Raw genomic sequence first — 110,827 nt, 5'->3', positions numbered from 1 at the left:
AGGCCTTGCTGGTTTCCTCCCTGTCTACTATACCTTGTTTGTATTATACTGTAGTTATCTATGGTGGTAACTTCCTTCCCGGAGCCAGCTGGTCCTCTATCTAAAACATTTTAAGCAGTTTGGGGGAAGGTCAAAGTTTCCTCCTGATCCTTCTGTTCTTAAAAATAATCAGCTTAGGGGATTCCTGGGTGCCTCAGCAGTTTGGCTCCGCCTTCAGCCCAGGGCTTGATCCTGGAGTCCAGGGATAGTTCCGCTTCAGGCTCCCTGCATGGAGCCTGCTTCTCTCTCTGCCTGTGTCTCTGCCTCTCTCTCTCTCTCTCTCTCTCTCTCTCTGCTCTGTGTGTGTGTGTCTCATGAATAAATAAGTAAAATCTAAAAAAAAAAAAAAAACCTTAAAAAAAATAATCAGCTTAATCATCCACATGTCAAAGAGACACATTTTGAAGTGGCAAATTTTGCTTCCCTACGTGCCAGTCTAGTGAACCATCTGGGCTCCATCATTTATTTGCTGCTGGACCATTGCTGCTTAGATCCCTATACCTCGATTCCTTCATCTATAAAAGGGGCTAAGACTATTATTATTATTATTATTCCTAAGACTTATGGTTGGAGATAATATATGTAAAGTCCCTTGAGGAGAGCTTGTCACATAGTGAGCACTTGATAATTATCATCTACTATTTAATAATGATAATAATGACAATAATAATAATAATAGACTCAAAGATTGCTACTTCATATCCAGCTATTCCAAAGAACCAGAAAGGGGAGCCTGGGTGGCTCAGTCAGTTAAGTGGCTGCCTTCAGCTCAGGTCATGATCCCAGCATTCTGGGACAGAGCCCCACATTTGGCTCTCTGCTTAATGGGGAGTCTGCTTCTCCCCCTTTCTCTGCCCCTTCCTCCCCTGCTCATGCACACACTCTCTCTCAAATAATAAATAAATAAAATCTTTAAAAAAATAATAGAATACCAGACATTGGAGATGTGAATAGAAATGACATTGATGTGATTTATTAAAAATTCTATTGTAGGGTACCAGGCTGGCTCAGTCAGAAGAGCATGTGATATTGATCTCAAGGTTGTGAGTTCAAGCCCCACTTTGGGTGTAGAGATTACCTAAAAATAAAATATTTTTAAAAAAATTCTATTATTGTAAGCACATTTAACTTGAGATCTACCCTCCTAACAGATTTTTTAAAAAGATTTTATTTATTTATTTGAGAGAGAGAGAGTGGGCATGAGCAGGGAAGAGGGAGAAGCAGGGATCCTGATGAGGGGCTCGATTCCAGGACCCCAGATCATGACCTGAGCTGAAGGCAGACACTTAACCAACTGAGCCCCCAAGGTGCCCTTCCTAACAGATTTTTAAGTGTACTTTACAGTATTTTATCTATAGGCACAGTGTTGCATAGCAGACCTCTGGAATTTGTTCACCTCAAATAATTTAAACTTTACACCTATTATTGAGTCCTCATCTCCCTTCCTTCTAGCCTCTGGAAACCACCATTCTACTTTCTACTCTCTGTTTCTATGAGTTTGACTATTTTAAAAACCTCATGTAAGTGGTATCATGCAATATTTGTCCCTTAGTGACTGGCTTATTTAGCATAATGTTTTCAAGGTTTATCCATTGTGTCACATATTACAAGATGTCTTTCTTTTTAAAGGTGGAATAATATTTAATCATATGGATATACCACATTTTCTTTATCCATTTATTTATTTTGAGTATTTAGGTTATTTCCACATCTGGGCTATTGTGAATAGTAACATGGAAATGCTAAAATCTCTTTAAGGTCCTGATTTTAATTCTTTGGGTAAATATCCAGAGTGGGATTGACTGGATCAAATGGTGATTCTATTTTTAATTTTTTAAAGAAACTCCTTGCTCTTTTCCATAGCAGATGCACCATTTTGCATTCCCATCAACAATGTACAAGGGGTCCAATTTCTCAATATCCCCAATAACATTTGCTATATTTTCTACTTTTTTTTTCTTATAATCACCTTCCTAATAGGTATAAGATTATATCTCATTGTGATTTTGACTTGCTTTGATGATTAGTGACATTGAGCATCTTTTCATACACCTGTGGGTCATTTTTGGAGAAATGTCTATTCAGGGCTTTAGCCCATTTAAAATTGGCTTATTTGGGATTGTTTTTTGTTTTGGGTTTTTGTTGTTGTTGTTGTTGTTACTGAGTGGTACGAGTTCCTTTAATATTTTGGAAATTAACCCCTTCTCTGATGTATGGTTTGCAAATATTTTCTCCCATTCTGTAGGTTGCCTTTTTACTCAGTCATTGTTTTCCTTGCTGTGTAGAAACTTTTTAGTCTGATATAGTCGTATTTGTCTATATTTGCTTTTGTTGCCCATGCTTTTGGGGTTGTCATATCCAAAAAATCATTGTTAACACCAATGTTGTAAAGATTTTCCCTATGTTTTCTCTTGGGAGTTTTACAGTTTCAGATCTTATGTTTTAAGTTTTACCTATTTTGAGTTGATTTCTGTATATGGTGTAATATATGGATCCAATTTCTGATATGGATTTCTGCATCACTAAATTGGTTCTTTTTCTTTGTCATTCAGTTTATGCAGTCCCCTTGACTTCAACCATACAATCACTTTTTTTTTCCTTTTAAAATTCCTTCTCTTCTTGTAAGATTCATCTTTGTCCATTTCTCTATGCTTTGCTTCCCACACTCCTCACTACCCCAGATATGCATTGGTTCTGGTGCTGTCCTGCACCCCCCTGCAGCCAGCACTGAGTCAACAGGAAAAATTTTACATGTAATACTCTGAGATTCAACCCTCAGGTTATAATTCCCCTGCTCTTAGTCACTCATATCCTTTGGTTCAGAGAAATGCTGAGTCTAGAGTCTAGTGCCTTCTAATTGATGACCTAAATAATATCCCCAATTTTTAAATATAAAGTTTATTTTAGTAACAATCATGAGTCATTACAGAAGCTAATGAACTTGGGATCCATTAAATCATCCAAGCATATAAAGCCTGTTTTCCAAGGCTCCTTTTTCTTAGTTCAAGACCACAAGAATTGGAACATGATGGAACTTGATTTCTCAGCCCACATTTGCCTTATGTCTAGATAATTATGAGTTATAAATCAAGTTAACAAATTGTTAAGTGATACACATTCTATTCTCCTATCTTGAATCTTAACAAATATACAGAGAGAAAGCTGGCCCCCAGCCCTGGGCAAGTCCCCTTCCCTTTCACCCGAGTCCTGTCCCTCACCTAAGGGGCTTTGCATCCCCCTATGTGGACTCCCCCATTCAAGCTCCAGCCACACATCCCCACTCCCTTCAACAGCAGTACATTGGGCATTTGTTGGGCAAGCACACTCTGTCTTTTGAAGATGGACCCAGGGAAGGGGCCCCACAGGCTCAGGGCCATTTGGACAGGGGCCTGACTACCCAGAGTGTGGTCTAAAAGAGAAGGGGCAAGCTCCAGGTAGGAAGGAAGACCAGAGAGCTACCTCCTAACCCACAGGGTCCAGGCAGGGGTCTTCTTGCCCAAGTCAACTGCTCAACCCAACACTGTGTCACATCATCTCAGCCCACTTCTCATTTAAGGCTCAGCCACTGTGGACAGTTCCATGGAAGCACAGACCTTCCCTATGCTTCTAGCACACACTTGAGCTACTTCAAGCTCCAGCTCACCTTTCTGCCCCACACCATCTCCAACATTGTAGGAGTTAGTCTACGCATAAACAGAGATGAGATATATCACTGAGTTACAGAGGAAGCTTCAACTTCTACAGGACAGGAGCAGGTAGGCAAGTGCTCAGGCCTCCCATTTCTTCAGGTAGACAAATCTAGACAGCTTTCCTTGAGCCTCTTTTGAGATCCTGATAGAAACAAGCCCACTGCTCACAGTACCCGCCTCAAAACACACCCTTATCTTGGCTTTTCCTCCTTTCTTGCCTCACTCACCCTGCTGTCTCACTCTAGCTTCCTGGAGTCACTTCCCAAATAAATTCCCCACACTTAAGTCCATGCCTCAGGCTCTGCTTTTGGGTACTTAACAGAATAAAGAGACACATCTAAGAAATAAAAGAACCAGCCTCTTCCAAGTACAACCACATGATCAACCCAGGCTCACTGGAATCCTTCATCAACAATCATTTAAGAACTTGTCTAAAGGTAAAAAGTATCCTCCAACACATTTCTATCATAACCTAATCTCCTTTCAAAGACTTTTTTGTTGTTGGTTTTTTTCCTTTGAGGAGTGGTCCCTTTGGTCTTTCCTCTACTTGAATGTCTAATGTCCTTTTATAAAGCCTCGCTCCCACGGCTAAATTTTTCTCAAATTGACAATCGCCTGTTGGGAGGCGGGATGGAGGCAGCTGCTTATGGAAAATGAATAAGGAAGGGAAGTAGACCAGAAGCAAAAAACTGTTAGTAGTGTTGATATCAAAGATTACAACGAACAAGATAAAGTGCAAATAACCCTTTTATACAGGATTGCATATGCCAGAATTTTCTGGACAGTCCCCACTTCAAATTTTTGACATGAGATTCATAAACACATTCCTCTGGTCTGACTGTTATCTAGATTTAAGCATCAGAAAATAGGGTCACAGATCATTCACAGCCATGACCAGGCCAGGGGCTGCTTTCTGTTGCCTGGATGCCTTGTCTAGCGCCAGGGCCTTAGGACTGGCTTCCTACAGAGGGCACAGTACCCAGTTCCTGGAAGCCCCTGGAAAGGAGCTTTTTGACAAGACCAACAAACACCACTTCTTAAGGAGCCTATTCTTGTACTAAGCCCAGCTTACTACTGGCCTCTGGAGCCATCTTGTTCTGCACCAGCTTTTACTACCAGGCTCTGAGTAGAGACCATAGTGCCCAGACATTGGCCCCTGTGGGAGGGAGCTACTCATGGCCTAAAGGTGAAGTTGGCCATCTACTATTTACCTCTCCAATTTAAAAACTAAAAATGGTGTGGATGGCAGACAGAGGATTAACCAGGTAAACCATCAGTCTTAGAGCTGAAACGAATAACCCCTCTCTTACCAGGTGAGACTCTGCCATAGGATTACAGCCTAAAGTAATATATTGGGCTTGCCTACAGTTTTGGTAAAATTAATTCTAAAACCTTAAATGGTTGCGTATTGCCACCATTTGCTATTTAATAATGTTTTTAAGGGGTTATTTTGGACTTTAAACTGATGTGGAGGGATCTTGTTAGTGTAAACTGATTGATTTCATTATCTGTGCTGACCCCCAGTGGTGGAGGTAAGAAGGGACACCCAAGGCGTGAGCATTGGCGTTAGTGCATCCAGGAAACAGACGTTTACAGACCTAAGAGACAGTAACCAATCCTTATAATCAATGTGCAATAACCTTGTAGATTTGTTCTTTCCCTTCAGAAATGAGAACATCATCTCTGTAGTTGTGAGTAAAGACTTTTATGTACAAGTACTGAAAAATCAAAATTTTGACCTCCAGATACAAGGCCATAGAAAAATGTTCTAAAAATTCCAGGTGTTCTAAAAATTTCAGCAAACATTACTGAAATGAACCATGGGTCAGACATTTGTCTAGGCCCTTGGAATAGAAAGACCAATAAAACAGGGACTTTAGCTAGAGGAACTCATAGTTCTTTCCTCATAATGAACAACCAACAAATCATTATATTCAGTGTGACATGCTCTGTTATAGCAATAAATTTGCTTTTTCCAATAAAATTATTAAGAGCATCAAACATCAGAGATATTACATCAGAGATAGAAAAAAATAACCTGGCAACTATAGGATTGTCGGAATAAACCAATAGAAAGGGCATACTTTTAAAATATGCCAAATTACAAATTAAATAGAAAATGGTTGGTAATGAAGCAAACAGCAAAAATTTTAGCAAGCAGTATTATTAAAAGAAAATGAATGCAGTGACCTGAGCTTTGGATGTCTTTGTCACGCAAAATGGAAAGTGGAAAACAGGCAATATGCATTTATCTGAATATATTAACACATTTCAGTAAAAAGTAGGCTGAAATACATTCATCCTTAGATGAACAAAAGGAATAATGTTTTAGATTTGAGCAACCTTAGCTGAAAGGATAGAAGGAATTTCAAGCTATTTTCAAAGAAAGTAACAAACTAAATTGGGACAAAATTTAGGATTAATTTAATTTAATTAGAATTTAATTACATTTAATTAGTAGTCTGGGGGTAAATGTTACCTAAATAATGACAACCAAGGAATGACAGACATGTTCTAAAATATCAAAAACTAACAGGCTCTTGGTTTGGACAAATATCACCCAGGAAGGACCAAAATGGAAATTTCTACTTTTTAAGAAAATGTTAGGCTTTTAGGTAAAATGACTGAATGCAGTAGATCACAGGCTCTACCTCCCTCCATACCTAATGGATATAAACTACCCAAAGAGGAACAGCAGAGTTCCTCTAGAGTAACTAAACACGGTATAATGTTAGGCTATAACCTTCAGAAGGAGATTCTGGTTAATGAAAGAGAAAGAAAACTTTGGCAAGGCTCTGCCAGATGTCAGACCCACCCTCATCCACAAAATGAGTTTACGGGCCATTGGGCAGTGCAGGTGCAGAGTCCAGGACCACAAAACCACAAGGATCTCCAAGAATGTTTGCCATTGTCTCAAAATGAAAATAAAATTAAAATAATAAATAAAAAAATAAAATAAAATAAAATAAAATAAATAAAAATCTCAATGCTGTTGGACAGCCACGTGTAGAATGAAACTAGACCACTCTCTTGCACCATACACAAAGATAAACTCAAAATGGATGAAAGATCTAAATGTGAGACAAGATTCCATCAAAATCCTAGAGGAGAACTCAGGCAACACCCTTTTTGAACTTGGCCACAGTAACTTCTTGCAAGATACACCCACGAAAGCAAAAGAAACAAAAGCAAAAATGAACTATTGGGACTTCATCAAGATAAGAAGCTTTTACACAGCAAAGGATACAGTCAACAAAACTCAAAGACAACCTACAGAATGGGAGAAGATATTTGCAAATAACATATCAGATAAAGGGCTAGTTTCCAAAATCTATAAAGAACTTATTAAACTCAACAGCAAAGAAACAAACAATCCAATCATGAAATGGGCAAAAGACATGAAGAGAAATCTCACAGAGGAAGACATAGACATGGCCAACATGCACATGAGAAAATGCTCTGCATCACTTGCCATCAGGGAAATACAGATCAAAACCACAATGAGATACCACCTCACACCAGTGAGAATGGGGAAAATTAACAAGGCAGGAAACAACAAATGTTGGAGAGGATGTGGAGAAAAGGGAACCCTCTTACACTGTTGGTGGGAATGTGAACTGGTGCAGCCACTCTGGAAAACTGTGTGGAGGTTCCTCAAAGAATTAAAAATAGACCTGCCCTACGACCCAGCAATTGCACTGTTAGGGATTTACCCCAAAGATTCAGATGCAATGAAACGCCGGGACACCTGCACCCCTATGTTTCTAGCAGCCATGTCCACAATAGCCAAACTGTGGAGGGAGCCTCGGTGTCCATCGAAGGATGAATGGATAAAGATGTGGTTTATGTATACAATGGAATATTACTCAGCCATTAGAAACGACAAATACCCACCATTTGCTTCAACGTGGTTGGAACTGGAGGGTATTATGCTGAGTGAAGTAAGTCAATCGGAGAAGGACAAACAGTGTATGTTCTCATTCATTTGGGGAATGTGAATAATAGTGAAAGGGAATATAAGGGAAGGGAGAAGAAATGTGTGAGAAATATCAGAAAGGGAGACAGAACATAAAGACTTTTAACTCTGGGAAATGAACTAGGGCTGGTGGAGGGGGAGGAGGGCGTGGGGTGGGGGTGAATGGGTGACGGGCACTGAGGGGGACACTTGACGGGATGAGCACTGGGTGTTATTCTGTATGTTGGTAAATTGAACACCAATAAAAATTAATAAAAAAAAAAGAAAAGAAAATTAAAATAAAATAAAATAAATAAAAATCTCAATGCTGTTATTTTAAAATTTTTAAAAAATATTTTATAGGAAAATTTTTACTGTGAAATATGTGATCTGATATGTTTGCTATGATAAAGAACAGGAGTATCTCCAAAAATGAGGGTTCAGAACCCACCATAATTTCTAAATGGCCCTGCTAATATGCCCCATACTGAAGAGAAAGGGACTGAGGGAATGCCTTTATCTTAAAGGCCAGGACTGATTTCACGTTTACTTCAGTTATCTATTTTTCTGTTAAATTCAAGAAAATATAACTACTGAAATTAAAAAAAAAAACCAAACTGGCTAGATAGCCTCAACAGTAGAGTGGAAATGACCAAAGATAAAAGCAGGGCACTTAAAAGCAGTGAATAGAAATTACTCAACCTGAACAACAGAAAATAGATTGGAAAAAAAAGGAATAGGGCCTCAGGGTCCTGAGGAACAATAATAAAAGTTATTTTTGTTTCATCGAAGTCCTAGAATGAAAAGAAGAAAGAATGGGGAGCTAGAAAAACTTATGAAGAAATAATGACTGAAAACTTATTGACTTATTTCACTCAGCATAATGGAACCCTCCAGTTCCATCCACATCAATGTAAATGGTCGATATTTGTCCTTTCTGATGACTAATATTGCATTGTATCTATAGACCACATCTTCTTTATCCATTTATCTGTCGAAGGACATCTCGGTGCCTTCCACAGTTTGGCTATTGTGGACATTGCTGCTATGAACATTGGGGTGCACGTGTCCTGTCGTTTCACTACATCTGTATCTTTGAGGTAAATACCCAGTACTGCAGTTGCTGGGTCATAGGGTGGCTCTATTTTTAACTTCTTGAGGAACCTTTACATTGTTTTCCAGGTTGGCTGTACCAGTTTGCATTCCCACCAAAAGTGCAAGAGGATTCCCCTTTCTCTGCATCCTCTCCAACATTTGTTGTTTCCTGTCTTTTTAGTTTTAGCCAGCAAAATAGATTTTAAAATAAGAAAAGAAAACATAATTCAACTACACGCTGTGCATAAGAAACTCACTTCAAACATAACAACATATGTAGGTTGAAAGTTAAAGGATGAAAGAAGATACAACATTCTAATATTGACACCAGATAACAGATAAAGTGGACTTCAGAGAAAAAATTAAAAGAAATAAAGAAGCATATTATATAATTATGTTTTAAAATCCACCAAGAAAACATAGAGATATTAACAGTGTGTGTACCAAGCAATTTGGTGTGTACCAAAGTGCTTTAAAATTCAAATAAAGGCAAATATAAAATTTGTACTCAAAATTAGCATTATAATGATCCCATTTATTTAGAATTATTTTAGTCTATCCACCCTTCCATCACTCATCTTTCTATCTTCCTATTTTTCTGTATATGTTCCCAGAGAGGTGGGTGGTATAATATTTCCTATATTTAATGATGGCTATTTCTAGGGTAGGGGGTTGAGAATGGTTTTTTACCATCTTCTTTGTCTTTTGCCATATTAGTCTGCTGTATTTTTTTTAAGATGAACAGTCTTAAAAGCAGTAAAATCACAAAAAGAAATAGCTACATTAAAGTAAAATAATGTAGAAATTAATGAGTTGAGTGTTTGAACTTTTTATTGGCATTTCTAATTAGATTTAAATTAGATTTTGGAACACTATCTCACAGAAAGCAGATGTGCTCAACTTATGTTTACCGTGCATTTGCTTGTGGTTCAGTTTAAGCAACTTGCTTTGTAAAGGGACATGAACGGTACCAGATTTAAGTATACATAAATGCTTATTTATTGGTTTAATTAAAATGAGATAAAGTCAACTCTTCATTTGAATAACATAGAGCATCCTGATCTGTGTTCTGGGGCACCATGTGTTCTAGGTATATGAAGATGACTGATGCTTTCAGCCATCAGGAAGACTTGGTGGGGCCTGGGGCCCTGGAGTCCCTGAGCCATTCACCTCAGGCCACAAACACTGATGTCCATTTACCCCTGTCTGCTCTAAGAATATTATTTTCTGTGCATACTGTGTTGAAAAAAAAAGGAGCTGAAGGATTTATTACTCTTATGCATAAGTCACATTGGCAAACAAAGGTGAAATTTCTCCTAGATTAACTAAGAAACTTCACTAATATTGATGCCAATATGCATATTACTAAACTGATCAACTGATTTTTAAGTAAGACAATGAGCTAGAATTGCAGAATTATAGTGGTTATAGGTTCTGTTTCACAGAATGTAGCAATAACCTTTTAAGTCTAGGTATGTTAAGAGACTCTATAGTTAAGCAGAAATTAATACAAGATTAATTAATACTACTGTGAATGCTTTCAATGTACCAATTTATCAAATCTAACTAGATGATTCAGGAGAGTTCCTGCTTTTCTGCAATACAAAGAGAAGAGAGAATATTTTATTCTATTTTTATATTCCTCAGATTATTAATGTTCTCGAGCAGCATTCTCAAGGCTAAGTACACTAGTTTCAAGCAGCACCAAGAAAAAGTAGCCTTGAGAAGATTAGATTTTAAAATAGAAAAAATTAAAAGAGCCAAGAACATTTCAGACACTATTAAAGAAGAAAGGGGAAATTTACCCTGCCAAATATCAGAACTTCTATGAAGCCACATCACTTAAGGGAGCATGGTATTGCCATAGAGATAAGCCAATTGACCAATGAAACTCTCATAAAGCAAAATAGATAGTCTTCAAACAGACTTCCACCTATTTGATCTTTGATATGTGATATAGGTAGCATGGCAGGTCAGCAGGGAAAGGAGGGACTTTTTCAATAAATAGGACTAGAAAAAAATGGTTACTGATATAGGTAAAAAGAAAATTATATTTTTATCTTTATCTACAAAAATTAATTCCAGATGGATCAAGGACTTAAATGTCAGAAGCAAAACTTTAAAATGTTTAGTAGAAAATATGGGAGAATGAGATACAAAAAGACATTTAACCATAAAAGGAGAATGGAATTTTTTATTGTAGTAAAATTAAGAACTTCTTTCATCAAAAAGCAAACAGACTATAAATTGGAAGAAGATATTTGCGATACATAAAACTTACAAAAAGGTTAATATCATATCAATGCAGTATAAGGAGCTTCTATCAATTAATAAAAAATGATAACCCAGTAGAAAATTGGCAAAAGACATTAACAGGGATTTCACAGAAGAGGAAACATATGGTTGATAAACATATAAAATTTTGCCCAACCTCAGTAATCAGGAAAATGAACACGACATTTTGCATCTATTCTATTGGCAACTATTAAGCAGACAATACCAAATTTGGAGAGATTGTGGACCAAGAGATTACCTGTTTATAATTTGGTGAGAGTTTAAATTAGAACCACTGCTTTGGAAAATAATTTGGATTATCTCATGAAGTTGAGCATTCTCTTATTTTATGGCAGAGTAATCCCTCTACGATAAGCCACAAAGACACTGTTGCCCATGTGCATCAGAAGACATTAATAATAATAACAATAATAATAATACCCAGTGCCATTCATAATAGCAAAAATCCAGAAATAAATCCAAATGTTCATTGATGGGAGAATGGGTAAAGTAGCAGGATAATGGATAAATAAGTTAGACACTTAAAAACAATGTTATTTATTCAATCATATGTATGTGAGAAAATATTTTTTTAAGCAACAGAATCATAAACATAAATTCGGGATAGTGGTTACCCTTGGACTAGAGGTTATAAAGCAGAGAAGAAACAGGGAAAGAGTAGTCACCTATAGATGTGAGGGTCAGAATTCTAATTCTTAAGTTGTGTGGTGGGGTGTCAGGTGATCATTGTATTATTCAAGTACATTCAAATATATTTATATAGAGGCCCAAGCACAGTCCAGGATGAACTATGAACCAACATGTCCTAAACCAAGAATTATGATTAATGTGTTTTGTGTACTTGAAATCATTTTAAAAAGAAAAGTAAAACAACAGAATCTTTTTTTTTAAACAACAGAATCTTAAATGGAATGTAGGACTTCTTGTCATTTTCTTATTCTACAGATCTCTTTGTTGCCTCTTTAGCAATGTTTTTTTACATTTAACTTTTTAAAAAGATTTTTACCTATTCATTTGACAGAGAGAAAGAGAGAGCAAACACAAGCAGGGGGAGCAACAGAGGGAGAGAGAGAAGCAGGGTCTCTGCCGAGCAGGGAGCCCAACATGGGGTCCAACCCCCGGACCCTGGGATCCTGACCCAAGCTGAAGGCAGACACTCAACCACCCACCCAATCAGGCGCCCCAAATTTAATTTTTTGTAAAATATCTTACATTTGGTTCTTCAGATTTCTTTTCCAAGTCTACTCTTAAATACATAGTGTTTGCTCTCTATTAGTTTCCAGGTGAGAAAGTTCAGAATACATTCTTTTCAGGGTTCAGCTTCTGCACTATGTTGTAAGTATTAATGTTTCATGTAAAGTATTATTTCCTTTCTAATTTTAACTGTCACCTAGAAACAAGGTGGCATTATACTCTACCAGTGTTTGGGCTGATTTTTAATGTAGTCTAGGATAGGATAAAATGCTGGCTTCTAACAACACAGATTCATCAATAGCCTATCACATTAATCTGTTAGTTGCTAGCTATCTTTGTATTTTTCCACTGAATTGGAAAAGAAAGTACAAACTTTGTGAAGTTTGCCTAGTTGTGCAACCCATAACATTTAGGGAGCTTGTTTTGTTTTTGTTTTTTAAACTTTTGCTGTCTGTCACACTTTGTATCTCATGTGAAAGACACTCTTCCTATAGGGATTTTCCCTTAGTGCCTTGTGGCACACAAGAGCAGACCCACCATTTAGAAGCATTTAAGTAGCTTGTGTATTAATATGACAAAGAAACAAAATGTAAGTGTATCTTTTAGCTCCTGAACACAAAACCACAGTGACAGTAAACTAGGTCAAGGCATGGTAACAGAGAGAGTTAGTCTTGGTCTTTGAGAGTGAACCCCCCTTACCTCCTAGTCATGACTCATTGACCTAACCAGAAAGTTCAGATGGACCAATGCTGCAAAATAGCAAACATCATGGTGTGTGATCACCGTCGTGTGCTGCTGATACTTGCAATGGGCACTAGACCTATCTTCTTGTTGACAACAGGTAGGTAGAAAAATGCCTCCTTGGAGATTTTCTTCAGTCTTTCCAATCGTTTGGGATGGACTTAGTGTTCAGGAAGATTGTCAAACAACAAAGGAACACAGCTTGGAATTTATTTCTTGGCAGGCATGGGTTAAAGTAGTGGGTCCGTCATTTGTCCTTGTAGCCTCAGGCCATCCTTGGGACACATCATGGTGCCACTATTGATTTGGTACATGGTAGAGAGTAGTTTGCTCATCCTTGTGTCTAGGGAGAAAAAGAGACATTTGTAGTATAAATTTATAAAATTAGGGGGACTGACATTTGCTTGTTGTGGGAGATAGGGGTTTAAGACATAAGAACTTAGTACTTGACAGCCATATTAGCTAGTGGCGCTCCATAAAACCCCTTCCAGTGAGGTTTAAGCAATGTGAAAAATGATGTATCCAAACGTGAAAATATTGTTATTTCATGATCATCTGGGTCAATTGGTAGAGCCTCTCCTACTTGTGAATGAAATATTGCATCTCATATGTATTGTTATAATCTAACATAGCGCCATTTAACTAATAATGTCAATGTTCTGTCAGAAGTGCTGAGAAGACCCAAAGTCCTACAAATTAATATTTCATATGGGGAGAATGCTAGTCTTTGATAAGCTGTAGATTTCATGTTCATATGGCCAGGGCCATTTTTAACATATATTATGGCATATCTTTTCAATATGCAGTTTTGAGATTTTTATTGTTCCTGTTGGATCTGGATCTAGATGATGTGAGTAGTGGAGATGCTGTTGGTGTTATAAAGCTTTATGAACTGTTTACAACATCCTGTAAAATGCCCACTTGCTCTTAATGGACAAGGCATTTCAGGCATTGGAATAAGGTCTTTTATAACATTTGCTGACAGATATTTGTATATGAGTTGCTTCTGTCCATCCTGGAAATATGCAAACACTAAAGCATACATTTATAAGGATAGCATTTTATTTGAATAGATTATCTGAATAATTATAAATGTCTGTCAAGGAAAAGGATGAGTTGCCTTCTTTGTCTTAGAGTTCCTCATACTGTGGGCCTAAAAAATGGGGCAGTTCTTATAGTACTATTGAGCTAAACTGGCAAAATTATGGAGCATGTAACTCACATCTAATTATTCCTAGAATTCCTTCTTTGTTCATGTGTGCCAGGCCATGAGTTGAATTAGTGGGGAGTAGAAAGAAATACTTTGACAATACCAAGTGGCCATCTAGGAAGTGCCAAAGATGGTTTGGTTACAAAGTCACCCTGACAGTGTGCTAAGTATCTCCTCCCTTGAATTTAGGGTTGTCAGAGAAGACTAGTTATGTTTTGTAAACTAACGGTCCAGCCAGAGATTGAGGAATAGCATTTTGGATTAGAGATCTGGCAATATAATAGTCACGTAAGACAGTGATAGAAGGACCATTTGGATATCTTAGCTCCTCCAGAAGTGATGCACCTAAATGGTATCATAACCACCACTAGCCATAATTACCCCAAGCATAGCTGGCACCATTGCAAATGTTAACAGTTTTTTGGGTTTTGTGTTTTCTAAGTGGTTGTTGTTATTGTTTTTAGAAGAAAAAGTACCCACTTAAGGAAGAGCATCAGGTTCTGCTGCTTGGGGGTGCCTCTGTTGGCCAGGTAAAGGTGGGGCCTTGGCTGTTTCTATAGGGTTTGGCTTGAGTAAAGTAATTATCTAAAAATTTTCTGTCTTGCTAGGCATCTGCTTTCCTGGTCCTTTGGCTAGAATGAGCAAGCTTCTTTGGAGGCTTTTTTCTTTTTTTGGTGTGCACCTCTTGGTGTTTATGGGTAGCTAATTTTTTCACTGTTTGATCTATGATATATGAGACAAAAGCAAAACCCAGGGAATTCACTGTCACATCATTCCCTGAGTTCTGAGCTTGCTCCCCAGACTTCCTTTTCCTGTCCACTTTCAAAGTCTTACATTTGCTTGATAATGTCCAGGCTTTTTGGCGACACCTATTAGGAGGAGTAGGGAGAAATGTTTCTACTCCATCTTGGTCCCTGTAGTGTTTTTGTATCAATGACATAGGAATTCCACTGGAATTAAGAAACATAGCATGAATTTCAGATGCAGACATGCAGAGTGATCTAATCTAGATCAGAGCTTTCTTCAGTGGAAACCCTGGGCCTGGATCATTGTTTAAAAATCAACTTTATGTGGTTTAATATTCATACAATAATGAATGTTTTACATACAATTGGATGCACTCATTTTAAGACTACAGTTTGGTGAATTTTGACAAATATATATACACCTGTGTAGCCATCACCACCATTAAGATGTATTCTCATTACTCCCCAAATTGCCCTAATAGAACCGTAATCCCTGCCTAGAGCAAGTATTGAGATGATTTCTCTCAATACAGTTTAAGTTCTGCCTGCTATAATCCTTTATTTAAATGGAATCTGGGCAGCCCGGGTGGCTCAGCAGTTTAGCATCACCTTCAGCCCAGGGCATGATCCTGGAGACCCGGGATCGAGTCCCACATCGGGCTCCCTGCATGGAGCCTGCTTCTCCCTTTGCCTGTGTCTCTGCCTCTCTCTCTCTCTCTCTCTTGTCTCATGAATAAATAAAATATTTTAAAAAAATAAATGGAATCATAGGGGCACCTGGGTGGCTCAGGCAGTTAAATATCTGACTTTTGATTTCTGCTCAGGTAATGATCTCAGGGTTATAAGATCGAGCCCCACAGCATGCTCTTGTTCTGTGTGGGGCCTACTTAGGATTCTCTCTCTGCCCTTCCCCTCTTTTCCCTCTCTAAAAAAATGTATATGTATATATATTAATTTTTAAAATGGAATCATAAATAGGTACTCTTTTGTCTAGCTTCTTTTACTCATCAAGATTCTTTTAAGATTTATCCATGTTGTGTATACTGGTATTTGTTTCTTTTTATTGATAATGACTATTCCATGGTACCTCGTACACTCCTCCTCAACTTGGGTATCCATTCACCTCTTGATGGACGTTTGTACTTTCCATTATAGGTCATTATAAATGAAGGTGCTGTGAGCATTCATGTGCAAGTCTTTTGGTAGACAAAAGTTTCCATCCCTCTTGAGTAAACATCTGGGAGTGGAATAAGTGGCTCACACAGTAAACATACAGTAATTTAACTTTACAAGAAACTGTCAAACTGATTTCACAAGTGGCTGTCCAATTTTGTGTTAGCAGCAGTACGTGAGAATTTTGATTACTTCACTTCCTTAGGCTAGGCTCAGCCTGTGGCATTTCTTACTAAAATTAGCCCATGCTCCCACCATTCCAGCTCTTTATTTAAATTCCCTTGCACTGAAGGGTTGAGTCAGGTCAGACTCTGGGGTCTTCCCTCACATATACACACACCTGAACCACTCTCCCCATCTGACTTTTGAATTCTGGATTTTGGTTCTTTCTCAAGCTAATCCCACTATTTGTCAGCATAGGAGTTCCTTCTTGAAGGGAAAACTAACACTGCCTGGTGTCATTAAGAAGCCTAGCCTGAAAGAGATGTAAAAAAAAAAAAATTAAAAATCATTTGGAGGGTCTAGGGTAGTGGAGACCAGTAGATCAGTCAGCTATTGGTAATCTAGTAGGAAGTAATGAACACGATAATTTTGTAGCTGTTTTAATCCTAATAGACCTTGGAAGATTTGTAAGTCACCTACTTTCAAAATGTGGTTTGCCTCATGGAACCTGATAATACAGTATTGTTTTTTTTTCATTGAAAATGAGAAAAAAAGGCTTTATGCGTAAGAAATATTCCCCCAATTAATTCCATTAATTCAATTTCAATTAATTCAGAAATAATTTTTACCAATCTCCTTTTCTTTACAGTAATAACCACGCAGGAAATTAAATTTTATTTGGACAATCCCTCAACCCACTCAACACGGGTATTTTTTTCAATTCTCTAATTGTCACCTACTCATTAGACAACCTGCAAGGATCCTACCTGGTGGATACTTCTCTCCTCTGACAGGCAGCACAAACCAGTCTGTAGACGTTTTGATCAGGACATCACTGCAAGAGGCCCAGAGCAGGGAGCCAGATGAGTTTGGTCTTATTTGGGCCTTAGTTTCCCCATATTTAGTTTACGAGTATTTCTAAAATTAGATCTCAGGCCACAGGACTGTATTCCTCGGGATGCCCGTTATAACCTTAAGATGTCTGCAGGAGAAACAGAATGGAAAGTAAGAGATGCTTCCCCCAGGGCAAAACGTTTCCTTGAAGGACAATATTCTTCTAGGGGCTGGTATCTGAACTGTCCGCCCTGATTCTGTAGACTGTCAGCAAGGAGAAAAATCACCTTGTGAATTTAAGTGAATCTGCCGCGGAGTCCCTGGAGTGTCCACCAGGTGTTACTGTAAGGCTGAGCCCTGAGTCCTCCCTTGGAGCGGGGTACAACTAATCAGGCATTGCTAGAAGATTCTCCTATGTTCTCCCAGTTTCTGCCCCCTGGTGTCCATGCCCCCTATGATGCTCTCTGCTTGAGTGTGCATGAGATCTGGGATATAATGGGATTTCATCCTGTGATTGGGATGGGTTACCTGGCAAAATGAAGGGATTCTGCAGATGTAGCTGAGGCCTCTAAACAGTTGACTTTGGATTAATCAAAAGGGAGATTATTCTGGGTGAGAGTGACCTGAGCAGGTACACATCTCGAAAGTGGATCTGGGCCTTCTCCGAAGGGAAGAGATGTTTGAAGTGAGAGAGATCCTCCTGCTGGCCTTGAAGAAGGAAAGAGCATGTTCAAAACTGCCTGTGGAAGGAGCCACGTGGCAAGGACCAGGGTTGCTTGTGGTTTCTGGTCAATGGCTAGCAGGAAAACAGAGTTTCCGTACAAGGAACTGAGTTCCACTGATCACTTTGACGAGCTTGGAAATGGTTTCTTTGCTAGTCAGACACTCAGACAAGGACATGGCCCAGCTGGTATGTTGACTTCAGCCTGGTAGGACCCCGAAAAGAGAACTAGCTAAACTGTGCCTGGACTCCAGACCATAGGAACCATGAAAGAATAAATGAGTGCTGTTTAAAGATGCTAAGCTTGTAGTAAGGGGATCTGCAGCAGCAGAAAATAGATATAGAGCAGGCACCAGAGAGCACTAATCCTCCCCCAGCTTTGTGCCCCTAGATTTCACAGCATTAGCAAAGGGCGCTGGACATAACAGGGCAGAGAGTCCAACCTGGTATGGAAACCATGGAGGATCCTTTCGATGGAAGTACATGAGCCCTGACATAGGACAGAACTGATTGTCTATGCAGTCCTCAGCTGTGTGCTTCACAACCACTGTGCAAGGATGATATTTTTTGTTAGAATCCTTTTGTTTTATTTTTAAAAGAATCCTTTTATGAATAAGAATGCCCAAAGTCCTTTAATTGATGAGCACAGGTATCAGGATTCCTAACCAGATCTTGATGACTCCAAAGTCAGTGAGCTTTCCATTTTACAGGGTTGCTTCCTATTCCTTATTTCATCTCATCAAAAACTCCGTTTTTGAGCTCCTGAGGCCCACATTTTCACTCACCTCGCAAGTGCCCAACTGTGGCATGCTCATGCAGTTTTACTCCTTGCCTGAAGCAACTCCTTCTAGCCCAAACTTTCCTCATGGGTCCTCTCACTCATATATGTTTGCTGCTACTCACACACACCTGTCACGGACAGATGCTCCTGGCTTAGATCCCCCAGTGATACCAGCTGCTTTCTGGATCTTATGGTAACAGGTGAGAGAAGAATAGAGCTAGAGGGAAAATCAGGGAGAAAAGTAAAAAGAAGAAAACTATGAATAAGCATCTGCCAATTTTCAGCCCAAGCTGGCTCCCCAACTCTTTAGCACTCCACCTCCATCCTGGGACTTGTTCACCCTTCTTCAGTCTGGCTTCTTTAAATGATGCCATAAAGTATAGTTCTTGGCCATCTTGAGGGCAGGTTCTGGAAAATGAGTCTCTGCCATTTGTTCAGACTGCTTTTTAAGGATCTGAGATCATCTGTTCTGCTCTTTCCTGCAGCCATTCCCAAGGAAGGGCCCAGTCCTTGCTAAGCTTCTGTCAGCCTGACCGACTCTCCTTACATATGCTGCTTCAGGATCTGAAAAGGCCAAAGCTCTAAGAAGCAGGGATAAGGTGTTTTCACAATCTGTTTTACAGATGGATGCTCTCTGCTAGATTCTAGTGCATGCTTTGCCTTGTGTTCTTGATGTGTCTTTTGGAGAAGTAAGTAGTAGAAAGAGCAAAGAATTGAGAGTCAAAAAAAATACCTAGTTCATGTTCAGGCGCCACCATCACACGCTGTGTGACCTTAGGCAAGCTGTTCAACCTCTGAGCTTTCATTTCCTCAGTTACAAATTAGGGTAATGACACCCACCTCATAAGATTCGTATGAGAATTACAGGAGGTGATGTTTGTAATGAGTCTGGCGTGGAGAAACTGCATAACAGAGCTAACTACTACTATAAGCACATGTGGCAAAATGATGTTAGGAAACATTAACTGATGCATTCCCATCATCTACATCCCCACTTGCTCTTATTCTTTTATGCTCCCTATTCCCACACTGTCCATTTGGCTGTTAGACGTGGGATCTTTGCAGCCTCAAGGAGAATTGTCACAGCAGAAGAAAGAGGGCATTATATTCTCAAGTTCTGACATCCAACAGCTGAACCTGACACAGAGTGAGATGGCTGATCTACTTCTTCCCTCCTTTGCCCCCTGCCACTAGGTCAAAGTCCTCCAAGCTGGAAAAGGGAGGAGATCTAGGGAGGAGGGTGCCAAAGTGATTCACTGGTGTGGGTTCCTGCCCATTTCCTGCTTGGAACCCTGAGAGAGAAGCTCCCACAGTAACCACCACCCACCCCATCAGAGTAGCTATTGGAAAAGCAGTCTCACCGGCATCATGCTTGTCCCAACAGCACTCAGGAAACACCTAACTAAGCTTCTTCTGCGGTCTGAGGTGCGGTTGACTTTGATGGGTGCAAAACATGCCATCCCAAAATAGGCCTCTTTGGCATAGGGTTATTTTGAGTTACTGCAGACACAGGAGAGGCTCTGAAAATGGAATGGAAGTTACTCTTTTGCAGGAGACATTTGCATTTATTAAGGAAACCTCCATATGTACAGAGGTCTCCCTCTGCATACAAGAAAAGAAGGATGACTCTTAATCATAAGAGACTTATCGGTGGAGGAGGCACAGACTTTAATCTCTATAACAGTCCAACTCTTGTTTACCTTTGTTTTTCCTGATAACCTCCCCCATAACCAGCCTATCTCACTTTCTTTTGTCGTTAGCTGAAGATGGTATTTAAGCCATCTCAGGGAGTTATTACCCACTTTTCCCTGGGTATCTTCCATTTAGACATGAGATATATGTGTTAGTAAACTTCTGGCTTTCTTTCTCTTGTAAATCTGACTTTTATTACAGAAGTCTCAGCCAAGAACTCAGAAGGTTAGAGGGAAAATGATCTTTCTTCCCTTACAGGGGCCTCAGGGATTCGAGGACATAGAGTAATAGCTGAGTAAACCATAAAAGCAGAAGTTCAGTGGGAATGCAGATATCTGGTTGGATGCCAGAGAACGGAAGTGATGAGGACCACCAAGTAGGACCCACTGGGCACCTGCAACAGTGGAGGACTAGATACCTCCCACCCTTCAACCTCTTCCTACCTCAGTGGCATGATGTTTCACAAACTCCCAGGCAAGGAGAGAGCCCTAAGTTGGCTGAGTTAACTTTGAACAGATCTAGTTTTCCCTAAACTGATGAGCTTTCCACTACCAAGTAGAATCGAGGTTGAAGTAACTTGATTTATTAAGAGTACTAAAGTTAATTTGTATACCCACAAAATGGAGGCTGTCCCAATGAACTGAATCTCCAAGCAAGTGTGTACATATGTTGGCACACACACACACACATACACACATCATCATCATCATAGCATCCCTCCCTGCTCTGCTCACCTCTAGGAGTGATCTCTTCTTTTGCCAAGGGCCCTGCCACCCTATACTTTCTCAGTATTCCTATACTTGGGGTTAAAGATGGTTTAAGGCAAACTCACATGTTTATTGCAGCTTTTTTTTTTTTTTAAGATTTTTTTTATTTGAGAGAGAGAAAGAGAGAGGGAAGATGAGGGAGAGAAAATCTGAGGTAGACTCTGCCTAAGTGCAGAGCCCCAGACAGGGCTCCATCCCAAAACCTTGAGACCATGACCTGAGCCAAAACCAAGAGTCAGAGGCTCAACTGGCTGAGCCACCCAGGTGCCCCTGCAGCTTGGCTTTTTTAATGTACACAATTCTAGGTCAAAGTTATCTAAGAATTAGAAAGTAGAGCTTTCTCTCTCACCTCGGATATTTGCCTTTCTATCTAATCAGCTGCTAGTTTGAGCTGTAGGAGAAAGTCATTTTTAAGACTACTACCCATTTCCTGCATGAACCCTGAGAGAGAAGCTTCTACAGTACCCCACCCCCCATCAGAGTAGCTGTAGGAAAAGCAGCCTGACTGATACCCTGCTTGTCCCAACAGCACTCAGGAAATAGCTAAATAACCTTCCTCTGCGGTCTGAGGTGCAGTTGACTTTCAGGGGCTTAAAATTTGACCCACTCTCCTTACACGTGCTTTGAAAAAGATTATCAATACTATTTGTTCACTAGCAAATTTCCTCGGTTGAAGATCATACAGAGCATCCTGGTTGATGAGCAACCATGTGGTTCAGCTGAAGCTAATGTGACCGAAGAATTTATCAGGGTGGCAGTGACACCAGGATAATATGGAGAAAGCAGCAGTTGACTCAGCTTCTCCTTAAAGGTTATTTGGTTACTTTTGCTAGGATACATCTGTTGAAAGATAAACTGAGGCTTATTACATTTTTTTAAGAATTTATTTGAATAGAAACGGATTTGAATGAGGCAGCAGGAAACCAGAAGTGGTTAGGAGCCCCCTAGGGCGGGGAAAGATTTTCATAGAAAAGACACAGAAGCAAGGCAAGGAAAGGACTTGATTGGCTCTAGCTTGAGCAGTTGCCTTACTTGGAAAAGTTGGCTGTTTGTGTTTGATCCTCCTTAGGCTTGGATTTTTTGCCCTGAGGCATTGTAGGCTAAGGTTGGGTCGGCTTACATAGGCTGCCCAAGGCATTAGAGTCACCTCAGTCCAAATACTTAATCTTTTTTTTTTTTTTTATAAACGGGAATTGATTTTATTTCTGATACTGCCCAGATGATTTTTTTTATGATAGTCACAGAGAGAGAGAGAGAGAGAGAGAGAGAGAGAGAGGCAGAGACACAGGCAGAGGGAGAAGCAGGCTCCATGCACCGGAAGCCTGACGTGGGATTCGATCCCAGGTCTCCAGGATCGCGCCCTGGGCCAAAGGCAGGCACCAAACCGCTGCGCCACCCAGGGATCCCCAAATACTTAATCTTTTGATTATAACTGGAAAATATCCTGCCTGGCAAGAGCTGAGCTGGAGACAGGTATCAAGGTGATCAGTGAAGACAAGCCAAAGGGAAAGTAACAGTGGAGACTTTAAATGCTTACTGGGTTGGAGAAGCAAGAAGCCAACTGGGAAATGGCCTCATTCTCTACTGGAGAAGCAAGAGGCCAACTAGGGAATAGCCTCATCCCCTACAGGAGAAGAGGCCAATTGGGAAAGGGACTCATCCCCAGCTAGAATGGCGACAGCACAAACAGGAAGCTGCAGACAAAAGGCTCCTGCGGTCTGTGGAGGAGGTGGAAGAGATGTGGGGGAAGAGTAGAGTGAAAATACTAAGTCAGAGTGAAGGAGAGTGTTTTCAAGGTCCCCTTCCCTGCAAGCCTAGAAGGTGGTTTCTGCACCTAGAAGGTGCCTGAAAAAATGTCTCAACGATGGGCCCCCCAATAAGGAGGCCTCCAAATGGAGGTGCTAGGGCTAGGAATGCAGATATATGTAAAAGCATCGCCAGCAAGGAGGGCCTGAGGATCCCTCCAAAGACTCAGTGCGAAGTGTACAGACGCTGTGCACTGGCTTTGCATGAAGTGTGCTATGGGGAGGTCAATTTTCCCCCACGAGGTAGGGCAGGTAAAACCTCTGTAGTTGGCTAACATCAGGCCTGAGGGATCACATGTAGGGTTGTGATCTGGAGTCACACTCCTCACTCCTCACCTTGACTTTCTCATCCACAACCCAAGACCTAATTGGATGTCATTGGAAGGAGATTCATGATGCCACACAAGATGTCAAATGTGCATATTTTAGTAGGTCTTTTTGAACACCCATCTGCATTCTAAACCCTCATTTATTCATTTGCTATTTTTCCATATACTTTCTGAGAGTAGATATATAATAAATGTTTCCTGTATTACTTTGACCTTTATTACTATTTTCCTTTAAAAGCACAAAATGAAGACGGTCCTTCTGAGGCCCTGGTTTGTTAGCAATGAGGACAAATGGCCGGTTTCATTCACCATGTGAAATATAGTGAGAAATGAGCATTCCCTCCAGAACAAGTGTGCCACGTTTCCCACACGGGTGTTAAGAGTGGTCCCTAAAAAGCTGACCTATTCTGACTTAGCATAGGCTTGTCTCTCTGTGGTCTAGGGGAAGGAGGCTATACCACGAGCAAGCAGTTGACCTGCCCTAGGATCAGAGAGGAGCAACTCAAGTTTTTAAACCATTGACTCATCCAAGTTCCTTTTGCTTTCTTTTTTGACAGATAGAGATTAGGAGGCTAGTCAAAGGCTACCTGGGAGAAGGCAGGGACTAGACTTCACACATTCCAGAATTTTCTTTGACTCAGCTTGTCTTATTGACTTGAAAGGAAGGGAAATAGCCTCTTATCAGGTGCTCACTGTTTATTTCACCAACCTGACAAACTCCACAGGGGCACGAAATGTGTCTTTTATCTTTATCATCCTAGTCCCTAACACAGTGCCTGGCAAGGAAGTTATAAATACTCAATAAAAACTTTTTGAATAAAAACTTTAAGTTCCCCAGGGATGGTCTGCATATTCAGGACTGAACCTGCTTGTGGGGCAGCTGTTGTCATACACTACCTCTCTGAAAGTAGCTCAGCATGGTGGTTAAACAGACCTTAAAGCTAGACTCCTGGGTTCAAATCCTGACCCTGATCCTTACTTCATTGGGCCTTTGGTCAAGTTATTTCAGTTTCCTCCTTTGTGAATTGGGCTGTCTCATAAGGTGAATAAAAGCAGCACAGGGGTTAATATTTAAAACCACTTAGAATAGTGGGGGCATAAAGTTGAGAGCTATAGGTGTTGATAAGTAAATAAAGTACTTTTCCTAGTTATACGGACATTTCCAATGACAGCAAACTGATGGATGTTTAAATAGCCTACCATTCATGGTTCTATTGTGCTTTGTCAGACAACTTCTCTGTCATTGTATTTTTTTTTTTTTTTAGAGAGTGTATATACACATGCATGGGAGCAGGGTTGGTGAGGGGGGAGATGGGAGGGGAAGAGAGAGAGAGAGAATCACAAGCAGGCTCCATGTCCAGCACAGAGCTTGATATGGAGCTCCATCTCATAACCCTGAGATCATGACCTGAGTAGAAATCAGGTCAAACGTGCATATTTTAGTAGGTCTCAGATGGTAGATTCTAACCATCTGAGCCACTCAGGAGCCACTCTGTCATTATCTTTTAATAAATTCTCATGCCACTCCTCCTGGGAGGAAGATATTATTGCCCCCAGTTTAGAGAAGGACAGTGTGCAGTTCAGATTGGGGAAGATGCAGCTTGTTATTACCTCAACAGAACCTGACTACATGAAACCCAAAAGAAGAGGGGTAGATGTGGGAGGCAGAGTGGGGACGGGGAGTTCTGAACTGAAATGAACTGTGACTATGTTCTGTGAAAAATATTTCTTAGTCATAGCTTAGCTATAAGTTTCACATGCTGAAAAATGGGTGGCCAAACAACCATAATATCACCAGAGATAGGGAACATGTCAACTCAACATTTCCTGGAATTTTTTTTTAAGATTTTATTTATTTATTCATGAGACACACACACACACACACACACACACACACACACACACACACAGAAAGTCAGAGACACAGGCAGAGGGAGAAGCAGACTCCATGCAGGGAGCCTGATGTGGGACTCAATCCTGGGACTCCAGGATCATGCTTTGGGCTGAAGGCAGGCACTAAACCATTGAGCCACCCAGGGATTCCCCCATTTCCTGGAATGTATTGCTGCAATTTGAAATTATGTCTCTCTCCAACTAAGGTAGTTCCATCAATGCAGTGACTGGACATTTACATCAGGACTTCAACATAAAGTAGATGGCCTTATGGCTCACAGATAAACTTTTACAATAAGCTTCCATCAGTGATTTGAGTTTTAAATTTGTAAAGAGCATGAATATGATTGATGAGTATGATTTATTGTGGCTCTGAGTCTAGCCTTTCTTTTTATGTTCTCATTGGATAAACCAAACCAGTTTTGGTTCAACCATCTTAATCTTTCCATTCTGCTCTATGCTTGAGGGTAAATGAAAGGATGTATGATGGGATAGAGGAAGAACAGGAGTAAATCAGATTCTGATCTTGTATGCTTATATACTAGTATTAGAAATTCAAATGAAATATAAATAATATTTGACTGGTTTGAACATCAGAGAGATATATCTAGAAAGTTCATATTCAATTTCTCACATTAAAGATTTTGAAAAAATATTTTCAGAAGGCTAACAAGTTGATCAGTAGGGAGAAAGTACCAAACAAAAGTAAAATAGAAGAATGGAGTCTGTCCATTAAAAACAAATTTGTTATATTTAAGTCATTAAATTTTTATCAGTCTGGGTTGGGTCAAGGGAGTGTTGAATCAAACCACAGCTGATATGCACACGTCAGGCAAATCAGACTTTTTTTTTCCTCACTCCAAAGTCTCAAGTCCATAGCAGGGGACAGAGAGCTGTGAAGGGTGGAAAGGTGAGCAGGCGATGGGGAAGGCAGCGTGAGAATGTGCAGGTGCAGGAGATTTCAGTCCACAGACTACCTCTACTCCTTACCCCAGCAGCAGTCCAACTCATTCTTACAGATTTTTAAATTGTAGAAACTCTCAACAGGCACCACTTGCAAAGTTTATTTTTCAATCCTTTCCATCTGAATTTGCATTGGCAACATTGGTTCTGGAGGCAAATGTTCAGAATAGAGACAGAGCAGCGTTGGCTGGAAACAGGGAGCTACTATTTCTACATGGTATTCATTTTTTAAAAATATTTTATTTATTTGAGAGAGAGAGATAGTAAGAGAACACAAGCAGGGGAAGGAGGAGGGTGAGGGGCAGAGGGAGAGGCAGACTCCCCACTGAGCAGGGACCCTGACATGGGGCTCGATCCCAGGACCCTGAGATCATGACCTGAGCCAAAGGCAGACACTTAACCCACTGAGCCACCCAGGAGCCCTTCTACATGGTATTCTTGACTATATCATGTTCTGATTAAAAATTGGAAACAAACAACAACAAATACACACACACACACATACAGATACACACATACTATGGTTTTGAGCAGAATCAGGTTTTTAAAATTAAATATGGTAAAAACAGGGCACCTGGGTGGCTCAGTTGGTTGAGCATCTGCCTTTGGCTCAGGTCATGATCTTGGGGTCCTGGGATTGAGTCCTGCATCAAGCTCCCTGCTCAGTAGGAAATATGCTTCTCCCTCCCCCTCTGCCTGCCACTCCACCTACTTGCTTGTACTCTCTCTCTCTCTGTCAAATAAAAAAAAAAAACTTTATAAATAAATAAATAAAAAATAAAAAATAAAAAATAAAAATAAAAATAAATAAATAAATAAGGGAAAAGGTCTTGGAAAACTTGAAGGTCTAGAAATAAATGCTATAAAGAACAATAGGATCTGGAAATATTATAATATTATAAACTTACTTCTTTAGATGGTTGTTAGAATGAGATATGGATATGTTACAGAGTATTACATTTTATTTCCTCCCTGGCTTCACCATCTTCTAAGCCTTCAAACCCAGGTCACCTCTCCCCTCTCCCACCATGCCTTCTTCTGCTGTCCATCCACCTTTACCAGGTTGCTTCTGCTCTGGCCAGTTATTTTTAGCTAGTGAGAATGATCACTGCCTATGCTGCCCACAGGTACTGTGATGAGTTCTTTTTTTTTTTAAGATTTTATTTATTTATGAGAGAGAGAGAGAGAAAGAGAGAGAGAGAAGCAGAGAGACAGGCAGAGGGAGAAGCAGGCTCCATGAAGGGAGCCCAATGTGGGACTCGATCCCGGGTCTCCAGGATCATGCCCTGGGCTGAAGGTGACGCTAAACTGCTGAGCCACCCGGGCTGCCCAGATTCCACATAAAACAAAAAGCATAAGGAGCAGATCAGACAATGGACTCTTTCAGCTCAGACAAGCGCCTTAATAGCTTTTATACCAAGTATAAATTTAGCAAACACATTTTCTTGAAAGGGAGATGCTTGCCTTTTCTGAAGTTTCCTAAACATCTCAGTTCTTCGGGTCTTTTTTTTTTTTAATCTTTTTTTTTAAAATTTTTATTTATTTATTTATGACAGTCACAGAGAGAGAGAGAGAGAGGCAAAGACACAGGCAGAGGGAGAAGCAGGCTCTGTGCACCGGGAGCCCGACGTGGGATTCGATCCCGGGTCTCTAGGATCGCGCCCTGGGCCAAAGGCAGGCGCCAAACCGCTGCGCCACCCAGGGATCCCTTTTTTTTTAAATCTTAATTCCAAGATAATTAACATAGAGTGTTATGTTATATGTTACTCGGTGCTAATCATAAGTGTACTCATCCCATTCACTCATTTCCCCTACCCACCTCCCCGTTGGTAACTACCAGTTTGTTTTCTGTAATTCAGAGTTGGTTTTTTGGTTTGTCTTCTTCCCCCTTTGTTCATTTGTTTTTTCTTAAATTCCACATACGAGTGAAATCATATGGTATATGTTAGGTCTTTTCAAATCAGTGCAGTAGAAGGTAGAGATTCTGGGAATGAAAATTTTTTTGTGGACATTTGTTGGCCTGCTTACTATGTGATAATTAACTGTAATCATATTGTAAAGGATAAGGATGGAACAAGCAGAAAATCAATCAAGAAACTCATACTCTAGTTTGTTCCTTCAATGAAAAAAACCTGGTACTGAGAATTATCTATGGCTCAAGCTCCAATATGAAGTATGTTACGATTCCTCAACTAATACCTACCGAGGTTGAGGCAAGGAAGAAAGTCAAGTACACAAACTAAACAAAGTCCTGTAACATGGCTTTTGGAAATGTGTGGTACCCTCTCCACCCCTCCCCTATGTGCTGATCCTGTTCTCACCACTGACAACATGAACATTTGTGCGCTTCCACCTGCCCTTGATTTAATTTCATCTTTGAAGGCAGGAGTGAAAGGTGCAATAAAGAGGAGACATTGATGCCATAAATGGAGCTGGGAGGCCATTAAGGTGGGCCTTATGCACACTCCTCACAGGGGGGGAACCATGAACTCTTGATCTGGACCAAATATTCCAAGGACTCTGCACAACGCCTGCAATTTGCTATCATGATGAACTTTTGCTCAGTGATAGTCTTAGCAAGCGATTATGGTTAGCCAAGATTAGTTTGCTGCTGCCAACACCAATCAAAATTCTTTGCAAACAACGTATCCAAGCATTCCCTTTTGCCTTTAATAAATCTTGACTTCTGTTCATTAGTGGGCCAAAATTTGAGTTGTTACCCGAATCTGTGCTCCCAAATTGCAATTCTCAGACCCCAAATAAATGTGTTTGTGTTATTTCAGTATTGCTTCTTTTCTCAGATGACAACAGGTAATACACTGACATGCTTCCAAAGTCAAAATGATACAAAAGTGAACAAGTGTGAATCTCACTTCCATTCCTTTCCCCATCCATTTACATTGGTTTCACCTTTAAAAAAAAAAAAAAACCCTTCTGGTATTTCCTTATGCAAATACATATTATCTCCTTCCTCCCTTTTTACACAAAATACAGCCTATTACCTGTAGTGTTGTTTCATCCTTTTCTACTTAATCATATATGCTGAAGATCTTTACCCATCAGTTGTGGAGGCTCCTTCTCATTCTTCTACAGCAAATCAGGTTCCATTATGTGGATGTATTGTAGTGTATTTAACTGGTCTTCTTTATAGTTGTTATTTTTTTTTTAACCATTAAAAGCAACATTGTGATGAGTAATTATGCATATAATTTTGTACATGTACAGATGTATGGGTAGTTTGACTTTCAAGAAATCAGAATGCTACTTCAAAGAGTAATTTGCTAAGTATTGCCGGATTCTCCCTCATAGGGCATTATACCATTTTGCACTCCAACCACTGGGAGGACATATTTCCTCATTGTGTTGCTGAAAGAATGTGATCAAACTTCAGGACTTCTGTCAATCTGACAGAAGGACAGATGATACCTTAGTTCAATTTGCTTTTCTCTTATGATGATGGAGATTAAGCTCTTTACCTGAGTGTTACGGACATTTGGCCTTTCTTTTTCTGTAAACTATGTTCATGTCCTTTGGCCATTTTTCTACTGAATTGCTGTTTTTTCTTTTTTATATCTAAGACTTCTCTATATAGTAAGGAGATTAGAATGCACTGGTTTTCTCAGCCCATTATAGAACTGTAGCTTCAAAGAGTCTTAAAGTAATTCCTGCCATCCTCTATTCCTTGGAAACAAGAATCTCCTATTCCCAGTTCAGATCATTTAATTTAGCTTTCTGACTTAAAAAGTGTTCTATGTTCATTATAGAAACACTGGAAGGAATTTAAAACTGCACGTTTGTACTTTGTTATATTACTTCTCTAAGTACATGAAATAAGGGAATACTCCCCAGAGGTGGCCACCAGTGACATTAGTGGTTTGACATACATTTCCCCTGAGTTCTTCATCCCCCTCTATTAGCCCTATTTAAAATTTATGTGGTGGATAATGTTTTATCTCAGCAATATCCTTTATATTCTGTTACCATTCCGCAAAGCAAGGGAACAAACAAAAACATGGTCATATGCAGGGACCGTGATCTATGCAGACCTGGTATCCTTGCCAACATTACGGTCATCTGAATGGGGGCCCAGCACAGGGCCTAGGAAGAAGAGAGCTCTGCTCATCCTATTCAGTAACTTGCCACAATCTCAATGTATTTGATCACAGGATCCTGTTGCATCCTCTTTGGCCCTTCCAAATCAAGCTGTAGCTCTTGGTTAAAAATGTTTTGTAACAGAATATCAGAAACCAGAACAACAACAAAAACTTGAACACACCAGTAATTTGTAAGTTAAAACTTGCATTTTGAAATAAAAATTCATAACAAAAGTTTACAAAATTGTCACACAGGAGCACGTCTTAAGATACCATTACATGCTTCGTTTACTTAGAAAAAGTTCCACAGGTGAGACAGAGTGGTCATTTATAAATGTGAGTTTCCTTTGAGAAAAAGAGAGCTTATAGGAAATGTCAGACTGCAAAACCAGAGAGGCACTGGGATGGAGCACGGACTCAGGGCCTGCCCATTGGGGCTGTGCTACTGCTTCCTGGTGTGCCAAAGGAGCAGGGACACCAGCAATTTCCAAGGACCTGTGTGCCATGGGCCTTTCATTTCAGCGAACAGTACATCATTATAACAGTACCATTTCCTGTACCTTTGATTGTAAACTTCAACAGAAAATAACTTATCATGCTTAAAAATTGTACTACAAAATGTGCTGTGGTTGCTGTTGTGACTCTTAGCGTCTTTGGAGACCATCCATCTCAGAAGTTTCTGATTTGGTTTGCTTTCTTAGAGGTTCCTGACCTGGGGGACATCCTCCACACACACCAGTCCATACAAAAAAAAAAAAAAAAAAGAGAGAAAGAAAAAGCTAGCAGTGCTTTTTCTAAAGCTGGTCCAGGGCCCTGCCCTCATCACACAGGCTGTGCCTACAGTGTCTCTGCTCACGCTCAAACCATCTTCTAATTAGAGTGCCTGGTTGACTGATTTATTGCTTCTCCATGGCATTTCAGTGTTTATTATGTAAGTTGTATTTCAGTATGTTCCTGCAGAATTTCTTCAATTCACGCTGCTATCAGGTGATCAGCAGTTTGAGGTTCTTATACAATAGCTCTTCATGTATTTTGCTGGTATGTGAAGCTCAACAGATTGGCCCAGCCACAAACTACAGGAGATGGATGTTGGTGGATGAACTACATTTCAGCACCTTGTGATTCTAACTCTGCCTCCCTCCTTTAATGTTGCATTTAGCATCGTAAGAGTCTATGGGATTTGTTCACACTTCCTTTCTGGCAAATTAGTTTCTTTTTCAATATTAAACATGACTTTTTGCAACAAAGACATGCTTCAGCCAAACACCACAAAACCATGCGCTCAGACAAATGATCTAAAAATACAGTGACTTATGTCCCTATCCTGATTCTAAAAATCAAGGTAGGTCTTTTAGATTTTGATCATGCCCACGGAGCTGTGTCTATAGTTTGACAAAAACCAGGGTGCATACTTTCAAATAAGAACAGATCAAGATCACTGACATTCATAACTACAATGCTTAACTTTTTTTCCATAATTACTTAAAAATTCATAACACCATCACTAAAACTTGCTAATTATCAGGGCAGTTAATTTAGAAACATTTCCTCTCACAATGATTATACTATTATCCATTTCTATTTATTCCTAATTAAATTCAATTTCAGCTACCTGGTTCTGAGTGTGAGGTAGCCTCATAGTTCTATTGCTATGAAAGGAGCATGTTCCGAAGTAGCACTTCAAGTATTCAATTAGATTTAAATGAGAGGAAAATATAGGATCAGTTAAACCATTTCCTCACTTGGCATATGAACCAAAAAAAAACAAACCAACCTATCCATCTTCAGTGATAAAGATACAGTTCTTTTGTGAGCATAGACACAATACATGGAATCTGTTTCTTTCCATGAAAAGCAGAGTCAAGAGAAAAGGACTCAAATTCTGTTGCGACCTTTCGGTTAACCCGAGTAAGAATATGCATAAACTCAAGCTTGTGAGCGTATAGTTTCAGCATAGCACAAAGTGACTGGATGAACCATGATCCATCCTTTGAATTTCGCCAGGAATAGTAACCTGCAAGGCAAAATAAAGCCAAAATAGCATGAGTATCTGATTTTAATAGATTTAATAGAGTATCTGATTTTAATACACAATCATTAAGGTAAAAACAAACAAAACGTCCACCAGCATTACTAGCCATAAAAAGAAAATAACCACCACCTCTCATTTCAAGGGAGACGATGCTGGACGAGGGGAAAGTGTGTTGTGCATACACCTCTGCTTTAGGCAAGGAAAAAAGCTGTGGACTACCTTCCCTGCTGAAGGATGGTGAGCTCTCTTTTTCGGTTTCCCTTCTCCCAGGGAGGAAGGGAAACATGCAAAAGATCAGAGGCCAACGAATAAGAAGCACCACTGTTAAGTAGCATGGTGCTGTAGTCAGATCATGGTTTATTCAAGAAATATATCGCTTACATATGCACACACATTTGGGTGTCCTAAATTTGTCTACAAGGCATCTGAAAAATATGATAGAGACATCAAAAACTCCAAAAAGGGGAAAGCAATGTATTTATTCTACTATTTTTCAGATTAACTATCAGATTTATTGCCTCTAATTTAGAAGTACTTTACCTGGAAAAATGTCTTGAGGTTCAAAAGAAATCCTATTGAGCATATTTTAAAATGTAACACTGTTTAACCACACATTTATTTGTCCTCTATTTGCAAACTTTGTGAAACCCTGAGTCAGCTATATAATAAATAAATTGCAAGAGCAATCAATATTTATTGATCTGAGGACATAAAAACGTAGAATGACCTGGTTCTTTTCCCTCATGACACTTTGCCCTCCCACATGCTATTCAGGTTTATTTTTATTATTATTTCCTATCTTCCAAAGGATTCCTGGAAAATGTACTAATCTCCTATTCTAAGAAGTGGACAAGCTCTGCCAAATACCAGACATATGACAAGAAGGCACATATTGTACACCACATTACAAAATTACAATACATTATTCTATATTAACAATATAGTCTCCTATCTGGCATTAAGTTCCTGAATGACACAGTGGAAGTAAGCTTTCTTATAAATGCACATTTTACAGCCAGACAGTTGTTAAAGACAACTTCCTGATGCTTCTCTGTAGCTAAGGTAACGAAAATACGGATCAGTTAGCTGTTCATGAATATCAAAATCGTGATAGCCTTTGGAACATTGGTTTTGTGTTTAAAATCTCCATGTAATGTTCATTATTTGTAACTGTCTTACCAGGGGCTGTAGAGTAAGCATACAAGAAGTCCGCTTCGACTGGTATTTTCTGACAGGCCATGTCATCCTCAATTCCACTGTCAGTCTCAATACCACAGTCTAGTTCTGTACCTCGGCAGGCCTAGAGGTTAAAAGATAAGTGTTTAGGGGTATGTGGGTAGCTCAGTGGGATAAGCGTCTGACTCTTGATCTCAGCTTAGGCCTTGATCTCAGGGTCATGAGTTCAAGCCCCATGCTGGGCTCCACACTGGGCACGGAGCTTACTTAAAAAATATCAAGGCTGTGTAAAAATGGAGGTTAACTATGAAGAGTCTTTTTGATCCAAGTCTAACATGAACATTTATTCTATATCTAATGAGTGATAGTTTAAATGAATAAAAAAGTCACAGTAGTTCAGTAGCTTCAGTGGAAAAAATAAATCCATTGGTTAATCCACAAATGAGCAAATTAAACCCCAATTAATTCTCAGCAACCAAGTTGTTTAGTCATAGATTACCTGAATAATGAAAAGTTTGGGTTTTCCAGTCAGACTTCTACAGTAATCTCCTCGGAAGAAACCTGTTACTTTTCTCAGGTCAACAGGTCCATTTGTTCCAAAAATTATTCCTTCATCCCCATGGCTTAGAAGCACGCAAACAAAACTGCTTCTTTTGCTATGATCTTCTTTAGAGACTGGAAAAATGTTTACAAGTAAGGAAAATAAACAAACAAAACCAATACAACTTCAATTACCAATCTCCAATTAAACTGTACAGGAGTAAGGTGAAGAAACTTGAGGACAGAACTGAGACATCACTGCAACCCAAGTTGGGGCGGTCAATATACCTCAAAATCACTTTAGGAAATTAAAAAAAAAAAAAAAAAAAAAAAAGCAGCCCAGGTGGCTCAGTGGCTTAGCGCCACCTTCGGTCTTGGGTGTGGTCCTGGAGACCCGGGATCGAGTCCCATGTTGGGCTCCCTGCATGGAATGGAGCCTGCTTCTCCCTGTGTCTGTGCCTCTCTCTCTCTCTCTGTGTCTCTCATGAATAAATAAATAAAATAAAAAAAAAATCACTTTAGGGAGGTGACACGAATAACTTTTATTTTACGTATATAAAATGTAGAATTATGTAGAGTATGGTACCACAGTTCTTTATAATTACAGCTACACTGTAATATACAATTAGACAATGAAGGTAGGTCACTCTTTTAATTATTTCTTACCACTGTTCATTAATTCCAAAATTTCTTCGCATGTGAGATCATTTTTATTTCTGACTTCATATTTCAAATTTGTGAATGTTTCCCTGAGGTTTGCTGCATCTACATCTGTACCAGACCGAGGTGCCATTCCTTGAAAACAGAAAGGATTACTTATAATTGCACTAAAAAAAAGAGAGTAACTGCTCTGAAATAAACTATTCAGTGAGTCACACAATCCACAATAAATTATTCTTTTCAACTGCTAAGAAAATTTAATGATTCTGATCGTGGTAACACAAAGTCTCTTTAGTTTCTTAGATTATAAGACATTTCATAATATAAAAAAAAGACATTTCATAATATAAGCTATATCAGTGTTACAATCATAAGGATATCTTTAAAAAAAAGGATATCTTTCATGGCTGCTTAGATAGTGAAAAACACAGTTGAAATGCTTAATGAGAGAAGTCTGGTTAAATAAATTATGACTCATAATAAATTATGATGGAATACTGTATTACCATCAAAATTTCTGTAGACAAGGGGTGCTTGGGTAGCTCAGTCAGTTGAGCGTCCGACTCTTGGTTTTGGCTTGAGTCATGATCTTGGGATCGTGCGATCGAGCCCCACATTGAGCTCTACACTAGTCTCAGAGTATGCTTGGGATCCTCTCTCTCCCTCTCCTTCTGCCCCTCCCCCTGCTCACTCTCAAATAAATAAATAAATTTTAAAAATAAAAATTTCTGTAGACAAAATTCTGCCATGGGAAAAGGTCACTTATTAAACAAAACTTGTAATACAAGAGGATCCTGCTTTTGCTTAAGAAAAATGATATATATAACAATACACACATCTCACACACTCAGGGGAGCTGTATTTTTTTTTAATTTTAAGTTCCCAACAATTTAAAGATCCATTACTACTTTAACAATATTTTTTTCTCAGGAAAAAAACCCACAAACCACTGCCACATTAATACTGTTTACCAGACATCCTGCTATGAGTAATTTCCTTCAACCCTTCCAAACACCAAGGAGACAGTGTGACCAGTTACCTTTGTACAGATATGGGACAAGGAGTACAGTGAAGTTCAGGAACTTGCTGAAAGTAATAAAGCTAGCATTAGGCCTGTACTCTGGGGTCTTGCACTTAGTAGCCTCTATAGTAGCTTTCTCATTAAGTGTACAGATTGTACAATGCACTCAAATTTTAAAATGCTAAACAGTTAAGGAGTACACACCTTAGAACTGAGTCAATTATTTAAATGTATGAATAGAATAAAAGACTCAATGCCAATGCCTTCAAAATATTGTTGATAGAGCATCTCTGAGTAGTGTGACTATGAGTGGTTTTAAGTTTTTTTTCTTTTGCTAATCTGTCATTTCTGAATCTTTTATTATGACGATATGTAATTTTAATACAATTTAAAAAAGCCTATCAAAGTTTTGACTCTGGAGAGGCTGAGGATACTAGGCAGCTATGTGACAAGGTGAGTGAATTCCAGTCCTGGATTGTGAGCCATTTAATAGTAGAACAGAAAATACAAGACTGCCAGGAGATCACTGTGAGGACCTGACCTTCACTTTTCAAAACAGAAGATGAGCTCACTCTAATGCTAAAGCCAGACTCCTGGCTTAGGTAATTTGTTGTTATGGTTGTTAAACAATAGGTTCAACAATGTAAAAGTCTATAGGAAGTGGGCATTGTAACTAGCAATGTGATGTAGAGTATCTGATGGTTGGAGGTGGCATCTCAACTTAGAGCCAAAAGCAATACAAATGCTCCCATTCAGATTTAGACATCCATTTTTCCAATTGCTGTTTCCTCATAACTAATCTAATACCAAGTTCTGCTTATATTTCCAGTACAATCTGGGTTCTTCTGGCCATTTTCACCACCAGCCAGGTAGATGGCCTCCTAAATTGGACCTACTGCTTCTAAATTCTTTAATTAAAAGTTAAGTGTAAAGTGATTAATATGCCAATTCGAACAATTAACATAGCATCAATATAAAAATAAGAAATGGAGATACAGCCCAAATTTACCATATGGTAAATTAAGCAAATTAAGCAAATAGAATATTACATAATCACTAAAAGATCTCAAAATTATAGAGAGACATGAAAAATGGTTATATTACATTACGTAGAACAAGCAGGATATAGTACTGCTTGCATATTAGGAATGAAATTAAGCTTTGAAAGAAACTGGAAAGAAATCAAGTAATACATCAAGTTATTAATTAACTTTTGGGGACTGTAAGGGATTTTATTGTTTATATTCGCTAAAAAAAAAAAAAAAAAAAGTCTGAATCGTATTCTAGATTCGAGTCACACCCAGTATAGACTGAGAAGGAGATCTGGTGAACATAAGAGAGCAGTTTCAGTACATGTGGAAAGAAGTGATGACGGCAAGCTTAAAGTACAAGTTTTCAAAATTTAGAGGAGACAAAAATCAGATCAAAGCTTGAGAGGGAGCAGGGTAAAAGAAAGATCTCTTTAAGATGGGGTTCTATCATTTTTGTGGGGAGAAAGGAAGACGTCAATAGAGCAAATGAAGATACAACAAAGTGAAGTAGTGCAGGAGGTGACTTCAGAGCTCCGAGTGGGGACTGGGAGGTGGGGGTGGTCAGGCACACCAAGGCCAAGTCCCAGCTCTGCTACTAAATGATCTGTGTGACTCTCTGACAGAACTTTAACCTTTTCAGAGTTGTTGTTAAAATTAAATGAGATAATACCTACGAGGTGCCTTGCACAGTTCTTGGAAGAAAAAATACTAGTCATTGTTTGTTGTGATCCTTCTATTAGAATGAAAGAGGAAGCAGAAGCAGGAGGATAAACAAGGAAGGGTTACACAGAACTTGGGACAGGAGAGCCAACATACAGATGGGAGGCTAGCTTTTGGAAGAGGGAGAAATTCTGATGATGGGCAGGTCAAGAGTTTGTGATGTAGGGTGTGTGGGGTCCTGCTCTATCTTTACATCATGGCTGTTCTGCATTACCGTTTTCTAACCAAAAACACCAGTTCTATTTTTTTATATTATACCAAATACAAAGGGTACAATACTTGAAGAGGACTAAAAATCATGTTAGGATACATACCAGTACTTTTATGAAAGTTCTTATTATTAATTATTATACATAAACCCATTTCAGGATAATCCATTTTATAACTGTTGTCGAAGGACATTCCCGAGTCCATTGATTTGCTTCCATGTAAGATCTTTCTGTTTGGAAATCAAACAACAGGTTACAAAGGTAGAAATGACCAATGCTACTGTTCACATTAATACAACTTTTACAACACAGAAGAACAGTTCCTATCTGTTGAATGCATGTCAGGCTGTGTGCTACAGGCCTTTCCTGATTTTAATTTCATGATAAACCATTTCACAGATGGGGAAATGACTGCAGTGGGGCTCAGGAACATGCTGATGCTTATGCAGATGCTGTGTCAGAGCTAAGGCCTAGCATACCTGTGAGACTTCAGAGTTCACGCTTTTAATCTCCACATTTTAGGGTATTCCCCTAAATTTTTATAAAATTTCAAATATATTTCATAGTTTTAAATTTTTAAATTTCTTGTAACTTTGTGAGATATTTATCTTTCAAGGTAAGAGTAAAATCTTTTTTTTTTTTTTTTTTTTTTTGGTAAGAGTAAAATCTTAACAATTACCCTGAAATGATAGGAAACCGACAAAATGGAAATATGACCCAAAGCACAGTATTTATCACAATTCCTAAACTGTCCCTTAAACACTATGAGCTGAACAAATTAATAGTTAATACATAGAAACACTGCTGTAAATAATTGGAAATACTCATCTGAAGGTCGCTTACCTAAAAACCTCTGTTATCTAGACCAAGGTCAAAAAACTTTTTTTCAAAACAGCCAAACAGGGCAGCCCGGGTGGGTCAGCGGTTTAGCGCCAACTTTGGCCCAGGGCATGATCCTGGAGGCCCAGGATCGAGTCCCACGTCAGGCTCCCTGCATGGAGCCTGCTTCTCCCTCTGCCTGTGTCTTTGCCTCTCTCTCTCTCTCTCTCTCTCTGTGTCTCTTATGAATAAATAAATAAATAAAAATCTTAAAACAAAACAAAAAAACAAAAACAAAACAGCCAAACATTAGGTAGTTGAGGCTTGTGGGTCATACAATCTCTGTTGAAGGCAGCTACTCCATTCTGTTAGCGAAAGTAGCCCAGGACAACATGTAAATAAATTTGTGTGGCTATGTTCCAATAAAACTTGACCAAAGTAGACAGCAAGCCTGATCTAGCCCAAGGAACAGGAAAACCAGGTCTAGAAACAGCTAAACATCAGTATCTAAAGTCCACGTCCTCAAGCATTTAACCTGAAAGTATTTCACATTATATACAATTCTACAAACACTGTTGGAAGGAGATAAAATGGTAAATTAAAGCAGTCAAGGTCAGAAACAATTGTATTTAGCTAAAGGTGAAGATGCCCACATTTTACAGTTAAGAAAATTAACACTCAGAAAGCCGAGTGACTTACTGAAGATTATATAAATTAGGGATCCCAGAACTGTAATTCCCTAACACCTCCCACTGCCTCCTTAGGGCTTCTCTACCAGCAACAGGATAGCCACATGGGGAAGGTGCACACTGATGCAGAGCAGAGACTCAAAAAGTCAAGGGACATAAGGGTAACTTATCATAAGATAAAAACAGACTTAAATCTGTTTTGGGCTCCCATGTAATTTGCTATTAGATTATACTCTTGTGATATGAAAAGGTAGGAAAATGGACACATCACTTAAAAAGGTTTAAAAAAAAAACACCTAAATCCTCTAAAATGAGATTGTTTTTCAAAAGTTTAGTTTCTAGTAAATCTCCTTAGCTAAACAGACACAGCCAAATCTTTATTGGTAACCTGTTCCTCATTCTATAATTCTCTTGTTTACTATGAAGATCACTAAATAATTACTTATTTTTGTCCAAAATAATAATCCTGGGTCTCAGAAGAAACTTTCAGAGATCCCAAGTAGATAGTGACATGAATTACATTAAGGGTATCTGCATTTTATCTTTATCCTTTCTCTATCATCTGGTTATGGGAAGCATTAATAAGCAAAATACTGCAAAGAGGAAGAGAGAAAACCGAGGGTAGAAGCTCATCGAAAAACCAGGCAATTCTTCCCCAAGACTCAGAATTGGCACTTCATTTTAGTCATGAAAAAGAAACAGAAAGTCCAAAATCTCCAAACACAAAAGCTCCCATCCTGCAGATGGATTTAGGAAGGCACAGAAGCATCCAGACTTGCGAGTTCTTCCTCTCCTGTGGCATCCTTCTGTTTCCAGGTCGGCGATTCTGACTGTGGGTCAGGCACTGTACCTCATGTTTCCCTCCATCCTCCGCGCAGTTTTGTGAAAGTTTGACATTGAAGACAAATTCAGGAGGATAAGTTAACGTGTGCAAAGCCACGTGGCTGTTGAGGTAGGAAGTCAGCTGGTTCTCTCTGGCTTGAAAGCCCTTTCTGCTTCCCCACTCCTCAATGTCTGCTGTATTACATACACCTCTTTCTCTGATTATAAAGGACAGCATTAGAAATACTCACGTTTCTGCATTTTTAAAGGATTTTGCATCCACTGAGTTTTCAGTGTTCTCCATGGATACTTCTAACTGGAATATAGAGAAAAGACAGAAGTTAATCAATCCATCATCTTAAGACCCCTGCATTATATTAATTACTCTAACGATTATTTATATGGACATCTTCATATTAGCATTACCACTCCTCCCCCAGCTTCACCTCTATTGGTAAAAGTATCTATAAGTCAAACCTGAGAACAATAATCCTTTCTAAAAGTATGTGTGATAGGGTCCATTTCTTCCTCTCTCTCTTTTTAACGTGAGCGCTGAAGTTCATATATAGTGTACAGGTATGAAGCGTGCAGCTTGATCAATTTTTGATATATATGCGCTCCCACCAGATCAAGATACAGATTGCAACTTGTTTCCACTGCGACAGATCAGGTCATTCATTGACAGGAATTCAGCCTTCCAACTCAACACAGTTAAAACAGAACCGAGGAACTCCCTAGCACAACGGTCTACCTCACGTAGGCTGTTCTACAACGCTTTTGATTCCCAAGAGCTACAGCTCCAGGGAGTTCCAAAGCCTCCACATAACCTTTACTCTGAAACTGGGCTTGAGAATCCCAACTTCTCATGTAGGGGGGGTAGAATGGCCATGGAAAACTGGAAGCAGGAACTCCAGTTTGGTTTTCGTGCTTCCATCAGATGGTTCCAGGGGGCCTTACGCAGTGAGCAAGTCCTTACAATCCAAGCAGCCACCACTCATTGTGCGCTTCTACGGCTCGCACTTTTCCAAGACTCCTGAAAGTCAGGAAACCCTACTTCTGGTGATTAAGTGACTTTGTCCACAGTCACAGAGCTAAGTGACTCAGGCCCTCTCCTTCCCACTCTGTCCTGTTGCCTCTGCAGCAGTCAGCTCCTTACTACTTGTGTTCCGTTGTTCTCCCATGTCTTCTCTGGCCTTCCAGAAGTAAAGGTACTTCCCATGGCAATCTGCCTCCCTAAATAGAGAGAGAAAAACAAGACCAAAAATTCTTGACTTTCTTTAGCCTCCAGAAGCCTTGGCTAGCTCAGAAATTCGAATCCAAATACAACTTTAACCTAACTCATATGCTAGGATCAAAATTCTTAACAGAATACCCAAGCCCATCAATAAGACTCACCCAACCACAAAAGCCACACAAGACCGCACAAGTCCTAGCCTTCTGTCCCACTTTACACTGAAAAAATTGTGATAAAACATACATAAATCTACCATTTTAACTACTGTTAAGTGTACAATTCAGTGACATTAACTATAGTTACATTAGTACATGACCATCACCACCACCCATCTCGAGAACTTACTTTCTTCTTCCCAAACCAAAAATCCTTACCAAAGCCCACTGTTTTTAAGGCCTCCTAAAAGCAAAGGAAACCTCTTTTGTTCTCCAAAAGCTAAGTTCCTTCCTGCCTTCTCCCTAAATATTCCGTGAACCTATGGTGGAAAAAGATGGAGACAATAATATGGAGGAAAGGAAGCATCACCATTTCATCTCAACCATAGAGGAGAGCAGAGCAGTGTTTTACTTTCTCTCAAGCCAGACTTTGTTTTGTTTTCTAACAAAGACTCTGTTTTTCTACCATCTTGTTTCCTATAGGCTTCCTAGAAAACCAAGGGAGGATGGTGAACACTACTGGGATGAACCATCTTTTAGTCAGTAAGCAAATATTTAGTGAACACATGCTTTGTGCCTGATGCCATTGTAGGCACTAGGACAGAGTGGAAGACAAGACAAAGCTCTTACCTTTAAGAAACTTTCATCCTAGAAAGGAAGAATAATTACAGATTGGTAATAAGATTTCTGACACTAATTGGGACTATGAAGAAAAGAAAATAAGGTAAAGTAATGGAGAGACTGGGAATATGAGCTACTCTAGATAAGGTGGTTGGGGAAACCATCTTGTGGGTGCCATTTACATCGAGATCTAAACGACACAGAGGCTATCCTTGCCGGGAAGAACCAATAAGTACTAAGTCCCTGAAAAAATTTGGTGTATTCATGGTACAGAAAGAAGACCACTTTGACTAGTGCATGGTAAATGAAGGGAAGGCATAAAGAGAGATGAAGAAGCAAAGGTGAGATCACATAGGGCTCTCAGGAGCCAAGAGCAGCTTTGGTTTTATTCTGGTTGCAAGGAGACACCACTGGTGTGTCTTGAGCAGAGGGGGTGGCATGCTTTAAAAAGATCACCCTGGCTGCCAAGTGGAGAATCAACTGTAGAAGACAGGAAAAGAAGCACACAGGCCAACACGAAGCATTATAGAATAGTCCTAGAAAGAGATGACGGTGGCTAAGATTAGAGTTGAACACTGGATATAGGTAATTAAGAGTCTGAAACTCAGGGAGAGATCAGCACTGGAGATACATGGGGCACTCTGGTTTTTACAGGTCCAGCATAAGGACTAAGAGAGGTGACTGAGACAGGGGGAGCCACTGGTGGGCAGGGGAGGATCAGATGAATATGGTATACCAAAGCATATAGAAGTCTTTCAAGCAATGTTCCATGCTTTGAATATTGCTAAAAAAGGTCACGTCTGTTGAGGACAGACCACTGGCTTTGGCAAGATGGGCATGAGTATAGTGGGGATTATCAGGAAAAATCGTTCAAAAGCTGGAAATGGGCAAAAGAAATAATTGTATATAATTTTAGTGTGGTGCTGGGCTTGGTCTAGAGGAATCTTGAGGATTAGCTGATTTTATAGAGTGTCTTATTTTTTAAGCTTTTATTTAAATTCTAGTTAGTTAACGTATAGTGTAATATTGGTTTCGGGAGTAGAATTTAGTGACCAATCACTTACAACACCCACTGCTCATCACAAATGCCCTCCTTAACACCCATCACTCATTTAGCCCCATCCCACATCCACCTGCCCACCAGCAATCCTTCTGTTCTCTATAGTTAAGAGTTTCTTATGATTTGCCTCCTTTTCTCCTTTTGTTTCCTCCCTTCATGTTTTGTTTTTTAAATTTCCCAAAAGAGTGAAATCATATGGTATTTGCCTATCTGACTAATTTCACTTAGCATAATATGCTCTAGCTCCATCCATCGCTGTTGGAAATAGAGAGACTTCGTTTTGATGGCTGAGTGACATTCCATTGTATATATACCATATCTTATTCATTCATCAGTTGATGGACATTTGAGCTCTTTCCATAGTTTGGCTATTGTTGATAATACTGCTATAAATATCAGGATGCAGGTGCCCCACTGGAATCAGTATTTTTGTATCCTTTGCATAAATACCTAGTAGTGCAATTGCTGGGTCAGAGGGTAGCTCTATTTTCAACTTTTTGAGGAATTCCATACTGTTTTCCAGAGTGGCTGCACCAGTCTGCATTCCCACCAACAGCATAAAAGGGTTCCCCTTTCTCTACATCCTTGCCAACACCTGTTGTATACTGTGTTGTAATTTTAGTCATTCTACAGGTGTCAGGTCATATCTCATTTGGTTTTGATTTGTATTTCCCTGATGACTAATGTTAAGCATCTTTTCATGTGTCTGTTAGCCATCTGAATGTCTTCTTTGGAAGTTGAGTTTGATAAGATCTTTGTAGATTTTGGATACTAACCCCTTTCCTGACCTTGTAATGACTAGGTTATTTTACAACTCTGCAGGAAACTATGTCACAGAAAATGGATAGACATGCTAGTGATTCTTGTGTATAGCAACAAAAATGAATTTTGTCTTTTAATGATACAACTGATTTCCAACCTGCAGAAAAGATGACCCTTCCAAATTACATTTTATTGCCCTGTAGGATATTAACCGTACTGCTTCTACTAGCAAATTCATGTCATTATACCCAACCATCTATGTTTCCTCTTCAAATTCTTCTTTAACCTGGTCTTAATACCTCACTGGTTCTCTTATTAATTATGTGATGCATATTTATTTTACATTTATACAAGTCAGATTTTAGACTTTTCAAATATTATAGTTTAAAAGGATCAATGGTGGCTTGAGCCTTTTGAGCCCAGGTGGCTCAGCAGTTTAGGGCCGCCTTCAGCCCAGGGCCTGATCCTGGAGACCCGGGATCGAGTCCCACGTCAGGATCCCTGCATGGAGCCTGCTTCTCCCTCTGCCTGTGTCTCTGCTTCTCTCTCTCTCTCTCCCTCTCTGTGTCTCTCATGAATAAATAAATAAAATCTTTAAATATATAAAAAAAATAAAAGGATCAATGTTGCTGCAGTGGGTTGGGAAGAAAATGGGAGAACAAAAATGAATAAAGTTACACAAGTAAGTAAGCAGTTTTGTAGTGAAGGGAAAAGGAGAAATGGGATAGGAGCTGGAGAGAAATGAGGAGTTAGAGATATCTTGCTCTGTTTGGTTTTAAAGATGGGCCATAGAAGGCTTGCTTTTAAGCTGAGGGGAATGATCTGCAGAAAGTGAGAAATTAATAAGGCAAGAGGAGAGAAAGTTGAAGGGATGAGAGGTTTGCGAATCTAGCTCACATATGGAGAGGCGTTAGTCTCAGTTAAGAACAAATGAGGGTTCATCTCCTATAATGAGAAGGAGGATAAACTATTGGGGCAAAACATGTGAAGGATGGTGAATGGGATGGAAGGAGGATGAGGTACTTCTTCTAAGACTGCTCCTATTTTCTCTATATTTAAAAGATAAACTATGAGACAAGAATCCCCAAAAGTCTTAGACATACTTTTACATGTATTTACCCACGTATTGTAACCAAGTAATCCCAAAGACCAATCATGCACAATGCCAGCAGAGGTGTGGGAGAAAGGCATTCTCATACACTACTGGAAGGGACATAAATTGGTATTAATTCTTGAGAACATTTTGGTATGTCCTCCTATCCCTCAATAAAAGCTTACAAGCTTGATCTGGTAAAAATTACAGCCTTAAAAAACCACCCCAGAGGTTGGGAGAGAGGAGATAAGGGGAAAGGCAAGAATATTGAGAATTGAGAATAGTTAAGTTGTGGTAGATCCATATATTAATACTATAAACCAACTATAAAACTTTTTAAAGAACTTATCAACTATATAGAAAATGCTTCTATTAGAAGACTAAGTAAAAATAGGTTAAAAAATATAAAAATAATAAAATATTATTAAAAATAATATAAAATAATAATCTGGGCAGCCCTGGTGGCTCAGCGGTTTAGCGCTGCCTTCAGCCCAGGGCATGATCCTTGGAGTCCCAGGATCAAGTCCCACATCGGGCTCCTGCATGGAGCCTGCTCCTCCCTCTGCCTGTGTCTCTGACTCTCTCTCTCTCTCTCTCTCTCTCTCTCTCTGTCTGTCATGAATGAATAAAATCTTTAAAAAAAATAAAAATAATATAATCTAAATTAAACACAAGAAAAAGTCCCAAAGTAATCATCCAGAATCTTTACATATCAACCTATCTTTTAACAGTGGCTGTCTCTGGGTGATGGGATTACTGGCAACGTATTTACTCCTTAATATTTTCCTATATTTTCTCTGACATCTGTATTGTTTTTAAATTTAGAAAATAGCAACAAAGATTATCTTATAAAATAATACCTATCAACAATGGTAGACTGCATCAACCAGAATTGTGTTGGCCAATCTCAACTCTCAGCCCTGTTTCAAGAGTGACAAAAATAGGGAAATGCTACCACTAAAAAGTAGCAACCTTTCCTTGACTGTTCTGTACCATATTCTAGTCTCCCTCTTTTTCTTTCTCTTTCATACATAAGACAAACATATTAGGTACAAGAAAGCTCAAACATTCTTAAACCATAAATATAGAGACCAAATGCCCTAGACATGCCAATTCTAACTGGGCAGATTATAATGCAAAATAATCATCCATCCATGGCTGAAAAACAAGTGTGGTTAATTTAATGAATTGAGAGAAGTGTTACAGAGTGGCTAACAATTCTGAAAACATGCCTAGAGGCAAACACATAATAATTGATTTATTGTTATTATATACAATCCATAAGAAAATAATATTATCTATGTTTCAAGACTTCATGGCCAGCCTGTAGTAAATTTGGAATGAAAACAGAGTGAGAAAGAAGACCTAATAAAAATAGAAATTTCTTTTTTTTTTTTAAAGAGAAGTTTTTTTTTTTTAATTTTTATTTATGATAGTCACAGAGAGAGAGAGAGAGAGAGAGAGAGAGAGAGAGAGGCAGAGACACAGGCAGAGGGAGAAGCAGGCTCCATGCACCGGAAGCCCGATGTGGGATTCGATCCTGGGTTTCCAGGATCGCGCCCTGGGCCAAAGGCAGGCGCCAAACCTCTGCGCCACCCAGGGATCCCCAAAATAGAAATTTCTAAAGCTGAACCTGAAGCTCCTGCCAGTGTCCTTTCTGGCTCTAGGGTTTGCCTCACATTGATCCTGTGAATGGGTTTGCCAAATGTCGGATACACAGTATGTGTTCAGGACCCCCTAAATGCAGATAGGTTTCCACATATGATTGAGGCCTTTAAGATCTCCTGTCAAACACTTCTTTTGCCAACAGTGCAGTGATTCTTAGACTGAAATACTAGCTTCTAACAACCTTTTATCTCTTGCCAACAATAATGCTATCGGATGAAACTGTTTTATCCTTATAGAGAGTTTAAATTTAAATAGTCATCTGCTTTCCAGAGTTTTAAATATTTGGTTTTTGGCTCATATCAATGTTAAGAGTTCATCAAAATAAGAGAGGACTTTAAAGTCGTCACTTCCTTTTCATACATTTATTGAACTTTAACCAAATCATTTTTAAAAGTTAAAAAAAGTTTCATATACATCAGGCTTAATACAAGTAATTATAATTTAGCAGATCTGATATTAGGCATGAGATGAACAATTTTACTTCAGTAAGGTAGTTGGTGGCTAAAAGGCGAAAACAGGAGTTCTTTAGAATGGGATTTAAAACAGCGTCATACTATTTGATAAGGATTTCTCAGGAACACATACTATGTGTTTCATCGCTTTCATTATCGGTATCTGAACCATATATATTGCAACAGTATTAACTGATCTTCATATACTATCACAAACTTACAGAATGGTAAATAAAATCCTCATTGCATCAGACATGTGCTCATTTGCTCTCTCCTGTCACCATCTGCTTTTTCCATGTAAAAACACCAAACACTCTTGGGAGAAGCACTTTGGTTCTTGCAGAAATGACTCAAGTGTCACACTTAGCATTACCTCACCTCCATTAGCTAATGCTGGGCTGAATACAAATCATTCTGGGGATGGTGATCTCATCTTAGAAGGATTAAAAAAAAATCATCCCTTAAGGGAAACATTTAACGCTCTAAATGATACAAAACATAAATGGGAAAACATACCAAAAGGATTTAAAAATCTATCTTCACAGAGCAATGAACTTAACACTAATTGTTTCTGACTGTACTGATGTATATAATTCCATCAATTCAGGATGGAATTCTAAACATATTAGATCCTGGAGATATCTTAATAGACCAATTGGCATTAGATGGCAAATTTGAATTGGGTCTTAGACTCACTTCTCTAGTTTCTAGACCCCTTTAACATTGCCACTAAAGCTGCTACAGACAGATCTTCAAAAGCTAAAAAAAAAAAAAAAAAAAAAGGTTGTCAGTATAAATTTAAACATTTCGTGCTGTGTTTTCCTAAACAAGTGAAAAGTTGCTTTTCCTATTTATATTCTGGTTAGCCAACTAAAGGGACCATTGTATATAGCAATAATGCAGTATAGCAGAATAAATGATCTACAATGAAGGCAGGAAAATAAAAATTCATTTCTAAAATTGAAATTTCTATATGAAGTTCTAAAGTGTTAAAAGTTAAAAAGCCCACAAAACCCTGTTATTAAAAACAGTTTGAAAGCGTGCCTATAGTAGAGATTTCAAAATAAGATATTAAATTAGTATAAACAGTTTGCTAAATTCCTACTCAGCTAATCTGTCACCCAGCGGCAGGCTGCTTCTGGGAAGGAGCCTTCCTAGTAGGCTGCTGTCCTAACAAGGAAACTGAACTAAAGGATAAAGCCTGGTCTCAAAAGGGTGTGAAATCTCCAAATGAGACATCAGAACGAATACAGCTCACTTATGAATCATCTCTGTGAATCTATCTAAAACAAACAAAAATCATGACTTAAGATTTACCAAAACACACAGCCAAAGAAAAGGCTGCTAAGAATCACAATGCCCTATGTGATTGGAGTGTTGTGTACAAGTGTCCTGTAACAACAGTTCTTAATGCTGGCTCATTTGGGCTACACTCAGAACAAAAGGTACTTTTACTTATTTATGTATGCATTTATTATTTACATGTATTTCTGGCTTGTCCTTCCAGCGATGGTCTGAGACATAATGATCCCCATTTTGCAGCTCAGCTAACTGAGGCTCAGAGCAGTTAAGTAACTCACGTGGCAGAGCCAGGATTCAAACCAGGATCTCTCTGCCTTGAGAGCACAGACTCTCACTCTTCTATATGACTTACTACCCTATAGGAGGGGTAAGCTTATCTGTAGTTTCAAGGAGGGAACTAAAACCCCACAACCTAGAAGGTCTAATGAAGATGCAAAGGACATAAATAACATGATGGAAACTGAGTGAAGCAAAGACACTGAAATAATAGTACAAAGTGCACTTACTCTAATAAAATAGGAATGACAGTTCTAGTGTTTTTGATGCCACTGGGTGATCTACTTCTAAAAGTAAAATATCTGGTTTCATGTTATTAAGATATTTTCTATATGTTTGTAAAGTAAAGGTGAAGCCTTTCCATTAAGACTTCTGGGAATACTTACACTTTTGCCCAAGAGCTTGATAAACATCAGGATTATGTTTATGACTTATTAGAGAAGATAAAGTCACAAAAGCAGTTACATATCCAAATTTAGTAAGTGAAACAGAAAGAACATACTTTTCACATTAGTTTGGATAAGAAAAGATTTCAGTTATAATGTACTAGAGGTTTTTTTTGAAATGGTTTCCTGTCTGGTATCTGAATCTCTCTGGGGAATTAAAAGAATCACCAAATTGGATATTGCTGTTGGACTTGGTAGTCAATCTTTTAATATTTATTTTGTGATTAAGGTAAAAACACACTGAGCGGCAAGTAAAGGTAAATACAGAGTAAACTAAACTATGTTCAGTTGTGTCCTACAAACAGACCAAGCCATTCTTTCCTTTCCTCTGGAAGGGCCCCAGGACTAGGAGACAGGCTAAAAACGTTCCCCACTATTCAAAGCTGTATTTTGTATATGATAAATATAGAATGAAGGTCCTTCATTCTATATTTGCCTGTTATAAAAATGATAGATAACCTACAAGGCCGCCTCCTTCACACCCCCCCCCCCCCTCAGAACCACTGCTCTGTAAAAGCAGATTCTGGTTTACAACCACTTGGTTAAAGAAATCCTGTCTCTCAGAGCTTTGGAACTGTAAAAAGTCAAGAGCCAGTTATTTTTATACGTTTGTCATTTGGGCTGTAATCATTTACTGAACTGTGTGCAGAGTACTGCAGTAAACCTGAGGGTAGGTGTCCTCGTGGGGGGCTCACACCTATACTCCCTGCTATCTGGAAGTGGCTCCCTAAGGCAGATACCACACAGTGCTGGGTAGGGACCAGAGAATTTTATCTTACTCTACCCTAATTCAGAAGCTCTATGAACTATTTGCAGGCAAGAACAAAATAGGCAGAGGAATAACATTACATAGTTACAAAGCACAGTCAACAGACCTCTCGTTTTATACTCACCACAACCCTATGAGGTGTCTATATAATTTATGCCTAATTTATGAATGGGCTAGTAGTAAGTTTTGCCCTTGGGACTTGGCCTAGAGTGGCCTGACAACAAAGTGTCTGTCCCCCTCCAGGACATTTGTTAAATGTGTGCAAAACATTATCTAACAGCCTAAGAATTCCCATCTCTCGTTCTGGGCCCAATCACCAGTGCTTCACATTTAATGCAGAGTTTAAAGATCTAACAGTAGGCACCAAAATTCTTTTAAAGCCATACGTGAAAAAAAAGACCGCTTTTTAGCACTGAAGGGGGATGAAGCAGGGGATTGTGTTAAATTGGGTTTGAAAGCAAAACAGCAGAGAAACGTTGTAATTGCCTACATCAGATAACATGTCAGTCTCTTAAAATGGCAGGAAGTAAGGCCTTTTTTTTTTTTAAAGGAGAGCAAACACAAATCTGATTTAATTGAATACAATGTTTCATTTCTTTTTTACTGAGAAGGGGTTTTACTGCCACACTCCAATAGCCTGTTCATTTATTAAAACGCGTTCTAACTTTGAAAGCCTTCTTCCACAAAAGAGCAAAGCAAAACCAAAGCTCAAATATCACATTGTGATAGGGATGATTTAAGCTTTACACTTCATTCCTGGAGAACATGTAACTTCAACACATTCAAAGAGGCTGAGTACATTTTGATACAGGCTGGTCTAACCACCTTGCTTAGTGCCTGTGATTATCTTGTGAATATTCATACTCACGTTGGTACAGCGACTCCCCATTTCACTTCTATTCCCTTCTGATTCACATCTTTTAATTATAATTTACTAAGTAAACCTAGAATAGGCTTATTTTTTCTAGTCTGGGCATAATTATTAAAAAGCACAATACTGTAGTATGGGCATTAACTTGGGCCAGGCCCTCTGTAAAGGGGGAAAACAATTAGGAACAACAAGATAACAAGATAAACATGGTCCCTCCTGGAATCTGCTTACAAAGTAGTAAGGAAGACAGTAAACAAAACAACTGCAAAGCATGGGCCAGCTGCCGCTTAAGAAATGCAGGATGCTAAAGGAACTCAGAGTAGGAAGACCTAACCTTGAGGTACTTAATGAGAACAGAAACCTAAGTAGGAGTTCCTCAAGCAGATGTGATGTGTAATGATGGGAGAGAGGGAATATGCAGTGTTCCAGGCAGAGAACAGGTTCTAAGATCAGCCTGGCTGTTCAGTAACTGAAATGGTAGTATCACAAAAGATAAGGCAGGGGAGGGGATCAAGGAGACACAACCCATGCTTGGCTCTGTTAGCCTTGTTAAGGGCCTGGATTTGTTCAGTGGGCAAAGGAACAGCCTTCTAGAATTCTATTTTATAAAGCTCACTCGGCCTGTGCTGCGAAGAATGGGATGGGCTGGGGGAAAGGGTCTGGAAAAGCATGGAGGCCAAGGAGGAGGCTGCTGTGGCCAGGTGAGAGCCTGGGGGGGGGGGGAGGGGGGTTCTCAAAAATGGACAGACGTGGACAGATCGAGTGCATATTTAGGGGGTTCAGAAGGAAACTTGATGGCTAACGGGGAGAGGCGGCTGCGGTTCTCAGCTTGGATGCCACTTACGGAGGACAGGGAAGGAGGCAGCCTGTGCCCGGGGAAGCCCGGGGGGGAAGGGCACTCTCCAGGTGACTTCGGCAGCGGATGCGTAAGCACGGGAAAGGGCGGCGCGGCCTTATGCAAGCCTTCGGGTCTGAAAAGTAAATGGAATTCAATGCTGGAGGCCAGTTCCCCGGAAAACCGAGTCGCACAGCCAAGCCAGGAAAATCGAGGCCCGAGACCAGACCGGCTTCCCGCGCCGCTCAGCACCCCCTCCCAGCTCGCCGCCGCCCGGCCCCGGTGCTCCCGGCCCGGCCTCTCGGGCCTCCAGGCCTCCCCGACCCCCGCTCGGGTCTCCCGCCCAGCGGCCTTCCGTGCACCTTCTCGCAGCCGCGGAGGCGCCGGAACAAAGGATCCGCCGCCCGGGAGCAGCTGCAAGCCCAGGCGGGTCGCCGGGGCGGGCGCGGGGCGGGCGCGGGGCTCGGGAGGATGGAGGGAGCGGGCGCCGGGCGCACAGGCTGCGGCGGGAAGACGTGGTGGTTGCACTCACCGCACAGACTCCGGGTAGCAGGCAGGAGCCGCCTCCTCTCCGCACCGGGTCGCCTTCCAAACGCCCAGCCTGCGGCGCTTAAAGGTGTGCTCGCGGCTGCCCTGCCCCCGCTAGCCCCGCCCCGGCCCCGCCCCCTCGCGCTCCCCTCTGCGGGACTCGTCCCGCTAGCCCCGCTCTCTCTCGCCCCCACCCCCCCCAGCTCGCTCCCTCATAGGCCGGCGCACGCGTCTCCCCGCCCCGCCCCACCATGCCGCTCCCTCATAGGCCGGCGCCCTCGTCTCCCCGCCCCCGCCCCACCATGCCGCTCCCTCATAGGCCGGCGCCCTCGTCTCCCCGCCCCCGCCGCCCCTAGGCCGTCCCTCATAGGCCTGAGCGTCCCTTCCTGTGGATACGCCCTCCCCGCGCTCTGGCCGCGGCCTAGTGCTGGGTTTTAAGACCGGCCCCACCTGCTTCTGCGAAACCCGTGGGTTTCCGCCGGTCGCCAGTGTTTCTGAAAGTAAAAGGAGGGACGCCTGAATGCCTCGCGAGGCCCGAGGAGCAGACAGTAGGGAGTCAGAGGCCGTCCTGACGCCCGCTCAGACCTCCCGGAGGAAGAGGAGCCGGCGGCGACCCGCCCCCCAGGTGCCCGGGGCCGCGCCTTACCTGCCCCGCCCCCCGCGCCCCGGAGTCCTCCCTGCGCTGCGGATTTCCCGCCTGTTTTGGCTCACGAACTGCGTGCACACCCGAAAGCAAGCACGGAGTTGTTTTCTTAGAAGAGTGTGTCAGCACAGTCGAGCACGAAATTCCGCATCAGAGGTCGAGAGGTTCCGAGAGGTTCAGGACGTCCTTCCAGGGCCCGGACCCACGTTGGGCACTAGCCTCGCCCCCAGCTTTTCTACCCATTCGGTTAAGAATCGGGGGCTGTAGTTTGTACACAGATACACATCGTTAAGTATGCGTGGCAGCCCTTTGGTGAATGCTTAGTACCTTTTTTTTTTTTTTTTACAGATTTCTTTATTTGAGAGAGTAGAAGCAGGCTCCCCTCTGAGCTGGCTTGATCCCAGGAGCCTGGGGTCATGACCTGAGCCAAAGGCAGACACCCAGGGGCCCCTACATTTTCTCATTTTATCCTTTCAACAAGTCTTGGAGGCAGGAATCCCAATCCCTCCACGGGTTTAAGAAAGTTACGTCGTTTTTGCTTTTTGCTAAAAAGAGAAATACCGAAATCAGATTTGGCTTCCAGGCTTGGGCCTGCCTTTATCTCTCCCAGATTGAGAGAAGAACGACCAGTGTGTTTGGCAGGCCTTTTTCTGCAGTAAAACTGAAGAACAGGATCCTGTGCAAACCCTCCCCAGGGGGCTCAGCATGCAGGTATTTATTTATTTATTTAAAGATTTTTTATTTATTTACTCATGAGAGACACAGAGAGGCAGAGACATAGGCAGAGGGAGAAGCAGGCTCCATGCAGGGAGCCCGATGTGGGACTCGATCCGGGGATTCTAGGATCATGCCCTGGGCCGAAGGCAGGCATTAAACCCGCTGAGCCACCCGGGGATCCCAGCATGCAGGTATTTTTAAGGAAGGTGCTGGTATAGTCACAGGCATCCTATCACCCCCATTGGGATGCTCACACCCTTCTTGGGTGAAACTCTTGCCAAAATGATACTTGAGTTAAAGCAGCAGCAGCAGTTTTCTGTTTTCCTGCAAATGATACTAATTAATCTAGTGAAGTTTTATCATGGTAAAGTGGTTGGCTAGAGGCCATGTCTTCTGACCGAATCCAGTCGTTTGTTGTTACAGGATCGTCTCGGAAGTGGCGAACTTTGATCTGGGGCCTTGGGGAAGAAGAATTTGGGAAAGGCAAGTGAGGCATTCCAGGTGAGAGGAATATACATGCAAGGGGGGGAAGATTGTAGTGAGCCAAGGACGGGACGCAGTCCTTAGCGCTCATTTGGTGCAGAGGCTGAACACTAAGAAATAAAATGATTAAGTGGTTTAGGTTCTGGAGAACGTGAAGTGGTTTAGAATCTGGTCCAGATTCTGGAGGGAGTTTGGACTTCTTGAGGTAAACCAAAGTGTGAATCGAGTGATGTTGTGAATCATTGATGAGCCTTGGTATGAAAAGTTAACAATCTGGTTTTAAGGGAGGTTAGTTTGGCAGAGTTAGGCTATGGGGGGGGGGGTACCCAGTGGGGATGGTAGTAAGAGGGAACTAGGAAAGAATAATATACCACCCTATGTTTTCTTATCCCTCATGGAGATTTTTGGGAGGTTTACATCTGAGTTACTTCTTTTCAAGCATAGAGAGGCAAAACGACCAAAGTAGGGAAAAAAAATTCAATTAGTATATTTAATTTCTTCAGGTGTTACTCAGCTGGGATGTACTCTTATATAACAATATTACTATAAATAAATTTTAAATTTTTTTTTAAGATTTATATATTCACTGGAGGCACACAGAGAGAGATAGAGACAGAGACATAGGCAGAGGGAGAAGCAGGCTCCATGCAGGGAGCCCGATGGGGGACTCCATCCCAGGTCTCCAGGATCACACCCTGGGCTGAAGGCGGCGCTAAACCGCTGAGCCACCAGGGCTGCACTATAAATGAATTTTGATCACATACTTTATAACGACTATTCTAGCAGTGGGAGAAGTAGTATCCATGTATTCCAAAAGGCCATAAAGGAGATTATGTTAAGAAAATATTGTCAAATACTAGGACGTTGCTAAATCCTGGGACTGGGACATAGATGCCAGAAAACACTAAATCCTGTTATATCAGTTCTCAGGGCAGAAGGACAAGTTGGACTTGGGGAATAGGAGTGGACTTGTGATAGACAAAAGAGGAAACGGAAGCTGGAAGTGCACCAGGGAGAACCATGGTTCCCTAGAAGCCGGGAATCATGGAGCACGTGCCGTCTGTTTCAGCTGCTTCTGGGACTCAGGCCATCACGTGTCGGAGCTGGGCAAGTCTAGGCATAAACTTAGGGAAACCAGGCCTGCTCAAGTTAGCTGTGACATCTCTCTGCCTCCTTCCCTCTGCCTCTTCTCCCACCACAGTTCCTCGAGAAGGACTAAGCCAGCCTTTTTTCTAGCCCTGATCACCTTTAGTTGTAAAATGGGTATTGAACATGGTTAAATGCAATGTTAAGAAAGAACATTGGGCGGAGGGGGTGCGCATCTGGCTGGTTCAGTGGGTAGAGCATGTGACTCTTGACTTTGAGGCTGTGAGTTCAAGCCTCACTTTGGCCCTAGAGTTTCATCTGACAAAAAAAAAAAAAAAAAAAAAAAAAAAAAAAAAAAAAAGGAAAAGAAAGTAACATTGTGGTACAATGTAAAGAAATAACAGAGCTCTTAAACCTACTATTTTAAAATGAAACATATTTTTCTTTGGAACTTGGAAACTTACCAAAAAAAAATAGTTCAGGTCCCTATGTGAAAAGGGGCTTTTTATGTACAGTTCTATAAAAGACAACAGTCTTTCCCCACCAGGAATTAAAAGCATTTCTAAAATGATGACCTGTGTTTTATCCCAGAGGGTAGGATATGATAGTCCAAAACCAGAATGCCAGATGCCTTCCTGGTCTCCATTTCCTTTGTTTTTGTCATTCAACCCTCCTGCTCCAGTAGTCCTGCCCCCAGTTGTCATCTAACCCTCAACCCAGCTGTTACAATTTGTGAACAGTGCAGACAACATGAGGGCATAACATATATTGAATTCCTCTTCTTTCTCTCTTGACACCGTGGTGTCCTCAGTCCAGTAAGTGTCAGACTGGTTTTGCATTGTGTCTCCGGGACTTTCATGTATGGCATACTCCCCATGATCATACCAATAGTTTTTACAAAATCAAAAATTTTCCTGATGTCCATGTCACGAAGTGTGAACATCCACGGGGTTATTCCCAGACAGTTCCTGGTTAGATACTAGAGCTACAAATCATACCTAATTGCATTCTGTGTTTATTTCCTTCACTAACTTATCAGTGGGCTTTATTAAAAGTTAATACATTTCATAGAAAAAAAACAGTTTCTCACTTAGATGTCTAAGTGTAGAGGATTTTTGTCTGTATGTGAAGCAGATTAAAATAAACTGAATACTCAGAATCTAGCAATCCAGAGTTCCATGTCACTTTGTATTGAAAAAGCCATTTCATTAAAAATTATCCCATCTCTTCAATTCCAGTGAAATTTTATTCTGTTCCTAGGCATATCTGTTATAAAGTTTATGTTGACATCTTTAGAAATATGTTTATTTCTTGGTTTACTATTTTCACGCGGATTTGTTATAACTCTGAGAGAATAATCTTTCCTAGGTCTGATATATTTGAAGTCAAATGTGAACTCTAAGTGTCATGATAGTTTATCATCTCAATCTTTTAGGATGAACCTATTTTTTCTTCCCGGGAATATCTCCTATGCCAGTGACTTTGTGTTGCAAAGTTTTCTGCAAAAGTTCAAGAGAATATTTATCAACCTGATAAGCACAAGTACTGGAAAGGCACTGTCAAAGGTAAATAGGAATTGTTCCCTTGAATGCCTCAGTCTATATTGTTATTTCACTTTAAAAAGCTAATATATATGTTTTCTACATAGATAAATTATGATGTTACTAATGAAGGTGATAGGAATGAAGAGGGAGACTACATCAGTTATTGATTTCTGTGTGAAAAACCAGACCAAAACTTCTTGCCTTAAAAAAAAGTTAATTGTATAGTTCTGTGGGTTAACTAGGCAGGTCTTTGGCAGATCTTACCTGAACTCACTCAGGCTATCTTATGCATTGAATTCAGATGTCTGGATTATCCAAAATGTCTTAACATACCTGATAGTTGGTGTTGGCTGTTAGCTGGGATAATCAATCTGGTTCTTCTCCAGATGTCCTTTTTTCCTCAATGAGACTAGAGTACTAGCATGAGTCTCAGATCAGGACTCCAGCATTGCCAAATCCAGTGCAAAAGCTCTTACTACACCTCTTTTTGCTTCACTTTGTTGATGTGACATTGACCAAAGCAAGTCATGTGGCCAAGTACAGAGTCAGTGAGTGGACTTAGCATCTCTTGATGGGAGGAATGGCAGAGATTTTGTGGCCATTATTTACCTATGATGGAAGCTTTTCTCCTTTTCTAAAAACCTATCCTTTTTTTTTTTTTTTTTTTGGAAGCAACAGTAATCCCCAATCATAAAAGTATTGCCTGGCCCTCTTACCTTAGCGTGGCTAACATGGAAGCATTGTGTGCAAACAAAAACACGTGTCATTAATAAGTAAGAATTAAAAGACTGTCATTTTGGGATGCCTGGGTGGTTGAGTGTCTGCCTTTGGTTCATGTCGTGATCCCGGAGTCCTGGGATCAAGTCCTGCAACAGGCTCCCTACAGGAAGCCTCCTCCCTCTGCCTATGTGTCTGCCTCTTTCTCTGTGTCTCTCATGAATAAATAAATAAGAATCTTAAAAATAAAAACCTGTCATTTCACTCTGACTAATCACAAAAATACAGTCATTAAATTAACATACTTTAAAATTTGTTCATTCCTGTCTTTATACAAGCTTATGATTACTATTGACATTCTAAACTAAGACTAACCAATATTCTAGGTCCCATTTATACCAGAGTTTTTCTCCCAACTAACAGTTGTGTTGGGAGAAAAGAGCAGTGGATAGAAACAGAAGAAAAGGGAACTGCACAGTGGTGTCTAGAAATGAACTCTGCACTAATAAATAGTAGCACAAGATGATGGCTGAAGTATTAGCACTACTTGGGCAAGATCGTGCTTGATGCAATAAAGTGTTTATAATAAAAACCATAATATAAAAATCACTTACATTTACTTGAGGCCTTGTAATTTACAAAATGTTTTCCTATGTCTTATCACATTTATCCTTGTGATAATTACATAAAGTGTTCAGGATGATGATGATCCACATTTTGCACTTAAGGCTTTGGGCACTTCTAAAATCAGCAATGTTAGATGGAAGAGCCAAGATCTAAAGCTACCTAATAAGTAGCCCCATTCTTATTTTATATTAAAATTTCATGCAGAAAGAAAAAAAAATATATGGCAGTTAAGGAAATAACCATTAGGAAATGAGTTTTGAGAGACACCTGGGTGGCTCAGAGGTTGAGCATCTATCTACCTTTGGCTCAGGGTGTGACCCTGGGGTCCGGGATCGAGTCCCCACATCAGGCTCCAGCAGGGAGCCTGCTTCTCCCTCTATGTCTCTGCCTTTCTCTTTGTGTCTCTCATGAATAAATAAATAAAATCTTAAAAAAAAGGAAATGAGTTTTGAAGTTTTACAAAGACAATGTATTCTAAATAAATACATTGATGTCCTTGTTTGTTTTAGTACTGATAGAAATCTTACATGGGATAGAATTTCGTTTGTCTAACTTCTAAACCAATGGAGAGAAAATGGGAAGCAAAACTGAAGCAAATTGAAGAACGAGCATCTTGTTATGAGAGGAAACCTTTGTCCTCGGTATACAGACCAAGACTGTCCAAGCCAGAAGAACCACCCTCCATTTGGAAATTATTCCATCGGCAAACTCAAGCTTTTAATTTTGTTAAAAGCTGTAAAGAGGTAATTTTCTCATCTACTTTTTTTGGGGAGGGGGAGCTATTATAACTTAAGATTTTTTTAAAAAAAGGTTTGATTGTCTTCATTTCACTTCACATGATCTACCAAAAGAATTATTGTGATCTAAATATACCACTACAAAAAAATATTCCTCTGAATTGCTGGCCATTTACTTTATATTTGCAATGAAAAAGAATGACCTATGTAGTGCCAATTAGTTTAAAAAATTTGTAATGAGGGCACCTGGGTGGCTCAGTTGGTTGAGCAGCTGCCTTCAGCTCAGGTCATGATCTCAGGGTCCTGGGATCGAGTCCTACATCAGGCTCTTGCTTAGTGGGGAGTCTGCTTCTCCCTCTCCTTCTACCCCACTACTAATGCTCATGGTCTCTCTCGCTCCCTCTCTTTCTCTCTCTCTCTCTCTGGCTGTCTCAAATAAATAAATAAAATGCCAAAAAAAATTTGTAATGACATTTTTTAAAGTTTTAGTTGAGATATAGTTGATAGTTTCAGGTGAACAACGTAGTGATTTAACAATTATGTAGATTATAAATGCTCACCATAAGTCTAGGCATCATCTTTCACCAAGTTAACTACAAAATTGATGACTATATTCCTTGTGCTGTACTGTTCATCACCGTGACTTGTGGTGTCTCTCTATCCCCCTTCACTCCAGAAAACACCAGTTCTCTGTATTTATGAGTCTGTTTCAAGTGTGTTTTGTTTTTAGATTCCACATGTAAGTGAAATCATATGACCCTTGTTTTTCTCTAACTTATTTCACTTAGCATAATATCCTCTAGGTCCATCCATGTTATTGTGAACAGCAAGACTTCCTTCTTTTTGTTTTTTATGGCTGAGTAATATTCTTTTGTGTGTTTATATACTACATCTTCTTTATCTTCATTTATCAGTGGACACTTAGGTGTCTTTCATGTCTTTGCTATTATAAACATAGGTATATATATATTCTTTTGCATTAGTGGTTTCATTTTTTCACGTACATAATTCCTAGAATTGCCTTCTCTGTAGTAGATTAATTAACCATATAATTGTGGGTCTATATCCTGTTGCACTGATTTATGTGTGTACTTCTGTGCCAGTGCCATACTGTTTTGATTATTTTAGCATTGTAATATACTTTGAAATCTGGGGTTGTAATACTTTCAGGTTTGTTCTTCTATCTGAAGGTTGCTTTGGTTTCTGTGGTCTTATGTGGTTCCATACAAATTTTAGGAGTATTTGTTCTAGTTTGTGAAAGACATTATTGGTATTTTGGTAGGGATTGCATTGAATCTATAGATTGCTTTGGGTAGTATGGATATTTTAGCAGTATTACTTCTTCAGATCCATGAACATTGTATATCTTTCCATTTGTGTTGTCTTCAATTTCTTTTATCATTGCCTCATAGTTTTCAGAGTACAGGTCTTTCACCTCCTTTATTAAATTTATTCCTAGGTATCTTATTCTCTCTAATGCAACTGTAAATGTGATTGTTTTCTTAATTTCTTTCTGATAGCTCACTATTAATATATAAAAGGGCCCTCAATTTTTGTGTGTTAATTTTGTATCCAGTGACTCTACTGGATTTATTTACTAGTTCTAATTGTTTTTTTTGGTGGAGTCTTTAGGGTTTTCTATACACAGTATCATGTTATCTGCAAATAGTGACAGTTTAATTCTTCCTTAGCAATTTGGATGCCTTTTTTCCCTTCTTTTCTGATTGCTATGGTTAGGACTTCTAGTACTATATTAAGTAAAAGTGGGAAAAATGGGCATTTTTATGTTTCCCTAATCTTAGAAGAAAGGCTTTCAGCTTTTCATTATTGGATATGATGTTGGCTGTGGGCTTGTCATATTTGGTCTTTATTATGTTGAGGTGTGTTCCCTCTATATTCACTTTGTTGATAGTTTTATCGTGATGTTAAATTTGATCAGATGCTTTTTCTGCATCTTTTGAGATGATCATTTGATCTTTATCCTTCATTCTGTTAAAGTGCTGTATATGTTGATTGATTTGTGGGTATTGAACCATCCTTGCACCCTGGAATAAACTCCACTTGATCATGGTGAATGATGCTTTTAATGTATTGTGTTGGGTTTACTAAAATCTTGTTGAAGATTTTTGCATCTGTGCTCATCAGGGATAATGGTCTGTAATTTCCTCTTTTTTAGTGTCTTTGTCTAGTTTGGTTTGAAGGTAATGCTGGTAGCCCTGTAGAACAAATCAAGAAGCATTCCTTTAAAAAAAAAAAAAAGGAAGCATTCCTTCCTCTTGTATATTTTGGAATAGTTTGAGAACTCTTTTTGGTAGAAGGGCACCTGGGTGGCTCAGTGCTACTTTTGGCTCAGATTGTGATCCTGGGGTCCTGGGATTGAGTCCCACATCAGGATCCCCACAGGGAGCCTGCTTCTCCCTCTGCCTGTGTCTCTGTCTCTCTCTGTGTGTCTCTCATGAATAAATAAAATTTTAAAAATAAATGTTTGGTAGAATTCACTTGTGTAGCTATCTGATCCTGGACTTTTATTTTTTGGGGAATTATTAAAGACATTTTTATTGGGAGTTCAATTTGCCAACATATAGCATATAACCCAGTGCTCATCCTGTCAAGTGCCCCCCTCAATGCCCATCACCTAGTCATCCCATACCCCTGCCCACCTCCCCTTCCACCACCCCCTGTTCATTTCCCAGAGTTAGGAGTCTCTCACGTTCTGTCTCCCTCTCTGATATTTCCCACTAATTTTCTCTCCTTTCCCCTTTATTCCCTTTCACTATTTTTTATATTCCCCAAATGAATGAGACCATTTAATGTTTGTCCTTCTCCAATTGAGTTATTTCACTCAGCATAATACCCTCCAGTTCCATCCATGTTGAAGCAAATGGTGGGTATTTGTCGTTTCTAATGGCTGAGTAATATTCGATTGTATACATATACCACAGCTCCTTTATCCATTCATCTTTCTTTTTTTCTTAAGACTTTATATATTTATTCATGAGAGACACACAGAGAGAGAGAGAGAGGCAGAGACACAGGCAGAAGGAGAAGCAGGCTCCACACAAGGAGCCCGACATGGGACTCGATCCTAGGTCTCCAGGATCACACCCCAGGCCGAAGGCAGCGCTAAACCAATAAGCCACCAGGGTTGCCCCTATTCATCTTTTGATGGGCACCGAGGCTCCTTCCACAGTTTGGCTATTGTGGATGTTGCTGCTATAAACATCAGGGTGCAGGTGTCCCAGTGTTTCACTGCATCTGTATCTTTGGGGTAGATCCCCGGCAGTGCAATTGCTGGGTTGTAGGGGAGTTCTATTTTTAACTCTTTGAAGAACCTCTACACAGGTTTCCAGAGTGGCTGCACCAGTTCACCTTCTCACCAACAGTGCAAGAGGGTTCCCCTTTCTCCACATCCTCTCCAACATTTGTTGTTTCCCGTCTTGTTAATTTTCCCCATTCTCACTGGTGTGAGCTGGTATCTCATTGTGGTTTTGATTTGTATTTCCCTGATGACAAGTGATGCAGAGCATTTTCTCATGTGCTTGTTGGCCATGTGTATGTCTTCTTTTTTTTTTATGAATTAATTTTTATTGGTGTTCAATTTACCAACATACAGAATAACACCCAGTGCTCATCCCGTCAAGTGTACCCCTCAGTGCCCGTCACCCATTCACCCCCACCCCCCACCCTCCTCCCCCTCCACCACCCCTAGTTCATTTCCCAGAGTTAGAAGTCTTTATGTTCTGTCTCCCTTTCTGATATTTCTCACACATTTCTTCTCCCTTCCCTTATATTCCCTTTCGCTATTATTCATATTCCCCAAATGAATGAGAACATACACTGTTTGTCCTTCTCCGGTTACTGTGGCCAAGTTCAAAAAGGGTGTTGCCTGAGTTCTTCTCTGGGATTTTGATGGAATCTTGTCTCACATTTAGATCTTTCATCCATTTTGAGTTTATCTTTGTGTATGGTGCATGAGAGTGGTCCAGTTTCATTCTTCTGCATGTGGATGTCCAATTTTCCCAGCACCATTTATTGAAGAGACTGTCTTTCTTCCAGTGGATCGTCTTTCCTGCTTTATCGAATATTAGTTGACCATAAAGTTCAGGGTCCACTTCTGGGTTCTCTATTCTGTTCCATTGATCTATGTGTCTGTTTTTGTGCCAGTACCACACTGTCTTGATGAACACAGCTTTGTAGTACAACCTGAAATCTGGCATTGTGATGCCCCCAGATACGGTTTTCTTTTTTTAAAATTCCCCTGGCTGTTTGGGGTCTTTTCTGATTCCACACAAATCTTAAAATAATTTGTTCTAAGTCTCTGAAGAAAGTCCATGGTATTTTGATAGGGATTGCATTATACGTGTAAATTGCCCTGGGTAACATTGACATTTTCACAATATTAATTCTACCAATCCATGAGCATGGAATATTTTTCCATCTCTTTGTGTCTTCCTCAATTTCTTTCAGAAGTGTTCTGTAGTTTTTAGGGTATATTTTGAGAACCATTTGAATGGTAAATGGTTCTCCAACCTTTTATTTTTAGGTTGTAGGTGTCCTTCTGTCTAAAATGAGTCTCTTGTAGACAGCAAATAGATGGGTCCTGTTTTTTTATCCAGTCTGAAACTCTGCGCCTTTTGATGGGGTCATTAAGCCCATTCACGTTCAGAGTTACTTGAACTTCTTCTTAAAGGGGAGTTTTAAGAGTCCCCCTTAAAATTTCTTGCAGAGCTGGTTTGGAGGTCACATATTCTTTCAGTTCCTGCCTGTCTTGGAAGCTCTTTATCTCTCCTTCCATTTTGAATGAGAGCCTTGCTGGATAAAGTATTCTTGGTTGCATGTTCTTCTCATTTAGGACCCTGAATATATCCTGCCAGCCCTTTCTGGCCTGCCAGGTCTCTGTGGAGAGGTCTGCTGTTACCCTAATATTCCTCCCCATGAAAGTCAGGGACTTCTTGTCTCTTGCTGCTTTAAGGATCTTCTCTTTATCTTTGGAATTTGCAAGCTTCACTATTAGATGTCGAGGTGTTGAACGGTTTTTATTGATTTTAGGGGGGGATCTCTCTATTTCCTGGATCTGAATGCCTGTTTCCCTTCCCAGATTGGGAAAGTTTTCAGCTAGGATTTGTTCAAATACATATTCTGGCCCTCTGTCCCTTTTGGCGCCCTCGGGAACCCCAATTAAACGTAGGTTTTTCTTCCTTAGAGTGTCGTTCATTTCCCTTAATCTGTCTTCATGGTTCTTTAATTGTTTATCTCTTTTTTCCTCAGTTTCCCTCTTTGCCATTAACTTGTCTTCTATGTCACTCACTCGTTCTTCCACCTCGTTAACCCTCGTCGTTAGGACTTCTAGTTTGGATTGCATCTCATTCAATTGATTTTTAATTTCTGCCTGATTGGATCTAAATTCTGCAGTCATGAAGTCTCGTGAGGCCTTAATGCTTTTTTCTAGAGCCACCAGTAGCTGTATAATGGTGCTTCTGAATTGGCTTTCTGACATTGAAGTGTAATCCAGATTTTGTAACTCTGTGGGAGAGAGGGCTGTTTCTGATTCTTTCTTTTGAAGTGAGGTTTTCCTTCTAGTCATTTTGCTCAGTGCAGAGTGGCCAAAAACAAGTTGTATTGGAACACGGGGGAGTATCACTGGTCCGTCTAGCTGGTCTTCTGGGGGAGGGGCCTGCTGTGCTGATTTTCAGGTGTCAGCACTTGGGGGAGCTGCTCTGCCCCTGCCTGCTGCCGTGGGACCCAGGGAGGAACAGCAGCAGTTGCTATGGCAACTCTGGAAGCCTGGATTCAGCCTCCGCAGGAACTATGGGGCTCGGGGCTCTCGGCTCTCCGTCCGCAGGGCCTGAAGGCTCCAGGGCGGGGCCGCTGATCTGCTCAGCTCCGGGCAGGAGCGTCCTTACTGTCCTGGGCCCTCCCGGCCTCTGCCTGTCCCAGGGGGAGGCCGGATCCTGGGCTGTGTCCCGGCGCCCTGTGCTCCGGGGCCTGCGCTGTTTGATTCGCTCTCCCGCCCTGCAGCCCCCTCCGCGGAGCTGCCGCCCGAGCCCCTCCGAGCTGCTCCGGTCCCGCCGTGCTGCTCCGGTCCCGCCGTGCGCGCTGCAGCCCTTAGGGAGCTCGGAGCACTCTCCTGCGCTCGCAGGTGTCTGTTAGTGTCCCAGGGAGCCCGAGGGCATCCCCGCTCTCCTGGGTCCTGCTCCAACTCCCTGCGAGCCCCTTTCCGCCCGCCCGGGAAGGTTGGTGCAGCTCCTGCTCCTCCGGGACGGGGCTCTCCTGTCCTGGGGACACTCGCCCCGGCCTCAGCCCGGCTCCTCGCGGGGCCCCTCCCCCTCGGAGGCCTTTTGTTTCTTTATTTCTTTTTCCCCGTCTTCCTACCTTGATAGAAGCTGAACTCTTCTCACTGTAGCATTCCAGCTGGTCTCTCTTTAAATCTCAGGCCGAATTCGTAGATTTTCAGGATGGTTTGAAGATTATCTAGGTAACTTGGTGGGGACAGGTGATTTGGGGACCCTGCTCTTCCGCCATCTTGCCCCTCCCTCTGTTCATGTCTTCTGCCCATTTCATGATTGGATTGTTTCTTTGCTGTTGAGTTTAATAAATTCTTTATAGATCTTGGATACTAGCCCTTTATCTGATATGTCACTTGCAAATATCTTCTCCCATTCTGTAGGTTGTCTTTTAGTTTTGTTGACTGTTTCTTTTGCTGTGCAGAAGCTTTTTATCTTGATTAAGTCCCAATAGTTCATTTTTGCTTTTGTTTCTCTTGCCTTCATGGATGTATCTTGAAACAGGTTGCTGCGGCCAAGTTCAGAAAGGGTGTTGTCTGTGTTCTCCTCTAGGATTTTGATGGATTCTTATCTCACATTTAGATCTTTTTTTTTTAATTTTTATTTATTTATGATAGTTACACAGAAAGAGAGAGAGAGAGAGAGAAGCAGAGACACAGGCAGAGGGAGAAGCAGGCTCCATGCACCGGGAGCCCAATGTGGGATTCGATCCCAGGTCTCCAGGATCGCGCCCTGGGCCAAAGGCAGTTGCTAAACCGCTGCGCCACCCAGGGATCCCTCACATTTAGATCTTTCATCCATTTTGAGTTTATCTTTGTGTATGGTGTAAGAGATTGGTCCAGTTTCATTCTGCACGTGGCTGTCCAATTTTCCTAGCACCATTTATTGAAGAGACTGTCCTGTTTCCAGTGGATAGTCTTTCCTGCTTTGTTGAATATTAGTTGACCGTAGAGTTGAGGGTCCATTTCTGGGTTCTCTATTCTGTTCCATTGATCTATGTGTCTGTTTTTGTGCCAGTACCACACTGTCTCGATGACCACAGCTTTGTAGTACAACCTGAAATCTGGCATTGTGATGTCCCCAGATATGGTTTTCTTTTTTAATATTCCCCTGGCTATTTGGGGTCTTTTCTGATTCCACACAAATCTTAAGATGATTCGTTCCAACTCTCTGAAGAAAGTCCATGGTATTTTGATAGGGATTGCATTAAATGTGTAAATTGCCCTGGGTAGCATTTTTTTCACAATATTAATTCTTCCAATCCATGAGCATGGAATATTTTTCTATCTCTTTGTGTCTTCCTCAATTTCTTTCAGAACTGTTCTGTAGTTTTTAGGGTATAGATCCTTAACCTCTTTGGTTAGGTTAATTCCTAGGTATCTTATGCTTTTGGGTGCAATTATAAATGGGATTGACTCCTTAATTTCTCTTTCTTCAGTCTCATTGTTAGTGTACAGAAATGCCACTGATTTCTGGGCATGGATTTTGTATCCTGCCACACTGCCGAATTGCTGTATGAGTTCTAGCAATCTTGGGATCTTTTAGTTTTTTTATGTATCATGTCATCTGCAAAGAGGGAGAGAGTTTGACTTCTTCTTTGCCAATTTGAATGTCTTTTATTTCTTTTTGCTGCCCTATTGCTGAGACTAGGACTTCTAGTACTATGTTGAATGGCAGTGGTGAGAGTGGACATCCCTGTTGTGTTCCTGATCTTAGGGGAAAGGCTCCCAGTTTTTCCCCATTGAGAATGATATTTGCTGTGGGTTTTTTATAGGTGGCTTTTAAGATGCTGAGGAATGGTCCCTCTATCCCTATACTCTGAAGAGTTTTGATCAGGAATGGATGCTGTATTTTGTCAAATGCTTTCTCTGCATCTATTGAGAGGATCATATGGTTTTTGTTTTTTCTCTTGCTGATCTGATCAATCACATTGATTGCTTTACGAGCGTTGAACCAGCCTCACATCCCGGGGATAAATCCCACTTGGTCATGGTGAATAATCTTCTTAATGTACTGTTGGATCCTATCGGCTAGTATCTTGTTGAGAATTTTTGCATCTGTATTCATCAGGGATATTGGTCTATAATTCTCCTTTTTGGTGGGGTCTTTAGTTTTGGTATTAAAGTGATGCTGGCCTCATAGAACAAGTTTGGAAGTATTCCATATCTTTCTATCTTTTGGAACAGCTTTAGTAGAATAGGTATTGTTTCTCCTTTAAATGTTTGATAGAATTCCCCTAGGAAGCCATCTGGCCCTGGACTTTTGTGTTTTGGAGGTTTTTTGATGACTGCTTCAATTTCCTCCCTGGCTATCAGCCTGTTCAGGTTTTCTGTTTCTTCCTGTTCCAGTTTTGGTAGTTTGTGGTTTTCCAGAAATGTGTCCATTTCTTCTAGATTGCCTAATTTATTGGCTTATAGCTGCTCATAATATGTTTTTAAAATCGTTTGTATTTCCTTGGTATTGGTGGTGATCTCTCCTTTTTCATTTGTGATTTTGTTAATTTGAGTCTTTTCTCTTTTGTTTTTAATAAGGTTGGCTAATGGTTTATCTTATTAATTCTTTCAAAGAACCAACTCCTGGTTTTGTTGATCTGTTCCACAATTCTTCTGGTCTCTATTTCATTGAGTTCTGCTTGAATCTTTATTAACTCTCTTCTTCTGCTGAGTGTAGCTTTTTTTTGGGCGGGGGGTGTAGCTTTTATTTGCTGTTCTTTCTCTAGTTCCTTTAGGTGCAAGATTAGCTTTTGTATTTGAGTTCTTTCCAGTTTTTTGATGGATGCTTGTGTTGCAATGTATTTCCCTCTCAGGACTGCTTTTGCTGTATCCCAAAAATTTTGAACCGTTGTATCTTCATTCTAATTAGTTTCCATGAATCTTTTTAATTCTTCTCTAATTTGCTGGTTGACCCTTTCATCTTTTAGCAGGATGGTTCTTAACCTCCACATGTTTGAATTTCTTCCAAATTTCTTCTTGTGATATAGTTCTAGTTTCAAAGCATTATGGTCTGAAAATATGCAGGGGACAATTCTAATCTTTTGGTATGGGTTAAGACCTGATTTGTGACCCAGCATGTGGTCTATTCTGGAGAAAGTTCTGTGTGCACTTGAGAAGAATGTGTATTCAGTTGCGTTTGGATGTAAAGTTCTGTAAATATCTGTGAAGTCCATCTGGTCCAGTGTATCATTTCAAGCTCTTGTTTCTTTGGAGATGTTGTGCTTAGAAGATCTGTCATTTACAGAAAACGCCATGTTGAAGTATAAGTGTATTATTATCTAAGTATGTCTTAACTTTGTTTTTTGTTTTGTTTTGTTTTTTTAATATGTCTTTACTTTGGTTATTAATTGATTGATATACTTGGCAGCTCCCACATTCGGGGCATAAATAGTCATGATTGTTAGGTCCTCTTTTTGGATAGATCCTTTAAGTATGATATAGTGTCCCTCTTCATCTCTTATTACAGTCTTTGGGATAAACTTTAGTTTATCTGATATGGGGATTGCTACCCCAGCTTTCTTTTGAGGACCATTTGAATGGTGAATGGCTCTCCAACCTTTTATTTTCAGGCTGTATGTGTCCTTAGGTCTAAAATGAGTCTCTTGTAGACAGCAAATAGATGGGTCTTGCTTTTTTATCCAGTCTGAAACCCTGTGCCTTTTGATGGGATCATTAGACCCATTCATGTTCAGAGTTACTAGTGAAAGATGAATTTAGTGTCGTCATAATACCTATTCAGTCCCTGTTTCTGTGGATTGTTTCTTTGGACTTCCTCTTTCTTTTACAGAGTCCCCCTTAATATTTCTTGCAGAACTGGTTTGGTGGTCACATATTCTTTCTGCCTATCTTGGAAACCCTTTATCTCTCCTTCTATTCTGAATGAGAGCCTTGCTGCATAGAGTATTCTTGGCTGCATGTTCTCATTTAGGACCCTGAATATATCCTGCCAGCACTTTCTGGCCTGCCAGGTCTCTGTAGAGAGGTCGGCTGTTAACCCAATACTCCCCATATAAGTTAGGAATCTCTTGTCTTGCTGCTTTAAGGATCTTCTCTTTATCTTTGGAATTTGCAAGTTTCACTGTTAAATGTCGGGGTGTTGAACGATTTTTATTGATTTGGGCAGGGGGATCTTTCTATCTCCTGGATCTGAATGCCTGTTTCCCTCCCCGAGTTAGGGAAGTTCTCAGCTATGATTTGTTCAAATACACTTTCTGTCCTCTATCCCTTTCAGTGTCCTCTGGAACCCTAATTAAACATAGATTTTTTTTTTCCTTCTGAGGCTGTCTTTTATTTCCCTTAACCTTTCCTCATGATCTCTAATTGTTTTTCTCTTTTTTCCTCAGCTTCTTTCCTTGCCATCAACTTGTCTTCTGTGTCACTCACTCATTCTTCTACCTCATTAACCCTCGTCATTAAGATCTCCAGTTTGGATTGCATCTCATTTAATTGATTTTTAATTTCGGCCTGATTAGATCTAAATTCTGCAGTCATGAAGTCTCTTGAATCCTTTATGCTTTTTTCCAGAGCCACTAGTAGCTTTATAATTGTGCTTCTGAATTGGCTTTCTGACATTGAATTGTAATCCAAATTCTGTAATTCTGTGGGAGAGAGGACTGTTTCTGATTTTTTCTTTTGTGGTGAGTTCTTCCTTCTAGTCATTTTGCTCAGTGCAGAGTGGCTAAAAACAAGTTTTACTTTTTTTTTTTTTTAAACAAGTTGTACTTGTTAGAAGCATGAATTCTTCTCTCTGTAGTGTTCCAGCTGTTCTCTCTTTAAATCTTAGGCTGGGGATCCCTGGGTGGCGCAGCGGTTTAGCGCCTGCCTTTGGCCCAGGGCGCGATCCTGGAGACCCGGGATCGAATCCCACGTCGGGCTCCCGGTGCATGGAGCCTGCTTCTCCCTCTGCCTATGTCTCTGCCTCTCTCTCTCTCTCTCTGTGTAACTATCATAAATAAAATTAAAAAAAATTAAACCTTAGGCTGAATTCGTAGGTTTTCAGGATGATTTGAAACTTATCTACATAATCTGGTGGGGACAGTTGACTTGGGGACCTGCTCTTCCGCCATCTTGTCCCACCCCTTTTTGGGGAATTTTTTGATTACCAATTCAGTTTCATTATTAGTAATCCATCTGTACAGATACTCTATTTCTTCCTAATTCAGTCTTCATCCATTTCTTCTAAGTCACCCAGTTTGTTGGCATACACTTTCTCATAGTAGTCTCTTATAAACCTTTGTATTTTTGTGGTGTCAGTTGTAACTTTTCTTTGATTCCTGATTTCATTTTTGAGTCCTCTTTTTTATTCTTGATGAGTCTGACTATGTTAATTTTATCTTTTTAGAGAATCAGCTCTTAATTCCATTGATCTTTTCTATTGTCTTTTTAGTCTCTATTTCATTTATTTCCACTCCGATCTCTATTTTCTTCCTTCTGATTTGGGCTTTGTTTGTTCTGGTTTTGCTAGTTCCTTTAGGTGTCAGTTTAGATTGCTTTTTTGAGATTTTTCTGGTTTCTTGAAGTAAGCCTGTATTGCTATAAAATTCCCTCTTAGAACTGCTTTTATTGTGTCCCATAGATTTTTGAACCATTACATTTACATTTTCTCCTGTATCTAGGTATTTTGATTCCCTCTTTGATTTCTCCATTGACCCCATTGACCCCCATTGGTTGTTTAGTAGCATGTTGTTTATTCTCCACGTGTTATTTCCAGTTTTTTTCTTGCAATTGATTTTTAGTTTCATTATTGTTGGAAAAGATGCTTGGTAGAATTTCAGTCCTTTTAAGTTTATTGAGACTTGTTTGGTGGCCTATTATGTGATCTATCCTGAGAATGTTCTATGTACACTGAAAAGAATATGTTTTCTTCTGTTTGGGGATGAAATGTTCTGTATATATTCTAAATGCATATTGTCTAATGTGTCATTCAAAGCCAGTTTTACTCTGTAGATTTTCTGTCTGGATGATCTGTCCATTGATGTAAGTGGAGAGTTAAAGTATCCTACTATTACTGTATTACTGTCACTTTCTCCCTCTTTGTCTATTAATACCTTATATATTTAGGTGCTCCTATGTTGGGTGCATAAACATTTACAATTGTTATATCCTCTTGTTTGATCGCTTTATCATTTTGTCATGTTCTCTCTCTTTCTTTAAAAAGATTTATATATTTATTAGAAAGCATAAGAATGGAGGGAGGGGCAGAGGGAGAAAATCTCAAGCAGACTCCTTGCCCAGTGCAGAGTCCAACACGGGGCTCAATTCCAGGACTCTGAGATCATGACCTGAGCTGAAACCAAGTGTTGGGTGCTCAACTGATTGAGCCACCCAGAAGCCCCTATGTTATGCCTTTGTCTCTTTTTACAGCGTTTGTCATACATCTACTTTGTCAGATGTAAGTATTGCTACTCCTGCTTTTTTTTTTTTTATTTGCATTTACAGGGAATATCTTTTTCCATCCTTCTTTTTCAGTCTATGTCTTTCAGTCTGAAGTCTCTTGAAGGCAGTGTATAAATGCGTTTTGTTTTTTTTAGCCATTCAATTGTGCTTTGTCATTTGATTGGAGCATTTAGTCCATCTTTAAAGCAATTATTTGGATGCCTGGGTGTCATAGCGGTTGGGCAGCTGCCTGTGGCTCAGGTCCTGATCCCAGGATCTGGGATCGAGTCCCTCATTGGGCTCCTGCAAAGAGCCTGCTTCTCCCTCTGCCTATGTCTCTGCTTCTCTTTTTCTCTCTCTGTGTGTGTGTGTGTCTTTCATGAATAAATAAATAAATCTTAAAGCAGTTATTGACAGATATGTACCTATTGCCATTTTATTAATTGTTTTCTTGTTTTTGTAGTTCTCATTTCTTCCTTCTTGCTGTCTTTTCTTGTGATTGATGACTTTCTTTAGTGTTATGCTTGGATTCCTCCCTCTTGATATTTTTGTTTATCTGTTACAGGTTTTGGTGTGCAGTTACCATGAGGTACATGTATAATATGTATACAGCAGTACATATAGACGATAGTTGATTATGTTCCAACACATTCTCAAAGTACTACATTTTTACTTCCCACTTCTATGTTTAAGAGTATGTTGTTATGTTTTGCATCTATTTATTTTGTGTATCCCTTAACAATTTTTGTAGATACTTTACTGCTTTTGTTTTTTAACCTTCATACTAGCTTTATGAGTGATTGATCTGCTTTTACTATGTATTTTTTTTGAACAGTGAAATTTTTCCCTTTAATAATTTTCTTCTAGTTGTATTCTTTTCTTTTCCTTTTAAAAAAATCCTTTTAACATTTGTTGCAAGGCCAGTTTAGCAGTAATGAACTCTTTTAAATTTTGTCTGGAAACTTTAGCTCTGATTCCTTCTCTTTTACATCTTCTGCTTCTTTGTTGAAGTTCTCAAAGTACATCCACTCTTCTCTCAAGTGTGCGAAGCATTTTCTAAGTTGTAAGTTCTTTTTATTTCATTTTTTATTTAAATTTAATTAAGTGACATAGTGTATCATTAGCCTCAGAGGTAGAGGTCAGAGATTCATCAGTCTTATATGACACCCAGTGCTCATCACACCATGTGCCCTCCTTAATGCCCATCACCCAGGGACACCCCCCCTTCCAGTGACCCTCAGTTTGTCTCCTATAGTTAAGAGACTCTTATGGCTTGTCTCCCTCTCTGATTTTGTCTTGTTTTATTTTCTAAGTCTGGTAGGCATCTTTATGACCATTACTTTGCACTGTCAGGTAGGTTGTGTATCTCTTCTTCTTTTTTCTGAGATTTTGTCTTATTCTTTTGTTGGGAACATAGTCCTCTGTCTCCTTATTTTGTCTGACTTTCTGTGTTTGTTTTTATGTATTATGTGGGTCAGCTCTGTCTCCTGGTCTTCAGAGTAGTGGCTTTATGTCACTTGTGTCCTATGGGGCCCAGAAGCACAACCACCACTGGTTACAAGAACCAGTCACTCTAGGGGTGTTCCCTTGTGGCTGCATGTGACCTCCTGTCGTGACTGAACTGGTGCTGCTTGCACCCTGGTTGCTGGGGCTTGTCCTCAGCCTTCCTGTCAGCAGTAACTGTGGCCTTGACTACTCTGGGTGCACTAGTGGGCAATCCTGGCCCCCCAGATCAGCTGATTCTCATGACTGGCTGCAACTCCTGCAGTCACATTGGTGGACAGTGCCGGCCCCTCTGGGCTGTTGGGAGACAGGCCTGGGTGTGGCTGTACCTGCTGCAGGTGTGCTGCTTGGCCTGGGTGAATCCTGACGCATCTGGCTGAGGGGCCTGGCCGCAACTGCTGTGGCCATCCGGTGGACTGGGCTGGGTCCTCACCTGCCTGGGGCAGGACTCGCTTTGGAAGGGTGCCAATACTGGCAGAGGCTGTCTGTTGGGTGTGGTGGAGTGGTTGTTGCTTTTTGGGGATGCTGGTCCCAACCAATGCTGTCTGCCGGATATGGTGGGATAAGAGCCACTTTCCATGAGCACCTGTCAGGGCAAGCAGGTTAGATGGGACCAGTGTGCTGGGGAACACAGCAGGGGCAAGCAGTGCTGGGAAGGTAGGCAAAGAGTCAGGACTGACCCCAGCTAGGCCAGAGGACGGCAAGGGAAATGGCACCTGCTAGCACTCGCATGTCCAGAGGAAGCTCCTACCTATCTTTGTTCCTCTGGCACTTGTCCAAAAATTAGTCAGTGAATCTTCATGTGTATGATAACCCAATCACTCTTCAAACTGCTGCTGCTGGGATCCCTGGGTGGCTCAGCGGTTTAGCACCTGCCTTCGGCCCAGGGTGTGATCCTGGAGTCCTGGGACCGAGTCCCATGTCGGGCTCCCTGTATGGAGCTGTTTCTCCCTCTGCCTGTGTCTCTGCCTCTCTCTGTCTCTGTCTCTCTCATGAATAAATAAATAAAAATCTTTAAAAAAAAATTTGTTTCTGGGGTGCCTGAGTGGCTCTTTCAGTTAAGCGTCTGACTTTGGCTCAGGTTATATGATCTTAGAATTCTGGGATCAAGACCTGTGTCAGGCTCCCTGCTCAGCAGAGAGTCTCCTTCTCTCCCCCTCCGCCCCTCCCTCCACTCATGCTATCTCTTTTTCTCTCTCTCAAATAAATAAAATCTTTTTTTTTATGGTGAAAAAAATTATATTCAGATTTATAGCCAGCAGGACTCAGTTTAGATGATCCCAGTTTTGTTGATGGATCCCAACATCCAAAACATTGTAGCCAGGAGCCAGTTGAACATACGCTCTCTTCTCTCCATCAGGCCTGATTGATCAAGGTGTTGACCTTGGCCACATCAATGTCATAGAGCTGCTTCACAGCCTGTTTGATCTGGTGCTTATTGGCCTTGACATCCACAATGAACACAAGTGTGTTGTTGTCTTCTATTTTCTTCATGGGTGACTCAGTAGTCAGGGGGTACTTGATGGCATAGTGATCAAGCTTGTTTCTCCTGGGGGCGCTCTTTCAAGGATATTTGGGCTGCCTTTGGAGACGCAGGGTCTTGGGTCATTGGAATGTAATGGTTTGGAGATCTTTTTTTTTGTGACTGTGCACGCCTTTCAGCACTGCTTTCTTAGCTTTCAAAGCCTTTGCTTTGGCTTCGGCTTTGAGAAGGACAGGGGCTTCCTTCTTTGCCTTCGGTGCCATCTTCGTGAAAGGGCAAATAAATAAAATCTTAAAAAAAATTATTTCCCACATGTTTTTATATGTACTAAAAAATTTATTAATTTTAACCCAAGTCATTTATAATAACATTTAAGTTGTTTTGAAAAATAAGTTTAAATGGGGGCACGTGGGTGGCACAGTCGATTGAGCATCTGACTCTTGGTTTGTGCTCAGGTTGTGATCTCAGTGTTGTGAGAATAAGCCCCAATTCAGGCAACACACTCAGTGCAGAGTTGGCTTGAGATTCTCTTACTCTCTCCCTTTGCCCCTCCCTCTAATGCATGCTTTCTCTGAAATGAATAAATATCTTTAAAAAATAAGCTTAATTTCATAAACTAGCAAGTAAAGCTATAATTGGAAGTCAAGCTAGAGTGATTGCAAAGTGATTTTTCTCTTTTTTCTTTTTGATCTGGGTATTTGAATTGTTTATGCCTCTGAACATGTGTTACTTGAATGAATAAAACTAAATATAATTAGATTTTTTAATCATTAGATGTAATGATTATTTTTCTTGTTTTTAGTAGTAAAGATGTTCAGATTTCAGTTTTCCAAAGTGATAAAATTCTTCATGAATATTGAATAGATAGTTGATTTTGGATTTGTGCTTTATTAATTTTTTAACATTATTTTTGATTTTATAAAGGATGTTCATGTATTTGCTTTGGAATACAAAGTGGATGATGGACAACGTATTTACCTGGTGACAACCTATGCTCAGCTTTGGTTTTATTATAAATCCCGGTAAGTCTGTAAAGGACAACACATTAAACTTACATTTCCTTCATCTAGTAATGTTCGTGAAATTAATTTTGGTAGAATTAACTGCTGTAGTTCTCAATCCCACAATTGGTTACTTCTTTACTAGTAGAATTGAATTCTGGAGCTTTTTTGTCATAGCAGTCCTGAATGATTTTACCAGGTGCTGGGAGAAAAGTGTGCAGTTGTGTGTGTGTTTTGAGTTCCTATACATGTGATGACTTTTTGTTCAAATTACAAACCTTTTACTTCTATTGGATGCCATCTGGCCTTCACTTAGAACAAGTCATCATTTATTAACTGAGCCAATATCTATTCTTATTTACCCATGTTAAAGTCCTATCTCTTGATCCACACATGAGCATTGAAAGTTCACTGAAGTCAGGTGATTCAGAATATGTCTTTAGCTGATTTTTAAAATACTGTTTTCCTAATGAAAATACAAAACTTAAAAACTCTCATAAAAAACTTATTGAATCCCAAAAATATATGTGATCCTGGGATTCCAGTTTGAGAAAGGAAATTCTTTTCTCAGACAAGATTTGTTCTATCATGACACCAAAAACAAAAGAAGTGTCATACAATGTCAAAATTATCTATGAATAAATAACAGCATGAGGTTGACCATATGTTCAAGTTAAATAATGTTACAGAATATGATTGTTACATCTATGATGGAAGCTCTGAATAATATGATCCATTATCCTACAGTGAGCAGTTCACTGTGCCATAGCTTCATCATGCCATAGTTATATGTCATTAAATCACACTTAATGCAGCATCTTGAGTTATAAGATCAACTACTGTGATTTAAAAGGTATAAGATGTAAACCTAACAATATTGAGTTATTTCAATTCAGAAGAAATCTCTTACACTGCTATGAAGTCATTCCTGAAAATGCTGTGTGCAAGCTTTATTTTGATTTGGAATATAACAAACTTGCCAATCCAGAAGCTGACGGGAAAAAGATGGTTGCATTACTTATTGAGGTAAATTTCAGATTCAGGTTTTTCTCTTTATATCTGTATCTCTCTTCATTAACTTATTCATTCAGTAAATGAACCCAGCTTATGCAATATTTGGGTTCTGTGTTTCACCTTCTCTTCCTTTTGACTTTCCTTTCTTAATATGACTTCCCTGAGTAAACTTCTAAAACATTAGGTCCATACATATTGTGATGTTAGCACATTTCTGTAAAAGATAGGCTTGAGAAAGGTGACAGATTGGAAACTTTCTATTTTTAAATTACATATTACCTCTCTGTGTAACAAGTAGCTGACTCTGGTAAAAGTTAAGCAAAGTCATTTTTATTTTAAAAATCAGGTACTGAGATGAATTTCAGGAAAACTTAGATGAATAATTATATGCTAATTTTTATCCTAGAAGAAATTCTGGAAATTATTTTGCCTTACACCATCACAAACGAGGAAGTGAAGGTCTAAAAAGGTCTAGGTCTTAACTCCTATTCCAGGTCCTATACTATTGGTAAAAATTATGGCCTAGAAATATAGTTACTGTTTTTAGCAAAGAGAAAAGACTGTAATTCTAGTATATGTTTTTGATTTAGCAGTGTCAACCAGGAAGTTACAGAAGAAATAATATGGGCTTGTTCAACTAAAGTCTATTAATGTTTGTTTATAAAACCTTCAAGATTTTAGTACATATTAGCTATTGTTTGGGTTCAAAGTAGATATTAATGTTTATTGATTAATTTGTTTTGTCTTTTCCTTTTTAAAAAATTTTTTTAATTTAAGTTTTTATTTTGAGAGAAAGAATTGAGTGAGCCAGGGGAGGGGCAGAGGGAGAGAGAGAATCCCAAGCAGACTCTGCACTGAGCATGGAGCCAGATGTGGGTCCCCATCACCCAACCCCAAGATCACAACCTGGGCTGAAATCAAGAATTAGATGCCTAACCGACTGAGCCACCCAGCATCACTTAATTTTTTTTTTTTTTTTTTAGAGAGAGAGAGTGTGGGGGATGGGAAAGAGAGAGAGGGAGAGAGAGAATCCCTGAGATCATGACCTGAGCCACTGAAATCAAGAGTCAGACACCCAACTGACTGCGTCACCCAGACACCCCTTAATTTTTTTTTTTAGATTTTAACTACAGATGACATGTCTTATAACTTTAAAAATGTATCTCAAAATGTTTTTGATAAAGAGTATCTGCTGATTATGTTGAATCACTCTATTAAAAAAAATTTGGAATAAATTTAAAAAAAAAATAAATTAAAAAAAAAAAAAAAAGGGATCCCTGAGTGGCGCAGCAGTTTGGCGCCTGCCTTTGGCTCAGGGCGCGATCCTGGAGACCCGGGATCGAATCCCATATCGGGCTCCCGGTGCATGGAGCCTGCTTCTCCCTCTGCCTGTGTCTCTGCCTCTCTCTTTCTCTCTGTGTGACTATCATAAATAAATAAACTTAAAAAAAATTTGGAAAAATGTACGCAAATACTTAAAAAAAATCATGAAATGTTAGCTTTCTCTTGATTTCCCCTCCCCTTAGGTTGATTTTTTTTATTATGAAATATAATTGACATCTAATACTATTAGTTTCAGGGGTATAACAATGATTCAACATTTATATGTATTATTCACCATGGTAAGTCTAGTTTCCATTTATAACCATATAAACTTATTATAATATTAATAACTATGTTCCCTGCATATATGCCTGTGACTTTTTTATTTTGTAACTGCAAGTTTGTATCTCTTAATCTTCTTCACCTATTTGTCCCATATTCCTACTTTCCTCCTCTCTTGAATCCACAGTTTGCTCTCTGTGGATTTTTGAGTCTGTTTTGGTTTGTTTGGTTTTTTAGATTACACGGATAAGTGAAACCATGTGGTATTTAACTTTTCTTGTCTGACTTATTCCACTTAGCATAATATTGGTGCTAGCAAATGGCAAAATTTTATTCTTTTTCATGGCTGAGTGATTTTATATATACCACATCTTTTTTTTTTTAATTTTATTTATTTATGATAGTCACAGAGAGTGAGAGAGAGAGGCAGGGACATAGGCAGAGGGAGAAGCAGGTTCCCCACGGGGAGCCCGATGTGGAGCTTGATCCCAGGACTCTAGGATCACACCCTGAGCTGAAGACAAACACTCAGCCACTGAGCCACCCAGATGTCCTGTGTTTGGCAATTTATAAGCATTTTGCTAATGTCAAGATGACATGTATGGTGGTTCTTAGTGACTTCATTTTGCAAGTGAGAAGTTTCAGGAGAAGTGACCTGTTTTGTGGCTGCCCAGCTAATGCTTTTAAGCAGGTACCTATGCCAAGCACAGTACTAACTCTTTACTCTCATCTTGTCATTTACTCCTTACAACAATCCCAAAAGTTAGGTCAGATTATTATCCCATTTTGCAACCGAGGAGTATAAGGTTTAGACTTGACCAAAGTCACAGAGCTGATAAGTGGCAAAGCCAGTACTCAAACCTAGGTCTTTCTGATTCCAAATCTTGTGCACCTGTACCTGCATTTGCTGCCTGCTTATAATGTGTAACTGCCTTCAATTGGCAGGAGCTAGCTCTAGAGGGCTGTATACTAGAGGTAGATTTTGGCTCAGTACATATGAGAAACCTTCCGAAAACTAAAGCTATGAAAAGTGGAATTAGTAACTTTTTCAAGTGAAATATCACTTGTAGGTGATATTTAAAGAGATGCTTAAAAAGAATTATTTCTATTGTGATTTTAGATGGGATAAATATTGAAGATAAAGTGTTCGAATTTTAGGAAGTCCTTATTCCTGAGAGCCTATGACTTTTTGGACATAAACACATATAATAATTTAAATATTTCTATACATCAGTAATGTGATGAAGTTGTTACATAGTAAGTATTCAGATAAGAAAATAAAAAATGAGTTAGAGTTGTACCAAGATATTTGAATTTTGTTCATGGAAAAATTGTAAAACGGTTTGAATTTTATTCAAAAAATATTTTTTCAAAAATATTCAAAAAAATATTTTACTTATGTTTCTAGCATGTTTGTAAAGCACTCCAAGAGCTATACAGGGTTGATTGTTCAGCCGAAGATGTTTTCAACTTGGATTCCAGCACTGATGAAAAATTTAGCCGCCATCTAATATTTCAGCTCCATGATGTGGCATTTAAAGATAACATTCATGTTGGTAAGTATACTGTTTTTTAAAAAGTCACAGGATTTTATTAAAATCCTCATATTTTCCTTTTCCTCTTAAAGTTTTGTAAATATTTGCTGGGTTTTGTGGTTAGTAACCTATTCTAAATAATGAAATGTGATTTTTCATATCTTCAGGATTTGCCTTTACTTCTAGACCGACCTTCCCCTTCTAGACACATTTTAGACACATTAGCCTACTCAGGATGTCCTTGGCATTAGTGGCTCTTGCTAGAGCTGTTGGATGGCCATGCATTGCCTGGTACTGGTTTCTACTCCAACAGAAGTCACTGCTGCAGTTTTCTGAGTATTGCACGAGAGGTCTAATTCAGGTCCTACGTGAAATGCATCGAGCTGGATCCTTGCTTTAGCCCTAGCTTTTAGTTCATAAGTACTGTGCCTCGGGCTCCAGGTCACATCTGAAGAGGCTTTTTTATTGTTTATTGCTCCAGGCTGAACCTCAGGATTGGAAAAACATCTCTGTTTGTAAGCTTGAGAGTATAAGGATAGTGTTTGTCTGGGACTGGACATGGAGAGATGCAGGCCCAGGCATCAAATGAAGTCAGTCTGAAGGGGAAATAGGCAAATGGGAACACTGAGAATCAAGGTCTAAATAGAAGCCCAAATCCCAAGTGTTTATCAAAGCAGCAGTTGAGCAAATATTTCTAGGTCTAAATGTCAGATGAATGACTGAAGTTCAGGTAATAGGTAATCCATTTCAGAACTACATTTGTTTGATAGTTTCAGGGGGACCTGGGGGAAAAGGCGAACATAGTCGCTAAAGGACTGGCATAGGAGTCAGGAAGCTAATTGCTAAATTAGATTAATGCTAGGTCACGGTGGCCTAGTTTGCCAAGTATGAGGGCCTCCTATTACTGCCCTGTTTTGTGTTGCATGGTTGGACGTGCCTTCCATTTTTCTTTCATCCCTTAGATACTGATAATTGTAGACTGTATCCTTATCCCTCTGTTCGCTCTATCCATAACCTTTATTATCATCCACTCTCATGACTGATCACCATCCATGTGTTGATGACCTAAGTCTTCATCTTCAGCCAAGACTGTCCTCCTTGCTGCCAGACCCATACAGACAGCTGCATCTTAAATATTCCCACATGGATACTTCAAATGCAGCTTTATTTATTTATTTATTTATTTAAGATTTTATTTATTCATGAGAGAAACACGGAGAGAGAGGTAGAGACATAGGCAGAGAAAGAAACAGGCTGCATGCAGGGAGCCCGATGTGGGACTCAATCCTGAAACTCCAGGATCACACCCTAAGCTGAAGGCAGGCATTAAATTGCTGAGACACCCAGGCATCCTAAACTCAGCATTCCTAAGCCACATTCCCCATTTTCCCTTAAACTTGCTCTTTCTCCTGTGATAGGTATTTCAGTATCCACCATCTACCCAAGTGGAAATGTCGATGTCCTCTCTGAGCTGTTTTCTCTCCAATTACTTATTTAGTTAGCTGCTGGAGTGTTGGGATTATACCACTGATGTGCCTCATGCCCTTGAAGGATTGGTTACTACCTTCTGGAAAATGTCCACCTGTCTCTGTGTGCACAGAGGCCCCCTGCGCTCTAGCCTCTCACACCACCTAACCCTTGTGGTGTAGACCTTGATGGTGTTTTTTGTTACGTTTTGTTGTAATGATGCTGGTGCCTGACCTCAGCTTTGATTGCCAAGGCATTCATGTCAAAGTCCACTATCTCAATAAACACTGCCAGGCCCCTTCCCCACACAGAGGCCTTTTAGATTCAGAAATCTTGATTGATTTCAGTAACAGACCTTTGGAGCCACTTGTTTCCTCTTCCTTGCTTTAAATTCCTGCTCTTGGGGCAGCCCAGGTGGCTCAGCAGTTTAGCACCACCTTCAGCCCAGGGCCTGATCTTGGAGACCCGGGATCGAGTCCCATGTCGGGCTCCCTGTGTGGAGCCTGCTTCTCCCTCTGCCTGTGTCTCTGCCTGTCTCTCTGTGTGTCTCTCATGAATAAATAAATAAAATCTTTAAAAAAAATTTTTTTAAATAAATAAAAAATAAATTCCTGCTCTTATGTTTCAGATTCACCAATACGGTGTGTGCCTGGGAAACCCTAGGGCTCCACCCTCAACCCCAGTCAAAGCAGAACCCCAGCCTGTGGCCTGTGCAGGTGCCTGCTACCCTAGGCCTTGCTGTGTGGCCTCAGTTCTGCAGTGTAATTTTCAGGTCTTGTGAGCAATATACCTTTATTTTTTTTTCAAAGTTTCCTGATGGTCTGTTGTTGCAGGACATCCCGCAGCTGTAATGAGCACCGCAAGGACCAGTCCTGGCCCAAACTAGGCCTTCTCACTCTATCTTGCATTTAGTTCCTGCGGAGCCATATATTCTCTAGTCCCTGGGCCTTTGCACTTTTTGACATGCTGTCTGAAAGGCGTACTCCAATGACCTGGTCTGTTAAGACTCAGTGTAGATATCATCAAATGAGAGGCCATTTCCATCACATCCTGAACTCTAAGACCAGGGTAGCATTTGTTCTTGGTTTCAAAGAGGCCAGGGCTTCTCGCACCAGAGCATTCAGCACTTCCCGAGGTAGTTTCCTATGTTGTTGTTTGGTCTTTTTTATTTATGTTCCATTTAATGTTTCTTGATAGCCGGGACTATTTTTGTTTTGTTTTGTTTTGTTTAAAGATTTTATTTATTCATCTGAGAGGGAGAGAGTGTGAGTGAGGTGGAGGGGCAGGAGGAGAGGGAGAGAATCTCAAGCAGACTGTGTGCCAAGTGTGAAGCCGGACTCGGGGCTCCATCTCACAACTCAGAGATCATGACCTAAGGCCAAAATCAAGAGCTAGACACCCAACCACCTGATCCACCCAGGCGCCTCTGGCATGGACTGTTTCTCATTCATTTTTTATTTCAGAGGTTAGCATATAATAATATCTTTATCAATAATATTAGTAATGGAGCAGTAGTACAACAACAGCAATGAAATACGAGTAGGAATTTGATAACTATTTGCTGAATGGAAGACTGTGAAGTGGGCTCTAGAGCCAGGCTCTCCACTCTGCAGAATCTTAAGTAAGATATTTCTTTAATTCTGTTTACTCCTCGGAGTCTGCTCTAAGGCTCCTGACCATAAGGCTAAACATTGAGATCTGTTGCTAGGGAAGAAGGAGAGTAGAAATTTGTCAGGTAACTAGCAGCCTCTGCTACAGACGTCCTCTGAAAGCAGATGACATTCAAGCTGGCTTTAAATTTGATTCCATCACATAAACAAAGAAGGGCTTTCCTGCCACAACAGCACACACAAATGTGTGGAGATAGATACAGGTTTGAGGCTGACTGGGGGGCAATGGGGTTGGAACTTTCTTTCCTCCAGAATTATGAACTGCCAGAACCGGAGCTGCAGAGGTGACAAATTAGTCCAAGATTTCCCATTCAGTTCCCGCCCCTGCATGCATGTCTTGGTGACATTTCCAGTTCTCATTGTCAGCCCTTTAGAAAGCAGAATTGGAGTAAGGGTAAGAACTCATAGAATGTTTGCAAAACGTGTAAATTTGATCTGCCTAAAATACACCTCTGCCAGCCTGCCATAGGGCCTGAGATCCCTATGATTGATACCTTCTTTTGAGTTATTCCCGGCCAATAAAATCCCTGTCCCCATATTAACAATAAGGACGAGGGTGACCAGATTGGGGAAGGGAAGTAGAAAGCAGAGCAGTTTGCTGGAAGCCTGTGTCAGAATTCATCATGGGGATCCTGTCATCGTATCCTGGCCATGTTAGCACCCTGCCGAAGGCGGGAGGCCAACCTGCCCTGCTTCTCGCTACCTGTGCAGGTGGTTCTGCAGCCATGTCTTCACTTCTCGTCACGTCAAGTAGGTGGCATTTTACATTTCCAGGAACATGAACTTTACCAATTTACGTTTGTATTGCTTTGTTGGCCTGTGTGCCATGTCATGATTTCTTTTTACTCAGTATTTATCCTCATTTCCCTCGTTCCAGAGAATTTGCCTGTTTATCATTGCAAGGATCCAATGCTTTTGCTTTCATTTGATGTACAGTGTTTTACAAGCTGCTAGGTTTGTTTCAATTGAGCAGAGAGTAGTTAATTGGGAGAAAGAGAAATTTGAATATAGAGTGTCTGAATCATGTGATTGAAAAGTTTAAGCTGCCTGGTAAGTAAAGTGCCAAACCCAGACAATAGCAATTTTAGAAATTAAAATTAAGTTTCTGCATTTCTCCAATTTTGTTGTACATAAAGCAACTTACCCAAATTATTGCTTGAGTTTATGTATGAATAATATATGAGAGTTGAAAAAGTCCTGGATTGTCATATCATCTTTTCTTGGTAAAGATAGGACCACTAATAGTTCGAGCTAGATGCTCAACAACTGAGCCACCTAGCTGCCCCTGGATTATTTGTTTTTTGAGTGTAGAGTTTGATAAATTCTTTATAGACTTTGGGCACTAATCCATTATTGGATATGTCATATGCAAATATCTACTCCCATTCCATAGGTTGCCTTTTTGTTTTGTTGATTGTTTCCTTCGCTTGTGCAGAAGTATTTTATCTTGATGAAGTCCTAATAGTGCATTTTTGTTTTCATTTCTTTGCCTCTGGCGATGTGTCTAGTAAGTTGCTATAGCCGAAGTTAAAGAAGTTGCTGCCTGTGTTCTCTAGGATTTTGATGGTTTCCTGCCTCACATTTAAGTCTTTTATTCATTTTGAACTTATTTTTGTATATGGTGTAAGAAGATGGTCCCGTTTCATGCTTATCCATGTTGCTATCCAGTTTTCCCAACACCATCTGTTGTTGAAGAGACTCTTTTTTTTTCCATTGGATATTCTTTCCTGGTTTGTTGAAGATTAGTGGACCATTAAGTTGTGGGTTCATTTCTGGGTTTTCTATTCTGTTCCACTGATCTATGTCTGTTTTTGCCAATACCATACTGTCTTGATGATCACAGCTTTGTAATGGAGCTGGAAATCCAGAATTGTGATGCCACCAGCTTTGGTTTTATTTTTCAGGATCACTCCAGTTATTTGGGGTCTTTTTTTTTAAATAAATTAATTTTTTATTGGTGTTCAATTTACCAACATGGTGAATAACACCCAGTGCTCATCCCGTCAAGTGTCCCCCTCAGTGCCCGTCACCCATTCACCCCTACCCCCCACCCTCCTCCCCTTCCACCACCCCTAGTTCATTTCCCAGAGTTAGGAGTCTTTATGTTCTGTCTCCCTTTCTGATATTTCCTACCCATTTCTTCTCCCTTCCCTTCGATTCCCTTTCACTATTATTTATGTTCCCCAAATGAATGAGAACATATAATGTTTGTCCTTCTCTGATTGACTCATTTCACTCAGCATTATACCCTCCAGTTCCATCCACGTTGAAGCAAATGGTGGGTATTTGTCGTTTCAATTGGCTGAGGAATATTCCATTGTATACATAGACCACATCTTCTTTATCCATTCATCTTTCGATGGACACCGAGGCTCCTTCCACAGTTTGGCTATTGTGGACATTGCTGCTAGAAACATCGGGGTGCAGGTGTCTATTTGGGGTCTTTTGTGGTTCCATACAAATTTTAGGATTGTTCTAGCTCTGTGAAAAATGCTAGTGTTATTTTGATAGAAATTGCATTAAATGTGTAGATTGCTTTGGGTAGTACAGACATGTTAACAATGTTCTTCCAATCCATAAGCATGGAATGTTTTTCAGTTTCCTTCTGTTCTCTTCAATTTCTTTCATCAGTGTTCAGTAGTTTTCAAAGTACAGGTCTTTTACCTCTTTAATTAGGTTTATTCCTAGGCATCTTATTGTTGTTGGCACAATTATAAATGGGATTGATTCCTTGATTTCTTTTTCTGCTACTTCATTATTGGTGTATAGAAAAGCAACAGATTTCTGTACGATGATTTTCTATCCTGTGACTTTGCTGGATTCATGTATTCTAGCAGTTTTTTGGTGCAGTTTTTTTTTTTGTTGTTGTTGTTTTTGTTTTGTTTTGTTTTTAAGTAGGCTCCATGCCCAGTGTAGAGCCCAACAAAAGGCTTAAACTCTCAACCCTGAGATTAAGACCTGAGCTGAGGGGCAGCCTGAGTGGCTCAGCGGTTTAACACCACCTTCAGCCCAGCGCCTGATCCTGGAGACCTGGGATCGAGTCCCACATCGGGCTCCCTGTGTGGAGCCTGCTTCTCCCTCTGCCTGTGTCTCTGCCTCTCTCTCTCTCTCTCTTTCTGTCTTTCACGAATAAATAAATAAAATCTTAAAAAAAAAAGAGCTGAGATCAAGGGTCAGAAACTTAACTCACTGAGCCACCCAGGCATCCCTGGGGGAGTGTTTGATGAGCTATTTATTATACATGACACCAAGCTACCCGTCAGTGGGAATTGAAAAAGTAAAAGATTGCACAAGAGGAAGGAAGTGACAGGAGAACTATGTTTGTAATAACTCCATTTTAAAACCAGAAGTCGGAAAAAAAAGCCTTACCACAATAAAATTGTTTTGAGTTACAGTTTGTAGAAAATAATTAGATTAATCCTAATATTTTTTCTTTTAGGTAATTTTGTGAGAAAAATTTTGCAGCCTGCTTTTCACTTAATTGCCAGTGAAGATGATGATAGTACTTCAGAGACACCAGGCCTTGGATTTTCCCATTTTCCTGAAACACCAATTAAACAAGGGATTGCCTTTAGCAAAATGTCCTCAGATAAAGATAGAGGAGAGAACTGGACATTGGATTCAAGGGAATGGGAGAGGCTGGGGTCAGCTAAGCAAAGCAGTCCTGATCTATCATTTTTAGTTGTGAAGAATAACACAGGAGAAAAGCATCTTTTTGTAGACCTCGGTAAGTAAAATTGACGGCTATTAGGCTGTCCTTGTGTCCCTCCCCAAGAGACCTGTCAGTGCCCATTTGTCACTTTGTTTAGGATTCTTGTGACCATTACTCATCCATAGTGACCATGGAATCACTAGAAGAATGTCATCAATGAGCAAAGGTGCAAGGACCAGGCTGGGCTTCTGCCCAGAGATCTTACAGAGGTCTCTGGGGGACATAAGCCCCAGGCTGCCCCGAGTTCCAAAAGAGACTCATTGTAGCTGGCACTGCCCCTGAAATATCCAGAGGATTTGTGTCAAGGGAGGCTTTACCAGGGACAGTTGGACCAGTGCTCTTTAATTCTGGTGAGAGGTGTTTAATTAGACAAAGTAAATATTAAAAACAGACACAATATAAAAATGGTACTTTTGTGTGGCAAAATGGGGCCAGTGGTTTCTTCGATGAAGAACTTTGCATTTAGTGGCAGGGGTCATTTCATCAGCTTTTTTTTTTTTTTTTTTTTTTTTTTTAGTTTGCATTGAATCTATAAATCAACTTGGGGAGAATTGACATTCTTACGGTATTTACTTGTTCCAGTTCATGAACATGACTTGTTGTTCTACTAACATAGATGTTCTCTTATTTCTCTCAGTGTTTTATAGTTGTCTAATAGAGAAGTTACACATCTTTTGTTAGCTTTATTGTAGGTATTTGGTTGATTGATTGATTTTGCTTAAATAGCCAACATTTATTCTCACAGTTGTGGAAGATAGAAGTGCAAGTGTGTGATCAGGGTGCTAGCATGGTTGGGTTCTGGTGAAGGCCCTGCCCTGGTTTACAGATCACTGTCTTCTCGTCGCATGCTCACGTACTGAGGCGAAAGCAACATTTGTTTTTTTTATGCCTCCTTCCTTTGAGATTTTGGCATCAGAAATCCTCACTGCCTTGGAAGCTCCTCAGCAGTTTCCGACTTTTTTTCCTAGAGGATTTTCCCAGCTTCTCTATTTATTTAAAGAGGAGGGTTACCCCCAAATAATCTTGTTTCTGTTTCTACATGTGGCATTCTTTCATGCCAACTCCACTTTAATTTATATATTGCTTTTATTGTGTTTACAGCTGATAGGAAATAATTGTTTCTTTTTTTTTCATTTTTATTTTTGTTTACGTGAAGGTGAGCTTTTTTTCTGCCTTAATTTTTTTTATTGAGGGATAATTAACATACCACATTACATTAGTTTCAGGTGTACAACGTAGTGATCTGGTATTTGTATATATTGCAAAATGATCAATAACTCTAGTTAACGTCCATCACCATAAATAGTTACAGAATTTTTTACTTATAGTGAGAATTTCTAAGATTTTCTCTTAACAACTTTCAAATATGCAATACAGTATTACTAACTGTGTGTGGCATGCTGTACATTGCATGCTTACATATAAGTGAAGTTTATGTTTTTTGGCTCCCTTTACCCATTGGCCTGCCCCCACCTCCCCACCTCAAACAACCACCAGTCTATTCTCTGTATTTATTGGCTTGGTTTTTTTTTTAAATGTTTAGATCCTCTATATAAGTGATACAGTATTTGTCTTTCCCTTTCTGATTTATTTCACTTAGCATAATACCCTTTAGGTCCAGCCATACTGTTGCAAATGGCAGGATTTGGGGTGCCTGGTTAAGCATCTGGCTTCAACTTGGGTCATGATCTCAGGCTCCTAGGACTTAACCCTGCATCAGGCTCCTTGCTCAGTGGGAAATCAGCCTCTCCTTCTCCCTCTGTGCTCACTCTCTGTCTCTCAAATAAATAAAAACTTTAAAAAATGACAGGATTTTCTCTCTTTTTAATGATTATTCCATTTTGTGGAGATACGTATATATTTTTTTATTCATTTTCTTTATTCATCTGTTACTACTTTGTTTCTGTATCTTGGCTATTACAAATAATGCTGCAGTGAACATGGTGATACATATATCTTTTTGAATTAGTGTTTTTTTATTCTCTTCAGATAAATACCCAGAAGTAGAATTGTTGTATCACGTGGAGGTTCTATTTTTAATGTTTTGAGGAACTTATGGAAGTTTTTCAAAGTGACTGCACCAATTTACATTCCTAATAGTGCACAAGTGTTCCTTTACACTCTTGCCAACACTTGCTATTTCTTGTCTTTTTGATACCAACCATTCTGACAGATGTGAGGTGGTATCTCATTGTGGTTTTGATTTGCATTTCCCTGATGATTAGGGATGTTGAACATCTGTTGGCCATCTGTATGTCTTCTATGGAGACACATCTATTCAGATCTTCTGCCGGTTTTTTAATCAGATTTTCTTTCCTATGGAGTTGTATGAGTTCTTTATATATATTGGCTATTAACATCTTATCAGATATGTGACTTGCAAATATTTTCTCCCATCGAGTATATAGCCTTTTCATTTTGGTGATGGTTCCCTTTCTCTGCAGAAGCTTTTTCCTTTGATGACATCCTGTTTATTTTTGCTTTTGTTGCCTTTGCTGTTAGTGTCAAATTTAACACACCATTGCCAAGATCTATGTCAAGCTTACCACCTATTTTCTAAGAGTTTTGTGATTTCAGGTCTTATATTCAAGTCTTTAATTCATTTCAAGTTAATTTTTGTGTATGGTGTGAGAAAGTAGTACAGTTTTATTCTTTTGCATGTGGCTGTCCAGTTTTCCCAACTCCTCTTACTGAAGAGACTGTTCTTTCCCTATTGTATTCTTGGCTCTTTTGTTGTAAATTAATTGAACTTATATTCTTGATTTATTTCTTTGCTTTTTGTTCTCTTCCACTGCTCTGTGTCTGTTATTGTCAATCCCATACTGTTTTAATTCCTGTAGCACTGTGATGTAGTTTGAAATCAGGAAGCACAATGCCTGCAGCTTGCTCTTTGGGTTGTTTCAACCATTCTGGATCTTTTGTATTTAGTACAAATTTTAGAATGTTCAGTTCTGTTTTAAAAAAATGCCATTGGAATTTTGATAGGGATTGCACTGAATCATAGCTTGCCCTGGGTACTGTGGGCATTTTAACAATATTCTTCCATTGTACGAGCTGAGAATATCTTTTCATTTATTTGTGTCATCTTCAGTTTCTTTCATCAGTGTTTTTTTATAGTTTTCTGAGTAAAGGTCTTTCACTTCCTTAGTTAAATTTATTCCCAGATATTTTATTCTTTCCAATGCAATTGTAAATGGGATTTTTAAAAATATGATTGTTTCTTGATTTCTTTTTCTAATAGTCTGTTACTAGTTGTGTAGAAATGCAGCAGATTTCTGTGTTGTTGATTTCATATCCTTCAACTTGACTGAATTCATTCTAAAATTTTTTGGTGGAGTCTTTGGGGTTTTGTTCATATACATTTCTATACATATACATCTGCAGATAGTGACAGTTTCACATCTTCCTTTCCAATTTGGACGCCTTTTATTTCTTTTCTTGTCTATTGCTCTGGCTAGAACATCCAATTCTATGTTGATGAAAGTGATGAGAGCAGGCATTCTTGTCTGGTTCCTGATCTTAGAGGAAACCTTTCAGCTTTCACCTCTGAGTATAATGTTAGCTAGCGTATGTCACATATAGATTTTATTATGTTCAGGTGTGTTTCCTCTATGTTTACTTTGTTGAGAGTTATTAACTGTAAGTGGTTGTTGAATTTTATTATATGCCTTTTCAGCATCTATTGAGATGATCATTTGATTTTTATAAAGCCACTTTGCTTTTATGAAAGACCCATATTAGTTTGGCAGCAGCTTTTTTTGTAAAAGGGAAAATCTTCTTTGGAATCTTTCAGTTAGTGAAAACAAATAGTAATATAGGTCTTTTGTAAAAGTAAAGTGTTGTAACATGAACTTCCAGAAAGTGGGGGATACCTGTATGGTTGAATTTGGTTTGCTGTTATTTTGTTTTCTTATTTTATTTAGTTAGTTACTTTGTTGAGAACTTTTGCATATGTTGATCAAGGATACTAGCCTGTAATTTTCTTTCTTCTCTGTTTATTTTTGATGTCAGGGTAATGCTGGCCACGCAAAGTGAGTGTGGAAGGGTTCCTCCCCCTTCTGTTTTTGGGCATTATTTGAGGAGGAGGTTATTCTTCTTTAATGTTTAGTAGAATTCCTCTTTAAAGCTGTCTTTTCCTGGGTGTGTTTGTTGAGCGGTTTTTGATTCCTGATTCAATCTCCTTACAAGTAATTGGTCAATTTTCTATTCATGATTTGACCTCGGAAGGTTAGCTGTTTCTAGGAAGCTGTGAACCTGTTCGGGTTGCCCAGTTTGTTGGAGTACAATTGCTCAGTCTTTTTCTATGATCCTTTGTATTTCTGTAGTGTCCTCTTTCATTTCTGACCTTATTTTAGTCCTCTCTTTTTTCCCTTGTTGAGTCTAGCTAAAGCTTTGTCTATTTTGTTTATGTTTTCAAGGAACCAACTCTTGCCTTCATTGATCTTTCCTGTTGTTTTTTAAAGTCCATTTCATTTCTTTATTTTTATTTTTATTTATTTGAGAGAGAGAGAGAGAGAGAATGAATGAGCAGTGGGGAGGGGCAGAGGGAGAAGCAGATGTGGGACTTGATCCTAGGAGCCTGAGATCATGACCCGAGCCAAAGGCAGACGACTGAACCACCTGGGTGCCCCCATTTATTTCTGTTCTGATCTTTATTATTTCCTTTCTTCTACTACATTGGGTTTGTTCTTCTTTTTCTGGTTTCTTGAGGTGTCAAGTTGTTTGAGATTTTTCTTGTTTCTTGACATAGGTCTTTATCACTATGAACTTCTGTCTTAGAATTGCTTTTGCTGCATCCCATAGGTTTAAGTTTCTTGTATTTCTTTTTTTTTAAATTATTTGTCTCTAGATATTTATCTTTTGATTCCTTTGTTGTTGTTTTTAAAGATTTTATTTATTTATTAGAGAGAGAGAGAGAGAGAACATGTAAAAGAGGGAGAGCATGCAGAGGGAGAGGGAGGAGCAGACTGCCCACTGAGCAGGGAGCTGGATGCAGGCCTCGATCCCAGGACCCTAGGACTGAGACCTGAGCTGAAGGCAGGCACTTAACTGACTGAACCACCCAGGCACCCCTCTTTTTGATTCCTTTGTGACCAATATTTTTTCAGTAGCCTGTTGTTTAATCTCCATATATTTGTGAATTTTCCAGTTTTCTTAGGATTGATTTCTAATTGTACGGTATTGGGGTCTAAAAGTTTCAGTCTCAAATTTGTTAAGCCTTATTTTGTGGCCTAATATATGATCTATGCTGGAGAGTACTCCATATGCACTTGAGAAGAATGTATTCTGTTGCTTTTGAATGGAACGTTCTGTATATGTCTATTTCCATCTGGTCTAATGTGTTATTTAAGGTTGATGTTTCCTTGTTATTGATTTTCCATCTGGATGATCTATCCGTTGATGTAACTGGGGTACCGAAGTCCCCTACTATTGTATTTCTGTCTATTTCTGCCTTAGGTGTGTTAATATTTGATTTATATATTTAAGTGCTCCTATATTGGTGCCTAAATATTTATAAATTCTATATCCTCTTTTTGGATTGACCCTTTTTTCAATATGTAATGTTTCTTTTTGTCTCTTATTGTAGTCTTTGTGTTGAAGTAGTTTGACAGAACTATAGCTACCTCAGCTTGCTTTTGGTTTACATTTGCGTGGGACATCTTTCTCCATTGCTTCCCTCTCAGTCTCTGTGTGTCCTTATGTCTGAAATGGGTCTTTTATCAGGAGCATATGGCTGGGTCTTGTTTTATTTTATCCTTTCATCTACTCTGTGTCTTTTGATTGGTGAACTTAGTCCACTTACCATAATTATTGATTAGTATGTACTTATAATTATTTTGTCATTTTTTTTCCTGGCTGTTTTTTAATTCTTCTTTTTCTTTCTTATTTCTCTTCCTTTGTGGTTTGATGACTTTTTTTAGTGACATGCTTCCTTTCTCATTATCTTTTGTGTATCTACCATAGATGTTTGCTTTGTGGCTACTATGAGGTTTACTGTGTAATGAATTACATTTGTAACAGTTTGTTTTACATTTATAACAATTTAAGGATGACACAGTCTAAAGCTGTACATTTTTACACTCCACCCCTCTGTGGTTTACATTTTACGTATCATATTTTACAACTTTTTATCTTGCATATCCCTTAGGTCATTATTGTAGCTGCAGTTATTTTTACTGCTTTTGTCTTTTAACATTTACACTAGCTTCATACTTGATTGATATACTCCTTTAATATATAGTTGCCTTTACCAGTGAGGTTTATACTTTTAGATGTCCCTATAACATTTCTTAATAAGACCGCTTTAGTGGTGATAAACTTTTCTATCTCTTGCTCGTATGGAAAACTCTTTATCTGTCCTTTAATTATGAATGATAATTTGCCAGGTAGAGTATTCTTGGCTGAAAGTTTTTTTTTCTTTCAGCACTTTGACTATATCATGCCACTCTCTCTGGCTTGCAGCATTTCTGCCAGATTTGTGCTCATAGTCATATGACAATGTAATTTTTTTCTTGCTGCCTTTAAGGTTCTCTCTCTCTCTCTCTCTCTCTCTCTCAACTTTTGGCGTTTTAATTATAATGTGTCTTGGTGTGAGTCTCTCTGTTGCATTTATTTCTTTGGAACTTACAGTTCTTCCTGGAACTGTCTTTCCTTCCTCGGGTTACTGAAGTTTTCAGATACTATTTCTTCAAATAAGTTTCCTGGCCCTTTCTCCTTCTGGGATTCATATAACGGAAATGTTAGTCAGCTCGGTGTTGTCTCAGAAGGCCCTTAATCTGTCTTCACTTTGTTAATTCTCTTTTCTTTTTGCTGCTCTGTTTGGTGAGGTCCTCTGTCCTGCCTACGAGTTCATTGATCCTGCTCCCTTGAGTTTGCTGTTAAAACCCTGTTATGTGTGTATTGTTTTTTTTTTTTTTTTTAGATCAGTTTTTGTCTTTTTAGCCCTGTGACTTGTCTTTGCTGCTTTGTTATATTTTCTTTTTGTTGAAGTTCTTACTGTGTTCATCCATTCCTCTCTCGAGTTTGGAGAGCATCTCTATGACCATTACTTTGAACTCTTTATAAGATAAATTACTTATCTCCATTTCACTCAGGTTGTTTAAGAGTTTTATCTTATTTTGTTTGGAATGCAGTCCTCTGTTCATTTTGCTTGATTCTCTTTCTACATTAGATGAAATAGTTTTACCTCCTAGTCTTGAAGGCTTGGCCTTGTGTAGGAGGTGAAACTTACCCGTCGACCCTATCCTAGATCTTGGTTGGTTCTCAAACTTTTTAATTATCCAAGCAGCCTGTTTTATTGTTAATAGCTCCCAGTACTTCAGGGTCTGCCACAACCAGTTAATGTCCCAAAGGGGAGGATCTCATTCAGCACCTAGATTCAGGCTGATTGAAAGCCAGACCTTCAGGCAGCAGCTTTTGAAGAATGAAAATATATACAGTTGTATGGAAGCACAAGTATTAAGTCCCATGGACTGCCACAGCCAGGTAATTTGGAGGTGACCCATGGGTGGTAGTCCAAATATCAGGACCTGATGAACATATAAGCTCCTTTCTGAGAGATCCTGGTGTAGAAGGAGAGCTCAAAGATAGTGACCCCTGGCCTACATTCCCTGAGAGCAGCTCTGGAGCTTCTTGACATATGCTGAACTTGAAGACTGTCCCTTAGGCCAAAGCTCTAGGACAAGCAGTTAGGCCTCTTTCCCAGAAAGGCTGGGGGGCAGGGGGAGGGAGGGAGGGTTCAGTGTGTCTGTGTAGTGCCCTGGTAGTGGGTGCCATCAAAGAACTTTATGATTATTACAGTCCTGTGAGCCCCAGGAACCAAAGCCACCTGACCACCAGAGCCACGTGATTGAGGGTTATCCCCTAGGAGGCAGCCACAAAAGGCAGGGTACCAGATGTCAAAACTGGGGCACAAGATGCATTTATAGGTTCCCCTCTGAGAGATGCTGGTGCTGTGAAGCACAACAGAAGAGAAGATGAAAATAGTGCCTGCCCTCCCAAGGCCTCAGGAAAGGTTTCCAGTTAACCTAGAGGGGTATGTTTAATTAGAAGCCTGTCCCAGCAGCTGCCCCTATGATGATAAGCTAGTAGGCCTCTTTTACAGAGAGACTGAGCTCCTGGGTCTGTTGCTTCTTGCTGTGCCTTCGGGACAGTTGCTGTTTTGAGAACTCTTTAAGAAAGAGAGAGAGAGAGAGAACTCTTTCTCAGTTGGTGACAGATCTGTAGGACCCGTGAGTCTAAGTCCCACTGGCTACCAGCGCCAGAGCTCCCACACAGGGAAGTGCAGGATGTGTTTCAGTCGGTTCTCCATGCAGTGCCCTGGGAGTGGTAATACCGAGAACTGTCTCTCCAGTTTTCACAGTCCTATGGACCCAGGAACACAAGCCTCCCTGGCCTTTAGAGCCAGGTGATCAAGGAGGGATCACCCTAAAAACAGACCACCAGATATAAAAACTGTGGCACCAGTGAGGCAGAGGGGGAGTGCAGAGGTGGCACCCAGTGAGAAAGGGGGTGGAGGGGAGAGAAAAAAGAAAAAGAGGAAAGGTGGCGTCTGCCGGCTGTAGAGAGGCAGAGAAGATAGCACCCACCACTCCATCTCTGGAGAGCATCCCTCAGTCCAATGCTTTAAAGTTTGGAAATGAGTCTCTTTCAGATAAAGTCTGGGCACTTTCAAAGGCTGCTTCTGCACCAGGCCTTGGGGTGAGTGAGTGGGCATGCAAGCCCTTAAGAGCCCTTCCTCAGTTTACCATAGCCCTGCAGGTCTCTGAGGCCCCAGCCCAGTTGGTCTTCAAAGCCAGATGTTTCTGGGGCTCATCTCTTAGGTGCAGGTCTTAAAAGTCGGGGTAATAATGTGAGGTATGAATCCTTTGCCTTTCAGGGAGAGGCTCAGGGTTTTGAATTCCCTCCCAGTTGTAAGTCGTTGTACTATGGGGTGGAGCTCATGGTGAGATTGTGTCTCAGCCTTTCCTACCTGCTTTGATGTGGTTTCTGTCTCATTTGGTGAACGAGTCAATCTGCCAGGCCTTAGGTTTTTATCAGAGGGAATCATTCCAAATATAGCTATAGATTTGATGTGTTCACATGAGAGGGGGTTCAAGATCTCCCTACATTGCCACCTTGAACCAGAACCAATTGTTTCTCTAGTAATGCAATATACAACATTAATTTAATATTTGCTGACTATAAAAACAAGTCACTGAAAATGTGCATTCATATTTGTTTTATTTTTGACAATAGGAGTTTATACAAGAAATAGAAACTTTCGGCTGTATAAATCATCGAAGATAGGAAAGCATGTGGCTTTGGAGATTGCTGAAGATAATAAATTTTTTCCTAAACAGTCCAAGAATATTTCTGAAGAAAATCAGTATTTCCTATCTTCTTTGGTCAGCAATGTCAGGTATATAGCACCAGAATCAAACTGTTAGGTATTCGTGGATGCTTATAAAACAGCGAATGGCATTGTATATAGTACTAAAATGTGAATTGTGTGAATTCATCCTAACTTAAGAAAATGAAAGTTCTTAAAATTCTAGGTTAACTTTTTTTTTTTTTAAGATTTTATTTATTCACTCAGACACACGGAGAGAGAGAGAGAGAGAGAGAGAGAGAGAGGGAGGGAGGGAGAGGCAGAGACACAGGCAGAGGGAGAAGCAGGCTCCACGCAGGGAGCCCAACATAGGACTCAATCCCGGTCTCCAGAATCACGCCCCGGGCCGAAGGCAGACACTTAACGCTGAGCCACCCAGGGATCCCCTAACTGCTTTTTTTATAAGAAAGAAAACTCAAATGACTTGTATTCCGTTTGGAAATAGAGTTACAATTAATACCTACTTTTCGTATATGCACATTCATACATATAATTTACATACTCCTTCATTCAAAGAATATTTTGTGAGATCATTGTTATATGATTATGTTAGTTGTTGTATCCACTCAACATTATATCATGAATATCTGCCAAGGTGATAATCTGCAACAGTTAGTTGTAGTTAAAACTTTTAATGCCTATAAAGTTTTCCATTATACTGATAAATTCTGTAATTTATTGTCAGTTTTGTTGTTGAACACTTAAGTTGCCACATTTTGGTCATTTTCTTTTTTTTTCTTTTTTTCTTTTTTTTTTTGGTCATTTTCAAAAAGTGTGAAAGACAGCCTTCAACAGAACTGTTTACTTTCATTTCCCTGTATTCTGGGCAGCATTTTTTGTTGGTTCAAACAAGCCATGTGTTTATCCTTCAGACTAAATTGCCATGCTGAATTAACTTGCTCTACTTTGCCTTCCTTAGATATAGTTCTCAGAAGAAATCCCTTAGAAATCCTTTTTTTTTTTTTTTTTTAGATTTTATTTATTTATTCATGAGAGGCAGAAACACAGGCAGAGGGATAAGTTGGCTCTCTGCGGGGAGCCCGATGCAGGACTTGATCTCAGGACCCTGGGATTACACTGAACCAAAGGCAGACGTTCAACCACTGAGCTACCCAGGAGTACCTCCATAGAAATACATTTTAACAAAACATTTAAAATACTTTGCTTGGAGGGGAATTTGTGTCCAGATGTCCACTTGACAGCAGTTCCCCAGGAGGGTGGGAAGATAAGTTGTTTCTCTTCATATATTTCTGGACTGAGTTCTTACATAACATTTTTCAGAAGTAACATCAGTCTTACTTTCCTTTCCTTTAAAATGGAAATGTATTAACTCCTATCTTAGGGAGTTGTGAGGATTAAGTGAGTTAAATCTGTACACATAAAATTACTCAACCATGCCTGGCACATAGTAACTGCTCATTAAATGTTTGTTGTTAGTGGTAGCAGTGTCTGCGATTCTGGAAGGGCTGTGGGAGTGGTGTGAAAATTGTATGACAGTTGCTGCTCACTGTTGTTGCCACAAGAATAGGATCTTACGTTGTCTTGTGTGGGAAAAGCACCATGGCCTGAAATCAACCTCCTATTACCAAATCCCATTTCCTTTGTGGTTTCAGTATTAATTCCACAGAAATGGAGAATTCTACTGAATAGGGTTTCCTTAAGTTTTTTTTGTGTGTCTGAGTAAGTATCACGTGTAGTTCTTCCTGAAATGAAGGTTAAAGTTTTTATGGTTATGAATATGTCTTCAGCTAATTTTAACTCACTTTTCCCTTGCTCTCATCCCTCCTTCCTTTTTACCCTCCTCTTATTCACGTTTTTCAAATCATTGTAATAAAAATTTCAAAGGCTCTGTACGTTTGAAGCATAGAATTATATACTTCATTTTGCGGCTTCAGTGGTCCCAGAGTCCTCTGATTCACACTGTAGTTGAAGAAAGTATTTTAAATGATCACCAGACTATGATTAGGATTGGATTTTATAGGCAAATGTGACTTAATTATCCAGAACAATTAGCTGGACTTTAATGTGGGACTATTTGAAATTCAGTTTCCTTTCTATAGCCATATATCTTTGATTCTTACATAATGTTACTTTGTTTTCTTTCACATATTTTCTTCAGATTCTCAGATACTTTACGAATTCTGACATGCGACACATTTCAGAGTAAACAAAAACGAGTTGAACATTTTAGCAGTACCAGCACTAAAGGTAATTTTAATAAAACAATTTCCTGTGAATATTTAAGGATATAAGTCTATTTCGCCTTTAAAAATCTTAAATTTTCAGGATTCATATCTACTGATCCTTTAAAACAACTTAGTTTCTATCCAAAATGGAAACCGTGTAAATAAAAGATGCTTTTTAAAGCGTATTCACTAATTTTCATTATATGGTGATTTTGGGGGAAAAAGAACCCACAAGAAAATAGAGTAGATTATTTGTAGAAAGAAACCCCCATTTTAAAAGAGAATACTAAAAGTTCTCTTCCCCTCGGTCCACAATCAAAGATGGGCAGCCACTGTTTGTTTCCACTGAACCCAGAGGAGCTTTCCATGTATTCCCTCATTTTTTAAATGGCTGCATAGTTTTTTCATGAAACATGTATGTTCTTCAGTCTTATATTGAAAAGTTTATATGCTTTTTCTAAGATCCCATACATTAACACTCTAGTAAATATTTTTATACACATTTTTTAGGTTATCATTATTTATAATAGCAAAACACTGGAAACAATCTAAATGTACAACAGAATAGGATTGGTTACATATTATAACATACTCTGTAGACATTTAATTTAAATTTACAGAGCCACTATAAAATTGAAAATGTCCACTTATAATGTTAAGATAAAAAGTGGACTCTAAAATTATTTGGGAGGTGTGATCACAGGCCCATTAAAAATGTGGATAACATTTTCTTAGGCTTATTTTCTTCTAGTTGTTCAACAGTTATTTCTCGACATTGATTTGGAGTTCATTTCTCTCCCCTCTACTTCAATATATTTTCCAAAGTTTCTTCAATTATGTGCAGTACTCTTATAAGAGAAAAATAAGCGTTATTTTAAGAAAAGTAGATAATTTTGTTTTAAAAAATTAAATATCTTAAGTAAATTATTGTAAATTAGTCTAGTAGAGTCTTAAATACAAAATATAACCGAATTGTCAGAGTCCTACAGCTAAAGATCATGGGAGAACACATGTGTTGTGAACTAGTAGAGTTTGGTACTAACTGCAGTGTGGAGAATTCCTACCTTGGGGAACTGGGGGGCATCTCAGTGAAAGGGTATTAGAAAAACTTTACTATAGGATGCAGACTTGAGTTAGGTGCTTTCAAGAAGTGTCCAAGTAGGCATGGATTTGTTTTGAATTGGGTCTGTCAGAAACAATTCTATGATTGAGCATCTTCATAAATTGTATCTAGAAGGAAGGTGGACTACAGTGAGTCTAAAGCTATAATTGATAAAGAAGCAGCAGTTACTCATATGAGATAAGATGGGAGGTATTGGTCATTTTTGCAATTTGGAAAACATTTGTGTGTGTGTGTATATGTGTGTGTGTGTGTGTGTGTGTGTGTGTGTGTGTGTGTTCAGACATTATTACAGAATGGTCTTGTTTTTGTCAGGAGCCATCCTGGCCACAGAGTGGTCTTATCTGGTGTTGAAATTCTGTGAAATAATTTATGATTGGCCAAAAAGCACCAGGTGTGAGTGCCCAGCCTGCTCATGAGCACACCAATGCGTAGCTGATAGTAGGAGGCCAGCTCCTGGGTGTAAGGGGTTGCTTTTCTCTTCATCAATATGAAGAAAGCAGTTGAAATGATTATAGGTGCTTCTTATGAAAATTAGTTAACATTTGACTGAATTGAGAGGTTTGAATTTTCTGTGCTTATTTGTAGGGCCAGCAAGAACCCAAGGCTTCCTAAAAGCCATGGGAACCAAAGTGCTGCAGGAACTCCAAAACCCATAATAGTACTAAAGAACAGCTTAAATTTTACCTCTTCAACTTTTAGCCACTGTAATTATTAATTTTTCTCTCTGTTGCAGCAGAAAACATTGAAGGTTTCCATTGTTCACCCTACCCTGAGGTTGATCGATTTGTTCTTTCTTTGGTGAATAAAAATGGCATTCAAGGAGGTAAAGATAATCCTATTCTTTATTCACTGCAATATGACAGTTTTTTTTTAAGATTTTTTTTATATATTCATAATAGGGGGAGGGGAGAGGGTCAGAGACACAGGCAGAGGGAGAAGCAGGCTCCATGCCAGGAGCCCGACGCGGGACTCGATCCTGGGACTCCAGGACCACACGCTGGCCCAAAGGCAGGCGCTAAACCACTGAGCCACCCAGGGATCCCCATGGCAGAGTTTTAATACCTTCAGAAACATTATTTGCATTTTAGGAATTCGGTGTTGGAACTACTTTTTCCCAGAAGAATTACTGGTCTATGATATCTGTAAATATCGCTGGTGCGAAAACATTGGAAGAGCCCACAAGAGCAATAATATCATGTAAGTAGTATTTTTACTAACAAGCTCTATGTATTTAATCAATATTACCTTAAATGTTTATAATTTTTATAGTTGAGAATATGAAGATGATTTTGTTTTTATAATAAATTCAGTTATATCAAATACCATATTTATGTTTTACAGTATTGAATTTGACTATCTTAATTATCACCTTTACTTGTACTTTATTCGGTAAAATAATCCCATAGTATAATCTCGAGAAGAGAAAGGTAGACATGAGCAGGCCTAGGAAGAGATTAGAGACAGACAGGTGAGCGAAGAGACGAAGTGTCTCCCTCATCTGCTGCCATTAGTCCTCGACATCTAATGAGTATAAGTTGAAAATGAGCAAACGTGGGTGAAAAGGAAATTATTCAGTGCCAAGAGTTGGAGTGAAGGTTAACATGTTCAGGACAAAGAATGATATTGAATGTTTGCTGTATATGCAGGTCCTGTTTTCAGAGTTTTTTTTTAAAATCCCCCGGGAGGGACGCCTGGGTGGCTCAGCGATTTAGTGCCCGCCTTCCGCTCAGGTTGTGATCCTGGGGTCCTGGGATCGGGTCCCCCATCAGGCTTCCTGCAGGGAGCCTGCTTCTCCCTCTGCCCGTGTCTCTGCCTCACTCTGTATGTCTCTTATGAATAAATACATAAAATCTTTCAAAAAAAATAAAAAAATAAAATCCCCCGGGTGAAAGGAGAGGAAGTGAAGGAGGAAATAGAATTTTAGACAATACAAGGGTATGCTTAGAATAGGGAAAAGACAGAAACCCAGTAGTTATCAGTTTTGATATGGGTAATTTTGCCACGTTTTATATTTAGTATCGAAGCTGAGACTTCTGTGTATCAGGTGTATACATGTGTGCCAGACTTGAGAGAAGATCGGGAAGCTTCATTACAAAGCTGGAAACATGTTGGGTAGCACCATTCAGTGCTGTCCTTCTGTATGTAGGTTAGCTCAGTTTAAAAATAAGATATATGCTCAATACCTAAAAGCTGTCACATAGAAGGAAAAGATCACCCACAGGCCCAGAACCAGTGATAACTATGTTATGACCTTGGTATATCTTTCTAGTCTATTACCCTATGCAAGTCATTATCATAAGATGATCCTCTGTTAACTTTTGAGATTCTCAGGTTGCGGCATAACTTCTTTCTGAAGGACTACCAGCTTATATTTTGAATTCATAACCTCTTCTTTTTCTTAACTATGAAATAACCATACAGGGCTCAGTGGTTGAGCACCTGCCTTTGGCTCAGGGCGTGATCCCGTATTCCTGCATCAGGCTCCTTGCATGGAGCCTGCTTCTTGCTTCTCCTCCCTCTGCCTATGTCTCTGCCTCCCTTACTGTGTCTCTCATGAATAAATAAACGAAATCTTTAAAAAATAAAAAAAATTTAAATAAAACATTTGTTTGGCCAATCTGCTGGTATAAAATGATATTGTGGTTTTTGTCTGAATTTACCTGATTACTAGTGAACATGAGGACTGGATCGTCAAACCATACTCCCACGAGACAGAGATCTTACCCAGGGTCAGGGTTTACTAATACTTTTAAAGATTCAAGGAATCAAAAGGCACAGATGCTAAGGATCACTGTGTTTCCCGAGAAAGATGTGAATTCTCTTCCTGGCCTGGGGACAGTCCGGTGTACAGCTGGGGAACTGCAGCATTGGGGTGTTTATTAGGATTGCTCAGATTCTCTGTCACTTTTTAGATTTGCTTAGTTTGGTATCTTTTTACCTAGTACTTTGTCTGTTTTACCAAAATTTTTAAAAAATTTTGTTTATTTATTCATGAGAGACACAGGCAGAGGGAGAAGCAGGCTCCATGCAGGGAGCCTGATGTGGGACTCAATCCCAGGATCACTCCCTGAGCTAAAGGCGGATGCTCAACCACTGAGCCACCCAGGTGTCCCTTTACCAAAATCTTTAATGTTACTGGCAGAAATTATTCCTGACATTCCTAAGTTTTTAGTATATTCTGTATTTGTAGTTACATCTGCACTTAATTTCTAATAACATTTGTGTCTTTACCTTATTTTTTGATCAATCTTGCCAGAATTGTGTTAGTTTTCACATTTGGGCCTTATTGATTCTTTTGAATTTTTGCTTTTTATTACTTCCTGCCTTTTATTTTATTAGGGCTTATTCTATTGTTCATTTCCCAAGTTAGTTACTTACTGGTCTTTAGCCTTTTTTTTTTTTGTTTGTTTGTTTGTTTGTTTTGTAAATAAGCCTTTAAGATTCTAAATTTCTCTACAAAGATTGCATTAGTTCTATTTTATGTTTTAATATATATTTTCAATTCCATTCAGTTCCAAACATTTTCTGATTTCCATCATGATTTTTCTTTGAGTAATTGGTTATTTAGAAATGTTTTTAATTTCCAAGTTATGGGTTTCTATTAGCTAATTTTCTGTTACTCTTTTTAAGATTTTACTTATTTGAGAGAGTGAGTACACAAGTAGGGGGAGGAGCAGAGAGAGGGACAAGCAGATTCCACACAGCGTGGAGCCTGACATGGGGCTCAATCCCACAACGCTGAGGTCATGACCCAATTCTATACCAAGAGTCAGACGCTTAACCAACTGAACTACCAGGTGCCCCTCTGTTACTTATTTCTAAATAATTTGCCTTGTGGTCAGAGATGTGTAAATATTTTTAAATTTAATAAGATTGACATGGTACCTAGCATAGCCAGTTTTTATAATTGTTTTGTATGTGATTGTAAAGAACTGCTTCTAATGAACTGAGGCAGTGTTCATATATGCCTATTATATCAAACTTGTAAATTGCTTTTAATTTTATTAAAAACTGCTTTTTTTGTCATTCAGATTTTATGTACCCTTAACTGAATTTTTTTATTATTTTTGTCAATTACTAAAAGAATGTTTTTTAAAATCTTGATTCATGGTAGACAAGTGGTTTATCCTTGGGAGTCCTGTCAGTTTTGCTTACACATTTTGAAGCTGTTTTATTTGGTGGGTATGGGTCAGGCAGTAGGTCTTCTTGCGAGGAACATTAGTCAGTGTGTATTTTTTTGCCCAAAAGTCCATTTCGTGTGCTATTTTTAACAACTACGGTTTTCTTTTCATTCGTGTATATATATATTTTTTAAAGATTTTATTTATTTATTCATGAGAAACACAGAGAGACAGAGAGGCAGAGACACAGACAGAGGGAGAAGCAGGCTCCATGCAGAGAGCCTGATGCGGGACTCGATCCTGGGTCCCCAGGATCACACCCTGTGCCGAAGGCAGGCACTAAATCACCGAGTCACCCAAGGATCCCCCATTGGCATATATTTATTTCCATCCTTTTACTTTTTATCTTATCTCCATCTTGAAGTCTTAGGCACATCTCTGATAAGCAGCATGTAGAGAAATTTTGTTTTCCATCCAGTCTAGATATTAAGTAATAACTTTTTCCTTTTTTTTTTTCAATGTAAAGGATTTTGGTTGATCTGAAAAACGAAGTTTGGTATCAAAAATGTCACGACCCCGTATGTAAAGCAGAAAACTTCAAATCGGACTGTGAGTTATTAATTTTTACATGTACACCAGTGAAAACTGGGTATCTACATAAAACAGTAAAACCGTTTCTCTTGTTTAGGTTTTCCTTTACCTGCCGAAGTCTGTCTCCTGTTCCTGTTCAAAGAGGTAAGCGTGGGTTTGAGTTTCTCAGTCTGACAGCATCAATGAGCTCGAGTAGTGTCTGGATGTGTCCAGAGGGTCGGTTACAAATAGTAAATCTGAAAGCAGCTCAACTGCCTCAATATGTTAAGAAATGTAAACTAAAACAGCTAAAAGACCATTTGGCCGAACAGGGTGGTAAAAACTGAAGGGTAAAGATAAACAACATTGACAAAAACATAAAGAGGTGCTCTCTTAAATTGTGAAGCCTAATTCCTGTCATTTTTATGGATACCAGTTGGTAATATGTACTGGTGAAAACATTTGTGATAGTCGAAGTAGGAAAAAAAGCCTATAAAGTAGGATATATACTTTAAAAATACACACACGAGCACATATAAACAGAAATCCTGGAAGATTCGTACCAAAACACTCACATCAGTTGTCCCTGACTGGTCAAATTCTAGGGGAAGACGAGTTTATCCCTTTTGGCTTTTCATGTATTTCCTAATTTTTTTCCTCAGCGAATGTGATTTGGGTAAATGAAAGTCTCTAAAAGGACAGTGTTAAGGTGGCAATGTGGGACTATCTACCAAAAATTAGAACGCATACACCCGTTTTTTGTGTTTTTTTTTAAAGATTTTATTTATTTATTCATGAGGGGGGGGGCAGAGACACAGGCAGAGGGAGAAGCAGGCTCCATGCAGGGAGCCCGGTGTGGGATTCGATCCTGGGACTCCAGCATCACACCCTGGGCCAAAGGCAGGCGCTAAACTGCTAAGCCACCCAGGGATCCCCCGTATACACCCTTTGACATAATTCTACCTCTAGAAATTCTTCCTACGGATAGTTGTTGAAAGAACCACAAAGAAGAGTATTTTGGTACACTTTGTAAAGCAAAAATGAGTAACTTGTTACCCGTCTGGGAGTGGTTACACGGGTGTTCGTACAGTTTCTTGCACAGCAGTGGCGGATGCACACTCCCCATGTGTGCTGACACGACACGGCCACCACCGCACACCCCTAAATGCGAGCGTGTACCAAAGAGTGTTTCAGGGGGAGGTGTACTGATCCGTGTTTGTTGGTAGTATCATTGTGATGCATGTTTATGGTTTCAGTGGATTTTTAAGTTCTTTTTTCTGCTTCTCCAGTAATACCTCAAAAATGCCAAGTTGAGAGTATTTTGTGGTCCATAGTATTACTACTGCTTGGATAGAACCTTACTAATTTAGTAAAAGATGGGACAGTATAATGAATACCCACGTACCCATAAGTTTGTTGTAACAGTTGATATTTTGTCATTTCTGCTTCCTCTGGCTTTTTCACTTTTAGTATTTTAAAATGAATTACCAATCAGTGTTAGGTCCCTGTGTTTCTATACCATTAATCATCTGAGTTTTTTTTTAAACATTTCTATTAATTTTCCTTTTCCGTATAAAAATGTTGCCCAAGGACAGTGAGCTCTCCTCTCCCCGAGATTTGCCATCATTACCACTTGGCACATTTGTTTCCTCCCGCAGCTGTGCGTGTGCACGCTATTACCGTTGATGATTTTTGGTCTCCATCCATTCAGGCTGCTCTAACAGAGTTTCCCAGACTGGATGGCTTAGAAACCACGGAAGTCTCTCTCACGGTTCTGGAGGCTGGAAGTCTGAGCTCAAGACCCTGGCAGATTCGGTGTCTGGTCGGCTCTGCGTCGTAGCCGTCTTCCCGCAGAGCTCTCTGGGGTCCAGTCTGTAAGGTTACTGATCCCAGTCAGAATGGCTGGACCGGACCCTCAAGACCTAATCACCTCCCAAAGGCCTCCCTCCTAATACCATGATCTTGGGGGTTAGGATCTCAGCCTAGGAATTTGGGGTAACACATTCGGTCCCTAACGTATCTCTTGAGAGGGACCTACAGCCATCAGAACCCTGCACCTCTCCACAGTTAAGCATGTAGTTAGAGAATCAGGATATTCCTAAAAGAGTACGGTAACATTTTTAAACTCAGGAAATTTAATGTTGATGCAATACTGTTACCTGATAATACAGAGCCACACTCCTATCCTGACAGTTTTCTCAACCGTTTATAAGTTTTTAAAATTCATGTTAGTTCTTAAAATACTTCATAAATAGGAAAATCAGTCTTTTTAAGGTAGCAGATATATTTTCCAGCTTGCCCGCAGCTGGACTATCTATTTTTTTTTAAAATTCAGTCTGCCATTTCTCTAGCCTCATCTGTGTATATTGAAAAGGACGAGCCACTGGCAAGGGGGGCATTTGCAGATTTAGTTTCGAGTGTCTGAGCTACGGTGGCAACCACATTTGAGTTAAGGAACTGCTTCCCCTTCCCGTGGCGGCTGTAGTGGAGACAGTATCATCCAGCACATTGATTTTGGTGTCTGTTCAGGAACCAGTCTTCTACTTAATACCCTCATTTAACATAGACTATGGAGTGAAAGCATCCCATCTTCTCCTTACTAACCTGTGTTTTCTCCCCATCCCCCTCTCCCCTCCTTTCCCCTTCCAACTAAAGGAAGAAGAGTTCACAGCAGCTGGAACGATGAACAGTGAAACCCAGAATCCTAAGCCACCGTCGGGTGTGTTGTCAGAAGCCGCTTCCGACGCTGCCTGGGACGACAGCATTGATGAGACTGACTTTGTGGAAGCTACTGAAGATGCTGAACTAGCTGAAGCTGCCGAGAATGTTCTTCTCAGCTACTCTGGGGGAGTGGATGAAATTCCTGATGAACTGATCATGCAGGTATTACAAGAGTAGCTCGTTAACTGTGGACTCTCACGTAACCGGCTGTGATCTGGCCTGAAAACGGTTTAACAACCTAAATGTATTAAGTTATAGCACTTTGCTTCTCAATCCTTGTTTTTTACTGAACTAAGCCCGTTTTATTGAAGGTTAGCTTAGAAATCTTACTGATTGACCAGAGTTGGTCTATGTTCATATCAGCTTAATTTTGTAATGTCTATTTATAGGTTAAAACTCTTACCTTACTAAACATTTTTTAATTGAAGTATAACTGACATACTGTATCCTATTCAGGTGTATATCCTGGTGAGTCGAAATCCTTATACTTTACAAAGTGACCCCCATGGTAAGTCTGGCTACCATCTGTCACTGCAGCACATTAGTACAGTATTACTATTTCCTGTGCTGTATATTACATCCTCATGACTTATTTTATAACCGGAAGTTTGTATGTCTTAATCATTTTCACCTATTTTGCCGCCCCACCCCCACCCCCCTCCTCCCTCTGTAACCAACAATTTCTTGTATCTAGGAGTCTATTTCTGTTGGGTTATTTTATTTTTTCATTTTTTTAAAATATCAATTCATTACCAACATATAGTACATCATTAGTTTCAAATGTGTTTGGTTTTTGAAATTCCACATGCAAGTGAAGTCATGGACTTTTTTGACTTATTTCTCTTAGCACAATATCCTCTAGGTCCATCCGTGTTGTTACAAATATCAAGTTGTTATTCTTTCGTATGGCTGAGTAATATTCATGGGTGTGTCTGTGTACACATTTTCTTTATTCGTCTGTCACTGGACACTTGGGTTGCTTCCATATCTTGGCTGCTTCAATAAACAACAATGCTTACATTCCTTTGAATTAGCGTTTTCATTTTCTTCAGGTACATACCCAGAAGTGGAATTCCTGGATCATATAGTAGTTCTATTTTTTCCCCTTTAAAATATTATTTTTATTGTTTTTATTTTTTGTATATTTTTTATTGGAGTTTGATTTGCCAACATATAGTATAACAGCCTGTGCTCATCCCGTCCAGTGCCCCCCTCAGTGCCCGTCACCCAGTCACCCCACCCACCTACCCTTCTATTTTAAGTTTCTGAGGTACCTCCATTCTGTTTTTCCACAGTGGCTGCAGCAACTTCCATTCCCAACAGTGCACAAGGGTTCCCTTTTTCCTGCATCCTCACCAACACTTGTTATTGCTTATCTTTTGGATACCAGCAATCTGATGCATGTGAGGTGACACTCATTGTGGTTTTGACTTGCATTTCCCTGGTGATTAATGGTATTGATCCCTCTTTTCACAGGTCTATCGTCCATATGTTTATCTTCTTTGGAAAAATGTCCATTCAAGTTCTCTGCTCATTGAAAAAAAATTCTATTATATTGTGTAGTTCTTTATATATTTTGGATATTAGCTCCTCCTTGAATGTATGAATGATTTACAGATATTTTCTCCCTTTCAGTAGGTTGCCATTTCATTTTGTTTCCTTTGCTGTGCAGAAGCTTTTGAGTTTGGTATGATTCCATTTATTTCAGCTTTTATTGCTCTTGCCTAAAGAGACTAGCCCTCTTAAAATACATTTTCTTGGGGGTGGGGTGGTGTAAGGGCAGAGGGGGAGAGAATATTAAGCAGACTGCATGCCCAACACAGAGCCAGACTCCGGGCTTTCTTGCTCTTAACGAGCCTGTAATTTTTCTGTAATGTCTTTATCTGGTTTTGGTTATCAGTTATGCTGGCCTTTGTAAAATGAATTTGGAAGCATTTCTTCTTCAATTTTTTGTAATAACTTGAGAATAGGTACTACCTCTTCTTTAAATGTTTGGTAGAATTTACCTGTGCAACCACCTGGTCTTGGGCTTTTGTTTTTTGGGAGTTGTTAAATTACTGATTCTGTTTTATTACTTGTAATTGGTTTATTCAAATTTTCTATTTCTCAGTGATTCTTAGAAGGCTGTGTATTGTTAGTTTATCCATTTCTTCTACATTGTCCTGTTTGTCAGTGTATAACTGTTCATAGTAATCTCATGATTTTTTGTGTTTCCGTGGTGTCAACCATTTTCTGATTTTATTTGTGCCCTTTTTCTTAACTGAGTCTAGCTAGAGATATATCAATTTCATCTTTTCAAAGAAGCAGCTTTTAGTTTCACTGATCTTTCCTATGCTTTTTTTATTCTCCATTTTTCCCCCTCTGATCTTTATTATTTCCTTCCTTCTGCTAATTTTGGGCTTTGTTTGGTCTTTTTTGTAGTTCAAGTATAAAGTAAGATTGTTTACTTGGGAGGTTCCTTGCTTCTTGGTATAAGCCTGTATCACTAGGAACTTCCCTTGTAGAACTGCCATTGATGTGTCCCATAGATTCTGGAAAGTTTTTTTTTTTTTTTTTTAAGATTTTTATTTATTCATGAGACACACAGAGAAAGAGGCAGAGACACAGGCAGAGGGGAAAGCAGGCTCCATGCAGGGAGCCCGATGTGGGACTCGATCCTGGGACCCCAGGATCATGCCCTGAGCTAAAGGCGGCGCTAAACCGCTGGGCCACCCGGGCTGCCCCTGGAAGGTTGTTCTATTTTCATCATCCCATGGTATTTTTCAGTTTTCTCTTTGATTTCTTCATTGATCCATTGGTTGGTCAGTATCATGTTGCTTATTCCCCACATTTGTATTTTTTCCAGTTTTCTTCTTGTAATTGATTTCTAGTTTTATACTTTTGTAATCAGAGAAGTTGTTTAATATATTAGATTTTATTTTGCCTGAATTTGAGATATGACCTTTCTTGGAGAATACTCCACCTGCACTTGAAATGAATGTGTATTCTCTGGTTCTGGGATGAAATGGTCTGTATATATTATGTTCATCTGGTTTAAGGTATCGTTTAAGGCCAATGTTTCCTTATTGATTTTCTGTCTGCATGACACTGATTTAGTGGGGGTATTAAAGTCCCATATTGCAAGTGTATTGTTGTTGATATGTACTCTACATAGGTGCTATGTTTACAAATGTCATATCCTCTCATTGTATGGACTCTTGATCATCATGTGACACCCTTCTCTGCCTTTTGTTACAGTCTTTGTCTCAAAGTCTGTTTTGTCTAAGTATTGCTACGCCAGCTTTTTTTCCCATTCCATTTGCAGGGAATATCTTTCTCCATTCCTTTACTTTCACTGTGTTTAGGCCCAAAGTGTTTCTTGTAGGCAGCAGATAGGTTGTTTTTATTTTTATTTTTTTTTTAAAGATTTATTTATTTACTTCTGATAGAGAGAGAGAGAGAGAAAGAGAGGCAGAGACACAGGAGGAGGGAGAAGCAGGCTCCATGCACCGGGAGCCTGACGCGGGACTCGATCCCGGGACTCCAGGATCGCGCCCTGAGCCAAAGGCAGGTGCCAAACCGCTGAGCCACCCAGGGATCCCCAGATAGGTTGTTTTTAAAGTTTGTTTAGCTACATGGTCTTATGATTGGAGCGTATCAGTAGGATGTACTTACTGCCATTTTGTTAATCATTTCCTGGCTGTTTCTGTCATTCTCTGTATTTCTCTTGTGGTTTGATGGTTTTCTTTGGTGTTTGGGTTCCTTTTACTTTAAGGTTTTGGTTATCACAAGGTATATATATATATACCAACATATATAACTTCTAGTCCTTGGGGGGACAGCTGGGGCTAGCCTGGGCCAGGGCTAATCTGGTAGGCTGGCTGGAGTGGGCCAGCAAGGCACAGGCCAGAGTGTCCTGGTGTACTCAACACTAGTACCTCCCCAATGAGATGGCTGGAGTTGGCATGTACACAGGTTGAGGGGGGTCCCGGCCCACCATGCTGGAGTTGCCCTGGTGGGTTGGCTGTAGCAGGAGTGGGCACGGGCTGGGGGTGTACTGACGCACATTGTGCTGAGGCAGTGCTGGTGGGACATCTGGGGCAGGTGCAGGCCTGGCAGTTAGTTGGGAGGTCCTCTCTTTGCACATAGCCCTGCAGTTGCCAGGGTCTGGAGGCTCAGGGCTCAACGGGACAGCCCTGGAAGAGGGGTTAGAGGGCCTGGACCCTGCTCCAGTCAGGCTATCCAGGTAGAAGGGGAAAGTAAACGGTGGTGTTTATCAGCCCGTCAGCCCCAGGGAGTTCCAGCAGTTCTCCTATAGCTTGGCAGATATTGGAAGGATAGTAAACGGGCTTCCTTCACTGTCCTTTAAATTGATGTTCTGGTTTTGGGGTCCCCCCCCCATTGTGCCAGGGCTGGCGAGTCCGCATGCAGGCCCCTCAGTGCTGTTCCTCCCTGCTGTGGGCTGGCACTTCACGGGTGGGGTTCCCATCACCACCCTATGTCCATCTCTTAACCTTTCTCCGGGGGGGGGGGGGAGTGTCTCTCTGTCATTTGTGCAGAATGTCAGCCCTCAGGGGTTCTTCAGGAGGAAC

At 39.8% G+C, this 110,827-nt stretch overlaps 2 protein-coding genes across 12 annotated transcripts; one reads left to right on the top strand and one right to left on the bottom strand.

Annotated features, from left to right (window-relative positions):
- Nucleotides 1–30,336: 30,336 nt before the first annotated feature.
- On the bottom strand, nt 30,337–52,502 carry CASP3 (caspase 3). 9 transcript variants are annotated; one of them, XM_055315691.1, is made up of 10 exons: nt 51,974–52,068; nt 51,451–51,577; nt 41,917–41,934; nt 41,054–41,130; nt 40,149–40,213; nt 37,673–37,797; nt 34,593–34,721; nt 33,886–34,061; nt 33,390–33,510; nt 30,337–32,192 (listed from the first exon to the last, which is right to left on the bottom strand). In XM_055315691.1, exons 4-10 carry the CDS (start codon nt 41,114–41,116, stop codon nt 31,963–31,965), a joined length of 909 nt encoding a protein of 302 aa, XP_055171666.1. In that variant the 5' UTR covers nt 41,117–41,130; nt 41,917–41,934; nt 51,451–51,577; nt 51,974–52,068; the 3' UTR covers nt 30,337–31,962. The 9 variants fall into 9 exon arrangements, with proteins under 9 accessions (XP_055171666.1, XP_055171664.1, XP_055171668.1 ...); XM_055315689.1 differs by lacking the exons at nt 41,917–41,934; nt 51,974–52,068 and adding an exon at nt 52,420–52,502; XM_055315693.1 differs by lacking the exon at nt 41,917–41,934 and having other exon boundaries at nt 40,375–41,130.
- Nucleotides 52,503–53,202: 700 nt separating this feature from the next.
- On the top strand, nt 53,203–107,276 carry PRIMPOL (primase and DNA directed polymerase). Of its 3 annotated transcripts, none has more exons than XM_055315686.1 (15): nt 53,203–53,323; nt 53,753–53,830; nt 56,334–56,463; nt 58,296–58,529; nt 75,086–75,183; nt 76,059–76,188; nt 79,190–79,337; nt 85,893–86,180; nt 95,403–95,565; nt 97,655–97,743; nt 99,581–99,667; nt 99,933–100,041; nt 103,492–103,574; nt 103,654–103,700; nt 106,191–107,276. In XM_055315686.1, the coding sequence occupies exons 4-15, from the start codon at nt 58,350–58,352 to the stop codon at nt 106,431–106,433; spliced, it is 1,665 nt and encodes a 554-aa protein (XP_055171661.1). In that variant the 5' UTR covers nt 53,203–53,323; nt 53,753–53,830; nt 56,334–56,463; nt 58,296–58,349; the 3' UTR covers nt 106,434–107,276. The 3 variants fall into 3 exon arrangements, with proteins under 3 accessions (XP_055171661.1, XP_055171659.1, XP_055171660.1); XM_055315684.1 differs by having other exon boundaries at nt 99,578–99,667; XM_055315685.1 differs by lacking the exons at nt 53,753–53,830; nt 56,334–56,463 and having other exon boundaries at nt 53,272–53,323; nt 99,578–99,667.
- Nucleotides 107,277–110,827: the final 3,551 nt, after the last annotated feature.

Source organism: Nyctereutes procyonoides, unplaced genomic scaffold (assembly GCF_905146905.1).
Source record: "Nyctereutes procyonoides isolate TBG_1078 unplaced genomic scaffold, NYPRO_anot_genome, whole genome shotgun sequence".
Lineage (NCBI taxonomy): Eukaryota > Metazoa > Chordata > Mammalia > Carnivora > Canidae > Nyctereutes > Nyctereutes procyonoides.
The sequence above is the reverse complement of the archived record's forward strand: the minus strand, read 5'-3'. Positions and strand labels throughout refer to the sequence as shown.

What these genes read in the sequence shown, in the direction of transcription:
- CASP3 (XM_055315689.1), bottom strand. Translation starts at nt 41,116, where the DNA reads ATGGGAAGTACCTTTACTTCTGGAAGGCCAGAGAAGACATGGGAGAAC. An exon ending in TTTGGAATTAATGAACAGTG is followed by an intron (nt 34,062 to 34,592) that starts GTAAGAAATAAT and finishes ACATTTTTCCAG; the next exon opens with TCTCTAAAGAAGATCATAGC. An exon ending in TGCTTACTCTACAGCCCCTG is followed by an intron (nt 32,193 to 33,389) that starts GTAAGACAGTTA and finishes TTTGCCTTGCAG; the next exon opens with GTTACTATTCCTGGCGAAAT.
- PRIMPOL (XM_055315684.1), top strand. Translation starts at nt 58,350, where the DNA reads ATGGAGAGAAAATGGGAAGCAAAACTGAAGCAAATTGAAGAACGAGCA. An exon ending in TAAAAATGGCATTCAAGGAG is followed by an intron (nt 99,668 to 99,932) that starts GTAAAGATAATC and finishes TTTGCATTTTAG; the next exon opens with GAATTCGGTGTTGGAACTAC. An exon ending in AGAAAACTTCAAATCGGACT is followed by an intron (nt 103,575 to 103,653) that starts GTGAGTTATTAA and finishes TCTCTTGTTTAG; the next exon opens with GTTTTCCTTTACCTGCCGAA.